General features: G+C 36.4%; 1 protein-coding gene across 1 annotated transcript; it reads right to left on the bottom strand.

Moving 5' to 3' along the window:
* Positions 1-24,554: 24,554 nt before the first annotated feature.
* Positions 24,555-132,201, bottom strand: SAMTOR (S-adenosylmethionine sensor upstream of mTORC1). Its single transcript, XM_019714252.3, has 5 exons — positions 131,925-132,201; positions 116,795-116,936; positions 98,143-98,313; positions 41,836-41,950; positions 24,555-27,749 (listed from the first exon to the last, which is right to left on the bottom strand). Exons 1-5 carry the CDS (start codon positions 132,082-132,084, stop codon positions 27,120-27,122), a joined length of 1,218 nt encoding a protein of 405 aa, XP_019569811.1. The 5' UTR covers positions 132,085-132,201; the 3' UTR covers positions 24,555-27,119.
* Between the last annotated feature and the right edge of the window lie 7,206 nt (positions 132,202-139,407).

Here is a 139,407-nt window from a genome sequence, read left to right as displayed (position 1 = left end):
CCACCCTGGCCGGTTCCATTTCCCCAACGCTCCGTCCTTTACGAGTCCACGGCCTCGCGTCCTAAGGGTTCCTCACACTCCAGGGCTGCTTCTCATTTGTACTCTGAACGCACTGAAGACACGTAAGGGCTATCACTGGGAGGCAGGGCGTCACAACAGCTGTGGAGCAGGATGGTCTTGGGGTTTGGATCCGGGTTCCTCTCCGTCCTGTGTGCCACCGAAGATTCTCCATCTAAAATATGGTAATGAAATCTTTCCCTGCAAAGTTGTGAATATTCAGTGAAACGGTGGTTTTTTTTCTCTTTTCTTCCTGGCATAAGGTAGGCCCTCAAAAAGTATGAATTCCCCTTCCGTCTTTTAAGAAGCCCTGCTTGCCTTCTATCCCTACCATCATTTTCTGTTTGTAGCTCTTAGGGAGGTCAGTTAATCGCTCTGAACCCCCGTTTCCTCATGTGAATGGACGTTCATAATGCCTACCTTACTGGGATTAAATAAGATGATGTATGTAGAAAAATCCTTAAAACCTTTGGGTGATTTATCCCCTTTAGGATAAAGCTCTAAATCCTTGAACAGGTATAGACAAGTTGTTACGTAGTCTGGCTCCTTTTTGACTTCTCACCACAGTCCCCCAGCTCTCTGCATCCCAGCCTGCTTTCATTTCCTTAAGTGCAGGGACAAGTCCGGGTATTCACATTGACTTGTCTAGCATAGTCCTGATGTATAGTTGGCACTTAAATATTTACTTAATAAAGTAATAGTTCACCATAGGCCCTTAACAATCACTACTTTTCTCCTCCCGCTTATTTTCTATTAGTGTTATCTATATACTTGTCCTATCTCCCCTAATAGTGTGAATTTCTTCATTTTCATGTAATAGATGTTGAAGGTCGGGGTGGGTGGCACATCTTTAGTGATGAAGCACTGTCAGACTCAGATTCCTCATAATGTAAATGAAAAGTTTGAGTTAGATTCTCTCTAGACTCTTGTGTAACTAAACGTAATCACTACCTAACACCCAGATCTGCAGCTGGCTCCTTGGGAAACAGTGTCACATTTCCAATTGCCTGCTGGAAGTTTCTGTTTGCATACATGGTCATCACTTCTAACTCAACTTGCTTTTAATGGCCAGTTACCCGAATCTTTTCTTTTTTAATTTCCACCAGCTGAACCCCTTTCTGTGTTTAAAAATTCCCTACCTTAGAGTCTTGTCTGACACTGAAATGCCAAAGACTTGCTTAGCCAATCATGTGCACCAGCTGGAAGCTGTTGACAAAAAAGGCACCAAAAGCTGGGCTCCCTGGGTATGTAGGGATGTAGCAAGAAAGCTGCAGGAATGTAGCAAGGTAAGCTCCTAGGGCAGAAGTGAGAATGGTTCTAGTGGTGGCACTGGCATCCAGTATTAGTGGTTCAATGATTCCAGATGCGTGTTCATGGTGACAGCAACCCCAGAGCCCTCGCCTGTCCTGTCTGTGCTCTTCCTATTATTGTTTATAAATTATGCCATGCCAGGTCCAAGCCTCAATCTCCAGCAATCCTCTGAGCTACCCCCAAATAAATTTCTTTCCTGCTTAAGTCAGCTTGTTTTCTGTTCGTCAGCACTAATATCCCTCATTAAAACAGTGCTTTTTCATCTTCCTCAAACATGATTTTCTACCTTGTGACCTTGAAAACATTTTTGATGTTTGTTATCTTGTCAGTATACTCTTTTAAAATAGTTAAAAAATATGTTTTTTAATTTATCGCCCATTTTTTATTAATCAAAGACATAGATACTGATCTGTACAGCCAGCTGGCCACTGCACGTGGTTGGCATAATTCCAGCCACAGGCAAAGGCATTCAATGGTGTGTGTGGCCATGGTGGCCCGAGGAGGGGTAAATGTAAGTGCATCGTACTCTTTTTTTTTTTCTCCTCCATTATCTTTTTAAAAAAAATTAGTTTCAGGTGTACAAAGCAATGTAATAGTTAGACATTTAAACCCCTCATAAAGTGATAACCCACCCCCCAAGCTACTACTCCTCTGACATATAGCTGTTACAACACCATCACGTATCTTCCCTAGGCTGTACGCCACATCCCGTGACTATATATACACCTATAAATTTAGTTATAGTTGACATTCAATATTATTCTACTTCAGCTTCAGGTGTATAACATGTTGGTCAGGCATCTACACAGTCTATGAAGTGATCCCCCTGATAAGTCCAGTGCCCATCTGGCACCCTACATGATCTTTACAACATTGTTGATTATATTCCCCATACCGTATTAACTACCACTTTGTATTTCTTAATACCTTCACCTTTTTCACCTGCCCCCAACCCCATTCCCTTCTATCACCCTGATAGATCAAATACCTATCTGGCACATACCTAGTTATTACAATATTATTGACTATATGTCTTATGCTATACCCTACATCCCCATGACTATTGTGTAACAACCAATTTGTGCTTAATCCCTTCCCCTTTCACCCATCCTTAATCTCCCTCCCATCTCAATGAAGTCCCTCTAAGATTCCTTGTAATACTGGTTTGGTGGTGATGAACTCCTTCAGCTTTTTCCTGTCAGGGAAACTCCTTATCTGTCCTTCAATTCTAAATGACAGCCTTGTTGGGTAGAACAATCTTGGTTGTATGTCTTTGCTTTTCACCGATTGGAATATTTCCTGCCACTCCCTTCCGTCCTGCAAAGTTACAGTTGAGAAATGAGCTGCCAGTCTTATGGGAACTGTTCCCTTGTAGGAAACTAACTGCTTTTCTCTTGCTGCTTTTTCAGATTCTCCCTTTGTCTTTAACCTTTGGCATTTTAATTATGATGTTCTTGGTGTTGGCCTGTTTGGGTTTATCTTGTTTGGGACTCTCTGTGCATCCTGGGCTTGTATATCTATTTCCTTCACCAGGTTAAGGAAGTTTTCTGTCATTATTTCTTCAAATAGGTTTTCAATTCCTTGCTCTCTCTCTTCTCCTTCTGTTACCCCTATAGTGCAAATGTTGGTACCCTTGATATTGTCCCAAGGCCCCTTAAACTCTCCTCAATTTTTTGGATTCTTTTTTTTTTGTTTTTGCTGTCTGGTTGGGTGTTTTCTGCTACCATATCTTCTACATTGCTGGTTGGCTCCTCTGCTTCATCTAATCTACTGTTGATTCCCTGTAATATATTCTTCATTTCTGTTATTGTATTCTTTATTTCCGACTGGTTCTTTTTCATAGTTTCCATCTCCATTTTTATGCTTCCTCTCTCTCTGTTGAAGTTCTCCCTGAAATCAGTGAGCATTCTTATAACCAGTGTTTGGAACTCTGCATCTGAAAGCTTGCTTGTCTCCATTTCGCTTAGTTCTTTTTCTGGAGCTTTATTCTGTTAGTTTATGTGGCATGTGTTTCTTTGTCTCCCCATTTTGGCTGCCTCCCTATGTTTTTTTTCTATGTATTAGGTAGGGCTGCTATGTCTCCCAGTCTTAGTAGAGTGGCCTTATGTGGTAGGTGTGCTGTGGGGTTCAGTGGCACAGTCTTTCTGGTCACCTGAGCCAAGCGCTCCAGGTGCATCCCTTGTGTGGGTTGTGTGTGCCCTCCTCTTGTAGTTGAGCTTTGGTTGATAACTGTACATCAATGGGAGGGACTGACTGTTGGGCTCACTGGTTGTGAGGACTGGCCTTGATTTCAGTGGAAGGGTTGTTGTGCAGGGGCTGATCCTACAGAGTAGGATCTGCCTCAGCAGGACTCTGGTGGCTGCCCAGTCTGCTTCTTGGATGTGTCGTACTTGGAGGTGGCTACGTGATGCTCTAGCTCGTTTTGAAGCTGGCCACTGGGGGCTCCAGCCCCAGGACCACCTTGGGGGGGGATCTGCTGTAGGTCAAGTTCAGCCACAGCCTGTGCCCTACTCAGGGCCACCCGGCAGGAGCCACAAAGAAATCCGCAGATGGTTGCAGCCCATAATGTGCTTGGAAGTGCCTTGAGAGGCCAAGCCATGATCCAAGGCCGGCTGCCGCTAGTGCTGGCTTAGAGCTGCTCAGCCAGAAGTACAAGTCTTGCTCAAGCTAGATGCTGCTTGTCTGGGTTCTGTGAACCTTTGAGAGTCTAGGAAAGTCTGCAGCTTGAGCCAAGGCAGGTGGTCTGTACAGTGGCCTGGGTGTGCCTGAAAGTTGGGTGGGGCTGGGTCTGGAATGGCCAGGGCAGGGTGAATGAACAGTGGAGACTCAGACTCAGATATGGTGGCTGCCTGTGTTCACGCGCCAGGAAGCGGGAGGGCTCAGCAAAGAAACAATGGCTTCCATCAGCTCCCCCATCCAGGAGAAAGCCGCCTCTCCAGCCCCCGTCCCAAGCCAGACAACTCAGTTCCCCCCAGTTGTCCCTGCCACCTCTCGGTTGGAGCTCAGAGTGAGTGATTCCATTGGTGGGTAATTCCGTGCGTGGTCCCTTTAAGAGAAGCGCCTGGGAGTGCAGCTGCACACAGTCTCACTGAGTCACAATCTCTGCTGGTTTTCACAACCAGAAATTACAGGAACTTCTCTCCCTGCCACTGGAACCCTGGGCTGGGATGGGGCTAGGACCTCTTACTCCTATGGGGGTGCGGAGGACCCCCACAGCTGAAATATCCCTCCCGATCTTTAATGGACACACGCGGGTGTGGGACCAGCCCGTTACGCATCTCTGCCCTTCCTACCAGTCTGGAGGTGGCTTCTCCTGTGCTTCCTTAGTTGAAAGGCTTCAGTTCAGCTTGATTTTAGCTGATTCTTAATAATGGTGGTTTTGTAGATTAGTTGTAATTTTAATGTGGTTGTGAGAGAAGGTAAGCAGTGTTTACCTACTGTGCTACGGTTGTCCTCGTAAAAAATTTTTTTTCAATTACAGCTGACATGCAATATTATATTAGTTTCAGGTGTAAAACGTAGTGATTAGACATTTATATAACTTACCAAGTGATTAGCCATCTGTAGTCAGTGTAGTGTAGAATACTTCAGTGAGGTGGGTCTGTGTTTGAGAGTTAACTTTAATCTGTACATTCCAGGTAATTAGCATTTGAAGGACACTAATCAGGAATCTACACGGCTAAATTGGATGGACATGTGCTCCAGGATCACTATGTAAATCTGCACTAGAGCTATATTAATTAGCATGAAGATTAGAAATAAGTTTTCATTTTGGAAATAACAGGTGTTCAAGTCATGTGGCTGGCTGGAATGTTGTACACGCACTTTTGTCCTTGCCTAATGTGGGGGCAGAGCCCCAGAAAGTAGTTTCCAGGCTCTCAGCCTCACATAGACAGGTGCCTGGCTCAGGTAGTAAATGGCCATCAACTGTGATTGCATGGCCATCAGCTGTGGCTAGTTGGCCGTCAGCTGTAACCAGTGAGCCATTGGCCACTAATATAACTGCTGTGGCTACGCTAGCAGAGGGAAGAGGAGAGAATGGGGGCTAGCAAGAAGATGGCGGCTGGGCTGGCAAGCGTGGATGGCGGTTTGCGGACAGTGTGGATCCAGCCTCCAGTGAGAGTATAGTGCCGCCAGAGAGAATATAGTGGTATGACTCCCCTACCTATGGCTCCGTGGGTGTTCCTTTTTGGCCTCACCATATCCTGCGTTCTTGTGTGGGGAGCGGGAGCAGAGACCCCGCAGGCCTCCCTGTACGACAAATGGAGCAGCGAGTAGGGTCTCCCGCACGACACCTAAATATGGTACAAGACTCTGCTGAAACTAACACCCTTCCGAATAGCTCCGAGTCTAGACCGCTGTTTAGTACTTTGTCACAAAATGTTGTTTGTGTACTGTTTTTATGCCTGTTTGTTGATAAATATTTATTTGTGTGGTAGCATTAAATTTGAGATTTGTGTTCACTGTAGGACACTACCTAGTATAAGCGAGGAGCTCTCATCAATCTCTAGTTGTTGAAGGCAACCAGTATTTCCTAACAGAACCTGACAATTGTGAAGGCCAAGAGTTGTTCATTTTCATCCACCATATTTTTTGCATTTATCATTTCTTTTCAACTTCCATTGCCACTAACCTATTTTAGGACCTAACACCTGAATTTCATCAGTGACCTATATGCTGATCATCTTGATGTCAGTTTCACCCCAGACTAATCCATCACACTGGCCCCCTGACTGATAAACTTAGAGCGTCACTCTGTGACACTTCTTGGATTAAAACTAATTACTTCTACAGGTTATAGGATAAAGTCTAAACTCAGGCTGGCACCTGAGGCCCTTCAGGCATGATCTAAACCCCCGTTGCCTGTGCACTATTCATCCTGAAACTAGAAATATCACGGTCAATTCTTGACACCTGGCACATCCACAGCCAAACCCCAGGAAATAAAATAACCACCTGGGAACTATTTCAGTGACAGAAGATTTCAAGCACAGTTATTGATGGCAATGTGAAGATCCTAATAGCATGAACCTCCATTCTTCAAGAACCATTTTGTGTTCCCATTCTTCCATGAACTATATTTTTAGCAGCAGAAGGTTTTGTCTTTTTAAGTTTTTTTGCTAATTTGTCTTTTAACATTTTGAAAATAATGCCTTACTGTCTCCTTGTAGTCTAAAGATGATGATGAAAAGTCTGATGCCAATTTGATTCCCTTTCCTTTGTAGGTAATCTGTTTTCTCACTTAGCTTTTAGAAAATTGTCTTTATTGTAAATCTTCTGAAATTTCATTATGTTTAAATTTAGGAAAACCCTGGGATTTTCTTTTTTTTTTTTTTTTGCAATCCCCCCTTTTTTTAATTGATGTTCTAATCATTCTTAAATTCTGGAAAAATATTGCCTATTATTTTTCCCATATTTCCTTTCTTCCTTTTTCTCTTATCTGGAACTCCTGTTTTTAATATATGTTGGAACTGTATCTAAACTTCATGTCTCTTTCATATTTTTTTACCTCTTTTTTTTTGGTATGTGCTGTTTTCTGGAAGAATTCTTCAGATTGATAGTGCAGCTACTAATTTACTACTCAGGCTTTTTTTCCCCCCTAGGCTTTTTATGTTTCTGTTGAAATATCATTTATTCTGTTATGATCTAGTTTTCATTTTATGGTATTTCCCTCCTTTGAGAATATTAAACATACATGTTTTAAGTCCTGTTCGGAACACTCAGTTTACTGTATTTCATCAGCTTATGTGTTCTTCCATTTGTTGGATTTGTCGTCTATCTTCCATGCTGTTGACTTTCTTCAAAAGTTAGGAATTTCTTGCCTCTCTCTTTTTTTTTTCTTTTTCTGTCTCTTCTGTTTTTTTTGTTTTTTTTTTAAATTTTATTAGTTTCAGGTGCACAAGACAAAGCAATACTTAGACGTTTATCGTTTATATCCCTCACACTGTGTGAACCCCCTCCCCCATCCACTATCCCTCTGACATCGCACAGAGCCATTACATTTCCACTGTCTCTATTCCTGATGCTGTACTCCGCTTCCTGTAACCATATACATACATATACATACATATATATATATATATATATATATATATATATATATATATATATAAAATCACAGTTGGCATTCATTATTGTTCAGTTTCAGGTGTACAGTGCAGAGATCAGGCATCTACATCATCCCTGAGGTGGTCTCCCAAATGGGACACGTGTCCATCGGATACCCTACAAAATCTTTACATTATTGATTACGTTCCCCAAATTAATTTTCAAAACCCCGTGGCCATCTTGTGGTTACCGACTATTTTCTAAACCCCTCACCTTCCCCCTTATCCCCACCCCCACGCCCATCTAGAAACCCTCAGTTTTTCCTCTATGTCTCCAAAACTGTTTCTGATTAGTTCATTCACTTATTCTTTTCTTTAGATTCCGCATATAAGTGAGATCATATGGTATTTGTCTTTCTCTTTCTCTGTCTGACTTATTTCATTTAACATAATGTTATCTAGCTCCATCCATGTTGTTGCAAATGGTAAGATTTCTTTCTTCTTTATGGCTGCGTAATACTCCATTGTATAAATGTACCACAGTTTCTTAATCCAGTCATCTACCGATGGGCATTTCGGTTGTTTCCATGCCTTGGCTATTGTGTATAGTGCTGCAATAAACATAGGAGTGCATAAAGATTTTTGAATTGGAGTTTTGGATTTCTCCGGATAGATACCTAGGAGTGGGATTGTTGGATCATAAGGTAGTTCCATTTTCAGATTTTTGAGATACCTCCATACTGTTTTCCATAGTGGCTGCACCAATCTGCATTCCCACCAACAGTGCACCAGCGTTCCCTTTTCTCTACATCCACGCTAGCACTTGTTGTTTGTTGATTTATGGATGGTAGCCATTTTGACTGGGGTGAGGTGGTATCTCATTGTGGTTTTTATTTGCATTTCTCTGATGGTAGTGAGGTTGAGCATTTCTTCATATGTCTGTTTGCCATCTGTGTGTCCTTTTTAGAAAAAAGTCTCTTCATGTCCTCTGCCCATTTTTAAATTGGGTTATTTGTTTTTTTGGAGTTGAGTTGAGTGAGTTTTTTATAAATTTGTGATGTTAACCCCTTATCAGATATATCATTGGCAAATATCTTTCCCATTCAGTAGGATCCCTTTTTGTTTTATTGATGGTTTCCTTTGCTGTGAAAAAGCTTTTTAGTTTGATGTAATCCCACATGTTTATTTTTTCTCTTACTTCCCTTACGCGAGGGGATATGTCAGTAAAAATCTTACTCTGGGTAATGTCTGTGAAGTTTCTTCCTATATTTTCTTCTAGGAATTTTATGGTTTCAGGTCTTACATTTAAGTCTTTAAGCCATTTTGAATTTATTTTTGTATATGGTGTAAGGAGGTGGCCCAGCTTCATTTTTTGCATGTGTCTGTCCAGGTTTCCCAGCACCATTTATTGAATAGACTGTTTTTACCCCACCGTACATTCTTGCTTCCATGTCGTAGATTAAATGGCCATATAGGCATGGATTTATTTCTGGACTCTCTAGTCTGTTCCATTGATCTATGTGTCTTGTTTTTATGCCAGTACCATTACTGTAGTTTTGATTACTGTAGCTTTGTAGTATAATTTGATGTCAGTTATTGTTATACCTCCCACTTTGTTCTTATTTCTCAAGATTGCTGAGGCTATCTGGGGTCTTTTATGGTCCCTATAAATTTTAGGATTATATGTTCTATTTCTGTGAAAAATGTCGTTGGTAGTTTGATAGGAATTGCGTTGAATATGTATATTGCCTTAGGCAGTATGTACATTTTAACTATATTAATTCTTCCTATCTGTGAACATGGTATGTGTTTCCTTCTATTTGTATCTTCTTTCATTTCTTTCTTCAGTGTCTTATCATTTTCTGAGTACAGATCTTTCACTTCTTCGGTTAAATTTATTCCCAGGTATTTTATAGTCTTTGGAGCAATTGTAAATGGGATTGCTTTTTAAATTTCTCCTTCTGATGTTTTATCATTGGTATATACAAATGCAGCTGATTTCTGAATATTAATTTTGTATCCTGCTACTTTACTAAATTCATCTATCAGCTCTAATAGTTTTTTTGTGGAGTCTTTAGGGTTCTCTATATATAGTATCATATCATCTGCATATAATTACAATTTTACTTCCTGCTTACCGATTTGGATGCCTTTTATTTCTTTTTCTTGTCTGATTGCTGTGGCTAGAACTTCCAGCACTATGTTGAATAGAAGTGGAGAAAGTGGGCAACCTTTCCTTGTTCCTGATCTTAAGGGGAATGGTTTTAGCTTTTCCCCTTTGAGTATGATGTTAGCTGTGGGTTTATCATATATGGCCTTTATTATGTTGAGATATGATCCCTCTATTCCCACTTTCTTAAGGGTTTTTATCATAAATGGCTGCTGGATTTTATCAAATGCTTTTTCTGCGTCTATTGATATGATCATGTGATTTTTATTTTTCATTTTATTAATGTGGTGTATCACATTAATTGGTTTGTGGATGTTGAACCACCCTTGCATACCAGGGATGAATCCCACTTGATCATGGTGTATGATCTTTTTAATGTATTGCTGAATTCTGTTGAGGATTTTTGCATCTCATTAGCGATATCGGCCTGTAGTTTTCTTTTTTTGTGGTGTCTTTGTCTGAATTTGGGATTAGGGTGATAGTGGCTTGTAAAAAGTGTTTGGGAGTCTTCCCTCCTTCTGGATTTTTTGGAAGAGCTTGAGGAGAATAGGTGATAATTCTTTTTTGAACGTTTTGTAAAATTCACCTGTAAAGCCATCTGGTCCAGGGCTTTGTTTGTTGGGAGATTGTTGAGTATTGATTCAATTTCCCTGGTGGTAATCAGTCTATTCAGGTTTTCTGTCTCTTCTTGAGTTAGCCTTGGAAGGTTGTACGCCTCTAGAAAATTGTCCATTTCTTCCATATTGTCAAATTTGTTGGCATATAGTTACTCATAGTAATTTCTTAAAAGTTTTTGTATTTCTGCTGTGTCTGTTGTTACTTCTCCTCTTTCATTTCTGATTTTATTAATGGGTCCTCTCTCTCTTTTTTTTAATGAGTCTGGCTAAAGGTTTGTCGATTTTGTTTATCTTCTCTAAGAACCAACTCTTGGATTCATTGATCTTTTGTATTGTTTTTCTGGTTTCTATTTCATTTATTTCCGCTCTGATCTTTAGTATCTCCTTCCTTGTATTCCCTTTGCACTTATTTTGTTGTTCTTTTCCGAGAGCCCTTAAGTGTGAAGATAAACTGTTGATTAGTGATGTTTCTTGTTTCTTTAGGTAGGCCTGCAGTGCTATGAATTTCCCTCTTAGGACTGCTTTCGCAGTATCCCATAGATTTTGGGTCATCGTGTTTTCATTTTCGTTTGTCTCGAGATATCTTTTGATTTCTTCGTTGATCTCCTGCTTGACCCATTCATTTAGTAACATGTTATTCAGCCTCCATGAATTTGTGTGTGTCTTCCAGTTTTTTTCCTGTAGTTCATTTCTAATTTCATAGCACTGTGATCAGAGAAGACAATTGGTATGATTTCAGTTTTCTTAAATTTATCAAGACTTGTTTTGTGGCCTAACATGTGGTCTATCTTGGAGAATGTGCCATGTGCGCTAGAGAAGAACGTGTATTCTGCAGCATTGGGGTGAAATGCTCTGAAAATATCGATTAAATCCAAGTGGTCCAATGTATCATTTAAGGCTGTTTCCATATTGATTTTCTGTCTGGAAGACTTGTCCCTTGTTGTCAGAGGTGTGTTGAAGTCCCCTACTATGATAGTGTTACTGTTGATCTCTGTCTTTATGTCAGTCAATATCTTTTATATATTTAGGTGCTCCTATGTTGGGTGCATAGATGTTTACGAGGGTTATGTCCTCTTTTCGGATCGATCCCTTTATTATTATATAGTGCCCATCTTTGTCTTTTAATATTTTCTTCGTTTTAAAGTCTATTTTGTCAGAAATAAGTATTGCAACTCCAGCTTTTTTCTCATTTGCATTTGCGTGAAATATCTTACTCCAACCCTTCACTTTCAGCCTGTATGTGTCTTTTGATCTGAGGTGAGTCTCTTGTATACAGCATATACAAGGGTCTTGCTTTCTTATCCACTCAGCCACCCTATGTCTCTTGATTGGAGCATTTAATCCGTTTACATTTAAAGTGATTATTGATAGGTACATAGTTATTGTCATTTTTAAATTTGTAGTTAGATTCTTTTCATCTTTCTTCTATTTACAGAAGTCCTTTTAGTATTTCTTGAAATGCTGGCTTGGTGGTAATAAATTGCTTTACCTTATTCTTTTCTGGGAAGCTCTTTATCTCTCCATCAACTTTAAATGATAGCCTTGCTGGATAAAGCAATCTATGTTGTAGGCCTTTGTTTTCCATCACTTTGGGTATCTCCTGCCACTCCCTCCTGGCCTTCAATGTGTTTCTGCAGAAAAGTCATTTGATAGTCTTATGGGAGTTCCCTTGTATGTAACCCTCTGTCTTTCTCTTGCTGCTTTTAGGATTCTCTCTTTGTCTTTAACCTTTGCCATTTTAACTATAACGTGTCTTGGTGTGGACCTGTTTGGGTTTATCCTGGTTGGAACTCTCTGCACTTCCTGGGCTTGTATGTTGGTTTCCTTCATCAGGTTAGGGAAGTTTTCGGACATTGTTACTTCAAATATGTTCTCAATCCCTTGCTTCCTCTCTTCACCTTCTGGTATTCCTATGATGCGCATGTTGTTGCACTTGATGTTATCCCAGAGGTCTCTTAAACCATCTTTATTGTTTTTTATTCTTTTTTCTTTCTGTTGTTCTGTTTGGGTGATCTCTGCTAATTTGTCTTCTAAATTGCTGATTCGGTCCTCTGCTTCATCTAACCTGCTGGTAATTACTTCAAGTGAGTTCTTTATTTCGGTAATTGTGTTCTTTAGTTCTAACTGGTTGTTCGTTATGATTTCTACATCCTTCTTTATGTTGTCTCTAAGCTCCTTAAACATTCTTATCATCAGTGTTCTGAAGTCTGTCTCTGATAGGTTGGTTACCTCTGTTTCATTTGGTTCCATTTCTGGAGGTTTCTTCTGTTCTTTTATTTGGGACATATTTCTTTGTTTCCCCATTCTGGCTGACTCTCTGTGTTTGCTTTGATGTATTAGGTAGATACCCTGGAGTTCTTAGTTCTTGCTGGGTTATCTTATGTAGTATGTGCCCTTTATATTTGACTTGCACTACTTCGTTCTTCTCCTCTGTGTATGCTCCAAAGGTGACTCTTATGTTGTGCATATTGTCCTGTTAAAGAAGATCTTTAATTGCTTTTCACTTGTGAGTAGATGGGGTTAACTCATAGGCTGACTAGTTGTGAGATTTGGCTCTGCCCACTGCAGGGTGTTCTGTTGTGTGAGGGTTGACCACTTAAATGTGGTTTGGCCTCTATGGGGTCTTGTGCCTGTAGAGAATTCCCTCTGGGTGTGTCACTTGTAGGTCAAACCTGGTAGTACTCTGGTTTGGTCTGGAGTTGGCCTCTGGGTATTTTGAATCTTGTGCCTCTTAAGCTTGGCCCTGGTAGGGCAATTTCAGAACAAAGCAAATCACCAAGCACAACAGCAACAACAACAAAGATAAAATCAAATACATTCACATATAAAACCAACTGACAACCCCTACTCAACACAGGCAAAGATATCAAAGATATAAAGACAAAACAAAACAAAACAAAACAAAACAAAAAGCTCAAATGCTAGATATGCTGCCCCCTCGGCAGGAGAAATCAGTTGTGGGACGGAGGGAAAGAGCCCACCTCCTGGCTTTTGTGTTCTCTGTTCCGTCCTGGGATCCCCTGCGTTTCTGCAGCTGCAGATGTCAGCCGGGTTTCCACCACCTCAGATGCTGGCTGCATTTCCAGAGCCGCAGATGCGGACCACGTTTCCATAGCCACTGATGCGAGCCACGTCTCCACTCCGCTCCCTTCCCTCTTCCCCTGCTCGCCCAATTTCCCCACCTGCAAGTAATCCTTGCACAAGTCTCTTAGCTGTTTTGCGTGATGAGCAGAGGGTCCTTTGATGGGTTATAAATGTCCCGTTTCTGATAAGATCCGGAGGAGAACTCAAAAAGTGCGCCTCACTGCCACCATTCCTATGATGTCCCTCAGGAATTTCTTGCTTTTCCACAGCAGTTTTCCTTCTCTGATTCTTGTGCCTTCTTCCTTTAATCTTTTTGTCTGACTCAGTTTTTCCTTGGTTTCCTTGAGAGTGTTCGCAGTTCTCTATTGAGACTTACCTTATATTTTTAAATGCAGCTATATTTATATTAAATTATTTAAAACATATTCTTTATTATTTCTCTGGACTCAGTGTAGAAAGGGGTTATTTTTGCATATGCTGATTCTGCCTTCTTAAATTTTGTTTTATATTTTTAATTGATCATTATAGAAAATGTATTACATTTTTTAAAATTTGGACATCTCAATTTTATAATGATATTTAGCTATATTTTTCTAAAAATAATGATCATTTATTTTCTTTCCATTTGTTATATCTGATTTTGAATTAAAATTAAAAGCATTGTTTAATAATTTGGGTTTAATTTTAAATAAGTGGTGAAAGCATTCTTGGAATGTTCCTCACATTAATGGAAAAGCTTCTAGTATTTTCACCATTGAGCATATTCGTGTTGGTTAATTTCAGAAGATTATTTAAAGAATATGGTCTTTCATTCTTAGCTAACTAAGGTAAATTTTTCATTGTGTGTTGTCTTTTGAGATGCTCATGTGTTTTTACCTCATTGATGCACTGATTTATTAATCGATGATATTAACTACTAAATATTAATCTATACTTATAATTCTGGAATAAATCCTCATTGGTCTTTTAATGAACTGTTGAATTCAATAACCAAGATTTTATTTGTGATATATATTTTTATGTGAGATCTGTACATGATTTTATTTTCTACTATTATCGCTTGAGGTTTTAGTATAAATGAAAATGGAAATAGTATTTATTCATAGGCTTGTGAGATAATTAAGTGTTGGGCACTGTTATATCTATATATCTACATTATATATATAAATATTTAATTCAGATAGAATTCAAACTTACACAGAATTGACATTTTCCAAATCTTGATATTTCCCCAACTTCACAGACTTATCTCTGATATTTAGTGCTCCCATCAGGAACCTGGCAGTGTTTGCAGCTATTCAGTTTTATGTTCTTTGTTTATTTTTGCAACTATGAATGGGATTCCCCCCCCACACACACACACACATTATATTTGCTGCTTGGTTTTTGATGATTTATAGGAAAACTAACTTACTAAATTTTCTTATTATTTCTAATAGTTTTTTGGTCATTTCTGTTATACTCTTTAGTGAATGATATCATTTACAGATAATAAGCTTTTTCTTGTCCTTCCAGTATTATACCTCATTTGTTTATCTCATTTTATTAAATTAAGTTTGTACAGTCATGATGCAATTAGGCACCATTGTTCTTCTTTCTGCCCTTAATGAAAGGTATCTTGTTCTTTCATTGATTATGAAGTTTTCTATAGGTTTCGGGTAGATTGTTTTTTGTCATGTTAAGGAGCCTTCTATTAATCTGACTTATAGCACATTTATGCATGGATGTTGGATTTAATAACTACTTTTCTCACCATCGAGATGACCATGTTTTTTTTTTCTCTTTAATTGGTGGATATAGTGACTTATATTATTACTTACCTGAATTTATTCTTGGAAGAAAAAGAACCCTCTTTAGTAATAATGAATTGTGTCAAATACTAGTTTCACATGGTTTTTGCTAGTATTTTATTTTGCATTAATAGTTATAATTGAAATTACCTGTGACTTAAGCAAAATAATGGCTTTCCTAAGATGTCCTAATTCATGTACTCTGTAACTAGACCACCTTACTTGGTAAAAGGAACTTTGCACATGTGATTTAGGTTAAGGATCTTTTGATAAAGTGATTATCTCAAATAATTCTCATTGACAGAATCTAATCATGAATCCTTAAAAAGGGAAAACCTTTTCTAGTTGCAGTTAGAGAAAGACACAGAGAGAGATGTAATGATAGAAGGTTCAGAGCTGTGATGTAAGAAAGATGACCTGACATTGCTGGTACTAAAGGTGGAAGAGAGCTAGGAGTCAAGGAATGCAGGTAGTCTCCAGCTGGAAAAGTCAAGGAAAGGATTTTTCCTTAAAGACTCCAGAAAGAAACACAATTTGTTAATACCTTGATTTTAGCCCCTGAGACCCATGTTGGACTTCTGACTTACAGAACTGTAAGCTCATACATTTGTATCTTTAAAGTCACTAGGTTTGTGGCAATTTGTTACATACAGCAGCAAAAGAAAATTAATAGTTTATAATTTTATCTGTGTGCTCTTCAAGTTTGAATCAACTATAGCTGAAAAGTTCCCTATTTTTATTTGAACTTTTGAGTTCTTTTTGAATGTTTTGAAACTGATTTTAGAAAAAAAAAAAATCCGTCATAGAAGTTTTGACCCTGTAGATACCTACCAAGAAGGGTTCCTGGTAGCTAAATGGGCTCAAATTTATAAACAGAGCCTTCCAGACAGTGCTGAACAGAGGCCTCTCATGCAAGTGCACTTCAGGAAGAAGCCTGCACTGAATTCCCTGCCTCCTGCCCTGAACTGCCTACCTGTGCTGGGTTCCTGCCCTTGTAAAGGAGTTCCTGGAATTGTATTTCAACCAATTTCAACTGAAACTTTCCCTGTCCAATCAGAGTTGTGCACCGGTATCTGCTATCAGCATCTTCACCGACCAATCAGAGTAGTTTCATTCTGACCAATCAGGAAAGTGCCTTTTGGACCAATCAAACTGTGAGGATTTGGAGTCCTCATTGGCATGAGGATGGACAATTCAGGAACCAGGGCTGGGGACTTCTGTCTATATATATCAGCTCCCCTCTGGCTTGGGAAGTGTATTTTACCTTTCCACCAAAGCCTGGAGACTGTTTTTCAGCTAATGCTGAACCGCTAAAGATGACTTGGCCCAGAGTTAAGCAGAGCGGAACAGGTGGAGCAGAGCGGACCAGAACAGAGCTTTCTAGCTGAAGAGGGACTTCGCCCCAGGACTGTCTCGCAGCTGTGCTATTGCACAGTATTGCTGTCTCATAATCGAGCTGTAACCCTATTGACCTGTTCCTTAGCTGTGCTGTACTACAACTGAGTAGTTTGCACTGAGTCAGGTTTACTTCTTCACTGCATCCCAAATTGGAGATTCCTGTTGGTGTTGAATCCCCATCAGATGACAGACATACATACACTAAAACTCATCTGTAAAACTGTCTGGTTCTCATGACTGTAGGGACGGAGTCCCAGAGAGCATTTTCCAGGCTCTCGACCTCACGTGAAAAGGTGCTGGCTTGGTTATTAAATGGCCATTAGCTGTAATCAGATGGTCATCTGCTGTGGCTGGTTGGCCGTCAGCTGTAACTAGTTGGCCATTAAGCACTAATATAACTGCCGTGGCTATGCTAGCAAGCGCCAATTGCGGCTAGCAAGTGCAGTTAGCAAACAGATTGCGGCTAGCAAATGGGGTGAGCAAGTGTGGATGGCGGATTGTGGATCATATGGATCCTACTTCCTGTGCCTCGCCCAGCCGCCAGCAAGACTAGGGTGCAGGAAGAACCTTTGTTGGGAAACTGGCGGATATTTGCTTTTGTGTCTAGACCAGTCACCATTGAGAATATAGTGGTATGACTCCCCTATCTATGGCTCTGTTGTTCCTTTTTGGTCTCACCATATCCTGCATTCTTGTGCAGGGAGCAGGAGCTGAGACCCTGCATGACAAGTGGCACAGCGAGCAGGGTACGGCACTGGCCAGAATCCCCAAATGGGTAATGGAGCAGTTTATAAGTATGAAAGCACTGTTTTGGGAGACAAAGCTCTGTAAGGAGCTGCGCCAGGAGCAGGAAACGCGATCTGCCTGGGAGAGATGTGACCTGTGCCCCTCCCTGCCCCCCTCCCCCCGCTCCCCCCTTCCGTGAATTGGTGGTCCTTTTGGGCCTCCTGATGGTATGCCGCCCTATGGGCCATAGCAGGTGTCGCCTTCCTTTTGGTAATCTGCTGCTGCTGTAGGCTCTGAGGGTTGCAGACATCTTGCACTGAGGCCTCCACCCAATCGGACACCTGGTATGGCGAGCAGGATTCTGGCCAGGTAGGAATGATGTCTGACTCTGGGCAGGAGGAGAGGTGGCCCCCACATTGTGTGTGGTACCCAGTAGCCACTGTTTTAAGGAGTTGGACCCCTGAGGAGGAGTGGGAGGACATGGATGGCTCTCTGGCCAACGTGGAGAGGGCCCTGCAGGTTTTAGCTGAGCGGTTGCTGGAGGAGGTGAAGGATACAGCTAGCTGTGTGGGCTGGATGTTCCTCACAGCGTTGCGTCATAGCACGGAAGATGTGCTTAATGAAATAGCCCAGGAGTGGGACCAGAGTCCCTGCATTGCACATGGCACAGCTAGCAGGGTATTGTGGTTGCTCCTTTTCAGCCTCCACGTGTCCTGCATTCACCTGCTGGGAGCAGGAGCAGAAAACCCTGCATTATACTTGGTGCAGCGAGCAGGGTTCTCCCGGTCAGGTAACAGAGTCGTCTGCCCCTGGGCAGGAGGACATGTGGCCCCCCGCACAGCATGTGGTGCCCGGTGTCTTCTGTTCTCATGAGCTAGACCCCCTTGGAGGAGTTGGAAGACATGGATGGTTCTCCGACCAGCATAGAAAAAGCCGTGCAGCTGCCAGAGAGCTGGACCCTGTGGAGGGGTGGGAAGATATGAACGGTTCTCCAACCAGCATAGGCCGGAGAAAATGAAGGTCGTTGCAGCTGTGTGGGCTGGGAAATGCTTGCTGCTGCAGCCCAGTTGTGGGACTTATAGTCCCAGGAGGAAACGCTTGCTGAGTCCTTGGTGGGAGATGTGGGTGAGGTCAAGGTTGTCCCTTACCCCCAGGTTGGGCAGGACTTGGAGCCCTCACCCTGCAGAGAGGGCACACATTGTGGGGCCGGTGCACAGCACTGGAGAATGACTATGGACTATGGGGAATTGCCTTCCACCCCTGATTTGATGGACCACTTGACTGTTTGCTTGGGAATATACGACCATGTAATGGTGCTGGAGGATGTTTACTTCCTGTGTCTCGCCCAGCCATCAGCGAGACTGGTGCAGGAAGACCCCTTGTTGGCGTGTTGGTGGATGTTTGCTTTTTGTATCTGGACCGGCTGCGAGCGAGAATATGTAAGCACCTTGGTTGTGAGCCACTATTGTTCTAGCACAGTGCCGAGAAACCCTAGCTGTGCCCAGAAAGGCTGGTGGTACCAAGAACCCTGGCTGTGCCCAGGAAGTCTGGCTGTGCCCAGAAAGTAGGTGGACATCGAGGGACAACCCCTGGAAGATTACTTGAACTGGACTGAAACTTTTTCTCATGAGCTGGGTTCCTGGCACAGGGCCCCTCGCCTAAGACGCTGGTTGCGTAGGGTGGGAGGCGAGAATCTGGAAGGGTGGAGTGTAGTTTCCAGGCTCTCGAACTCACATGGAAAGGTGATGGCTCAGTTATTAGATGGCCATCAGCTGTAATCAGATGGCCATCTGCTGTAACTAGTTTTGACCATTAGCTACTAATATAACTGCCCTGGCTGAGCTAGCAAGCGAGGATTGCGGCTAGCAAGTGCAGTTAGCAAGCGAGGATTGCGGCTAGCAAGTGGGGTGAACAAGCGTGGATGGCGGATTGTGGATCATGTGCCTCCTACTTCCTGGGTTTCACCCGGTCGCCAACGAGACGGGTGCAGAAAGAACCGCTGTTGGGGTACTGGTGAATGTCTTTTGTCTCAATCAGCTGCCATTGAGAATATAGTGGTATGACTCCCCTACCTACGGCTCCGTGGGTGTTCCTTTTTGGCCTCACCATATCCTGCGTTCTTATGTGGGGAACAGGACCAGAGACCCCGCTTGACAATGACTTTTTAAAGGAGAAAATACGACTCCTTTTTCAATTTCTTCTGACACTCGTTTTTCTATTATAATTCTCATGTACTTTGTCTTTCCTAGTAGACTGGACTCTTCTTGAAGGCATAATCTGTCTGATTTATCTTGATATTAGAACTCAGTAAGAAAAAGAATGCCTTGCACAGTGTAATGCAAACACTTACATGCATGTCTGATTTAACTTTACTTCCTCATATGCAGTGCCCAGTGTTTATGAAACTAGTTTCAGAAAGACAGCCATTCAGCCAGCCACATTAATTAGGCAACTCAAGTAATATGGTGAATGAACATAAGCCTGAAATCAGACCCAAGTTACATTCTGGCTGAGCCATTTTTCTAACTCTGCAACTTTAGACAATTGCTTAACACTTCAAAGATTCAGTTTCCTCACTAGTACAATAGTAATAATAGTACTTTGTAGGCTTGTTGACAGGATGAAAGTGAGGCAGTCTTCTCAGAGTGCTCACTTAGCAAACACCTGATAGTTACTTAACAAATGATAATTGTTATCATGACTACTGAAAGGGCTTCATTTAAAACTGAATGGTATTTTTCAAAAATGTGTATTTTCTATTGCTCCCATTGTAATTTTCTAGGCTGTTATCTTGTCAAAAGGGGATACTGAATCTCCAAATTATTCTTGTATGAAAGGCCTCTGTAGTGCCATAACTTTAGTTGATGGATTCAGACAAGTACTCTCCACAGGTGAGGTTACACCCTCATAACTTGGAATGTGGTGGAAGCAACAGGTGTGCTTTTGTAGAGCTATAGAAGTCAGTACTTTAGAAACTGAACTATATTTTACGGGTTGTTTTTTCCCCCCCATTTAAAACTGTACTACTCTAATCCTTTTCTACTCTTAAGTAAAATTGGTGATTCTCTTAGTTCACGTTAACTGTCATCCTTTCTATTTATGGAACATTCTTCATGCTTAATAATTAGTTGAATGAAACATTCTGAAGAAGTGGTTACTTGTCTTTGAATTCATATTTAAAAGAGACAAGACAAACCTGTGTGAGACTTGTTTTTAGTTTCCATTGAAATCTTGCCAAGTAGGTTGTAATGAACCGTATCTTTTACATCATTTTCTGGGCATTCATAAGAGAGGAAATCGAAGATCAGAAAATTTAACACTAGCTCAGCATGGTTCTAAAGAGTGGATAGCATAGATTTTGAATTGGGTGGAAATAGTGGAGGCAAAATGTTCCATGTGCATGGAAGGCACAGAACAGGCAAGACTGAGAGGAAAAAGGAACAGGATTATTAAAGACTGCTAAAATAAATAAGAATCACTATGTGCTGTATCTCTACTATGTGACTATTTGCCCAAGGTCCCAGTGTTTAGTGGTGGAAACCTATCTGGATATAAAACCAGTGAAAAGTAGTTGGAATAATGTGTCCCTTACATGTCATAGGAACTGCTGGAGCACTACTTTTCTTAAAGAGTTGAAGAGATCAATTAGCTAAATCTTCCATTTAAATATATAGCGAAGCTAATGATGGTTTACAAACAAATTTTTTATTGGCAATGAGAGGGAGGTGGGAATTGGATAGTAGTGAGAGACATGGGGACAGAGTACGATCTGAGATAAAAGTATAAGACATTTAAGTGACAGGGGTAAGCAGAGGGGAGAAACAAAAAGCTATATAGCTCCCAGTCACTTAACATTGACCTAAACTACATTTCTACAAAGCAATTCAGACTTCTCCAAAGCATAAACTGAGCTATATCCTAATTCTGAGAATGCATTAATAAACTAATTAATATAAAACAGAAGCAGACTACCCCCCAAAATGGATCAAGTTATCAGCAGTGGTCCTGTGCCACTTCACCTGGTAAAATGAATTCATTTGCAGATGTTCACTGAGCACCAATTTGTGCAAGGCACTTTTCTAAGATGAGTATCATAGCAGAATAGATGAGGGTCTTGTCTACACACACACACACACACACACACACACACACACACACACACACGAATAAGGAAACAGATAAACTTCAGGTAATTAGAGTTATTCAGATTTTACAGTTATGTGAAAAAACTAGGTTATGTGGATTGGGAAGGTCCTCTTGGGGAGGTAATATGTAAGCTGAGACCTGAGTAACAAAAACAAACTAGCCATGTAAACCCAATAAAAAGGCAGAGGGATGAGCTAGCGCAAAGATGGGTGCAGGCCTGTGCCCTCTCCCCAGGACTCTAACAGGCAGTGAAGGAGGGGCTGTAGGTTGAAATGGGAGAGGCCGGGAATGGCAACACCATTTATGCCTGGCACTTCTGTAAGGGATGCCCATTTAAGTACACTGCATCTAGATTGGTTATGAACAATGTGCCAAAAGGTCATGTGACTAGATTTCTTTGATATGTACCAGATGCTGAAGTGCAAGGATATGCTCTTCTGTGATTTTAAAGTTTGGGTGCCTTGTATTAATGCTAATGTATTTATCCTTTTTGAAGTTAAAGTGCCGGCCCTGAAAGCACAGTATTCCTTACAGTACCTAGTCCAGTGTAATAGTGTAGTAATTAAGCCTCAACCAGTGAGTCAAGCAAGACTAGAGATGATTTGTGACATCCTAACTCCTCCTTCCATTACCATTCTCTGGACCACCAGAGTCCGTCCTACCTTGATAATACTTCTGGTTACATAAGCTCCACATCATCTCTTTTCCTCTCTATCAAAATGGAATCTTCTTACTTTCAAATGCCCAGGTCCCTACTGCTTCCACAGTCATCTGTATTCTGGTACTGTAATCTGTGCTATTGCTTCAGTGGGGTTAGAAAACATACAGCTCCTTTTACAGTCTCCAGCCATGAGCGCCTTTCTGTTTCAGGTCAACTTCCTAAGCATCTGTCTACTTGCAGGCAGACTCCAGGGACTTGGCTGGCTCACTGCTCTTCTTCCAGCCATCATCCATCTACCTTATTTCCAGGGAGTTTCATCCATGCCTGTTTTTGGGAAATGTTATCTCCTGGATTCCTAATGAAAAGGCCTGTGGCAATTTGGAAACTATGATTGTTTCTCGCTGACTTCATCTTTCCTACACACTTTAGCCTGTCTGTGCACACTCTCATCCAAACAGGTGTTGCAGAACAAGAGTATGTGGGAGAACTGAATACTGGCCATGGTCATGTTTGTATTCTTTTTCCTTGGCTGAAGGCAATGGACTTAGCTAAAGAGTGGCATTATTTAACTGTAAAAGATGTGAGGGTCTAGGGAATGAAACTAAATTTAAAGGACTTTAGTGTGGATTCCATAATAGCCTCATATAGAATATCTGTATGACCACATAAGTCATATTCCAGGTATCTGATTCCCCACAACAGCTCAAGGATCTACAGGAGTCTATGAATGATTTACTCAGTTGTGACTGCCTTCAGTAGGTATGACATATATGCAATAAAAGGATACAAGTACAGTCCTCTGGCTTTTCTCCATAAGGAATTGAGAATAGACGTAGATCTAGGAAAGATTATCGGTCACTCATTTGTCTTTTGAGCAATGCTTCCTATTATTTTTATGGTTTACATGGGCATTTGGATCCAACAATATTAACGAATTTGTTTTACAGCCTTCTAATTATTAATGACAAAGTCAAGAAACAATTCTGCAGTCAATGTCCATGACATAATTCTTTGTATTTTCCTTTAACTTAAAAAAAAAAGGTACCATCTTTGGTACTATTGATGGGCCCAATCTTACATATTTTTAAAATCTATGATGCAAAATAGTTATCAATGCTTTTGATTACTACAACCAGGCCATGACATTAACAAGTGTTTATATTATTGCAAAGTGGAATAGCTTTCTATTAATTGAGCAAAGGTGGTATGGTTAAAAATAAAATTCACAAGTTGAACACGGTTTAGATTGACTAAAAGTTACCACTCATTAATGCCATATGTAATATGATTCTTATTTGAAAAAATACGTATTACACTACTGAGATCATTCTGAAACAAATTTAAGGTAAAATACACATTCAAACCTGAATTTAAGATAAATTAGAACAAAAGACTTTCCAATGGTTGATGTTTGAATTTCTCTAATAAGACAAAATAATGTTCGGAAAACAGCGTATTTCCCTCTTTTTATAACATTTAGAGGTCCTTAAATAAAATTGTTAGCTATTGTAGCATGCTTATTTTTGGGTATTGTATAATATAGGCCACCACTAATCTCGGGGAGCCTTGTGTTAAGTGGATCATGAACATGGGTTTTTATTACGAACTATCATGGTGGTTCATTTTTTTTTTAGGAAGATTCAAATTATTCTAATATAAACATTGTTTGTAATAAACATTTGTGTTATGTTTAGACTAGTACTTTAGAAGAATTTGTTTTCCACCTTTGCTATTATATAACAATTTGCAACACCAAGATGGAACCAAATCTTAAATCTACATTCTGTTTACCTAGTATGTGGTCTCTTAAAGAGAAATACCATTGCAGCACTATGCTTAGAAATGTGTGGGGAAAATGGAGCAAAATCTCAATTCCATTTTTTTCCTGCTTTTTACAATTAGAGAATTAATTTTTAGCGTGCACTTTTCTACAGGGATGAACAATGTATCTCTTTTATCCACAACGTGTTTGTATTTGGTAAACTTTTTTGCCTCCCATTCCATTTCTGGGAAACAAATTAAGAGACTTAAGCAGGGGGAAAGGTGTAGGATCAGTGGGCAATCATTCCTAGACACAGACATTAACTCCATGCAGAATGCGTGTCGTCTTCATTAGATCATAAGCTCCATGAACTGCCCAACCCAGTCCCTACTGTTTCCTCAGCATATTGCACATGGTAGAATTCAAACACTTGTTTAATGAATAAATAACTTGCCTCATGAGAAAGCCATCAGTTGCCCTAAAAAGTGATATACTTAACTAAATTATCTCCAATGTAATTAACTTTCAAGGAAAGTAGAGTATGATATGGTTGACATGCAATAAACTAGAATTTCTGCTGGCTGTTGTCACGGTTCTTCGATAAATAGCATGACAATGGAGAAATCACTTGAGATTTCAGTGAATGAATTTATGAAATTAAGGGGTTGATGAACCCAGCTAGAAAATTCTAAGTCATTCAAGTTCTAAATCGCTTCCCTACTCTTAAATCACTGAGACAGGTCAAAGACCACAAAGCTTTCAGTTTATAAGTAATAGACAATGAATATTAGAAAATTTAAAATTTTTAATAAATGTGCTTTGCTCACAAAATGTGAAAAAATACAACAAACACAAACATACATTTTCAGGTACGCCACCTCCCACCACCTGGCAACTATGATATAAACCACTTGATCCTGAAGAATCCAACCAAATTATGTTTTTGAAACACCAAATAGTTTTGGACAGTCCTATTGTGAATGTGACAGGAGGCCCCTTAACTTCTTTGTATCTAAATGAAATCATTCTTGAGAGTACCCATACAGTATATTAAAAGGAAGGTTCTATTAACTTCTCATCATTACACATATAATCTGGCACCTAGCCACATGACTGCTTATACTTTAACACATACGTTGAATTGGCTTTGGTGGAATATGTATTAGTTTAAATCCTGTCAACATAATTTGAGTAAGCTGAATTTACAGTAACAAATGGTATTTATAAATTCAAACAAATTTATACTAAGTGGGAGTATAGGTTTTATAAAGAGATTTTTCCGTAAAGTACTACTTAAAATACATCATGCACATTTTGGAGCATAAGCAGAATCAACATCTGTAAACAATCAGAAGAATGTATAGCACCAACATTTTAGCTGTGACACGAAGGTTGACTCCAAGGTCGTACTTACACAAGCCTCTCAAAAGCACTGTTTTCATTTACTTTCAAAGCATTTTTATTTGGTATATTGTTTTCTTTGCCCTTAACAATATTTAGTCAAATCAAAGAAAACAAACAATATGATAAAAGAAGTACTACCAAAACAAGTTTTGTGTTATCCTGAACACAGTGGTGTTTTTTTTCCTTCTTTTGGGGGAACTACAAGACTTGACCCACAATCTTGTGGATCAAGGCTTGACTGGAAAGAAAAGTCAAGCCTAATTATTAAGGTACCTTATACTATTGAAAGTAAATGAAAAATTTCAAGTTATTTCTGGCATATTTCAGCAACCAATGTTTACTGCATGTAATTAACTGACCTTTCTGGGTTAATTACAATCTCTTTACTTTCATTAATTTAGAATGTGAAATATCAGGAATACACTCAACCATTTATTTCTTAAAGGATAAATTTTGCATTTCTAAGTTTCACATTCAAAGTTAACTACAGCAATTCATAATAAGCACAAAAACATCAGTTTACCGGAGTAAAGAAGTATAGTTTATGAAATTTAGGGTTAACAATTGAAAATGCAAGTTTCCTTTAAAAACACACACACACGTACATTAATCATGAAATCTGAAACTGATATTTCAGTGCAAAAACCTCAGTATGAGGTAATTTTAATGTAATAACCACTTGAAAAAAATCCACACAGTGGCACTCTTAAAAAATGATAGTTTACATGACAATTGCTGGCTGACAAGACAATGTAAGACTAAGTGTTTTTAGCTATTTAAACTAAATCTTGTCTTGTTTAGACATATATTTCTCCTTAATAATTTGCTTCTGATCCAGAAACACAGAAAGGCATTTATCAATGTGGAAAGGGAAAATTCCCACAGCCAACTAATGGTTTATATTTTCAAAGAAAATTTTTAGCTAGGGTTTAGACAGAAATAAGAATACCAAAAGGTCGAAACCATTTTATGAGACTACCAGCAGTGGGTTAATTTAACATTTTTTCTATATAATTTCAGACTTGTAGTGCATCATTTCCCTAACGGAAAGGTGAGGACTTTTTATCAAGATTGGTCTAGATAAAATATAAGCTCTCTTACAAGTGCAAACCCTTTCACAAAGGTGTTTCAGGTCAATATCAAGTATATATTGTTACTTGCTTAAATATTTTGTAAATGAAACCTAAATAAAAAGAGTAAAAGTGAACTCTCACAGTTAAATATACTTAACACCAAGGATCAAATCAGTAAGAAAGATGAAAATTTTACCTTGGCAATGGTGTTCATTGTACTGTGTTAATCAAATTACAATATATACTTTGGGGGAAATCTGTCCCCCAATGTCTGATGTTGCGAAATGAGCAAGAACAAGGAAAAAAATTATCATCAATTCCAAAAAGATTAGGAAACGTTGGATCATCAGACAAAACTGAATACAGAAAATGGCTTTCTGTAACAGATAATTTAATTAGAAAAAAGAGTAAGTGCATCACAAAATAACTAAACCAATCTATCTGTGTCACATTTAACTTGTGAATCATCAAAGTGAAATCTACAGCTTTCTACGTATCTTAAAGTTTCTCAATGCAGTGGTTTAAAGTCAACATTGAAAAGATGGAAAAAAGAAAAAAAATACATAGCAAATTATGCTTCATTTTTCACAATAACACTAAAGAGAAAAAGGTACCTTTCTGTGGTATCTTAGTGCTAAATGCTAAAGTAACAGTGGTTTCCGCTATGACAGGGGTCACTCTACATGAAACTTTAAGCTTTCTATATAAGAATAAATTTTAAAATCCAGAAGCAGAAAAAAATAGTAAACTCTGTAAACCTGTGTATTTCTCCTATGCAAACCGGATTTTAAGTACTGAGTTCATGTTAGTATTTCTGATTAGTGTAAGCAATTAGTTTAGGAGTCTGGACTGAAAGGGTCTTTTGCTTTTATATTAACTTAAAAGTAATATGGGATCTTCCAGCTCATAGAAAGGAATGGAGCTGGCTTGACTTTCTCCAGAATCTGAGTCGTATGGCGCCTCGGGGAGCTCTGTGAAACCACACGCTAGCTGTTCATCTTCTGTATCTGATCGCACGTAGCAGGAAGGGTTAGAATATTCCTCGTCTTCTACACTGTTGAAATCTTGAGGAATATATAACATCCCTGGGTAGTTCCTACTCACCAAGTCACTTGTGGTTTTTAGGGAGATTTTTCTAAATGCCATCAGATGCATATGTGAAAATTTTGAATACTTGAAACGTTTAAAGCCCAGGGACTCTATGGCAATCTTCCAGCTTTTCATCATCATAGCGTGACGGTTCTGATGGGAGGAATCAGGTGTGATGATAAGCAATAAACCGTTTAACACTAACAGTTCATGGGCTTTCTTGCAGCAAATCCATCGCTGGTAAGGTGATGGAAAATAAGAAAGAAGCAGAGAGAAAACAACCACATGGAAAAGTTCTCCAGGAAGAGAATCAATAGGGTTTTTCAGCTGCTTCAAAAAGGCATCTATAGCGTCCTGTGCAAGTTGGAGAGGTTGCTGAAGCTGTAAGTTCAGGAAGTCACACTTATACACACTCTGCAGGAAGGGACAAACCAGGCATAGTAAGAATTCCAAGATTATTTCCACCTTATTATACAGATTTTACACTAAATTACCTCACAGCATTTCTATGTAATTCAAGCTTTAACTAGGCACTTTCCCTTCTAAATCATTCCATTTGCACAGACTTATTCAACTCTTAGTCACAAAAATCTCAAAGAGAAATTAAACCCAGATAATTTCTAGTGGTCATTTAAAACATGTATTTTTGTATAACAGTTCATTTGAAATTATAAATAATTTTTAAGCATATATGTTGTTAAAAATTAAGGGTTTATTTGAAATTTAATTTGGGTAAGAGTTTACAGGAATGGTTTATTTTTAAACTTAGTCATATGTATATTCACTTCAACATTTACAATTACCAAAACAGCCTAAAAACAACTTTAAACAAGAAATACCATGAAATAAAGATGAATCAAAGATGTCAAAGAAAATAATGAAAGAGACAAATTTGTAATCGCAGAATACCCAAACTTTTTAAGGTCATGAAAAACATCTTTTAAGCCATTAACTTTAACATTCCAAAAGAAACTTTAATATTGCATTTACTCAATTAAAAAGTTAATCCCAGGTTTGAAATAAACTACATATTAAATTTAACTCAGACAAAACAATCATGGGAAACACTGCCTGCCAGTGAAGGAATAAACAGCATTGTATAATTTGTTGAATATTAAAACTCTATGGGAATGATCCAGAATAAGAAAGCAGTTTTACAATTAGACAAAAATTGTTACCTTTAATCATATAATAATAGTTATTAATTAACAAAGATGTGAGCTAATTCTTTAGTCCCTTGTTCTTGTTAGTGGGTAGACAATCTGGTCACATAAGCATCTGAACTACCAATGGGGAAAGTGATACACATAAAGCTCTATTACATAGAAAAAGATTGTTTTTCCTTCTTTCCTTTGTTTTTTTTGGATAGCTTTATTGAAGTATAACTGATGTACAAACATAATTAAACTGTACACTTTTGATGTTTTTCATTTATACATTTGTGAAATTGTTGCCACAATCAAGTTAATGAACACATCCAACACACCCAAAAGTTTCCTTGTGCCCCCTTTATAATCGCTTCCTGACACCCTCCCTGCTCTTTTCTTACCACATTAGGCAATCACTGATGTGATTTCTATCACTATAGATTAGTTGGCATTTCCTAGATTTTTATATAAATGGAGTACACAGAATGACATACTCTTATTTCACCTGGCATCTTTCACACAGCATAGTTATTTTGAGATTCATCTATTTTTTTGCATGTATGAGTATTGATAGTTTATTCCTTTTTAATTGCTGAGGTATCCTACTGGATCAAGGATATACCAGAGTTTGTTTATCCATACACTTGTCTGATCATTTCTGGTTTTTGTCTATTACATGACTCAAGCTGCTATGAATATTCCTGTTTGTGTCTGAATGGACATGCTTTCATTTGTATAAATATCCAGAAAAGTGGTGGCTAAATCGTATAGTAGGTGTATGTTTAACTTTTAAAGAAACTCCAAAATTGCCTTCAAAAGCTGTTATATAGTTTTACATTCCCAGCAGAAGTACATGAGAGTTACAGTTTCTCTAAATCTTGCTCAACACTTGGTATGCTAGCCTTTAAAATTTTAGTCATTGTAATAGATGTGTAGTGGTTTATTGTGGCTTTAATTTGCATTTTCCTAATGGGCGGTCATGTTTATCTTCTTTACATGTATTTATTTGCCATCTGGGTATCTTCTTTGCTAAATTGTCTGTTCAAATCTTCTGCCCATTTAAAAATAATTTGCTTTAAGTTAAAAAAACACACAACTATTATTATTATTATTGAGTTTTGAGAGTTCTTTATTCTGGATACAAGTAAGTAATCAGATACAAAACTTGAAAACATTTTTTCCTCAGACTGTGGCTTCTCTTTTTATTCTCTTAACAGTGTCTGTTGAAGGGCAGAAGATTTTTTAATTTTGATGAAGGCCAATTTATCAGTTTGTTCTTTCATGGACTACTTATGGTGTCATATCTAAGAAATCTTTTCCTAATCCCGTATCACAAAGATTATCTTTGATGTTTTCTTCTAGAAGTTTTATAACTAGGTTTTTTCATTTAGGTCTATGATCCATTTTGAGTTCACTGGTGTGTATGTTGTAAGATAAGAATTGAAGTGTTTTCCTTTTGTACATGGTTATCTAATGGTTCAATCACCATTTGTTGAAAAGACTATCATTTCCATCTTGGTTGAAAATCAGTAGTCCCTATGTTTGGCCCTATTTGTTGACCCTCTATTATATTTCATTGATTATCTTGACATCAATAATACATTGTTTTGATTGTTGTAGCTTTAAAATAAATTTCGAAACCAGGCAGTGTTACTCTCCAACACTGTCCTTTTTAAAGGTTGGTCCTTTAAATTTCCACAAAATTTTAGAATAAGTTTTTCAAATTCTACAAAACAGCCTAATAGGATTTTGATCAAGATTGCATTGACTCTATTGATCAATTTGGGGAAAATTGACATGTTAACAATATTGAGGTTTTTTCACCAATAAAAATGGTGTATCTCCCCACTTATTTAGATCTTCTTTAATTTCTCTCAATAATCTATAGTTTTCAGTATACAGATTTTTCCATATCTTTTGGCAGATTTATATGAGATATGTATTTATATTCATATAAACATGATTATATATTAAATATTGCATATTTTGATGCTATTATAAATGGTTAGTGTATAGAAATCAATTGATTTTTGTATATTGATGTATCTTGCAACCTTGCTAAACTCATTTACTACTTAACAGTTTCTTTAGCTTCCAGGGGATAATCTAACACGATTAATGTGAGCTGTGAATAAAGACAGTTTTACTTCTTCCCAATTTGGATGCCTATTAGTACTTTTTCTTGTTTTATTATACTGCTTAGACCTCTGGAGAAATGGTGAATAGATGTGGTGAGAGTAAATATCCTTATCTGATTTTTGTTCTAGTTCTTGTGGTTAAAACCTTTTTGTTTCACAGAGTATGACGTTAGCTGTAGGTTTTCCAGATACCCTTTGTCAGGTTGAGGAAATTGCCTTCAATTCCCTCTGAGAGTTTTTATCAGGAAAGAAACTTTTGATTTTTGTTAAATGCTTATCTATAACTATTGAGATGAATCTTTTTCTGGTGAAACAATTGTTTTTTGAACATTAAACAAATTTTGCTCTCCTGGAATAAACCAAACTTAGTCATGTTGTATTATCCTTTTTAAACACAATATACTAAAATTTTATATAAACATTTCTGTTTCTATTCATGAAGGATATGGTGCATAGTTTTTTTGTTCTGTAGTATTTCTGTCTGGTTTACATATCAGGATAATGGCCTCATAGAATGACTTAGGAAGTCTTAGGGATGAGTTTGTTTATAACTGGTACTACTTCTTTAACTGGTAGATTTTAACAGTGACGCCATTAGGCAGGGAATTTTTTTTGTAGGAAAGTTTTTAACTGCCAATTCAAATTTCTTTAATACATTTAGGGCTATTCAGGTTATCTATTTCTTCATGAGTAGGCTTGTTAGTATGTGTCTTCAAAGGAATTTGTAAGTTTCACTTAAGCTGTGGAATTTATTGGCACAAAATTGTTCATATTTCCTTATTATACTTTTAATTTTGAAAAATTTGTAATGTCTCTTCGTTCTCTTTATTTCCAAGTCAGTAAGGCTAGTGGTTTATCACTTTTATTGAAATTCTCAAAGAAGTAGTTTTTGCTTTCAACAATTTTCCTTTTGGTAATTAAAAAATGTTTCAGTTAAGTTTATTGGGGCAACATTCATTAACATTATGTAAGATTCAAGTGTACAATTCTGTAATATATCATGTGTATACTGCATTGTGTTCTTACCACACAGATCTAGTCTCCTTCTTTCACCATATATTTGACCCTTTCCATCTTGGTTGAAAATCAGTAGTCTCTAAGTTTGGCCCTATTTGTGGACCCGTACTGTTGTCTGTGTCTCTGAATTTGTTTTGTTTGTTGACTTGTTACTTTATTTTATATCACAAAAATGAGTGAAAGCATATGGTTCTTGTCCTTTTCAGACTTATTTCATTTAGCATTATACTCTCAAGATCTGTCCATGTTGTCACAAATGGCAATATTTCATCCTTTATTCAGGCTGAGTAGTATTCTATTGTATATATGAACCATATCTTCTTTATCCAATCATCCATCAGAGGACCCTTAGGTTGTTTCCACATCTTGACTACCCTAAGTAATGCTGCAATGAACATAGGGGTACATATTTCTATATGAATAAATGTTTCCAATCTTTTGGGGTATATACCCAGAAAAGAAATTGCTAAATTGTATGGAAGCTCTATTCTTAATTTTTTCAGGAACCTCCATACTGTTTTCCATAGTGAATATACCAATTTAATTGCCACCAGGAGCGTATGAGGGTTCCTTTTTTTTCCCCACATCCTCTCCAACAGCTGTTATTCTTGTATTTTTGATAAGCCATTCTAATAGGTGTGAAGTGGTATCTCATTGTAGTTTTGATTTTTATTTCTGTATTAGCTAGTGAAGTTGAGCATCTTTTTATATATCTGTTGGCTATTTGTATGTCTTCACAGGAAAAATGTCTGTTCAGGTCCTCCACCCAATTTTTATTGGATTTTTAAAAAATTGTTTAGTTGTATGAGTTCTTTATATAATATTTTGGATATTTACCCCTTATTGAGGTGTTTGCAAATATCTTCTCTCATTCAGTTAGTTGCTTTTTGTATGGTGGTTTCTTTTGCTGTGCAGAAGCTTTTTCGTTTGATGTAGTCCCATTCATTTATTTTTGGTTTTACTTCCCTTGTCTTTGGGTCAAGTTCACGGAAACTTCTCTGAGACCCTGGTCCATAAGTTTAGTACTAATGTTTTCTTCTATGGGTTTTATTGTTTCAGGTCTTACATTTAAGTTGTTAATCCTTTCTAGAGTTAATTTTTGTATATGGAGACAGATAGCAGTCTAGTTTCATTTATTGGTTAGTAGGTGGCTTTCCAATTTACCCAGTACCATTTCTTTTTTCCCATGTTTTTGACTCATTAGTCAAAAAATTAGTGGTCAATGTAAGTCTGGGTTTATTTCTGGGACGTCAATTCTGTTCCATTGGTCTGAATGTCTGTTTTTTGTCAATACCATACTGTTTTGATTACTGTGGTTTTGAAGTAAAATTTGAAGTCAGGAATTTGATACCCCTGCCTTTCTTTATTTTCATATTTTTTCTTCATGATTGCTTTGGCTATTTGAGGTATTTTGTGGTTCCATACAAACTTGAGGATTTTTGGGGTCTATTTCAGGTGTGTCCAAACTGCGGCCTGCGGGCCAACTGCGGCCTGCGGGCCAACTGCGGCCCGCAATCCATTTTTAATTGGCCTGCAGCAAATTCCAAAAATATGTTTAGTTTACTTAAATAAACCAAGTGAGGCAATACGTACTATACCTTGAGTGAGTGGCCCAGCTGTTTGTGTATTTTACCGCATATGGCCCTTGGTGAAAAACGTTGAAAAAAGTTTGGACACCCCTGGTCTATTTCTTTGAAAAATGCCACTGGGGTTTCGATGGGGGTTACATTAAATCTGTATATTGCTCTAGGTAACATGGCCATTTTAACTAACTTGATTTTTTGAATCCATGGTCATGGAATACCTTTCCATTTCTTTGTGTCTTCTTCAGTTTCTTTCAACAATGTTTTATAGTTTTCAGTGTATAGGTCCTTCACTTCCTTTGTTAAGCTTATTCTTAGGTATTTTATTCCTTTTATTGCAATTGCAAATGGGACAGTTTTCTTCAGTTCTTTGTCTGATATTTCATTGTCAGGATACAGGAACACAACGGATTTTTGTATACTGATTTTGTATCCTGCAGCTTTACTGTATTTATTTGTTGTTTCTAATAGTTTTTTGGTGGAATCTTTAGGAGTTTTTTTATATAAAGAATCATGTCATATGTAAAAAGTGACAATTTTACTTCTTCACTTACAATTTGAATGCCTTTTGTTTCTTTCTCTTGCCAGATTGTTCTGGCTAGTACTTTTAGTACTAGGTTGAATAACAGTGCTGAGAGTGGGCATTCTTGTCTTGTTCTTGATCTTAGAGGAAAAGCTCTCAGTTTTTCACCATTGAGTATAATATTAGCTGAGGGTTTGTCATAAGTGGCCTTAATTATGTTGAGGTACTTTCCTTCTGTATCTTCTATTAAGTGTTCTAATTATAAATGGATGTTGTATATTGTCAAATGCTTTTTCTGCATCTATTGATATGATCATATGATTTTTCATCTTTTGTTAATGTAGTGTATCACATAGATTTGCATATGTTGAAACATCCTTGGGTCCCTAGGATGAACCCCACTTGATTATAATGTGTTATCTTTTTAATGTATGGTTGTATTCAATTTGTTATAATTTTGTTCAGGATTTTTTGCATCTATGTTTATCAATGATTTGGCCTATACTTTTTTGTGTTGCCCTTGCTAGGTGTTGGTTCAGCGTGTTTTTGGCCTTATAAAATGACTTAAATAGTGTTTCCTCTCCTTCAATTTTTGGAAGAGTTTGAGAAGGACAGGTATTACATTTTTTTTGAGTGTTTGGAAGAATTCCTGGACTTTTACTTTTTGGGAAGTTTTTGATGATTGTTTCAATTTCCTTACTAAATCAGTCTATTTAGATTTTCCAATTCCCATGATTCCGTCTAGGAAGGTTATATATTTTTAAGAACTTGTTCAATTCTTCTAGGTTATTGAATTTGGTGGCATATAGCATTTCATAGTATTCTTGTATAGTCCTTTGTATTTCTGTGGTGTCCATTGTAACCTCTCTTTCATTTCTGATTTTGTTTGAGTCTTTCCTCTTTTTTCCTTAGTGAGGATAACCAGAGGTTTGTCAATTGTATTAATCTTTTCAAAGAATCATGTCTTTATTGCATTAATTTTTCTATTGTCATTTTGTTCTCTATTTCATTTAATTCTGCTCTAATTTTTATTATTTCCTTCCCTCTAGTGACTATGGGCTTCATTTGCTCTTTTCATAGTTCTTAAAGGTGAACTGTTTGGTTGTTTATTTGAGATTTTTCTTGTTTCTTGAGGTTGGACAGTAATGCTATAAACGTCCTTCTTATTACTGTTTTTGCTGCAACCCCAAAATTTTGGTATGTCATACTGCCATCCTCATTTGTCTGTATGTATCTTTTGATTTCTTATTTCTTCTTTGACCCAGTTGTTGTTTAGTATTATAGCATGTTGTTTAATCTCCAGATATTTGTGGTTTTTCCAGCTCTCTTTTTGCCATTGATTTTCAATTTCAAACACTGTGTTTGGACCATTTGCGTGGTATGATTTCAATCTTCTTAAATTTGTTGAGGTGCATTCTGTGCCCAACATATGGTCTGTCCTTGAGAATGTTCCATGTGCACTAGAAAAGAATGTATATTTTGGTATTCTGGGATGAAAGGCTCTGTAAATATCAATTATGTCTACTTTGTCTAATGTGTCACTTAAGGCCGAAATTTCCTCATTGACTATCTCTTTGGATGATCTATCCATAGCTTTCAATGGAGTATTTAGGTCATTTATTTCTTCAGCTCCAGAATTTCTGTTTGGTTCATTTAAACAGTTTCACTCTCTTTGGTAAAGTACTCTTTTTGCTCATTGATTTTATTCCTGAGCTCAACAAACAGCCTTTGTGAGTTTTCATCTATCTCTTGAAGTTTTCTGTGTGTATCTTTGTTTTTTCAGTACTGCAATCTTGAATTCTCTGTCATTAAATCACAACCTTCCATCCCTTTATTTTCTGGAGATTTTTTATTTTCTTTCTGAACTACCTGTTACCTTGGTTGTTCATGGTACTTGATGGATTTTTTTCTCTTCTTTCTAAAGTACTTGTTGCCTTTAACCCTTTAGCAGGTTGATAAGTAGAGCTTTTTCTTTTGTTTTTCCAGTGGATGCTGCTATAGTGCAATTTTTTTGTTTTCTCTTACACGCACTACATGGACTTCTGGGATGTCTGCTGGGTAGCACTGCCTCAGCTGTGGAAAATGCTCCATATTCCGAGGATTTGGGCACCACTTCCGTAGTATTGTCTGATAAGTGATGGGGCACACGGCCTCTGAGTTCCTGGTGCTGCTTTCCTGCAACTAGAAGCTGCCAGCTGTGTTGCACTATCTGAGGTGTCCCAGTTCCATCTACTAGGTTCCAAAGATGGGTGGGGGAAGGGTCAGTGGGGGAGGGAGCCTCGCATCTGTGGCTTTGTTCTTTTCACTGGGTTCAGTCACGATAGGTGCGGGCCACACCAGCTGGAATGTTGCTTCTGCCTCCACTGCTGCTGCATCTGCTGGAACCAGTAGGCTACAGGAGGGTTAAGGGAGGACTCAGGTTTCTGTAGCTGTTCCTTTTTCCCTGGTGATTTTGGCTGCTATCGAGCAGCTGCCACCCTTTGCATTGATTCTCCACCTCTATCCATGGGCTCAGCCTCTGGTCTGCCCAATGGGGGTTGCAAGCCAGCCCTTCACATTCGTGTATCCACTGGGGCCCAGATAAGTGCAGGACTGTGTCTCTGTCTCTGCAGTTCCCATCTCTGTCCTTCCCCCCATCATGCCTTGCCTGCGCACTCATATACCTCTACCTTCTGAAGTCTCAATGTGGGGATCATTCAGATGTGTTTGTGTGTTGAGCAAAGAATCCTTTGTTGAATTATAGTTGTCCAACCTAGTGTATCTTTAGGGTGAGAGGTTTTCTCACACCATCATAATGCTAACGTCACTCTTAATTTGCCCTTTTTTCCTGAAACTTTTCTATTTCATTTAAATCAGATTTCCACTCTGATCTCTATTAGTTTCCTTCTTGTCCTTTAGATTTAGTGTGCTTTTTGTTTTCTAGTTGGAAAGTTGATCTCATTGTTTTGAGACCTTTGTTATTATTGGATAAAGGCGTTCAGTACTGAAACATTTCTCCAAGGTACTACTTTATTGACATCTTAGGCATGTTGATATTGTATGTTTTTATAAATCTTCATTCCACACTGTAGTCCAATTTTCTTGGTGAGTTCTTTTTTGACGGATGTTATCTAATTGTTGAGAAATGGGTACTGAAATCTCCAACTACAATTTTATAAATGTCTATTTCTCTTTGTTATTTTATCAATTTTAGGTGTATATATTTTAAAGCTCTGTTATTAGGTGCATTAATGTTTAGGATTGATTTGCACTCTTGATGAATTAACCCTTTTATCATTACGAAATGACCATCTCTACTGTTAATATTTTTTGTTCTGACGTCCACTTTGTGTGATTATAATATAGCCACACCAGTTTTCTTTTGCCCATCCTCTTGCTTTTAATCTATTTGTGTGTTTATAATTGAAGTGAATTTCTTATAGGCAGCATATATGAGGTCTGACAATTAAGTTTGCGAACTCATCCTTTAGAAAAAGTGTAACATATCTCATTGCTATCACTATGGTCAACTACGAAGAACTCCCCTTGGGAAGCTATGCACCAATGCCAGTGCCTAGTCGACCCTTCAAAGCAATTTTGGAACTCTTTTTGTAGAATGGCCATCAGAGCTGTTGTCGTATTACCCTTGATTTCTGAATGTCATCCAAATGTCTTCAATATTTCCTTTATCTTCAGGTAAAGAAAGAAGTCAATGGGGGTCAGATCAGGTGAGTAGGGAAGGTATTCCAACACAGTTATCTGTTTACAGGCTAAAAACTCCATCACAGACAGTGCTGTGTGAGGTGGTGCATTGTTGTGATGCAAGAGCCATGAATTGCTGGGGAAAAGTTCAGGTGGTCTATGTTTCTCATGCAGGCTTTTCAGCACTTCCAAATAGTAAACTTGGTTAACTGTTTGTCCAGTTGGTACAAATTCACAATGAATAATCCCTCTGATATCAAAAAATGTTAGCAACATCGTTGCAACAAGTTCATGAACTTAACTGTCAGACGTCATATTTGCGTGTTGCCTTTTTATCCAATCTGACAATCTGTGCTTTTTAATTGGGGAATTTAGGCCATAGCTATTTAAGGTGATTATTAATATACAGCAGTACCTCAGTTTTTGAACGTATCTGTTGATGAACTTTTTACGAATGCCATAAACCCGGAAGTAAATGCTTCATTTTTCAAACACGCCTCAGAAATTGAACATGTCACATAGCTTCCACTGAGTGCAAGATCCTGAGGCCTAGCTGTCGGCTGTTTTCGAACGTTTCAGAACTCAAATGGTCTTCCAGAACGGATTACGTTAGAAAACCGAGGTACCACTGTACTTAGGTTTAAATCTATAATCTTGCTTTTTATTTTCTGTTTGTTCACCTTTTTTGCTATTTTTGGGATTAATTGAATTTATGATCCCATTTTATCTCCTTTGTTGGCTTATTAGCTATAACTGTCATTTTAGTGGTTGCTTTAGGATTTATACTATACATCTTTAATGCATCATAGTCTATCTTCAAATATTTCACCACTTCATGCATATGTAAGAACCTTAAAATAGTGTATTTCCATTTCTCTCTTCTCATTCTTTGTGCTATTGTTGTCATTCCTTTGAATTTTACATACATTATAAACCCCACTCTACATTACTTCTGTTTAAATGGTTGTATTAGTTTGCTAGGGCTGCCATAACAAAATACCAGAAATTGGGTGCCTTAATCAACAGAAATGTATTACGTCACAGTTGTAGAGGCTAGAAGTCAGTGATCAACCAACCTGTTCCATGCCTTTCTCTGAGCTTATTTGCCTGCAATCTTTGGTTTTCCTTGGCTTGTTGATTGCCCACTGCCTTCATCTTCACATGACATTCTTCCTGTGCATGTGTTTATATGACAAAATTTCTTTTTATAAGGACATACAGTCATATTGAATTAGGGCCCACCCTAATTATCTAAATAAAGTCACATAATGGTGGTTATGACTCTTACATGTTTTGGGGGACACAATTCAACCCATAACAACGGTCATTTATCTTTTAAAGAGTTTAAATAATAATGAAAAAAAACTTATGTTTTTCACACCTATGAAGTTATCACTTCCTGTATTCTTCATTATTTTCTGCTGATCTGTATCTCCACCTGGCTGAAACACTTCTTACGTAACATTTCTTATAATGCAAATTTGCTGATTTTGAACTTTCAGCTTTTGCATGTTTGAAAAAAAATATTTATTTTGCCTTCATTTCTGAAAGAAATTTTTGCTGGGTATGGGATTCTAGGTGACAAATTTTTATATTTCAGTACATTAACATGTCTTTCTTTTAATTTCTGGCTGCTTTTAAGACTTTCATCACTGTTTTTTTTTTTGGTGGGGTGGGTGGGAAGTTTCGTTACCATGTTCCTTGGTGTAATTCTCTTCCTCCCTCCCTCCTTCCTTTCCTTTTCTTTTCCTCCCTCTCTTCCTCCTTCTTGCTTCCTCTTCCTTCCTCTTTTCTTCTCCTCCTTCTTCTGTGTATGCTTGGGATTTGTTGAGCTTCTTGGATTTGTAGATTTATAGCTTTTATTAAATTTGGAAAATTAATTCTTTAAATCTCCTCCCCTTTTGGGGGGCAACACCAATTATGCTTATATTTGGCCACTTGAAATTGTCTTACTGCTTGCTGATGCTCTTCCATTTGAAAAAAAATCTTTTCTGTGTCTAATTTTGGGTAGCTTCTATTGCCATATCTTCTATTTAACTTTTCTTCTGCAATATTTAATGTACCATCAATTCCATCTTATCATACATTGCAGTAATCCATCTCTAGAAGTTAGATTTACATATTTTAAAATATCTTCCATGTATCTACTTAACTTCTTGTACATATGGAGTATATTCATAATGCCTTTATCTTAATGTCCTTGTTTTCTAATTTTAACATCTATGTCAGTTCAGGGTTGGTTTCTGTTGGCTGATTTACCTCCTTGCTGTGGGTCCTATATTCTTGCTTCTTTACATGGCTGGTTACTTCTTTATTGGATGCTAGACATGGTGAATTTACCTTGTTGGGTGCTGGATGGCTTTGCATTGCTCTAAATATTCTTCAGCTTTGTTCTGGGATGTAGTTAAGTTACCTTAAGACAGTTTGATCTTTTTGGGTCTTGCTTTTAAGATTTGTTAGGTGGGAATGGAGCAGTTTTCACTGTCAGGCTAATTACTCTCTAATTACGAGTAAGGCAATGCTCTTCTCTGTATTTTATCAAATGTGCAGGGATTCTTCAGGTTTCCAGTGTGGCTGGTGGGAACAGGTACTATTTCCAGCCTGTATGAGTGCCAAGCACTATAACCTCTGGTTCTTCTAGGTGGTGCTTCCTTCAGTCTCATGGAGTTTTCCTCCATACCTGTATTGACCAGCACTCAGCTGTGTACTCAAGAACGACTCCGGAGACCTCTGGAGTTTTCCCTCTGTGCAGCTCTCATATCTTTGGTATCCTGTCCTAGGAACCCCAACTGTCTTGGTCTCCCAGGATTCTCAGCTCTGCCTCCACAACTCAGGGAATCAGCTGGGCTTAGGATATTCTCTTTGTGTCATATCCTGGAAACTCTCTGAAGGCTATATACTGGTGCAATTGGGCTCATCTCATTAGTTTACATTCTCTTGTGGATCATTGTCTTTTATTACCTGATGTCCAGTGCCTTGTAAATTATTTTAAATATTTTGTTCACTTTTTTGTTGCTTCAGGCAGGGGGAAAGAGGATCAATCTGGTCCGTTACTCCATCTTGGCTGGAAGTATACGTCTCTTCCCTTTGTTTTAATTATAAGGTTCTGGAACTGTGAACATCTGATTCTACTACTAAATTACTATAGTAGTTGTTTTGCCTTCCCTAATGACTTTACAGTTGAAAGTTTATATATAGTCCTAATCTTTAAACAAATTAAATATTTTAAGAATAATATTTAAGTCTGAGATTTAGATCAAATAGTCATCATGTCTCAGCAGAGCAACACTTGCACTTTAAACTATAATTCCCGATGGCAGAGGAATTCTCTGCAATGATAAGTAAGAACAGCTGTTTTACCATAAAGCAAACATTTGTCCATCTTTAGGAAGTAGATGTAATAATAATGGTTTTAATGTTTTCTGGTTCCTCAATGTTACTCATACATATTTAATTTAGACAGTCATGCTCATCAAAATTAAAGAAAAGATTCATATAAAAGTTGAATCTCCATGTAGGAACATTTCAGTAATAACAGCAAACATTTCTTTAACACTTACTATCTAACAGGGTACTTTAAATACTTTTTCTCAGGTAAACATTGCAACAATCTTATGAAGTATGGTCCATTACCAACCTCATTATACAGATGAAAAAACTGAGGCTCAGAGATTCAAACCTAGGTTGAAAGCAAGTCTACATTCTTTTATTCAAAAAGCACTTAATAACTATTTAATACACCAGGCATGCTTCTAGGTGCTGGGAATATAGCAGTGTGGGGGAAAAAAGTCCCTACCCAAAGAATTTATAACACATATTATTATCTTTATGACAATAAAAATGCAATTTGTATTTTTTTTTTTGTGCCTGGTGTTATCAAAAGTAAAATGGCAATCATTATAAATTTATATCAAGAAAAAAAATCTAATTTTAAAAGTAGAGGAAACATTCTATGTAAAGGTAAGGAGTTTCATCTACTAAATACAAATAGCCGAGATTTAATAAAGTTTTGGCTGAGTCCAAAGCCCTTGCTCTTTCTATTGCTCCATAATGGCTCTATATCACACTATATTTCAGAAAGAGATGCATTAAAAAAATAAACCAAACAGAAGGCCCCCAAATCTCTGCAATCTACTAAAGTTTCTTGATTGAAACAAAAGATGATAAACAGGGAACAGAAACAAAAACGATAAAGACACATATGGTACTACTCAAGTTATTACTGGTTAACTAAATGCTCAAAAATTTTCATGCAATATATATTTAGTTTTGAATAGAAATAATCTCTTATCAACTTGTACACAGTAAATGTATTTGCTATTTCAGGAATGTGCAGACAGTGCTTTTCCTTTGTAAATTTATGTGTAAAACAGTCAAATCTCCAAACAAAACAGAACTATGCAGACATACCTCTACAGCAGGTACAATGTCTATGCCGACAGTGAGAAATTCTTCAAACTTCAGAAATGGGTTAAAGCAGCTGCCAACATCAAGTAATCTGATCTTTCCTGAGGTTTGTAGTAACCTAAAAACAGATTATTTTGTTTTATAAATGGCAAAATGAAAATCAACTATAAGAAAAAAAATCAAACATTTGAGAATAAAAAAGGTCATACAGATTTTAGGCTCGCTAACTTTTTGGTCTCAGGATTCCTTTAACACATTTAAAAATAACTGAGGCCTTAAAAAGCTTTCATTTATGAGGATTATCTCTCAAATACAGTATTTGAAATTAAAACTGAATAATTTAAAATATACTTATAAATTCATTTATAAATCAATAAACCTATTGTATATGTTAATGTAAATTATATATTTTTAATGAAAAATCTAGATTAGAAAGAGTAAAAAGTGAGGCATGCTTTTATGTTTTTTGAAGTCTCTTTAATGTCTGGCTGAATAGAAGACTGATGGATTTTTATATCTGTGTTAGTGTTCAAGCTGTTCCAACATTATATACCATATAGTTTCTAGAAAACTACACTCATGAAAAAAATCAAAGTAAAGAAGACATCTTCGTATTACTGTGAAAATAAACTTTTCCCCCTTAAAAACCCTTGAAGGATCTCAGATCCCCAGACCATATTTTGAAAACTGTCTTTGCAGATGAAAAATCCACTAACAAATCAAGTCTATGTAGTCCATAAAACAATGTTTTTGTACTTAACTTGAGTATGTCTCAATGATTTAAAAAGGCCAAAGAGAATAGCATAAATAGTACTTTTTAATTTATGAAAAATTTTTGTTTTATTTTTATTTAAGAGCTTTCCTCATGTCCAAAAACAGTAGGGAAAAATTAAGGTAAACAAAACCAGAAATGACCGTATTTTAAAGTTGGTCAAATGCAACTAATACGGCTCTAGCAACAAGGATGAAGGAAAACAGTGGATTTTGTTGGTCTGAAGCCTGTAAACCTAATGTTCAGACAATGTAGCAATAATAAGAATCAACTTCAGACATATGCCATTTTCACTGATGTTAATTTTCTTTAAAAAAATTATGAGTAGATACTGGGAAAATAAAGAAAAGAAAATGTAGGGAAACAAGTGGGTACAAACAGAATCTTGGTTCCTTGAAGTCAAAAAGGCAGGTACAGTTGTCCATCTATTTAGGTTTTTTCATCGTATCCCAATAACTTTTTCATTTTCTCTTACACAGTCTCACATGTTTTGTTGGATTTTTATTTCGTATGTCATTTTTCATGCCATTATTGCTTTCCCCATGGATAAACTTTGTTAAAAAATTTCATTTTTTCTTTTTTTGGTTACAGAAATGCAACGGATTTTTGTATATTGATTTCATATCCAGCAACTCTACTAAGTTCCTGTTATCTCAATTGCTTATCTGTATATTATTTTGGGTATTCTCATCTAGGTATATAATTATATAATCCATGAAAAATGACATTTGTGTTTCTTTCCTATCTATCCACCCATCCATGTTTCCACCTGTTACTTTGCCTCACTGCTTTGTCCAAGACTTTTAAATACAATGTTAAACAGAAATACTAGCAGGCACTGCTATTTTGCTAGTCTCAGAGGGAATGTTCCAGTGTTTCATCATTAAATATAGTGACTGTTGTAGGTTTTGTATACTACCCTTGCTAAAGTTTAAGAAACTCCTTTTACACTTTGCCAGTGCTTTAAAAAAAATTTATTTTTAACACAAATCTATGTTAGATTTTATCGGATGCATTCTATCAGCTATTCAGATATGACTTTAATCTGTTTATATTGTTCAGTATACTCATTAATTTTGTAGTATTAAACTAACCGTTCATTATTGGGAAGGACCTAACTGGTTTTGATATATTATTCTTTTTATATTTATTTTATATATGCATATGTAGTCAATTCTTATTATTTGTGGTACTTATGGTATATAAAGTCACCACAAATACTGAACCATATAGTTGCTAAGGGAAACACAGGCTTAGGCCTCTGGCACAACATTTTTGTCAACAGGTCAACATATAACTTGGATTTATGTGTGTTTCTGTTTAAAGACACCTTATTTAATATATATTATAATGCGTTAACACAACTCACAGCCAAAACCACTGTAACTTATGCCTAAAGGAAACTTATCTAACACAGGTATTTTCTCTGTAAGGCATTTATTGATACAGCTTTGTTGTGCTTAGATACACTAGACAGAACTTCAACAGGATGCATGGGGGCCACTTTAAAACTAAAATCATAAACAAAAAGCACAAAAATGCAAAAACTGTGACACTAAATAGACTGAATAAAAGGACATTTCCTTATACAGTCACACTCTGTCTGGATTATGACATTTCAGTCAAAGTTTGGATTATATATGAGGGTGGTTCCATAAGATTATAATGGAGCTGAAAGATTCCTATCACCTACTGATGTCACAGTGTAGCAATAAATTGCTCATGATGCTTGTGGTGATGCTGGTGTAAACAAACTGCACTGACAGTTGTATAAAGTATAGCACATGCAACTATGTACAGTGCACAATACATGATAATAATAAATGGCTGGTGCTCATTTATGGATTCACTCTACTATACTTTTCATCATTATAGAGTGAAACCTTTCTACTTATATGAAGTCTGCGTTGGTAGCAGCCGGCACCAGCCTTATGGATCATCAGCCTTATCATACTGCATGCTTACCATGTCTCTTGACTGCATCATTTCCTCTTGTGCTTGATTTAATCTCATGCTGTTTTGTACAGTAACATACTGTAAAAGCTTGTAGCTTAGCAGCAATGGGCTATACCCGAGGTATCTAGTAGGCCATCCCATCTAGATTTGTGTAAGTACACTGAGTGATGTTTTCACAATAAGGAAATAACCTAACAACGTAGTTCTCAGAACATAATCTTGACGTAAAGCAATACATGAAATAAATAAAAAGCAATACATGAAATAAAGCACTACATGAAAGGTGAAATAAGAAGACAGAGCTTGTTTTGTTCAACTTCAGGGAATGTGTACGTAAGATGACTCAAATTTTTTAACACTTTGCGCATGTCCACAAATGACTCTGAAATGCCACTGAGTACTGATACTGGACTTACAAAAACATTTTAATGAGTAGGTTAATTTGCAGATATGATTTGTGAATGAGGACTGACTATATATATATATATATATATATATATATACATTTTAGTATTTTTGTGTTCATTCACGAGAGAGACCACACTATAAGTCCCCCTTTCTGTACTGTCTAGAGAGTCTTTTAGTATCAAGGTTATGCTAGACTCCTAAGATGTGTGTGGGAGACTTCCTTTATTCTATTTTCAAAGAGTTTGTGTAAGAATAGAATTCATTTTTTCTCGAATGTTTACTACAACTTGCTGGTGAAGTCATTTGGGCCTGGAGTTTTATTCTATTTTTTTTTTTTTAAAAGATTTTATTGGGGAAGGGGAACACCTATTGGGGAAGTACTTTATTGGGGAACAGTGTGTACTTCCAGGCCTTTTTTCCAAGTCAAGTTGTTGTCCTTTCAATCTTAGTTGTGGAGGGTGCAGCTCAGCTCCAGGTCCAGTTGCCGTTGCTAGTTGCAGGGGGCACAGCCCACCATCCCTTGCGGGAGTCGAACAGGCAACCTTGTTGTTGAGAGGATGCACTCCAACCGAGCCATTCGGGAACTCAGCGGCAGCTCAGCTTAAGGTGCCGTGTTCAATTTTAGTTGCAGGGGACACTGCCCACCATCCCTTGCGGGACTCGAGGAATTGAACTGGCAACCTTGTGGTTGAGAGCCGGGGCTCCAACTAACAACTGAGCCATCGGGGAGGCAGCTCAGCTCAAGGTGCCCTGTTCAATCTTAGTTGCAGGGGGCGCTGCCCACCATCCCTTACGGGACTTGAGGAATTGAACTGGCCACGTTGTGGTTGAGAGCCCACTGGCCAATGTGGGAATCGAACTGGCAGCCTTCGGAGTTAGGAATATGGAGCTTTAACCGCCTGAGCCACTGGGCCGCCCCCCTGGAGTTTAATGTTTGAGAAGATTTTAAACCACTGATATAAGTTCTTTAATGATTATGTTATTCTGTCAAATTTATGAACACAGTATTATTCATTATATTGTTATCTTTTAAACGTCTTCAATATGTATAGTTCCATTCCCCTTTTAAATCCTGAAATTGACTTACAACTTTTTCTTTTTGTGATCTGCCTCAGAGATTTTAAGCTTTAACACGGTGTTTACAAAATTCCAACTTTTATCTCTGTTGATCTTTTCTTTCTTCTTGTATCTTCATTATTTCCTTTTCACTTTTTTTTTGGGGGGGTACTTATTGGTTGGTTTATTTTTTTTTGAGATATTCTTACTTCATTAGTTTTCAGCTTTTCTTTTTTATATAATATATTCATTTAAACTATAAATTTCCCTCTAAGTGATGCTTTAGTCCATATCCACACGTTTTACTATAAAGCATTTTTGAAACATTATTTTCAGTTTATTTTCCAGTTTAGCCAGAACTGAGACCAAACTTCTTTGACAGTGTTATATTACCTGTTATACTTTTCACTGAATCAAAATTTTGAAATACTTATTTATGAGGTAATAACTGTCTGAAATTAAGCAGTTTGTGAAGCAATTAGTTTTTTCCATACTTTCACATTTAATTACTATTATAAATAAAATATTCATAATTTCTCCAGTTTAAATATGAACATACAATTTGTAGTAACAAGATGTATGTTCTATTACAGATTTTCTAATTCATTGTATGGCCCTAGAAAAGCCATTCTGGATCTCTGCCTTCACCCACATCTAACAGGGATATACTATTGCCCTTTTTAACCTACCTTATATACAAATAGGCATGAGTTAGGTGAAACATTTTGCTACAGTTGCTAAAGAAACAAGGTAAAATATCTAACACTTTATCATAGTAACTATTTTCTAATATTTGATTGCTTTTTATAACTTAACCAAAATAAAGACTGCACATACTTTCAGACCTACAAAATTCAGTAGTTACACAATGAGAATTAAAGTAGTAAAGCTAGTCATTAACAGTAAATCCATTCATCCATGTTTTCAATTAATTAGGAAATAATAATTATAAAAACAAGTAAAATTTTGTGAAAATATTCCTATTTACTCTGGCTTAGGAGTTCTTGCCCATATCAATGGCTTGTATGCATTGGCCGTAGCATCATGTACCTTGGACAGTCACACTGTCCAGAGACGGTTAAATAGATCTGGCAACCCAACTGGGATATGTCTGTTAGCCTGAACGCCAGATATGCATGCCATTCTCATCAGTGATTGCTTCTAACTTCTCACATATGTGCTTTTCAAAGATGAGGTGACAGGTAGAGCAAAGCGAAGGTCCCTCCCATTGCAGCAAAACTGTCAGGATTTAGATTATTTTCAACCACATCTAGCAGAGAGCCACTGCCTTTCCCTTGGTTTTTAATGTTTCAACGTTGCGGTTTCAAAGTGAACTGCTCCTTTACCTTCTAAGCCGCTCTGTGCGACATGGTCAGCCGCCGGTCCTGCGTGGGCTCCACGAGCAGCAGCCACGACGGCAGCGCCGCCGAGGGCCCAGATGGAGGCCCACAGGAGCCGGTGCCCTCACGGCGGCCACAGCCCATCGTCTTGAAAACACGAGAGGCTATGCAGGCCGCACAGCAGCGGCCACCAGAGTCTCCCAGCGGCTGGGGTCGGGAGACCTGCTGCTCCGTGAGGCGGGCACTAACATTTTTTGATGAAGTGTTTTTTCACAAGGAAATATTTTTATTATTTAGCTGAAATATTTTCTAACTTTCATTATAAGTTCTTCAGCTCATGTATTTTTTTTTAGAGGGTTATTTACTAATTTCTAAACCTTTGGGAATCACCTGATTGTCTTTTTGCTATCAATTTTTAGTTTAATAGTATTGTCATTAAAGAATATACTCTGCATAATTTCAACCATTTTAATCTTGTTGACATCTGCTTTCTAATTATTTATAAATTTAATGTAACAAATTAAAAATGTAATATAATTTTTAAAATTTATAAATTTTTATAAAACATCTTTTATAAATGTTGCATATATGGTTGAAATGAATATCACTTGGTAGTTTTTGGGTACACTATTCTATATATGACCATCAGGCCAAGTTTGTTAATCATGTGATTCAAATACTGTATAGTCTTACTTTTTGAATGCTTGCTCTCTCAATTTTTGGGGTGCATTAAAAATATTGCAATTTGTTTTTAAAGAAGAATAAAAGGAAGATCTCTATAAATAGATTTGAAATGGTATTTTTCATTTTTGCAAAAAGAAACTCAAGAAGGATAAATACAAAGAGTTATTAATACAACCTCAGAGGACTTGGAAATGAGGTGGATGTTTTAAGGAAGCGATGGGACGTCTGAGTGCACAATTCGTTATATTTTTGACTTTTGAAAGTTAACCTTACGTATTCAAAAAATAAAATTAAATCACAGAAATGGGAAAAAAAATACCCACAAAACAATAAGAAAAACTAATGAACCTAGCTATATGAGTATATTAAGAGAAGGAAAAAAACTGGTAACTTCTAAACATAGTGTGCTGACTATAATAATCTAAATGGGTGATATTTTAAGGACAAAAAGAGAACTGCAAAGAAATCCTGAACTTTGCTTAATAGTATGTTGTTGAGATTATGGTGCAGCTGTTTAGAATTTATTTTGCTTGTATTGAAGTGCTGAGCAAATGGGGAAATAAACTAAAGTTGCTGGGAGATACAAATTCAGAATGGGGGAAAGGAGTGAAAGAACCCTTTAGCGATGGACTGGAATTAGAGGTTTCATATGAAAGGGTGTACTAGCAATGACACTCCAGTAGCAATGAGCATAAGTAATGCCAGAATTTGGCTTATTCCAGGGTTGAAGCAGAGAAAGCACAAGATGAGCCTGGATAATCTTGTTGTACGAGGTCGGACAATTAAGTTCGCGAACTCATCCTAGAAAAAGAGCTACATACCAATATCACTATGGTCACCTTCAAAGTACTCCCCCTGGGAAGCTATGCATTAACACTAGCGCCTAGTCCACCCTTCAAAGCAATTTTGGAAATCTTTTCCTGGAATGGTCATCAGAGTTGTTGTTGTCGTATTACCCTTGATGTCCTGAATGTCATCCAGATGTCTTCCTTTCAATATTTCCTTTATCTTTGGGTAATGAAAGAAGTCACTGGGGGACCAGATCAGGTGAGTAGGGAGGGTGTTCCAATACAGTTATTTGTTTACTGGCTAAAAAAATCCATCACAGACAGTGCTGTGGGAGCTGGTGCATTGTCCTGATGCAAGAGCCAGGAATTGTTGATGAAAAGTTAAGGTCATCTTAACTTTTTCATGTAGGCTTTTCAGCACTTCCAAATAGTAAACTTGGTTAACTATTTGTCCAGTTGGTACAAATTCGTAATGAATAATCCCTCTGATATCAAAAACAGTTAGCAACATTGTTGAAACAAGTTTGCGAACTTAATTGTCACACTTTTGTACAAGAAAGTAGGGTAATGCTACAAAACTAATGGAAGTTTATCAAAAGGTCAAAGGAGGTAGTTTACAGGAGTTTCCACTGGACTAATCTGGAATGTTTTCGGCATAATGATAGGAATGATTTTTAACAAATTGAATTTAAAAAAAATCTATGAGTCTATAGGTACTTAAAGAGAGAAAAATGGGAAAGTTCTTCACAGAAGAATTTTTAAGCAAGGTAGAAATAATTTAAAAAAAAATTCCAAAGACTATAGTAAATAAGACAAAACAAACAAACAACCTCCCTTCCCCCAATTCAGGCAAAACCATTAATGGATACTAAAGCCACAGGTGAAAACTCAAGGAACGGGAAATTCACTTAGTCTTCATATAACCCCACAGATTAGAGACTAAAAAAGTGCCTTTACGATGGAGAAATATGGCGGACACTTTAATCAAATAATCAAATTTAATTATCACCCATAATGGAACAAATTGGCATGTGCCCTCTTAGTCATATACTGAGAACATGATATCACCTACGTGCCTATCAAAAATGTTTAACACGAATTTAATCACAGGGAATTTTCTGGATTAATGAAGCCTAAGAGATATTCAACTAAATACAATATGTAATCTTTGATTGGATCTTGGATCAAACAACTAACCCACAGTTGTAAAGGACATTATTGTGGCAATCTGGAAAATCTGCATAAGAACTGTGTATTATGTAACCATATCAATATTAAATTTTCTGAGTGTCATGATAGATTGTGGCCATGTAGGCAAATGTCCTCAATCTTTGGTGATACATGCTAAAGTATCTATGGTTGAAGTAACTCAAATGGTACAGAAAAGAAACAAAAAAAAATGTGCATGCATGTATGCATATATTTACACATACACACATCAAGATAAGAAAAAAATAGCAAAATGTTAACTATGAATGAATCTTAGGTTATGAATATAAGTGTATGGGTTGTACTACTCTTAAAATTTCTCTTAAGAGTTTTGAAATTTATCTAACTATAGTATTTGAAATATAAAACCATTCTCCCCAAAACAACTGTAGATTTGTCTGTCAGTTTTTGCTTTATATATATTGAAGCTATACTATTAGGCACATACAAATTAAACACTGTTATATTTTCCTATTAAATCACACCTTTTATCATTATGAAAAATTCCCTTTACTTCTAGAAATATTCTAAAGTCTTATATTTTGGATATGTCTCTCATAAGCAGCATAAAGTGGATTTTTAAATCCAGTCTGACAATCTTTTAACTAGAATATTTAGATCATTTACTTTTAATGTGATTTAGTGACATATTTTGATTTACATCTAGTATCTTACTTTGCACTATCTGCTCTACCTGTTCTGCTTCTACTCTTCCCTTCTATACCTTCTTTAGAATCACCTTGGGAGCTTTAAAATCACTCGGAGATTCTGATTTAATTGGTGTAGGATGGAGCCTGGGCATTAGGATTTTCAATAATTCTCCAAGTGAATGTATTGTATAGCCAACGTTGGGTGTCAGTTTTAGATTTTTCCTTTTAAATTTAGTAATTCATGAGTTTTCATTTTACTGATTTGAAAATTTTAGTCTCTAGTCTTAGAAAAATGTACACTTAACTATTGAATAACCTTAACTTTCTCTCAGACCATACAAAGGCTTGAGAACACTTAAAATTCTGTTAACCACACAACTTACATTAGTCTTTTTGTATATTCTGTTTTGTGAATGTTTGTCTAGATTTACCAACAGTTATCATTTTTTTTCATTTTTCATTCCTTCTTTCACCTCAGATTTCCTCTTCTGCCTGAAATATCTTTAGAATGTCTTTTAGTAAGGGTTTGCTCTCATTCTTTCCTTTCCTTTTGAAACTCCAATAAGAAGTTAGACCTCATTTTATCTTCTATGTCTTCAACATTTTAACTCAATTTTATTTTTTATATGTAGTCGTTTCTTGTATGCATGTGGCATTCTGGATAATTTTATTTCATCTGTCTCAGTTCAATAATTTCCTCTTTAATTCATGCCATACACTGAGTTACTTAATTATTTCATTTCTAGAAGTTTCGATTTTTTAAATTTTGGCCTTCCAAATAGCTAATTAAGTCCTCAGTTTCTAGTCCCTGCAGAAATTTCAAGCGTGGTCTATTTTATAGACCCTGACTCAATTCTAGTACTTGAGGTCTTTCTAGATCTGTTTTTGCTGTATGCTGGCTTTAGATCATGTTACCTTTTTTCCATACATTTTTAGTAATTAGTTTTTACTGCAAGCTGTTTATTTTTCTTGGAAAATGATTTATGAAGATGTTTTAAGCAGAAGCATAGATTTATGCTTCTTTCAGGCAGCCTGGAATCCACTAGTGTAGGACCACTTTCAACTAAATAAATTCGGGTTTTAAGTTTTATGGACCAAATTGATGATGTGAATTTAGACTACTAGTCTGTGCTTGGGATGTCCTATAATTTCAACTTGTCCAGATCTGTCATGCTCTGGGTGAATTGGGTAGATTGACTCTGGTTCACTCCTCAACGGAGAAGGTAACTCTTTGGAGCTTCAACTCTATCAGTGAAGTATAAAAATCAAAGTTTAAGTTTGCCGGTCTGGACAAATGCTCTAAAGTCAAAAGGAGCTTTGTGCTCTATCTACCTGAGTTTCTGCCAGCATTTGCATTTTGGACTTATCAGTTCTTTGATGTTTCTATTTATCCAACATTAAAAAAAACTGTTTTCAAGTTTGAGAGATTAGACTAGCCTCCTAATCATATTCTAATTTAACTTTTAAAGTAGAATATATAAACAGATAAAATTAACTTAGTCTAAGTTGTTGGCATATAATCAGTTTGGGACAACAGAGCCAGTACTTATTAAATGAACAGAAGTACTGCTTCATTATTGTTCACTGATTCATGAAAGTACTGTATTATGTGAATACATAAGTGTGCTAAGAGCAAAACTAGGTTCTGAATAATCTATTAAATGACTTAGAAGTTTCTTCATCAAAAAAGACCAGAGAACCAACCTGAAGTGATCTTAACCGACAAACTTTACTTATACACTAATATGTACAATAATATAACATGGGAACTTAACTTCAGAATCAATTCTTTATTAATTAAAAAATTAAAAACTCCATAGTAGTGCTAGTTGCAAAACACAAGAGGAACTACCTAGAAATACATCCTTATTGTTCTTAAATGTTTTCAAACATATATTCACTTCTCTGTAAGAGATAATTATGACTTAATACTTAACATAATGTTGAATTCCAATGAATATTTACATAATGAAAATATTGAAAAAATATGAGTTTGGAAGGAAGAATCTTACCAGCATACAACCAGGTGTAGTTTCTTTCTCTAAGTCAGAGATTCAGAGATTCTTAAATATTTTTAGACCATGAACCCCATTAGCAGTCTAGTGAAGTATATGGATCTTTTTTCAAAATAATGCTTTTAAATGAATAAACTGAATTACAAAGGAATATACTGAAATCGTATACTGAAATTATAAAAATATTATTTTGAAAATGTTATGATACAGTAACATGTGTTTCTTTAGTAACACATTAAATAATACGGATCAGTGGATCTAGTAACTGAGATATTTTCAAAGTAGTGATAAGAATAAGTATTTTGACATATATACTAACTACAATACGATACTGAAATATCTGTGATTTCCATTAGTGATAAAGTCACAGATACTGGATTTTGCTATCTACCTTCCTAAAAGAAGGAAATGCTAAATTTTAATTAGAACTGAATAAAAATAAAGATTTTTTTTTTCCCTCATTCAAGTCCATGGACTCTCTGAATTATATTTATGGACCTCCCAAAGGGTTAAGTGTCAGACGAACTAAATTTGGACAGGTTCATTTCACTTAGATAAAAGTGTCAAGTGAACAGAAAATTATTCTGAAGGAATGAAGCACTTCATTTTTAGGGAACCCATGGTAATTATGAGCTAAATTTGTGGCTCACTTCTAACAAGTATACAAGAATTCTCAGTAGTTATTGTCTGTATTAACCTCACCTCTGGTTCTGTATTATTATTATTTTTTAGTTATTTTCAGGTGTATAAAACAACATAATGATTAGACATTTACACCTCACAAAGTGGTAACTCCAACAAGCCTACTACACATCTAACACCGTACATAGCTATTACAATACCATTGACTATATTCCCTATGCTGTACTTTACATCCTGTGAATATATATGTATATATTTATCACTGACATTCAATATTATTTTATATTAGCTTCTGGTGTACAGCATAGTGGTCAGGCATTTATATAATTGATGAAGTGATCTCCCCGATAAGTCTAGTACCCATATGGCACTATACATAGTTTTTAACATTACTGACTATATTCCCCATATATATTGCACATCCCCGTGACTATTTTGTGACTACCAATTTGTACTTCCTAATCCCTTCACCTTTCTCACTGGTTCTGTATTATTCTTCATGTATTTTATTTTCCTCATTTATAACATTTTTTCATATTTTAAAAACTATGTTTTTATAAGGCATTTATATCCTTTCTGGAATATGTGCATTCTAGAAATTTTCTGCAAACAAAATTGTAAAAACACCAAATAGAGATATGGATAAAACGATACTGAATTACTCAATTTTCTCATTTTAATCACTGCTTCAAATTTTTCTGTAAGACAAATAATTATTTTATTTTAATACTATGTAGAGCTACCCTGGTCTCTCTCTGATTTACCCTTAATAAATTCTTAGGGGATTTGTCATTACATAATTCAACATAAATCAATGTTATAAGAACTACTTTCACATCAAGATGATTTTTGTTGATAAAGACTAAATCTTTTTGTTTTTAATTAAAGTTTATTGGGGTAACAATTGTTAGTCAAGTTATATAGATTTCAGGTGTACAATTCTGTAATACATCATCTATATATCACATTGTGTGTTCAGCACCCAGAGTCAGTTCTCCTTCCATCACCATATATTGGATCCCATTTACCCTCATCTACCACCCCTCTCCCCCCTTACCCTCCGGTAACCACTAAACTATTGTCTGTGTCTATGAGTTTTTGTTTCATTTGTTTGTCTTGTTCTTTTGTTGTTTTCAGTTTTATATACTACACATCAGTGAAATCATATGGTTCTCAATTTTTTCTGTATGACTTATTTCACTTAGCAGAATAATCTCAAGATCCATCCTTGTGACTAAATCCTGACACCAACATTTCTGTATTTGAAGTACACTACTTCAAAATTAAAAAACAAACATTATTACTATTTATGTAAATTCTCATACTGTATAAATTTACTTGGGAGAAAAGTCCATTTTGTCTGCAATTTAAATGATGGCTAATGTGGTGGTTAGATATCTCAAATTAAAAAAAGTTGGTATAGCAACATAAGAATAAATCATTTAATAAAAAGTACTAAAACAGTATAATAGAATCTTGTTTTTCTTTTCTTTTTTTCTGGAGTACCAAGTGAACTACTCTTTCTCACTGAAGTTGAAGGATCTGGATTTTCCAGTATCTTGGCATCTAAACCATATTTCAGAGTCCCTTTCCCTTACTGAATACAAAAAAAAAAAAACACACCAAAATCTTTGTCAGATCATATGTTCTAAGTTTTAATGTGAAAATATAGGGGCTATCAATTAACCTGACAGCTCAAGGCCTAAAATCAGAAATAAGATAGATTTTGGAAGCCAAATTTCCAAAAGTTTATATTAAGTAGCTACAGTCATAAATAATATAGTTAAGACTGTTTAATCTTACAAAGCTTTTAATTTGAAATTATTTATCTAAACTATTTCAAATCTTCTACAAAAAAATCCAGTGCCTTTAGTATCATTAAAAAAATAGCTTTAAATGTATACATATCTATAATTTGACATACATTTAATACCAATTGTACCTGTCTGCCTCTGTTTAGGAACTTGAAATATTAGGTAGAGTAAGAGTCCTGACATCCAAGGAATTAAGTCCAGTGAAGAAGACACACATGCAAATATATATTATGAAAACCATGCAATGATTACCTAGTAGAGGAGTATATAAAATATTTCAGCAGTAGAACACCAGTGGAAGAAAAGAGAAATCTGCAGCTGAAACCTACAGGACAAGCAAGCAGGATTTTCCCAGGACAAAATGGGGAGCAGACAGTGGAGAATAAAGGGGACAGTTGTTGAGGTGGGTTACTGTCAATTCAGTTATAAGCAGAGGAAGTATAAGAGTATGTATTTCTCCAAGTAGGTATGGACTTTCCATAGTATCTCTGAAACTCATAAAGTGGCTTTTGTAATGTTGTCTTGTCACTACTTTCACTGTATTGTAATTTTTTTTAAGTCCACAGTGACACTTTTTTGTTCTTTCTGCCCTTAACACTGTTTTAAAACTCACTTTGAATTTTAAAAGCCAAAGAAATAAGCCTGTAATCACGTTTCCTAGAAAACAGAGAAGAAAATATGATCTGAAATGGTTCTTTCCATTTATTTATCCAAGACCTGAAATCCAAATCCATTATCATGAATAAGCACATATATGTATATGGCAATATTTTTCAAACTGATTTACATGTTTTAATAAAACAGTCACAATATAATTTCCCCCAAAGAAACAGAAAAGTTACTAAAATGGGAATTATAGTAGCATCTTCCTCATAGTATTATATAAAGATTAAATGAGTTGAATACATGTCATAGATGGGGATAGGATTCAAGAAATAATATAATTATCAAAAGTTTGGTGCAGTAAAAAAGGATCTGGAGACAGATAATCAACAGAACTCTATCTTTACTTGTGCTTTACTACCAAGTGACCTTAGAAATTTTACTTATCCTCTCGTTTGTTTCCTCATCTGTAAAATAAAGAGTAGGACTAGATGAGCTCCACAGGCCATTCTAATTCTAAAATTTGAGATCAGTTCTTGACAGAATAAAATAGCAATCTCTTACCCAATCCAAACCTGTCTATATCAACTTCCAGCTGGAAATAATCAAATGAACAAAAATTAGGACTTACTAGAGAAAAATATTATTACCTAGTGAATTTTATCAAGGGCCGAATTTCATGAAAATTTATTTTGTCAGATTTATATATAATAGCAGCAAAGTTCAAAGGGGGTACCTTTTTGAATGTGCCACACATAGGATACAAACTGGCATAATCATGGGACTGTCAGATCCAATGATAGCGAACAGACTTCTTTGAGAATCTGATGCACTCTATTGCCCTTTTTCCCCTAGAAAGCAATGCATATGACATACAAATCACAACTGGATACAGTTTGGAGTGGTTCACTAACTCCCCTTGAGTCATCTGAGTTTCCATGTATAGGTAGTGATGACGAAGACAAGGGTTTACAGCATCATTGTCTTCGTCTGGTATAGTTTAGTTGCAAACAAAAGAAAACCATCTGAACTTAAGTAAAAAGCAAATTTATTTTAAATATGAAAAGATATCTCACTAACTACAATTTGCAGTAGCACAGCTGGTCTTCATGGGTATAGAAAAGTTACCAGGCAGACACTCTTCAGTCTCCATCCATCTTTCCAGAAAGTTGCTTCAGCTGCCTTGCAAAATTTTTCATCTCCAACGACTACAATAGAAACAGTCCTGCATCCCTGGACTATACTATACTACTAAAGTATAATTATTTCTTAATTCAGTTTAGAATAATACTTGGTATTCACATAGACAGGATACGAACTAGGCATATTAAGTAATACTTGTGAGCCCATCTTTCAGTTAATGTTTAGCATTCTTTGTTAGGATGTGCAATATAATTCTCCTCCAAGACACTTAATAACCCTCATATAGCCATTCTCAGATTTTACTTTTCATGCTTCATCCTTCTTTCCATAGCCATCTACAGCTTATCACAGCCGTATCATTTTCTACTGACACATCTCTCCAAAAATTAACATGGATTTCAACCACAACAGACAATTTACCACTACTAAGAATGTTCAAAAGGAATGTGGTGTAGACACTGAAATGTCACTGAACAGTTTTAATAAATTTTGTGTTTTGGAATATGTTTGTTTTCTGGAGACCCCCTGGGGGCATTTGAACACTTTTCTCTAAATGTGCACTGGGCTGTATGTAAGCCCTATATTTGAAGGCAATTTTTTTGACATTCAAAATATGATTCCGAAAGATCGTGCAATAAAAAAAGTCTGTCATTATATGTTACAAGAAACACAACGTAAGGAATGGCTGAATTTTCTAATGTTGGTAAGGCAAATGTTTGGAAAATTAGTTTGTTCTAGTAAGGAAAATCTATATAACATGTTGGTCAAGAGGCTAAAATTTGGCTAAAAGGTTCATTTGTTATGCTTCCTCCACATTTTAGTGCCCCTTGAAACATTCATTTACTTTCGTCAGTAAATTTTAATTTTGTTTTTTTTAGACAAATTCATGCAGAGAATTTTTAAATTGTGGTATTTCAAAATATCTTTAAGACTTAAGAATTCATAGTCTTCTTTCTAACTCCACTTGACAGTTTTTCTTTCTTTACACAATACAAAGGTATTAAGAAAAAAACCTTGTTATATGTAAAAATGTATAGGCTGTTCAAATAGTATTGGAAATTTAAATAGAAAGTTGTTCTTTTTACTCAATACTGTCCTTGTTCTCGTTTCCAAAACAGTTTTAAAATCGTATTTCTTTACTCTCTCCCCCCTCAATTCCCACCCTGCTGCTTAAATAAATAAGGAACTACAGGATTTTATTTCCTACATAATTTTGTCTGGCATTATGCCAGTTTCAAAAACAGCATCTTGAACTTCTCAAGACATATTAAGGGAGCTATAAACTCTAAGTAAAATTTTTTGCCCATTACAAAAGAAAACCTGGCAATATTTACCCAAGTATGTAGTTCACAACAGTGGTTTTCAAAGTGTTTTCTACAGAGGTAGGTATCTTCTAGAGTTCATTCAAAGGCCAACAAAGGCAGATTGGGAGATCCTGTGAGGCCACAACTTCTATACCTTTTGACCAGACCATAAATTGGTTTCCCCTGAAGAAAAGGTTAAAATGGCTGAAATTAATGATCTAGGCCTATTTATTATCTCTGATGATTTGAAGTAAGGGAAGGGGGAAAATAGACTTCCATCTCTTATCTTTTTGAGGGGAAAAAAAAAGAAAATGCATTTTGAGAGTCAATATGCAAATAGCACTGTCACTCCCTGAATTCATGACAGTCATATATACATGAGAAATTTTTCTAAAGCCAACTTTTAAGGCTGATAGATGACAAATAAATGAGAAAGATTACTAGATACCTTGGATCACATAAAAATCATTAGTTCCACCTGTCCTCTTGTCTTAATCATTTCTTCAAGGAACAGCAAAAAAATTAAAATAGAAAAAGTCTGACTCCAATTGAAGACTTGGCTTTTTATAATTTATTTACCAACCCATTCTTAGCACTTTTCATACAATCCATTTCATTTCTATATGTATCACAAATTCCTGAAATTCTGATTTTGATGTCAATGTGTAAGACAACAGCTCCCCTCCTTATTTTGGTAGTCAAGAATCAAAAATGTACTGGAAGGAAATTAAGTGTGGTGAGTAAAGGCTATTTATAGGCTAATATGCACTAAGTAGATGATGTCAAGCTTTCTAACAAGGAAAAGAGAAGACAGGTGTTGGCTCATGGAGTTAATGATTTATATGTGAAGAGAAAGTTTTTCCCAAAGTGAAGTCCATGAAAGTCTTGCAAGATGCTCCTTTATCAATGGGTCAATAAATGTGGGAAACATGTTCTTTTTGAAGAGCTACAGGCATGTAGTCTTGTATTAGCTCTATAATTAAGAAACCCAATGTAATTCTTTTCATTCAATGTTTTCCCCAATTTATTTTGCTGACAAACTCCCTTTTCAATTATGTATTATTTTATAGAACTTCTCTGAGAAACTTTGAGGTCAGAGATAGGGGAATAGAAGCTTCACAAGAAAGACATGGATATCTAGTTTCTAAGTAAAACATTGGAAAAAACTGAAAGGATGACTCAGAAACTCCATATACAGAGATCAGAGAGGGGTATAAAGAATTAAGTGAAAAGATCTCACCCAGGGCTTCACAGGAACACCCAGATTCCTTTCTTACTGTGTTGCCATGTGGTGATCATTGTAATCATGTAACAACTGCCATTACACCAGCAATGTAAAATTCATGGAAGAAGGTACTACCGTACTGTTCTTATTTATAGATGCAGAGAATGAGGCTTGGGTACGTTAACACTCCCAAGGTCATATAGCTGGCAAGTGATTTCAGATGCAATTAAAATTTGTCTGACTCAGCATCTGAGCTTTTAACAATTATGCTTACTTACTATGTGTAATACCGTGTTTCCCCAAAAATAAGACCTAGCGGGACCATCAGCTCTAGTGCGTCTTTTGGAGCAAAAACTAATGTAAGACCCGGTCTTATTTTAATAAAAGATCGGGTGTGATATGATAATGATATATGATATGATATAATGTAATATAATATAATATAACATAATACCGGGTCTTATTTTAATGTAAGACCGGGTATAATGCCGGGTCTTATATTAATTTTTGCTCCAAAAGACGCATTACAGCTGATGGTCCGGCTAGATCTTATTTTTGGGGAAACAGGATATAGAAAAAAGTGGCAGTTTGGTTACAACCTAACAGTTGTCCATGCATAAAATAAATATGCTATGGAAACATATGCTATGAATGCAGTTCTTCATTTTGAAAACAAGTTAACCCTACATATGTTTTCTACTGCTTTGTAGCAAACTACCACAAACTTTAAACCACCACCTAATTTTGTAGGTTAGAAGTCCATGCGGGCTTGGCTGATACTATGCTTAGGGTCTAATAGGGCTGACATCAAGGGTTAGCAACCCGAGGCTCTTATTTGGGGGTGCTATCAGGTGGGAGGAGAATCCACTTCTAGGCTCATTCCAGTTGTTGGCAGAATCCAGTTCCATGTGGGACTGAGATCCCTGTTTCTTGCTGTCTATCTGCTCAGCTTCTAGAGGTCACCTACATTTCATAACTCACCGCCCACTCCATTTTCAAAGCCAACAAAAGCATGATGAATTCTTCCTATGCCTGAAATCTCCCTGACATCCTCTTTCAAGGGCCCTTTTCTTTCTCTTGCGTTTAGAGAAAGTTCTCTGCTTTTAAGAGCTCGTGTGATTAGATTAGGCCACCCAGAAAATATTCCTATTTTAAGGCCAACTCATTAGCAGCTTTCATTATATCTGCAAAATCCCTTCACAGCAGTACCTAGATTAGTATTTGAATAAACAAGGGATAAAAATTTTGGGAGCCTGGGGTAAGTGGGTATCTTCAGAATTCTGCCTATCACACCATACTTGGAAAAAAACCCTTTACTTTTTTCAGCTACTAGTAACTTTAGAAGTTTATTCAGAATATTTGATTTTATGGTTAGAGAAAGGCATGAGAAAGACTGAGAGTTGTGTGTGTGTGTGTGTGTGTGTGTACACACTGGTTACTTACAGATCACTTTAAATGCTATTTTGCTTTTTTGAAGCCATAAACAAACAAGCAAGAATACAACTAACTTGGACATTCAGTTAAAATGAATGTTCTCATTCTGATTACTATTAAAAAATAAAGAAAAATCACAATGACAGTAGAAATTAATATTACTTGAATTGTGGACTTTTTAAAACAGAAAATATAGTTTATTATTTTTAAGGATGTAAAGGAACAAACACCAGCCTGGCAAAACTGGCCTCTGTTTAACAATATATTTTTTGTTAAAGGATAGTTTTAAAGTATTACTAGAAAAAGTTGCATTCAATGTTAATTGTTTTTGCATGTAACTGATAGAAAACATAATGAAGAAATATCCCATTTTCTAAGGACAAAAACCACACAAAAGAAAGCCACAAAACTAGATTGTGAGTATCTCAAAAAATGTTGCTGTTTAGGAAAATGAAGCAATGGAAAACTGTTCTCTAAACTTAATATTTAATTCAATTGCAATCAGTATCTCCCAAAAAGATTCTTTTTTAAACTGAAAGGAACAATGAAGTAAGTGAAGGGAAATGAAAAACTAAACCAATTACTAGAAATTAAAACAAGAAATAATACTAAAAACTATATAGCATATAAAAACTGAATTAAGAACAAAGGAATAGAATATAGGATAGCTTCAACTACATAAAAAATGTATCTGATAAATTAGATCCACTCCTTAAATCATACATAAAAATAAACCTCAGATAAATTGGTATTGACTCATATATAATCTGAACCCCAGGTAGGTCAGATTCAGAGTTTGTGCTAAAGAAAAAATAGCTGAAAATATTTAGTCTGAAGAAAAAAAATCTTTTTAAAAAGCTTTAAAGCACTAGAATAAAATCATGAAGAAAACAATGATTTTCAAAAAAAAGTAAACAAATACAATGCAAAGAAAATAAAAGCTAATAATAGTCTGCAGAAAAATGTCATAACATTTTATAACATAAGAAGAATACTAATAATATATGAGATTTAATTTAAAAGCAAAAAGTCAAAACCTTTACATATAAATGGGAAAATGATGTACACAGATAATGAGGGAAATGCTAAAAGTAAACTAAAAGACATTAACATTAGCCCACACTACTATTCACAAAAAATACAAATATACATCTAAATTTGCAAATCGCACAAATTGTAAAAATATTATTTTATATTTACTGAGGTCAAAGTACAGTTTATACAACTGTCATGACAATGAATAAAAGGATAACATTCCAGAGCCGTGTTGGTCTTTGTGACTTAGAGCAAAGGTACCCCTTCTTCAAAAATAAATATTAAGTTAGTATATTAATGCACAAACTAAACAACTGAACACAGTAGCCCAGCTTGGCTCTGCCCAGACAGGTTTTCTAGAGCTCCTGAGAAGCCACGTGGCTGTGCTAATATGTGGGTCACATATATCCTAAACCCTGAAGTGCACACACAGCTAGCAACCTACTAGAACCCCTAAGGCACCTCCAGTGAGATGAGTTTATTAGTGTCAGAGTGGGAGGTGAGCAAACATTGGGGCCTCCAAGAGCAGCAAGTGGGCAAGAGAAGTGAAACAAAGGAGGCCCCATATGGCAGGGACAGAACAGGTGTGGGTACCGTTTTATGAATGATGGTGTTCTCTCTTGCTGCTCCAAGGAAGGCCAGGACGCAAGACCACCACCACCCATTCTCGTTTAAATGTCTATATGCATAACATGTGAATGATGCTTCCTTGGATGTAGTGACATTTTATGGTGCACAATAGGAATACTATTTGTGGCAACCTTTTATTTTTGCTTTCCATTTGAAAACAAAATGGAAATATTTAGCAAGAGCATTGAAATATTCTTACACTTTAACTTGCAATGTCACTCTAAATTTTATCTTAAGGACAACATGACAGGAGATATCATATATTAACTTGATGAATTATTATACAACTATTACAAATAAATGCAAAGACCACAGAAGACATGAATGTTTACTCTGCCAGTGGAAATACGATAGCATATACACTTTGAAAACAGCAATGTGAAAATACACATGCAAATGGAAGATAACAGTCATTTTAAGATGGTAAAAACAGTGAATGCTTAGAATGAGCTTTAAAAGTTCTAAAGAAAAGTTCCCCTACATGTTTACATATCCCAAGTATATTACTTCTATTATTTGTTTAAAAATACCTTTTTCCAGTTATTGCAAAGACATTTATGATGAGCTGTTAATAATCATGAATTTAAACTTAATGATATAATATGTCAGTGATTTACTTCTGAAAGCTCATATACTTAATGAAACATTCATAAGTATTTTCTTTTGAGTTTTAACAGGTAAAGAGCATTTTAAAGTTTTAATATATAAAGGGTATTCACTACATTGTTCTTAAAAGTGAAGAATATATAAAATTATCTGTCAGTATAGGAAGCCAATATCAGAATTTCTATTTATCTGTGATTTTCACCTCTATAATAAGAAATTAAGCTTTACTGGTACATGAATTGACATTGTCGCCTGTGATGGTTAATTTTATGTGTTAATTTGACTAGGCCACAGTACCCAGATATTTGGTTAAACCCTAGTCCAAATAAGTCACTGTGAAGGTATTGTTTTAGATGACATTAACATTTACCTCATATACTCTAAGTAAAGCAGATTACTCTCTATAAAGTGGGTGGCCTCATGTAATCAGTTGAAGGCCTTAACAGAAAAAGACAGGTCACCTGAGAAGGAAGGATTTCTGCCTCCAGGCAGCCTTCAGTCTCAAACTGCAACATCACTCTTCCCTGGGTCTCTAGGCTTACTGGACTGCCTGCAGATTTTGGACTTGCCAGCGCCCACAACCATGGGAGCCAATTCCTTAAAACATATCTCCTGCTCTGTGTGTCTCTCTCTATACACACACCATGTTGGTTCTGCTCCTCAGGAGAACCCTGACTAATACAACCCCCCTCACCCTCCCGCTGAGTTTCATTATCTGAGGGATAGAAGTGAGTTCCAGAACACAGAGGGATGACAACAGCATATCCCGACTTCTGTTCTCTAGCAGCATACAACAAAATACTGTGTTTCCTTGCTTCTAAGTAAGTGAACAGACTGAATTATTGGTTTTAAATAAACTAAGCCTCATGAAAGAGTTACCTTATCAAGATTCCTGGCAAAGAAACTAAAGATTAAAGATAATCTAAAAATGAAAATACCAGAAAATTATATTTAAAAAAAACAAAAATAAAAACATCTTTGACACTTCTATTCCTAGTAAAAACACTTTTTTACTAAACGTTTTGGCAAAAAACACTTTTTGGCAAGAAGTTGGAAAAATTCAAAATTGTAAAACAAGTTAATTGAAATGCCAACTTGTACTCACTTATGACCTTGTCCTAAGTGATTATGTTCTGAGATAGCAATTAACAACACAGGGATGCTATCATAATTAAGATATTTTAAAATAGTATTTATTTCAACTATCTCATCTGTTATTATTTATGACATAAACAACTTACTGCAACCTCCACTTCGTGTTTTTTTTTTTAACAACTCAATTTTGTGGTAGGGCATGATCTTTAAGGGTAGGGATCTAGTATTTGAGTGAGAATATGTTTTATATGTAATGGAAATCTTTTAAGAGTTAATACGGACTTAACTGTCTTCTTAAAAATGACTTAATGAACATTACTTTTTCTTGACAATAGGAATATTCATCATGACTATTAATTTTTTTAGATATATAGGGAGTGCTCTGCCCCTATAATAAATATGTCTATGTTTCTGGAATTATTTGTTGTTTTTCTCTAATAGCTGGTCACATTTTGTTATTATGTATCTAACACTTTTCTGTCGTCTTATTTAAGGTTTCTAATCTGTTATCCTTTAAAAAATTCTCCCTTCCCTTGGCTCAAATAAACTCTTATAAAATTTTTCTAAAAAACAACAAAAAAACAAACAAAAAAACTCCCTTCCCTTCTTTTCCTCCTCTTCATTTTTGTTATGAAGGCCCTAGTTCCAGGGCAATTATTTGAACTGATCTAATCTTTATTCAAAGTGGCTGAGTAAGTCAGCCGAAACTGAATATACTGTTTTATATTAATCAGTGTAAAAAGCCAAATAGAAGAGATATTAGATTACCAATGTTTTCTGAAGATATAAAGTCCCCTCTCCCCTCCGCTCCCTTTCAAAACCCTGTTCATTGTCTAACATTTTTATCTTTTGTTTTTCTCCTTGGAATTACCCACAATTTGTTTTGTTTATAGCTCCATCCTACTTAAATAATCTGGGCGAAGATCACCTTACTCAGTAGTACACAGGCCTGAAACGATAATCTAGAATAAAGAGGAAACAAACAAACGAAACAGAGTAGTATTAACTTTCCCCGTTTCTAACCTCAATTAAGTCATTTCTATATTCTAAAGTCAGAGTTAACTTAATCACGAGATTGGCACTATTGGGGATTTTGGTTAAAATTAATTCTACACTCCCTTCTAACAGAGAATTCATTCACTCACTGATTTACTGGGTTCCTTTATATGCAAAGTTGCAATATTAGGTACTGGAATTATAGCAGAGAATAATACAGTTCCAACATCTGTCCACATGGAGCTTTACACACTAGTACAATGGTTTGGAAAACTATGGTGGTTAGGAAGGTCATAATGCCCCTGGGCCAGTTACTAAGTAAACACACTTTTAGAATTCTTTAACCCTTTTCTTAAGTTCTCAACCACTATTAAGGCCTAAAGAAAACCTGGCCTTTAGCCACAGGTTCTCTTGATATTTTATGACAGAGTGGATTAATATACTTAGAATACTGTGAATTCTGTCAAACATTCAAAACTGTTTCTACCTTTGAGAATATGTTTTCAATCTAGAGTTAATCCAATACAGTAGAGAGAGCTTGGGAGAAATAGGCTTTTCCTCTTAACTGGTCTGGAAGCAGGTAAATATTCCCTAAAGGTAGTCCGCCTGAGAGAGGAAGACAATGCCATTCTGAAATACTTGCCTGCTCTATGCTCACATTTATAGCTTCCCAGTTCTGTGCTGTAACACTTTTCTGTCTTCTTATTTAAGGTTTCTAATCTGTTATCCTTTAAAAAGTTCTCCCTTCCCTTGGCTCAAATAAACTTACAAAATTTTTCTAAAACAAACAAAATCTCCCCTCCCTTCTTTTCCTTCTCTTCATTTTTGTTATGAAAGCCCCAGTTCCATGGCAGTTACTTGAACTGATTTCATCTTTATTCAAAGTGGCTGAGTAAGTCAGCTGAAACCGAACATACTGTTTTATATTATTCAGGGTAAAAAGCCCTGACATGTACAACTGCTGGCTACATAAAGTAACACTACTGCTCGGAAGTCTAAAAACCACTGCTTTGGAAAACTGAGGCATGAAAGAACCCAGATGCCTGAAGTTCTCAACAATTTACATATTTCAAAGAAAGCTTCTACCTGAGGTTCATAGTTCATCTCTGGTCAAATTTTTAAGTCCACTCTCTTAATTTTGAAATATTCTCCAGAAGTAAAATAATTACCTTCAAACTTTCTAGATTACTCATTCATATGCTTCCATATTTTTTCTTTCATTTATTCAAATATACTAAGTACTTACTATATGCCAGATAGTCCACAAGTGTCGATGATACAGTGATAAATAAGACAGTTACTGTCCTTAAATTCACATAGCAAGAATAAAATTTAGGTGATTGCTACATAAGTAAAATGCCTTATGATTATTTTCACGTCTTTCTATATCTAGTACATCTGAATGGAGGGAGAATGGGAAATAGACACAATATAATAAAGATACAGTACTATACGAGGACTACCACTACAAGAAATCATAAATATGACTTGAGAATTGAAGTATGTATACACTCCTCCATATAGTTACCCAATACAATGAATTGGCTATTATCAGTATAAGAATAAACAATACTAACAGATTATTAAATCTGGTGCAGGGAAACATTTCAGAATTGCGTGCAATGCTGTGACTAATCTAAAGCCCGCTCTGACTTTAGCACATGCACAGGTAAATCGTCTCCCTGGGCCCAATGCAGATGGAGAATGGGAGAGAGCCAGAGGAGGAAGAGAGTGAGTTCCAGTGGCTAGCTACCTGTGGCTATAACGGCTGCTGCCTCATGAAACAGAAGAAGTCAGGACGGGGTGGGCTGAAACCCAAGAAGAAGCCTGTTTATTGACAGAATTTCAGCTCCTGTTTTATATCTTTAAATAGGAGCTTTCCCATGAGCTTCATGGTAGAAGGTTTAGAAAGCCAAAAGACTCTATTCTTCACTATAGGTCTCAAACTACAGATCCTGGCCAGGCTTAAGTACTAGATCATAGATGAGTTTTGTATTTCCTTTGTTATCCGTAATTAACAGCAGTCTTCAAATTTATCTATACTTGTCTTACTTGTTTTTTTCCCACTTAACCATGCTTTCACACAATATTACAACTATACTTTGTAAGCAAAGGAGAACTGTTAAGTAACACAAGATGAAGGTACCTAAAAACTGGGGTTCACGTTTTCCTCTACACACGCCATTGTCAATTAACACCATTTACTGCACTATCCATTATTTCATACAAATAACTGGCAAATTAAAATAATACCAGTGATAAGGAGCTTAGTTATCAGTCTTAGTGCAACTGAGACAAAGATAAAAATTCATTAAGTCTCCTTAGAGCAGTTAATTTTCAAACTCACAATTTCATACTCACTAGACATGTAACTGACAAACAAAGATTAAACACTAATTTAAATACTAATACTAAAATACTCACTTTTATAATTATTATAAAACATGTATAACATACTGGAAATATACTTTCAATAATTGTTTAAAGCATGAGGTATAATCAATTATTTTATTTTTTAAGCGAATGGGAATGAAAGTTAACTTATAACTGTCCAACTTTCATACTCTTTTTAAATACTTTCCAGAAATTCTTTATGTATGAAAAAGAATTACCTGTATACAAAGAGGTTATAGTGTCACAGGTCCAATGCCCCTTAGTGCTCTGTAGTCTAAGTGAAATTAATGTTTCACATCTTTTTCCTTGCTACTGTAATATGATTTGTAAGTATCAAAACTTTAAAAAAAATAATATCCCTGGATGGATGTCATAAAAAATAATGATTCTGAAAAGCACAAGATTTTTTTCCTACACTCAGCAAAAAAAGAACTGCATTTAAATTAAATTGAAATGCAAATAAGTCAACTAGCTTAACTACTGAATATTGATAATATTTAAAAGCAAAACATGGAAAACAAGGGCTTTGCTCTAGGCATACCTTAAACCATAGGCAACCAAGAGTAACAAATATAGAAATACAAAGTTGAAGAATTACATGTACACTCATCCTAGAAAAAGCACTACATACACCTCATTACTGAATATCACTATGGTCAACTTTGAAGTAGTCCCCTCAGGAAGCTATGCACCGACGCCAGTGCCTAGTCCACCCTTCAAAGCAACTTTGGAACTCTTTCTGGAATGGCCATCAGAGCTGTCATCATATTACCCTTGATGTCCTGAATGTCATCCAAATGTCTTCCTTTCAATATTTCCTTTATCTTCGGGCAAAGAAAGAAGTCACTGGGGGCCAGGTCGGGTGAGTGGGGAGGGTGTTGCAATACAGTTATTTGTTTACTGGCTAAAACTTCCCTCACAGACAGTGCTGTGTGAGCTGGTGCATTGTCGGGAGGCAAGAGCCATGAACTGCTGATGAAAAGTTCAGATTGTCTAAGTTTTTCACGCAGCCTTTTCAGCACTTCCAAATAGTAAACTTGGTTAACGGTTTGTCCAGTTGGTACAAATTCATAATGAATAATCCCTCTGATATGAAAAAAATGGTTAGCAACAAGTTTGTGAAGTTAATTTTCAGACCTCGTATACATACATCTTCTATTCCTTGGCCTCAGCCAATTGCTACTTTCTTTCCATCCCCTAATTTTGTTAATGCTGTTGTATTTTTATTAGCATTAAAAATAAATTCAGTTAAATTCTTATTTAGGTGATTCAAGATAAAAAATTTTCTCTACAGATTTACATGTACAAAATAAAATGTGTATTGTAGTCACTTGGGTAGAACTACTGATCTGAATTTCCTTAAAGACATTATCCTATCTTAATGTTTCCACTTGCTATGACACTTCTTTTAAGAGTATCATTACTCTATAAACCTCCAAAGAACACCCTCTTAATCTGTATCTTATTGATGATTATCCTTCTGAACTCTTATGTTCACTGTGGCTTCCTTTTCATTCCTGTTATACGTACACATTCCCTAAAGTTCCATAATTAAGGTGTCTCTCTTTCCTTTTCTCTTTCTACTCTGCCATCTTTCTTCAGACTGATTTTGGTATTATTCTGTATATCTGGTTGACATCATGTAGTTCCACCAATCAAATTAAATTAACCCCCAAATGCAGATGAGACTTTTATATCTTTTTTCTGATTTTTGAACTTGTTTCTTAGCTACAGACTCACATTTCCAACAGTATGCAAGATAATAATCACCAACACATGCTGTTGAATTCATTAATTTAACAAGTATTTATTGGGTACCTAGTATGTGTTGGCACTATGTTAGGAGCTGAGTCACTCACAAGGCAGATGTGGACCTTATCTTCACAGAGTTTACAATGTGGTCTAAAAGGAAAGACAAACCATAAATAGAACAAGGGTTTTAGAGCAGGGGTTTTCAAAATGTTTGGTCTCAGAATCCTTTTGCCCTCTGAAAAATTACTGAAGACTCCAAAGAATTTTTGTTTATGTGGGTTGTATCTATTGATATTTACTGTATCAGAAATTATAGCTGAGAAAAAAATTTTAAATGTATTCACAAACAACAGCAATAATAAAATCATTATATGCTAACATAAATTAACATGTTTTAAAAATGAACTACATTTTCCGAACAAAAATTTAGTGGCACTGTTTTACATTTTTTGCAAATATCTGAGGTCTGGCTAAACAGAAAATGGATGGATAATCATGCCATCATGGTTTAGTATGCAGCAGAAGTACTTTTTGTGTACTTCCCATTTCATCACACGACATATTAAAAAGATTACTGAAAATTTCATTTTAATAAAATTATTAATTTTTAGTGCTTCATCAATGACAATCTTAAGTAAAACTGGTCTTCTTTTTTCCATTATAAGTGCATGGTGAAGAATACAAAGATTCTTAATATAGTTTGGTTCCACTGCCTTGATTTGTATTAAGGTGTCGGCAATTTTATCCACCACTACTTTTGAACCATTAGTACCAGTGGAAAAAAAAAAAAAAAAAAAAGCAAATAATATGTTAGTTTTAACACAGAAAAACTTTGAATTTGAAGACTTCCCCAAAAGGGCCTCGGACGTCTAAAGATCCATGGACCACACTTTGAGAGCTGCTGTGTTAGAGGCGTATGTAGCTTTGTTGATGATACCAAGTCTAGGAGTAAAGGAAGTTTTTCCTGAGAAAGTTGAATGTTCATGACGGCATGTAAGGATAAAAAGGAAATTATCCAGGTGAAGGGGGATGAATGATGTGTTGTGAGAGAATGCTCTATGCTGAAGGAGAAACACCAGGCAGGTATGAGCTGGAATTGTACCCAGATAAAAGGAAGATCGATATTATTGAGTACTAGAGTTAAAAAGAAAATGTACTGAGAAATAAGGGAGGCAAAAGCCAATCATAAATGATTTTTTAATGTTATGTTAAAGAGCTTGGACATATCAAGGGCAAAGGGAAAGCAGTGAAAAGTTTTAAGTAAGAGAACTGGCATTATCATGTTTGCATCGTAGAAAAAATTCTCAGGTTGAACTATGGAGAATGGATTGGAGTAAGACTGGAAACAGGAGACTACTGTAACAGTCCTGGTGAGAGATAAGGACAGAGAGAAATAGACAGACTGAAGCTATACCGAGAACTCAGAACTAATAGTAGGATTTGGTGATTAACTAGATGTGGGAAGTGAGAGAGGGTGAGGAGTCAAAAATAAATGTTCAAGTTTCTGGCTGCAGCATATACATGCAGTTAATGAAATAGGGAACACCCAGAAGAGGAACAGATTTGGGTGGTTCAGGAGCAGGATAGGAGAGACTATTAGCTCACTCATGACACAGGATGTCTCAGGCACAAGAGGAAATAGAGATGTCTGGTAGAAAACTGGATACATGAAGGTCAGGTCATAGGTCTGAACTGGAGATAAGGATTTGGAATTATCGTTATAAATGTGGTACCAAAGCTATGGAGTAAATTAAGCTGCCATGGGAGGATGTGCTGAGTATGAAGAGTGGAGAGGCGAGGACCAGGATTTAAGAGACAGACAGAGAAAGCAAATGTATTGCTATTAAGAAAGTACAAGTAAATGGATTGTATAAGTAAAAAGGACAAGTAAATGCACATGAATTAAGATGAAGACTGATTTTTTTTAAGGTAACATTGCAGTAACAGAAGAATATGGAAGAAATTTATTGTTGATGACTACTAAATTACAATTAAGACTCATAAAATAGGTAATAGCACGTGCCTCTGACACCCCCATGCAACGAATAACTTAACTGATATGTTTCAGGAAGACTTTTAGCCTTTAGGTAATTCATTAGAAAATAGTAATTTGTTAGTTAAACACTGAAGACTCCATTTCCTAAATTATCTTTCTTTAAGTATGTACACGTCTAATTAGCTTTACATTTTTTATTGGATCAAATTAGATTCAATTCCAGTTATTAAAATAATAAACAACTTGTTTTAGATAGTACATCTTGAGTAGTTGAGGACATAGTACACAGAACTACATTAAGACTCTTATAACCTGAGGTTAACAAAAATCTTTTTTTCGGAATGCTTTAAATCTTACTAAAAAAGCACAATTACTTTAAGAATCCCTCTAGACAAAATTTCTTTCAGTAGAAAATATTTTATAGTCATTATTTTCTTTTGTCAGATTACAGAGCCTGGATTCTTCTCATGGCCATTTGCCGACTGAGCTGTTATCTAAATGATGTTTTGAATCTCTATAATCATCACTACTTTCATTCTCAACATCTAGTACTTTGGGTCACTGTCTGAAAGCTCAGAACGGTGGAGTTTTATACATAGTTCTTCCCATTTTTTTAATAGCTAGAAGACTATACAGTATTATTATTATTATTTATTTACTTATTATTTAAAGAAAAGAAGGCTCAGGAATGTTAGGTATTTCCCCAAGGTAATTCTCTGAGCCGATGCTAAAACTGGGAAAGGAACAACCTTTCTAACTTTTTAGAAAGGAGTAACTGATAAGAATGGATTATTTGCATTTAGCTTATTCATAATCATATATATGCATATATACATATACATACATATATACATATATGTGTGTATGTATTTTAACCCAAAAAATCCTATGGCAGAAATCTTTACACTTTGTAATTAGTAATATGCATTGTTTCTACAGAAATAGTTTTAAGAAATTATAATATACATGGCTTTAAATTGGACTTAATAGCTTGATAATATTACCAGAACTACAGATCTGATATTTGTAATCATAATTTCATCCTATTAACACTTCAGTACAATAAATGAAGAATTTTACTTTCATGTTCAAATTTATATTTGTATATATATACTTTATTATAGAGGGCATTTTAAACTAAAAGCAAAACTCTATTGAACACCACTATTATATATAATGAATTATGTTCAAGACATTTAACTTCCTCCTTTACCACTGTAATATCTTTACTTATTAGGATAAGCTTCAATATTGAAAAGCCTGAGAAAATACAAAGAATGCTAAAACTGAATAGAAATCAACTGCTAATTAAAATTTTTTAAAAGATAGAGAACATTAAAAATGGCATTGAAAATCACTATTTAATTGTTATAAACTGAATTGTCAAAACTGGCATTAATATGTCTAATTAGCAAAGTCCAAGATGGCAGTGGCATAAGATGCTGAACTCACCCTTCCCACGAGCAACATCTAAACTACATGTATACAGGTAGCATTTACTCCTGTGAGATAACTGAGTGCTGAACGAACAGCTTCTGACAGCAAACAAGACAAAGAAACTGGGAAGCCAGGTAACCCTCCAGGAGCTGTGGGAACTTTCCAGGCCCAAGGAACCTGTGAGCACCGTTGTTAATGTTCCCTTCTACTTTAGTTAAGTGGGCAGGTGCTCTATTTGGGTGCTTTGGCCTACATGCAGCATCACTGCAGTGCTTTCACAGCTATATTTCCTGGAAACTTTTGCCTCTGAACAAAGGGAACAAGCAGAAACAACAGGGTTTCATCACACCCACCTGGCCTCCTTGCCAAGAGCTGCTCGGGGGCCCTACAGGCTAGTGCCCCAGGTGCCATAAGCACCTGTTGTGCTCCAAGCCTCTTCCCCAAACTACCAGGCACACAGAGCCTTCACAGAGGTCGCTTGTACACAGGACCACTTTTGGTACAACAAACAAGAGAGAGACTGCATAGAGAAGAGCAGAGCTGTGGGATCTTCCGGGGACTGTAGGAATTCTTCAGGGTTCCAGGGGCTGGTGAGCACCACTGGTTGTCTCCCTCCATCTCCACAGGGTGGGCAGAGGCTCTATCCAGGTGCTTTGGACTGCCTGCAAGGTCACTGTAGTATGTTCTCGGACACACTGCCTACACTACTTTGGTGGAACAAAGGGAGTAAGCAGATAGGATCAACAGTGCATTACTGCACACACCTGCTTCCCTACCTGGAGCTGCTCTGGCTAAGTAGACCAATGCACTGGATGCCTGAGGCAATTGCTTGGCTCCTACTGGCCTGCCCAAACCAGCCAGCGCACAGTCTACAGAGAGCCCACTTCTATACAAGACCTCTTTTCCAAGACTGGAAGAGACAGCTATTTTGTCTAATTCATATAAATAAACATAGAAAGTCAAACAAAATGAAAAGAGAAGAACATTTCTCAAATGAAGGAACAAGGAAGATCTCCAGGAAAAAAACCCCAAAAACTAAAGAAATGGAGGTAATTTGCCTGATAATGAATTAAAAGAAAATAGTCGTAAGGATGTTCATCAAACGTGACAGTGGAACTTAGGGAGAACTTCAAAAAAGAGTTAGAAAGTATAATAAAGAACAAGCAGACCTGCAAAACATAATAACTAAAATGAAAAACACATTAGAAGGAATCAATAGCAGATTACCTAACATGAAAGAATGGATCCGTGACCTGGAAAACAAGATTAGTGGAAATCAACCAATCAGAGCAGCAGAAGGAATCATAAAAACAACAAAAAAATCAGGATTGTTTAAAGGACCTCTAAGATAACATGAAGCACTCAAACATTCACATTATAGGGATCCCAGAACGAGAAGAGAGAAAGTAACGGAAACTTTATTTAAAAAAATAATGGCTGAAAAATTTCCTAACCCAGGAAAAGAAACAGATATCCAGGTCTAGGAAGCATGGAGACTCCCAAACAAGATGAACCCAAAGAGACCCATACTAAAACATACTGTAGTTAAAATGGCAAATGTTAAGGATAAATAGACAATCTTGAAGGAAGCAAGAGGAAAACAAGTTACATACAAAGGAAACCCTATAAGGCTATCAGCTGATTTCTCATTTGCAACTTTACAGGCCAAAAGGGAATGGTAGGAAAGAAAGGAACCTACAACCTAGAATAATTTACCCAGCAAAGTTAAATTCAGAATTGAAGGAGCGATAAAGAGTTTACCAGACAAGCAAAAACTAAAGGAGTTCATCATCATTAAGCAGCTTTACAAGAAATGTTAAACAGTCTTCTTTAGGTAGAAAAGGAAAGGCCATAACCAGAAGAAAATATGAAAAAGGGATAAACCTCACAGGCAAAGCCAAATATTCCACAAATATGAAAATCAGACAGTTAAAAAGCTACCATGAAAGTTAAAAGAAAAACAGTATCAAACTCAACCCAAACTATAATAAGTAGTTACGAGATACACAAAGCAAAAATATCTAAAATAATAGAGGGGAGAAAAAAATGTAGTCCTTATAGAATATATTCAAACTGAAACATCTACCAGCTTAAAATAGATTACTACAGATAAAGAATGATGCACATAAACCTCATGGTAACCAAAAACCAAAAATCTCAAAAAAACCCCACAAAGAACAAAGAGAAAGGAACATAAACAAAACACTAAAGAAAGCCAGCAAACCACAAGGGAAGAGATCAAGAGAAGAAAGAAACAAAGGACAACTATAAAAATAACCAACAACCAATGAACAAAATGCCAATAAGCACATACTTATTAATTCTTTTAAATGTAAATTCATTAAATGCTCCAATAAAAAGACATAGGGTGGGTGAATGGATGAAATAACATGACCCACCTGTATACTGCATACAAAAGACTCCATTGAAATGGAAAGACACATACAGACTGAAAACGATGGGATGGAAAAGATATTCCAGGCAAATAGAAACAAAATGAAAGCTGAAGTAGCAATACTCATATCAGATAAAATAGACTTTAAAACAAAAAATGTAAAAAACGACAAAGAAGGGCATTATATAGTGACAAAGGGGTCAATCCAAGAAAAGAATATAACATAAATATCTATGCACCCAACATAGGAGCACCTAAGTATAAAAAGCAATTGTCAATGGGAATAACAGCAGAAATCCACCATAATACAATTAAGAGTAGGGGATTTCAACACATCACTCACATCAATGGATAATCAAGACAGAAAATTAGTAATGAAATAATGACCTTAAATGTCACATTAGACAAGATCGACATAATAAACATGTTTAGAACATTTCATTCAAAAACTGTAGAATGCACGTTTTTTCAAATGCACGTGGAACACTCTCCAGGACAGATCACATATCAGGATGTAAGAGACTGTTAGCATAAGGACTGCCACTTTAAAGTTAAGATAGGGTTAACAGCCCTGGCAGCCCTGAGCTCAAGTAAGCAGGAGAACTGCTACTTTAAAGTCAAGATAAGGTTAACAGCCTTGAGCTTAAAAAAACAAAAAACAAAAAACCTAATGGCCTAATTGTCAGTTCCTGGATGTAGGCATAGAGACCAGATGTTTTATCTCCTGCTATGGAGGCTTTTGTAGCTATCTGTTGTAAACTCTTTGAAGCATAGCTCAACCTGTACTGTACTCCCTAAGACTTTGAAAAATTACTGAATGCCTTAGTTATGTGAAAATTGTAGTTCATTTAGTACTCCCTAAGACTTTGGAAAATTACTGAGTGCCTTAGAGATGCCATAAAAACCCTTAGCTTTGTAAGCTAGGAGTCCTTGTTAAAACCCGCTGCGTCGGGCAGAGACGGGGACCCCAGCTAGCTGGAAATAAACCTCGCTGTGTGACTTGCATTATCGTGTGTGTGTCCTCTGTCTGTCTGAGGGGTGAAAGATTCCAGGACTTAACAAGGCCACTAAAAAAGCCTAAATAAATTCAAGAAGACTGAAATTACTGATGTCAGCATCATGGTGGAGTGAGAAAACCCCTTGTTTTTTCCCCTTAAGTTATGACAAGTGAAACAACTATCATTCAATAAAGAATACCCTTTTCGACATCGTCTGAGAAATTCACGCATGAAGACAGCAGAAAGTGGGCACATGAAAAGGAGAAAGGGAGGCAGGATGGCAGGGAAGCGCAGACAGGGGCCCAGCTGACACAGCAGCAGGTAAGAAGATGGGCTGCAGGCCTCACATAGCAGCCCGGAAGGCGAGAGGGACAGGAGCAACATTTGGACCTGAGTGGCTGGTGCCCTCTGAGGCTAACCTTGGTGACAAAGATGGATGCAGCACAATAGTGTGGCAGCCATGGGCTGGCAGCCGCCATTAGCAGGAGGAAGACAAAGTTGAAGACATGCAAATCTGACTCCCCTCAGCTCCCTGCACCTGCCCAGCTCTAGCTGACACCGTAGCAGTGGAGGTGTAGGGTTGCAGCCCAGAGGGTGGGAGAGGAAGCAGCAATATTCCTGCTTCAGTAAACAGTCCCACTTATGCCTAAACCCGGATGGAGATGAAGCACAGCTGTAAGACAGCAGTGCATTAGCAGCTACCAGCACTAGCAAGAAGGCAAAGCTGCAGGCTCAGTTTTGCAGGGTCATCTTCCCCCCCGTCCTCCATCCCCCACCCACCCCTCCACCAACCCACTGCAGTAGAACTCAGTGCAGGCAGTGGAGACACCTTGGGAAGAACGTGCAGCTGGCAATCTCTGATTTAAAGGAGGCATTGCTGGGAACTCACAGTCCTGGAGTGCCACTGCCCACCACATCCCACCAAGAGAATGGCATCCTGAGATTGAAGCAACCTGGTAACAGAGGGGATGCCTACCTGCTCATGGAATACAGGGCATTTTCCACGCTAAGACAACAAACACAACCCAAATGAGACGCCAGAAGTCCCAGGAGTGCAGGTAAACAAAAACTTGCATTATAGCATCATCTACTAGAAAACAAAACAAAAGACCTCTACTTATAAACTTGCTGAATTGTTAAAAACAAAACAGTACCTAAAAAAGAAGAGTTCACCATCTCAAATGCCCAGGTAGAGAAAGAACCCATCAAGTACTATGAATAACAAAGGTAACAAGGTAGCTCAGAAAGAAAATGAAAAGACTCCAGAAACCAAACTCAAAGACATGAAAGACAGAAGAAGGAAACAGAAACTATAATTCAGAATAAGGTATTAAACATTAAATTTTAACATAACGGTTAAAGGGGAAAAAATATTTGAAAAAATTATAATTTCCACAATTTGGAATCAACCACAAGAACAAAAAGAGACAATTGTGATAACAAAAACATAAAAGAGGAGGTGGAAAAGGACAGAACGTTTATAGGTCAATGGAGATATGATAAAATCAGAAGAAAAAAGACTATTGTATGAAACATTTATTTAAATGAACCTCATGGTAACAACAAAACAAACATCTAGAACTGAGACACGTAACAAAAAAAAGACAAAACAGAGGGAAAAAGCTTAAAAAAAACCAAACTAAAATAGCAGACACAAGGGAAAAGAAACAATAGCGACACACAAAACCCCAGAAACAAAAGATAAAATGGCTGTAGTAACTCCTCATATGTCAATAACCACCCTCAATGTAAATGGACTGCTCACCTATTGAAAGTGGGATGGATTAAAAAAACAAGACTCAACTGTACGTTGCCTTCAGGTACAAAGACAAACAGGTTCACACTAAAGGGTGGAAGATGATACTGCAAGAAATGGCATTCAGAGAAAAGTGGATGTTCCCATATTTATATCAGTCAAAATAGAGTTCAAGACAGAAACAGTAGTAAGAGACAAAAATAGACATTTTATAATGATAAAGGAGATAATTCATCAAGAAAACATAACATTTATCAATTGATATGCACCCAACCTGGAAGCACCAAAGTATACAAAGCAATTCTTAACAGCTAATGGGAGACAGAGACAAAAATACAATTATAATAGGGAACATGACAGCAATGGGTAAACGTGACAGTTTACCCAGTGACAGCAATAGCTAAACAATCCAAACGTAAAGCAAACCTTGGCCTTAAGTGATATTAGACCAAATGGACACAAGTGATAGTTGTAGAACTGTCCATCCCAAAACAACAGACTATACATTCTTCTCAAGTGCACATGGAACTTTCTCAAGGATTGACCATATGTTTGGGTAGAAAACTTGTCATAATAAATTTAAAAAGACTGAAATCATACCTAGTTTTTTGTTTTTTTTTAAAGATTTTATAGGGATAGGGGAACAGGACTTTAAAGGGAACAGGACTTTATTGGGGAAGAGTGTGTACTTCCAGGACTTTTTTTTTTTCCCCAAGTCAAGTTGTTGTCCTTTCGATCTTAGTTGTGGAGGGTGCCGTTCAGCTTCAAGTTGTTGTCCTTTCAGTCTTAGTTGTGGAGGGCACAGCTCAGCTCCAGGTCCAGTTGCCGTTGCTAGTTGCAGGGGGCGCAGCCCACCATCCCTTGCGGGAGTCGAACTGGCAACCTTATGGTTGAGAGGACGCACTCCAATCAACTGAGCCATCTGGGAGCTCAGCGACAGCTCAGCTCAGCTCAAGGTGCCGTGTTCAATTTTAGTTGCAGGGGGCGCTGCCCACCATCCCTTGCAGGACTTGAGGAATTGAACTGGCAACCTTGTGGTGGAGAGCCCACTAGCCCATGTGGGAATCGAACCGGCAGCCTTCGGAGTTAGGAGCATGGAGCTCTAACCGCCTGAGCCACCAGGCCGGGCCCCCAAGGATAGTTTTTGACCACAACAGTATGAAACTGGAAATTAACTACAAGAAGAAAGCTGGAAAATCACAAATATTAGGACATTAAACAACACGCTTCATAACAATTGGATCAGAGAATAAATAAAAAAGAACTCAAAAGACAGAGAAAAATGAAAACGACAACATGACATACCAAAATTTTAGAAATGCAGCAAAAGCAGTACTAAGAGGAAGTTTATAATATTATAGGCCTACCTCAAGAAGCAAGAAAAATCTCCAACAATTTAACATTACACCTTAAAAAACTAGAAGAAGAAAAAATGAAACCCAAAGTCAGTACAAAGAAATAAAAATTCGAGTGAAAATAAATAAAATAGAGAAAAGACAAGAAAAAATTAATGAAACAAAGAGCTGGTGCTTCAAAAAAATAAATAAAATTGACAAACCTCTGGCTAGACTCACAAAGAAAAAAAAGGGATTCAAATGATTAAATCAGAAATGAAAGAAATTAAACAGATATAACAGAAATACAAAGGACTATACAATACTACGAAAGACTATATACCACAAAATTTGATAACCTAAATAAAAGGGACAAGTTCTTAGAAATATATAACCTGCCTAGACTGAACTATGAAAAACTGGAGAACCTAACTAGACGGATCAATAATAAGGAAATCAATACAGTAATCAAAAAGTTCCAAAAAACAAAAATCCAACAAAGGATGACATCACTAGTGAAATCTACCTATCCTTTTCAAACTTCCAAAAAATTGAAAAATAGGGAATATTTCCTAATTCATTTTATGAAGCCAACATTACCCTGATAAGAAAACCAGGCAAAGACAACACAAAAAAGAAAATTAATTAGGCCAATATCTAGGATGAAGACAGATGCAAAACTTCTAAACAAAGTATTAGCAAATCAAATGTAACAATAATTAAAAGGACAATACAACACGATCAGTTGGGGTTCAACCCAGGGACACAAAGATGGTTCAACATATGTAAATCGATCAATGTGATACACCACATTAAGAAAATAAAAATTAAAAAATATGGTCATATCAACTGATGCAGAAAAAGCATTTGACAAGATACAACATCCATTTATCACTTAAGCCCTCAATAAAATGGGTACAGAAGAAAAGACCTCAACATAATAAAGGGAATGTATGAAAAACCCTCAGGTACCATGTTTCCCCGAAAATAACACCGAGTGTTGTATTAATTTTTGCTCCAAAATACACATTAGGGCTTATGTTCAGGGGACGTCATCCTGAAAAATCATACTAGGGCTTATTTTCTGGTTAGGTCTTATTTTCAGGGAAACACGGTAATATCATACTCAATGGTGAAAACAAAGATTTTCATCTAGAATCAGGAATAAGACAAGAAGGCTGTCATGCAGGGACTCAGGCGGGGTTTCTGGTCCCGCTCCCCAACAAGAATGCAGGATAGGTGAGGCCAAAAAGGAACACCCATTGAGTCACAGTTAGGGGAGTCATACTACCATATTTGGACTGGAGGGGTCCGCCTCTCTGCAATCCGCCGTGCTAACTGCAATCCGCGCTACTAGCTCAGCCACCATCTTCTTGCTAGCCCCCATTTTCTGCTAGCATGGCCATGACAGTTATATTAGTGGCATATGGCTCACTGGGGACAGCTGACGGTCAACTAGCCACAGCTGATGGCCATCCAATCACAGTTGATGGCCATTTACCACCTGAGCCAGCACCTTTCCACGTGAGGCCGAGAGCCTGGAAACTGCACTCCTGGCTCTGTCCCCACACTCCACTCCTACAGGGTCTCGCCTCACAATCTACGTGACAAGCATCTTCCATGAAGGGCCCTGTGTGAGGAGCCTGGAGGTGAACGCAATATCCTGGACACAGCCAGGCTCTCTGGGCACAGCCAGGGTTTCTCAGGGCACCACCAGTGCTTCTGGGCACAGCCAGACTTCCTGGGCTTCTTAGGGTACCACCAGTCTCCCCGGGCACGGCCAGGGCCTCTCAGGGCACTGCCACTCTCTCTGGGCACAGCCAGACTTCCTGGACTCAGCGAAGGTTCTCAGGGCACTGCCACTCTCTCTGGGCCTCTCAGGGTACCCTGCTGGAACAACAGCGGCTCACAGTCAAGGTGCTTACATATTCTCGATGGCGGCCGGTCAAGACAAGAAAGCAAACATCCGCCAGTTCCACTACATGGTGGTCTGTTACCAAACAGTCAAGCGGTCCATTAAATTAGGGATGGAAGGTAATTCCCCATAGTCCATAGTCGTTTGCCAGGGCTGTCCTGGGGGTGAGGGACGACCTTGACCTCACCCTCATCTCCCACGGAGGACTCAGCAAGCGTTTTCTCCTGGGACTACAAATCCCGCATCCGGGCTGCCTCAGCAAGCACTTCCCAGCCCACAGGGAGGCAACGGCCTTCGCTTTCTCTGGCCTATGCTGGTAGGGGATTTGTCTACGTCTTCCCACCCCTCCATGGGGGTCCAGCTCTCCGGCAGCTGCTCCTCCTGGTCTTCCTGAGACTGAGTGTACATACACACAAACTACTCCACCGCCTTTCGGAGAGCTTTGGCCGCCACCGTACCCTGCTCGCTGCGCCATGTGTCATGCAGGGTGGCATGCGGAGTCTCTGGTCCCACACCCCGCATAAGAAGACAGGATATGGTGATGCCAAAAAGGAACACCCACAGAGCCATAGACAGGGGAGTCATACCACTATATTCTCGCTGGCAGCATCCACCTCTTTGCAATCCGCTCTTGCTAGCTCAGCCACCATCTTCTTGTTAGCCCCCATTTTCTGCTAGCTTAGCCATGGCAGTTATATTAGTGGCCAATGGCTCACTGACAGTCAACTAGCCACAGCTGATGGCCATCCAATTACAGGTGATGGCCATTTACTACCTGAGCCAGCTCCTTTTCAAGTGAGGCCGAGAGCCTGGAAACTGCACTCCTGGCTCTATCCCCATAAATGCTTACTCTCAACATTATTACTCAAGAAGGTACTGGAATACCTTGCCAGAGAATGAGGCAAGAGAAAGAAATAAAAGGCATCCGAATTGGGAATGAAGAAGTTACACTGTCACTTTTTGCAGATGACATTATGTTATATATAGGAATACCTAAAGAATCCACAAAAAAGCTACTAGAAACCATAAATGAATACAGTAAAGTTTCAAGCTACAAAATCAACATACAAAAATCCACTGTATTACTATATACTAACAAAGACATCTCAGGAAATAAATAAAGAAAAAATTTATTTTGCAATTGCAACAAAAGGAATAAAATACCTAGGAATAAACTTAACAAAGATTGTGAAAGACCTATACACTGAAAACTGTAAGATGTTTTTAAAAGAAAGTGAATAAGACACAAAGAAATGGAAAGACATTCGTGTTTATGGATTGAAAGAATCAACATAGTTAAAATGGCCATATTACCCAAAGCAATATACAGGTTCAATGCAATCCCCATCAAAATCCCAATGACAGTTTTTAAAGAAACGCAACATAAAATCATCAGATTTGCCTGGAATCACAGAAGACCCCAAAGCAATCCTAAGAAAAAAAGAGTAATGCTGGAAGTATCACATTCCCTGACTTCAGCTGGTACTACAGAGCAACAATAATCAAAACAGTATGGTATTGGCAGAAAACCAGACACAGACCAATAGAATAGAATTGAAAACCCAGAAGTAAACCCATATAAATATGGACAGATAATTTTGGACAGGAACCAAAAACATACAATGGAGAAAAGACAGCTTCTTCAATAAATGGTATTGGGAGAATTGGAAAGCCACGTGCAAAAGAATTAAACTGGACTGCTATCTGTCACTATGTACCAAAATTAACTCAAAATGGATCAAAGACTTAAACATAAGATCTGAAACAATAAACTGCATAGAAGAAAACAAGTACAAAACTTACGGACCTTGGGTTCAAATAGGATTTTATGAATTTGACCTCAAAGGCAAGGCAAGTAAAAGCTAAAATAAATGAATGGAACTACATCAAACTAAAAAGATTCTCTAGGGCAAAAGAAACCATTGACGAAATAAAGAAGTAACAAACCAAAAGGGAGAAGATATTTGCAAGCAATGCCTCTGATAAGGGCCTAATATCCAAAATATACAAGGAACTCATACAACTCAACAACAAAAATACAAACAATCCAATTAAAAAATGGGCAGAGGACCTAAAGAGACATTTCTCCAACGAGGACATACAGAGGGCCAGTAGACATACAAGAAATGTTCAATATCACTAATCATCAGAGAAATGCAAATAAAAACCACAATGAGATATCACCTTACACAGTGAGAATGGCCACCATCAACAAGACAAATAGTAACAAGTGTTGGAGAGGCAGTGGAGATAAAGGAACCCTCATACACTGTTGGTGGGAATGCAGACAGGTGTAGCCATTATGGAAGGCAGTGTGGAGATTTCTCAAAAAACTAAGAATAGAATTACCATATGACCCAGCAATCCCTCTTCTGGGTATTTACCAAAAAAATCTGAAAACATTTACCTGTAAAGATATATGTACTCTGATGTTCACTGCAGCTTTATTTACGGTGGCCAAGACATGGAAACAATCAAAGTATCCTTCGATAGATGAATGGATAAAGAAGATGTGGTATATATACACAATGGAACACTATTCTGCCATAAGAAAAGATGTGCCATTTCCAACAACATGGATAGATCTTGAGATGATTACGCTAAGAAAAATAAGTTAGACAGAAAAAGTCGAGAACGATATGATTTCACTGACATGTGGCATATAAAACTGAAAACAGTAAAGAAACAAGACAAACAAACAACACAAAAACTCACAGACACAGACCATAGTTTAGTGGTTACCAGAGGGTAAGAGAGGAGGGGGTGGTAGATGAGGGTAAACGGGATCCAATATATGGTGATGGAAGGAGAACTGACTCTGGGTGGTGAACACACAATGTGATATATAGATGACGTATCACAGAATTGTACACCCGAAACCTATGTAACTTTATTAACCATTTTCACTCCAATATACTTTAATTTAAAAATAATATTGCATTAATACTGTATTAAAATAAAGAACTTTTTTTTTTACATTAAAAGAAACAAAAGAACAGTTACTGGAGTACAGGGATGTTTACAATCTCCACAACCAAAAAAGAACAGTATCAAGCATATTTAAAAACAACAACCACAAATCAGTAGGAAAAGCAAAACAACTCAATTGAAAAAAAAAAGGCAAAATATATGAACAGGCATCTTGTTGAAGGAGAAACATAAGGAACAAAATTATTAAAAGTTAAGGAAATGTAAATAAAAAAAGAAATAAAAGGCCTCAAAATTGGAAATGAAGAAGTAAAACAGTCACTATTTACAGGTTACATCATTATATATACAGAAAAATCTAGACTCCACAAAAAGGCTATTAGAAACAATAAAAAAATACAGTAAAGTTGGAGGATACAAAATCAAAGTAGAAATATCAGTTGCGTTCCTACATACTAACAATGAAATAGACAAAGAAAGGAAGAAAACAATCCCATTTACAATTGTAACAAAAAGGGTAAAATACCTAGGAATGAACTTAACAAGGATGTGAAGGACCTATACACAAAAAAATACAACATATTGCTGAAAAAAGTTGAAGAAGACACAAAGACACAGAAAGACATTCCACATTCACGGATTGGAAGATTCAACAAAGTTAAAATGGCAATATTATTCAAAGTAATATACAGATTCAATTCAATCTCCATTAAAATCCCAATGGCATTTTTCACAGAAATAAAACAAAAAAATCCTCAAATTTGTATGGAACCACAAAAGACCACAAATAGCCAAAGCAATCCCAAGAAAAAAAGAACAAAATTGGAGGTATGACACTTCTTTCACTACAAAGCTACAATAATCCAAACAGTATGGTATTGGAGGAAAAACAGACTCACAGACCAATGGAACAGAACTGTGAGCCCCAAAATAAACCCACACACATACGGGCAACTAATTTTCAACAAGAGTCAAAAAACATAAAATGGAGAAAGGAAAGCCTCTTCAACAAATGGTGCGTGGAAAACTGGAAAACCATGTGCAGAAAAATGAACCTATACTGCTGATACCATAAATAAAAACTAACTTAAAATGGATTAAACAGTTGAATAATAAAACAATAAAAATTATATGAGAAATGATGTGTACTAAACTACGGACCTTAGTCTCAGAGGGCTTTTTGAGAACTTGACCCCATAGACAAGGTAAATAAAAGCAAAAATGAATGAATGGGACTACATCGAACGAAAAAGCTTCTGCACACCTGAAGAAACCATCAACAATTCAAAAAGACAAGCAACCAAATGGGGAAAGATATTTGCATATGATACCTACAATATGGGACTAATGTCCAAAATATATAAAGAATGCATATAACTCAACAACAACAAAAACAGTCCAATTAAAAATTGGGTAGAGGGCTGGAACAGACACTATTATAATGAAGACATACAGATGGCAAACAAATATATGAAAACATCCTCAAATTCACTAGTTATAAAAGAAATGCAAGTCAAAACTACAAGGAAACCTGTTAGAAACCTGACATCTGTTAGAAATGCTGTTAATCAGGCAAGAAATCATAAACTTTGGAGAGAATGTGGAGAAAAAGGAACCCTCGTACACTGCTGATGGGAATGTAAACTGCTACAGCGACTGTGGAATAGTATGGAGGTTCCTCAAAATATTAAGACTAGAACTTCCATATGACCTTGCAACCCCTCTTCTGGGTATCTACCCCAAAATTTGAAAACACTTATTCCCAAAGATACATGTATACCCCTATGTTTACTGCAGCATTATTTATGGTAGCAAAGACATGGAAACAACCTAAATGTCCTTTGATGGGTGACTGGATAAAGAAAATGTGGTACATATACACAATGGAATACTATTCAGCCATATAAAAGATGAAATACTACCATTTGTGACAACATGGATGGATCTAGAGAGTATCATATTAAGTGAAAAAGGTAAGCTGGAAAAGGACAAGAATCACATGATTTCTCTCATATGTGGGCAATAAAACAAACAACAACAAATGAACAAACAAAACAAGCAAACAAACTCATATACAGAAATAAGAGAATGGTAGTTACAGAGGGAAAAAGTGGAATAGGAGGAAGAGCATAGAAGGGGTCAAATATATGGTGATGGAAGGAGATTTGGGTAGGCAACAATGGAAAATACAGATGTTATATTATAAAGTTGCACCCATAAATCTTATATAATGTTATTAACCAATGTTACTGCAATAATTAACTAAAAATACAAAACATAGTAAAGGTCACTAAAAAATTTTTTCAAAGACAGAATGTGGGAAGTGAGTGTGCGGTAGAAAATGTGAGTTCTCCAACATAAAGTAAATAATCAAATTCATTATAAAACTTTTAAAATTACATCTGATAAATTGCATTTTAATGAATAATCCATTTCAGGTTTAAGAAGTTTTTAAAATCTTTGTTTAATGCCAATGTAGTTATCCTGAAGAAAATACTAGACAGACATATTAAACTAAAATCATAATGTACAAAGCCCACTGTCATTACCAATAACATATTCTTTTAAAAAGATTGAAATCATATCAAGCATCTTTTCTGACCTCAATGGCATGAAATTAGAAATCAACTACCAGGAGGAAAGCTGGGAAAAATGTATGAAGACTAAACAGTGTGCCACTAAAATTAAAATACATGAAGACTAAACAACGTGCTACTAAACAATTAATGAATCAAAGAGGAAATCAGAGACTATTTTGAAACAAGAAAATGAAAGTGAAACAAAAATTTCAAAATTAATGGGATGCAGCAAAAGCAGTTCTAAAAGGGAAGTTCACAGCTATACAGTCCTATTTCACAAACAAGAAAAATCCCAAATAAACAACGTAATTATCCCTAAAGGAACTAGTATAATAAGAACAAAAAAACCACAAAGTAAACAGAAGGAAGGAAATAGTTAAGACCACAGAAGAAATAAAGTAGAAAATAACAATAGAAAAGATCGACAGAAGTAAGAGCTGGTTCTTTGAAAAGATAAGTAAAATAGATAAAACCTTCACCAAACTAAACAAGAAAAAGAGAGCCCAAATAATTAAAATCATAAATGAAAGCGATGTTACAACTGACACCATAGCAATACAAAGAATCATTAAATACTATGAATAATTATATGCCAAAAAATTAAACAATCTAAAAGAAATGGTTAAATTTCTAGAACTATATAACCTGCCAAGACTGAACCAGGAATACAAAATCTAATCAGACCAATTAGCAATGAAATTGAAGTAGTAATCAAAAAACTCCCAACAAATAAAAGTCCAGGATCACATGGCCTCACAGGTGAATTCTTCCAAACATTTAAACTACTTCAAAAAACTGAAGAGGTTGGAACATGTCCAAACTCATTTTATGAAGCCATTATTACCGTGATATCAAAACCAGATAAGGATATAACGAAAGAAGAAAATTACAGGACAATATCCTGGATGAACATAGATACAAAAATTCTCAAGGAAACATTAGCAAACTGGAATCAATAATACATTAAAAGGATTATAAATCTTGACCAAGTGAGATTTATTCCAGTGATGCAAGGATGGTTCAACATCTGTAAATCAATCAATGATACATCACATTAACAAAATAAAGGATAAAAACCACAGATACAGAAAAAGCATTTGACAAAATCCAAAATCTTTTTATGGTAGAAAACTCTCAACAAAGTGGGTATAGAAAGAATACATCTCAACGTCATAAAGGCCATATATGACAAACCCACAGCTAATATCATACTCAATGGTGAAAAGCTGAACGCCTTTCCTCTAAGATCAGGAACAAGACAATCACCATTCCTATTCAATACTGGAAGTCATTGCCATAGCAATCACACAAGAAAAAGAAATAAAAGGCATCCAAATTGGAAAAGAAGTAAAATTTTCATTATTTACAGGTAACATGACACTGTAGAAAACACTAAAGAAAACACTAAAGACTCCATCAAAAAACCATTAGAACTAAAAAATAACTTCAGTAAAGATGCAGGATACAGAATCAACATACAGAAATCTGTTGTGTGTCTATACACCAATAATGAAGGATCAGAACAAGAAATTAAGAAAACAATCCCCTTTACAATTGCATCAAAAAGTATAAAATATCTAGGGATAAATTTAACCAAACAGGTGAAAGACCTGTACTCTGAAAACTATAAGACAATGAAGAAAGAACGTGAACAACATACAAATAAATGGAAGGATATAACTTCTTCTGGATTAGAAGGGTTAATATTGTTAAAATGTCCTTATTACCTAAAGTAATATGTGGATTTAATATAATCCCTATTAATATACCAACGTCATTCTCCTCTCAAAATTAGAACTAATTCTAAAATTTATGTGGAACCATGAAACACCCAGAATAACCAAAGCAATCTTGAGAAAGAACAAAGTGAGGTATCATGCTCCCTGATTTCAAACTATATTATAAAGCTACAATAATCAAAAGAGGATGGTACTGGCATGAAAACAGCTATTTAGATCAATGGACCAGTACAGACAACCCAGAAATAAATCACTTAAGTGGTCAATTAATCTACAACAAAGGAGGCAAGAATATACAATGGGGTCAAGATAGTCTCTTCAATAAGTGGTGTTCGCAAAACTGGACAGACACATGCAAAAAAGAAAAAAAAAGAAAAAGAAAATGGACCACCACTTTCTCACACCATATATAAAAAGAAGTCAAAATGTAGTATAAACTTGTATGTTAGATCTGAAACTCGAAAACTCCTAGAAGAAAACACAGGCAGTAAACTCTCTGATATCGCTCTTAGAAAAACCTTTTTGGATATGTCTCCTTGACCAAGGGAAACAAAATAAAAAATAAACAAACAGGTCTACATCAAACTAAAAAGCTTTTGCACCATGAAGGAAAAATATCAACAAAATGAAAATACAACCTACTGAATAGAAGATATTCACAAATTATACTAATATTAAATAAGGGGTTAATATCCAAAATACATAAAGAACTCATACAAATTAACACCAGAAAAATCAAAGAATCTAATTTAAAAAATGGGTAGAGGATCTAAATAGACATTACTCCCAAAAGGACATACAGATGGGCAAGAGAAATATGTCAAGACGCTCAATATCACTAATCATCAGGGAAATGCAAATTAAAACCACAATGAGATATCACCTCATACCTATCAGAATGGCTATCATCAATAAATCAACAATAACAAGTGGTGGTGAGGATGTGGAGCAAAGGGAAAACCCTTGTGCACTGTTGGTGGGATTGTAAATTAGTGCAGCCACTATGGAAAACAGTATGGAGGTTTCTCAAAAAATTAAAAATACAGCTGCCATATGATTCAACAATTTCACTTTTGGGTATTTATCTGAAAAAAACAAAGACACCAATTTGAAAAATTAGAGGTACCCCTATGTTCACTGAAGCATTACTAGCAATAGCCAAGACATGGAAGCAACCTAGATGTCCACTAATAGATAAATACAGAAAGAAGATGTGGTACGTTATAATGACGAATGGGGAAAAGAAAGAGGAGGGACATGCTAGAGAGGGATTAATTGATTTATTTAGCAATATCTAATTAATTTATTTAGCAATATGCAATAGCAAAAGACAAAGGCACTTAAAAGAATGTGCTACCGACAGAAAGTAAAGGTGGTTAAGACTAAACTATATACAGTGTTTCCTGGAAAATAAGACCTAGCCAGACCATCAGCTGTAATGCATCTTTTGGAGCAAAAATTAATATAAGACCCGGTATTATATTAATTATATTATACTATACTATATTATATTAATTAGAGCCGGTCTTATAGTAAAATAAGACCAGGACTTATTATTAATTTCTGCTCCAAAAGACACATTAGAGCTGCTGGTCTGGCTAGGTCTTATTTTCAGGGAAACATGGTACATCGATAACAATGTTATGTCAAAGGAGTATACATACATATAAGTTTAAGAGATCTCAACATATGTTTACTATTGATCAAAACCACTTGGCTAAATACACAAATAACATCAACAAGGAGTAGCCAAAAGCAGTGATAAACTCTATAGGACAGCAACTATTACAGTAGATGCCAAAAGCTCACCAAACTGTAGGAAAAACAACAGTGGAAAGGTCAGGAAACAAAACCTTGTCAGGTCTGCAGCTGGGAAAGGTGAGGCGTCTCCCACTGCCTCTTGCTAGTTCCTAAGAATGCTGCTGCGATTGCCGTTGCTGTTGCTGTTGTTGTTGCTGGAAGTTAGGGTGTCTCCCGATGCTGCAAGCAGCACACAAGTTTTCAAAATGCTAACAGTTCTCAAGAAGGCTAACTGTGGGAAACACTAGAGTGGTAGGGAACCAGCCAGACCTAACCATGTCCGCGGCTGAGAAGTCAGGGTGTCTCCTGGTGTTGTAACCTGCGTTTTGCTGGAAGTTTCCAAAATGTTAGAATGATGAAGAATCACCAACGATAAATGACGAAAAATTTTTTTCACTGCCAACTGAGGTATGTCTTATGTATTTTTTCAGATGTACCCTAGAGCCACGCTCTTTGTTCCTGCCTCCTCCTCAGGGAAAATGGCCAGTTCCGGGAGGGTTCGGCAGTTACTGTGATAAAAATATTACTTATCCGGCTGAAGGGCCAGTTCACTCGGACAGACAACACCTGCTGTTCTTGCCTGAGACCATCGGCCCAAGGCCTTCCAAAGCCTGGCAACATGACTGTCACATCATTCTGATATAACTTAGTTACTTCTCCACCTCATTTGCTCATGTGGGCAAAACAGACAGAAAGTAACATCCTCCCATACCTCTCATGCTGGGAACGAGATGAGGGAGAAATTTTCTTAACCCTAAGCTAACCAATACCTCACATGCAGTCTCTCTCTCATGAGGGGAAACAGGAACAAAAATGAATCAAAAGCTAATCAATACCTCACGTGCAGTCTCTCACGTGAGGGAACCCCACATGCAGTCTCTCATGTGGGGCAAACAAAGGAACAAAAACTAACAGACAAAAGCTCGCATCAGCCAATGAAGGCAAATTTTCCTCAACATCTTCCCTACATATGTATATACAATAGAATATTATTCAGCAACAAGAATGAAATTTTGCCACTTGTGACAACATGGATGGAGCAAGAGGGTATTATTCTGGGTGAAATGGGTCGGACAGGGAAGACAAATATTGTATGACCATTTATACATGGAATCTAAAAAAAAAACCACACAAAATAAATGAATAAACAAAACAGAAAGAGATACATAGATACAGAGAACAAAGCTGAAGATTGAAAAAGTGAGGAGAGTAGGAAGATAGGAATAAAATAATGTCAAATTAGGTCCTCTTTATTAGACATTATCTATTATCATGCATATATCCCCGCTCCCTGTCACAAACCTTTTAAGAATATAATCAGTATCTTCCATTCTGAGGTAGAGTGGATGTAAGCCCTATAGTAAGGCTCTTTGATTGGCAATGACCATCCAATAGTCTTTTCTTTCCTCAGTGCCACCATCTCATCCTTCTTCCTTTTTAACTAATCCTCAAGTAGATGATTATAAAACCATGATTGTACTGTCCTAAACATATCCTTCCTTCTTTCATTTCTTTCCATCTGTTCATTAGTCTGTCCTTCCACCCATGAAGAATGTGTTGAGGCCCTACTCCAATGACTATAAATAGCAAATAACATCCTGAATACGAAAGTTTATACAAATTGATAAACAGATAAGATCCCAATACTTAAGTGAGCAAATGATATAAACAGACAAGTCTCAAACAAGGAAAGTAAAATGATCCTATTCACAACCATGGCTTACCTGCTAAGAAACTTAGTCAAAATTGTGGTAATAGACATAAATAGCAGATGAATTTCTTCTCTCATACTGTCTGACTGATTAATTGGTAACGGCTTCTTAAAGTGTTATGTGAAAAGGATTTTGAGGTCAAGTCCAGGCTCTGTAGGAAAGATCCAATGACCAATTATCTGTTTATCACGGATTTGGGAAAATATAATGACAGCATGTGTGCCATGTTTCAGCCATGACAAGATGACAAGTACTAGAACTTCATAGAATAGATTTTATTTTCCTGATTTCATATTATTTTCCTTTTATCTTAACATTTTCCTTTTCATTGTTTTATTTTTCTGTATCCGTTAGAAATGCATATTAATACAATGGGATGCCGTTTTATTCCATCACGTTAATAAAGAATGGAAAAAAACGAGGAAACTCAATGCTGGTAAGTTATGGCAAAATGGGCACTTCCACTGCTACAGGTAATGGAATTAGCATTATATTTCTGGGAAGTCATTCAGTAACATGTACAACTGCCTTAAGTCATTTAAACTCTTCAACCCTGAATTTCCATTTTGGGAATCCATCCCAGAGACATAAAAATTCAACCACAAAGAGGTTTAATGCTGAGATGAAACAACTGTTAGAAAGGAAACAACCTAAATGTCGAACAAAAGAATAATGTATATAAAGCAAGATTCTTTCCACCATATTATTCTTCAAAAAGAATGCATTATATCTGAGTCCTTACCAAGTCTCTACATTACTGAGCCCTCTCAGTTACTCTGAACAATAAAGTACTATTGAGGAAAAACTAACACTAGCCTGAAGTGATTTAAAACAAAGTTATCAAGTTTGTGGGTATAGTACTCCTATTCATTGGATCAGTAGTAATGACCTCTCTTTCATTTCTGATATTAGTTATTTCTGCTTCTCCTTTTTTTTCCCTTAGTTAGCTATGGGTATATCATTTTTTTTTTTTTTTTTTTTTTGATCTTCAAAGAACAAGCTTTTGGTTTCACTGATTTTCTCTATTGTTTTCCTGTCTTCAATTTCATTGATTTGTGCTCTAATTTTGATTATTTCTTTTCCTCTGCTTATTTTGGAGCTAACTTGCTCTTGTTTTTCTAGTTTCCTAAGGTAAAAGCCTATATTACCGATTTTACATCTTTCTTTTCTAATGCAGTAGTCCCCCCTTATCCAAGACACCCAGTGGAGGCCTGAAATTGTGCACAGTACTGAACCCTATTATATATGTATATAAACAATAGGATTCAGTACTACGAATATATATGAATATATATATATATATATATATATTTATATATAGTTTTTTTTCCTATACACACATACCTTTTCACCCAAAGGAAGCACTTTACGGCTTCTCTTTGGCATATTTTAACTGCCAGCATTATTAGTCTTCACTTTGGGACCATTATCAAGTAAAACAAGGATGACTTGAACACAAGCATGGTAACACTACGACAGCTGATCTTATAACCGAGACAGCTAATAAGTGATTGATAGGCAGGGAGTGTATACAGTGTAGGTGGAGATGCTGGAAGAAGGATGATTCACATCCTGGGCAGGATGGAGTAAGATTTCATCATGCTACTCAGAAAAGAATGCAATTTAAAACTTATGACTTGTTTATTTCTGGGAACTTTCCATTTAATATATTTTGACTGCTGTTGACCGTAGGTAACTGAATGCACAGGTAAGAGAGAATTACTACATTTGCATTTAATGCAATACATTTCCCTCTAAGCACTGCTTTTACCACATTCCATAAATTTTGATAAGATGCATTTCTATTTTCATTCAGTATAAAATAATTTTAAATTTCTCTTGAGACTTCTTGTTTGACCCATGTATTAGTTACAAGAATGTTGTTCAATCCATAAATATTTTGGGATTTTCCAGCTCCCATTCTATTACTGATTTCTACTTTAATACTACTGTGGTCTGACAGAATACTTTCTATGATGATTTATCTTTTTAAATTTCTTAAGGTGTGTTTTATGGCCCAGAATTGGTCTATTTGGTGAATAGTTTGAAAAACTACAAATAATTTTTAAAAGGCAGCAAATTAAGTACTTATTTTATATCAATTACAAGTATACATATACACAAGATGTAGGAGGGTTGGGACACAGCTATCTTAACTTTAGGAGGAATGGGTGGTAATTGGTGCTTGGGATAAAATTTTCAGCAATCACATTATACACAGATTTGCAAAGTGTAACATCTCAATTAAAGAGATATAGATGACAAAAAAAAAGATTCTAGTGGTAACAAACATTTGGCTTTGAATTTGGTTTTCATGAAATGTAAGTAAAAAGAAAAAACAAAAAAAGGGTATTTTCGCTCTGTGAGCCCTTGCTATCTGAACCCAGAAATCAAAATGCCCTGATATTTTGAGATAAGACTGAAGATAAAGATAACCCTTATTATCTAAACTTGCTATCCAAAGTCAGAAGTCAAACAGACTTGGATAGTAAGGGCTATATATCTTCCCATATGATAATATCTATAAATAAACAGAGCAAATATTTGACATTTGACTAATTCATCTGCCTCTCTAAAACAGAGGGAGGGATTTCTCTTTGGGAAAACTGAGTATTATTCTGTATTCAGGATCACTTTATATTTAGACACTATGCAGTCGCAGATTTTTATTATGAAATATAATGCTTTAATAGCATGGAAGAGCAGTTTACAAAATTCTTTATACTACATGGTCTCTACTATGTAAAAACAATGCCTATTAAAAACACTCGAAAGAAATGTTCCTAAATGTAACCAAGACTGAATAAATAATTTTTTTTTTACATCTGTAATCTCTACATGCAAATTTTTCATAATGTGATCTTATTTCATTTGTGGTCAGGAAAATATACAAGAGTGATATTAATATAAGTATTATAATAGAGGTATAGAAAGGTTTAATATTGGTATCAATTCTTTCAAGAAGTTCAGATTAAATTCTGGAATTAAAGATGCTTCAAATATAGCCTAATATAATATAGCAACAGTTTATCAGAAAAAGGATATATTGTACTTGCAACTGCCAGAATGTGAGCATAAGCATGTACCACCAGGGGAATTTAAATAGTTTCATATGACTAGAATACAAGCTGTAAGAATAGTTGGCAGGGCAGGAGGCATTAAGTCTACACACCAGTTGGGGCCTGATGCTATATGAAGGAGTACAAAGCTTTTAGAATGAAGAAAACCTAAGCCTAGCCATCCCAGGCTAAGTCATTTCAATGTTTAATACTATGTAAATCCCGACCTATAACAATTATATATGGATACTTTCCTTTAACCACTTTAAACCAAACAAATTTTTCTCCTTGAAAACAAAACCAGATAGTAATTTCTTGACTATGGCAGAAATGGGAGGGTAGACGTTAGCAAATCTACTCAGGAAACAACCATAAAACTGAACACAATTGTCAAAAACAACCATCTCAGGGTTCAAACAAAGGCAATTAAGTTGAGAAGTATGTCTTTATGAACACCAACGACAGTGCCCCCCCACCCCCGTTGGGATACAATTTTCAGCAATCACATTGTATACAGATTTGCAAAGTGTAGCATCTCAAAGAGATATAGATGACAAAAAAAAAAAATGACTCTAGTGGTAACAAACATTTGGCTTTGAATTTGGTTTTCATGAAATGTAAGTAAAAAGAAAAAACTGAACAGGCCTCATCACCACCACCCCCTGCAGGTTGTTAGGGATGGACTTCAAGGACAGTGAAAAACAGCCTCACTGCTGGAAGAGGCTAACACATTTGGAGCAAAGTGTGAAAAACCCAAAGAGAGAATTGTAAAGGTAGCAAACTTGTTAGAAAACAATAGGGAAGTCAGCAGCTGCTATGTTGGCCTCAGGCTGCAGTTTTCCTAGAGCTGAGCTGTAAACTGAAGGACTAGCCAGAAATTTAACAGAAATATCGTGCAAATGAGAGAAGCATAGAGGGATTAGATAAGCTCCCTACATAGCCTTGGCTGACGGGGAGGCTAAATGAACATTCTTGGGAGACCCAGGAGGGCCTAGTGAAAAGCAAAAGGTGAGACAAACTTGAAAACTGCCTGAATTTTATTTTAAATGTACTCCCAAATCAACACACAACCAATGGCAGAGGGCAGAAGCCTTACCATCTCCAGAAGTGTCTAGGCACAACCTCTAACCTATCACTACCACTAAGCTATGTAGACACAGGTGCAAACCCTAGAAAATCAGCCTAAAAATGAAAATAACAATAATGTACAAAGTACAGGGAGATATATCACACAGATAAGTCCAGGCAAATTACTAAAAAACCACCACCACTAACCTCCTTGGGGGAAGAATCTAAACCAAGATTTTCTACAATACATTATCAAAAATATATTGAACAGTTTTCAACAAAAAATTATGAGACATGCAAAGAAAAACAGGAAAGTGTGGTCCATACTTAAGAAAAAAAGCATCAAACAGAGACAAACTCTGAGTGAGCTCAAATGTTGGATTTCCTAAAGACTTCAAATCAGCTATTACATAAATATTCAAAGATTGAAAAGAAACCAATTTAAAGAATTAAAGAAAATATGATAATGACTCAACAAAGAAAGTAATGTCAACAATGAAAGAGAGTCTATAAAAAGAATCATACAGAAATTCTAGGTTTGACATTTTCCATATGTACCTGTTTTTGATAGCAATAGCACAATAACTCTAATTTCTTACTCTGTCTACATTTTACAAATATGCCTGAATTATATATAGAATGCTTAGTAAATCATTATGCTTTTGTAAGCTTTGTAGTAAACTTTAAATAAAAATAAAGATGTGTTATCTTTTCCTACTGAACTAATCAAAAGTATGTTAATTTTTCAATGAAATTGCTTATAACTAGATAGTATTTTCAACATAATATAAATATAATATAAAATCAAAATGACCAAAGGTGATGCTATCTACAGGTTTGGATATCTACAGGTTGATAGCTACAGGTTTGGAACTGTTTTAAGAGGTTAATTTAATTTTATTTTTCACGCCTAGCTTTTAGTATCTAACAAGAATCTTTCTAGAATTACTCAAGTATAGCATTTTCAAGAGATTAATAAAATATAACTTGATAGCACAAGTCTATTCTGGGACTAGGGTGTATAAATAATTGTAATATTGCTAATAATTAATTGGACTATCATACTCATGTACTCATCCACAATGGAATACTATTTAGCCATTAAAAAGAAGGAAATCCTACATTTGTAACAGGAATGGACCTAGAGGATATGATACTAAGTGAAATAAGTCAGAGAAAGACAAATATTGTTATGAGCTCACTTCTGTGTGGAATCGAAAAAAAAAAATCAAACTTGAAGAAACAGAAATCAGACTTGTGGTTGCCAGAGGCAAAGGGTAGGGAGCGTGGAAGGCAGGCAGTGAAAGGTACAAACTTTCAGTTATAAGATAAATAAGTTCTGGGGATGTAATATATAACATGATGGTTATAGTTAGTAATACTGTATTACATATTTGAAAGTTACTAAGACAGTAGACCTTAAAAGTCCTCATATAGGGAAAAAAATTTGTAATGATGTGAGGTGATGGATGTTAACTAAACTTACTGTGATAATCATTTCACAATATATACATATATCAAATCATTATGTCATACACCTGAAACTTACCTAACGCTGTATGTGAATTTTACCTCAATAAACCTAGAAAAATATTCATGTACTTATTAAATACAACTTACGTCTATATGCATACATTGATTACCAGCAAGCAGATTTTCATATCAAGAATAAAGTAATGGCAACTGGTTCAATTAGTGATCTTTCATTAGTCCTTATTTGTGACAGCCACTTTAAATTAAACATAGTTTAACTGAATTTTCCTATTTTGACTCTGTATTACCATAAAAATATTATAACATTTAATAAACTATTCTTCCTCATTTTTAGTGAAGAAAATCTATGTTATAGAACCATTAGTTTTCCAGATGTCCCTTAAAATTCTATGCTAGTGTTACAAATCTGTACTTCTCAGCCTAACATGTTACCAGAGAGAGGAGCACGCATACTGCCCACTATTTGGTAAAAACCATCATACTATTTTATATTATTAACACAGTTATCCAGGATAATGTTAGTAACTTAAGTACAAAAAGTATACTTACTCAGTTATAATTTCACGGTTTGTAAAGCTGAGGTTGGTTAAATGACCTTCAAGTTTAGAAGACTCATGCGTAGTTAAGGCTGGAGTGGTCTTAGTGGCGAGTATAGCTCTTTTTTCATCTTTTTCAAGTGCTTTTCTCTTCCCACCATTTTGGAAATATTCTCTGCATACACTACAAGGCAAAATAAAATTGTATCTTAAAACACTAGGCATGAATAGAAAATAAAATGGAAAAAAATTAGCCTTTATTAATCAAAATGGGAAACTTTCAAATTACAGATTCCTATTTTGAAAATGTCATATAGAGGTAAGTGAGAACCTTGTAGCACTTTCACATTTAAAATTACCATACAACAAAGCACGATCACAGATTATATTTAATAAATAAAAAGTATGTTTTTTCAGGAGTACAGATGTGCCTGTATATTTTGCTGAACTTTATTCTTAACTGAAACATAAGTTCCTCCAGAAAAGTATAGGTAACTCTGCTATTCAGTGACAACATCCAAAAAGAATAGCCGTCACAGTTAATTCAGAGCCAGCTTTGCTAGTATTAGATATTCCAATAGCTGTTTTTAGATCCTTTCTGGTTTATGAAAACAATGGGGAAAAAAAGACTAGTATGACCTAGTTCTGGCCCTTGATCTTACAATGTGACAGGAGGATACACACTTAAACAATTAACTGATATATTTATCAAAGCTACTTAAAGTAAAGGAAGATGTCTTTTCTTTGTTCGTTTTTTTTTTCAATCTAGTTGTGCAGGCACAGCTTAGATCCAAGTCAAGTTCTTGATTTCAATCTAGTTGTGCAGGGCGCAGCTCACTGGCCCATGTGGGAATCGAACCAGTGACCCTGGTGTCATGAGCACTGCGCTCTAACCACTGAGCAAACTGGCCATCCACCGGTGGCTCAGCTCCAAGCTCAAGCTGTTACCTCTCACTGGTCCATGTGGGAATCGAACTTGTGACCTTGGTGTTATGAGCACTGCACTCCAACCACTGAACCAACCGGTCGCCCACCTGCGGCTCAGCTCCAAGCTCAAGCCATTGTTTCTCACTGGCCCATGTGGGAATCGAACCAGCGACCCTGGTGTTATGAGTACTGCGCTCTAACCACTGAGCCAACCGGTCGCCCACCTGCGGCTCAGCTCCAAGCTCAAGCCCATTGTTTTTCATCTGGTTGTGGAGGGTGCAATTCACTGGCCCACGTGGGAATCAAACCAGCAACCTAGTGAAGAGCCCGGGCTCTAACCAAATGAGCCATCCGGCTGGCACTCTTTTTAGATTTTTAAAATAAATCACATTATTATTACCTCTCACTCATACTTTGAACAAAGGTAGACTTTTTTGCTTCATAGACACTCCTTGGTGAAGTTTCAAAAACACATGGCAAGAAAAGTAAGAATTGAGGAATTAACTTAAAACTGATTTCTGCAAGTAGAACTATGGTCTAAGGGAATAATGCCCCTTTCTCCTCACACTTACAGGATGCTATTAGTTCAACTTCAATTTTTGCTAAGTATCTAATTATTTAAGATTTACATAACTTATCCTATGGAGATTTAATTTTAACTTTGTTTACAGGAGTTGAAACTCACCATTGATCAAATATTTATTAAGTACTTATCATGTGCCAGGCACACAAGTGATAGGAAAACAAACTGAAGAAGGCATAGCTGCCTTTAAGGAGCTCAGACTAGTGAGGGACACAAACAATTTACATAACAATAAAGAAAATACAATTGATAAAGACAAAAGACAATTGATAAATACCATATTCAAACATGTAATACAGTAATATAAGCTGATTTTAGAAAAATTAATAGGAATAAATCAGTTAAGGAAGAAGGTTCGTTAAGGAGAGAAGCGCTTTTCTGGCAGAGAGAATATCATGAACAAAGGCACGGAAGAGAAAAGCAGCATGGATTTGAGGCCAGACACGTAGCCTAGGAAACTGACAGCCCCTTCCAGGGTACAACATGAGGTGCCTCACTGGTTACACAAGTAATAGGTGACTGTATCCAGTACCTGCAGCTGGAGAAAAACAAGAATGTGTTTCATCCAGCAAGGCTGGTCCCTAAGACCAGGACCTGACCTTTAGCTATAATCTCATTATGGTGTCACTTGCATCGCAGTTATTATGAGGCCCATTATGCATCTGATGCCATGACAGTTTCCCAGGAACCAAATAAGGAAGAAAAGGTGGGGAAATGGAGGGTCCCGTCCAGGGGAGGAGATGAATGAACCATGTCAACTGTACAACACTAATTCCTGCCCAGGAGGGATAAGTACCCCTGACCGTGATTGTTCTCTCAGTTCTCAGTTGGACCACATCTTTCTTTCAAGTGTGTACTTTCATATTCAATAAATCACTTTCACTTTTCTGTATCTGTCTCACTCCTGAATTCTTTCTTGCATGGAAACAAGAACCCCATCACCACTGTTGGGGGTTGAGTCCTTTCTTGGACATCCTGCAGAGATAGCAGTTCAAGGTATGTGAAATTTAAAGTGCCCAGCAGAAAATGGATGGATGGATGGACTGACCAGTGGAAAGGCCCTGAGGCCAGCACACACATATATAGAGAACTGGTAGCCAGGTAACACTGGAGAGGGAAGCAAGCTTTAGACCTGCAATACCCACAGGCTAATTTAGAAATGTGGCCTTTAGAAATATAATCTAATGACAGAAAGTGGGTTAGTGGTTTCCTGCAGTGTGTGAGTGTGTGTGTGGGGGGCAGGGCAGGTGTCTGACAACAAAGGTGTACAATGGAGCTTATAATTCCTCTATCATTTAACATTTCACTAAGCGTAAAACACAAAAGTAAAGAGCTTGCTTACCTTTCTATTAGGTAAAAACCATATATAACTGCTGATATTCAACAGTTCTTGAGCCACAAAAATTGCAATTTTATATGGTTCAATCTCATAGTTACTTAGAAACTTGATAGCAAAATACTTAAAGGGCTAGAATTCCAGGTTCTCATAGGATAATAATAACCATCTAAATTCTAATCTCCCTACACGTCTTCTAGAAAATATACAAATCACTAAGCAGAGCAAATAAAAAGCACATATAGTTCACACCTAGGGCATAATGAGGACACAGACAATAGCACTTCTTTTACACGTAATTGGGGAAATAAAAATCTGAGGCAAACTGCTGGCTTTTGAGCCACCCAAAGTAGACTCTTCAGCTGAGAACTCTAAAGGAGAGGAAGGTCTGATTGGGGGGGTCTTAGAGGTAGCAAAACCCACATCACACCAGCTAAGGTTCACCACCAAAAGAGAGTCCAATTCTGAGTGGGGAAATCTTAATTTGTAAGCGGGCATTTCCCCGCCAAATCACGTCGTAACGTGGGGCTTTTTTGACATTTTCTCGCCAAAATTAGACTTTCCGTAAAATATTCATATCTTTCGATCTATTTGATATTTTTCTATGAAACTTTCAGTGTTTTAGTTTAAAAAGAGGTCTCTATTTATTTACTTTGCAAAATTTTTGCCGGTTCCAACTAGAGGCGATATGACGAGTTTACTCGTTTCCCGCAAAAAATGTGTTAAGAGACTGAGGAAACAATGAATCAGAGTATTAGCTATGGGAAGGTTTTATTTCTGCTGGAGACAAGAGACACATTGAAAAAAAAAATAGTATCTCTGAAGGCATGGTAATAAAGGGAAAGAATAAACAAGGATAAGAAGCCTACTAAAGTGTTATAATCTATACGTATTTTAAAATCATTAAGTCAGGCCAAGGAGTACATTATTTATTAAGGAAACTCTACTTCTGTATTTGTAGCAATCAAGCAAGGTTCTTTGGAATTAAGAAACAAAGTAAGCCACACAAACCCCTACCTACAATATCTAGAGGTACTCCAACATAACAGACAAAATATATAAAGGAAATACTAATGAATCCAGCAACCCTACAAGTTTCTATTAGAAGGGAAGAGAAAGACCGTCAAAACTTGCAGCAGATGAAAATTCTCAAAAATACAGAAAACAAAGACACAAAAGAGAAGAAAACTGTAACATAACACTTCAATTATAGTTATATAATTAAGAAATTGCAGAACAAAGTGAAAGAACACTTCAAATTTGAAATAAAAATAAAAAACCAGAATAAAGAAGGACTAAATAAATGGAGACATATTCCATAAATATGGATAGGAAGACTCAATATTGTCACAATGTCAGTTCTTCCCAATCAAAATCACAGCCAATTATTTTGTGGATATCAACAAAATGATTCTGAAGTTCATATGGAGAGGCAAAAAACCCAGAAATAGCCAACACAATATTGAAGAAGAACAAAGTTGGAGGACTGACACTGACTTCATGGCTTACTATAAAGCTACATAGTAATCAAGACAGCATAGTATTAAAGAAATAGACAAACAGATCAATGGAATAGAACATAGAACCCCCAAAAAGACCCCCATTAATATATTCAACTGAAGTAAATATTCAAATGAAGTAAAAAATAATCTTTTCAACAAATAGTGCTGGAACAACTGGACATTCACATGCCAAAAAAAATTAATCTAGACACAGACGTTCCACCCTTCACAAAAATTAATTCAAAATGGATTACAGACCTAAATGTAAAACACAAAACTATGTAAGTCCTAGATAGTTATAAATTTCTTAGGAGAAAATCCAGATGACCTTGGATTTGGTGATGACTTTTAAGATACAACACAGCAAAGGCATGGTTCATGAAAAAAGAATTGAGAACCCAGATTTCATTAAAATTAAAAACTTCTGCTCTGCAAAAAAACAATGTCAAAGAGAATGAGAAGACAAGCCATAGACTGGGAGAAAATATTTGCAAAAGACATAGCTGACAAAGGACTGCTATCCAAAATATACAAAGAACTCTTAAAACTCAACAATAAGAAAACAACAACCTGATTAAAAAACAGGCAAAAGACCTGAACAGACACCTCACCAAAAATGATATATAGATGGCAAGAAAGCACATGAAAAGATGCTCCACATGATATGTCATTAAAGAAATGCAAATTAAAACACCAATAAGCTACCTCTATACACTATTAAAATGCTCAGATTCCAGAACACTAAAACACCAAATGTTGGTAAAGATGTGGAGCAGAAAGAACTCATTCATTGGTGTGAATACAAAATGGCATAGTCACTTGGGAAGACAGTTTGGCAGTTTCCAAAACTAAATATATTCTTACCGTACAATCCAGCAATCACGCTCCCTGGTATATGCCCCAAAAAGCTGAAAACTTACTTCAACACAAAAACATGCATATGAATGTTTATAGCAGTTTTATTCATAATTGCCAAAACTTGGAAGCAACCAAGATGTCCTTCAGTAGGTGATGGGTAAATAAGTTGTGGTTCATCCGGACAATGGAACACTTTTCACCACTAAAAAGAACTGAGGTATCAGGCCATGAAAACACATGGAGGAACCTTCTCTTGGAGGAACCTTAAATGCATATTAAATGAACAATGTCAATCTGAAAAGGCTATATATACTGTGACTCTGACTATATGACATTCTAGAAAAGGCAGAACTATGGAGACAGTAAAAAAAAGTCAGTGGTTGCAAGGTATGGGGGAAGAAACGATGACCAGGTGGAACCCATAGGATTTTTAGGGCAGTATGACACTATCATAGTGGATACTTGTCATTATACTCTTGTCCAAACCCATAGAATATATAACACCAAGAGTGAACCCTAACCATGGACTTTGGATGATAATGGCGGGTCAATGGGGGTTCATCGATTGTAACCATGTCCCAGCTGGGTGGATGCTGACAGTGGGGGATACGCTGCATGAATGAGGGCAGGGTATATGCAGGAACCATCTGCACTTTCTCTTCAATTTTTGTGTGACGCAAAAGTGCTCTAAAAAGTAAACTCTAACTGAAAGTGGAAAAAGACCCAGCTCAGATTAGATATGTGCCTCCTGATGTAATGCACTGAAATTACTATCACCTATGTAATATCCTTGCTAATACGCTTACCTTGAATTTAATCACAAAGAAACACCTATAAAAATCCAAATTAAGAGAGATTTTTTTTTTCATAAATTGAAGGAAAGAAAGTGTGAGTCAAAGATTTTATATCTAGCCAAGCTGAGCATCTTTTACCAAATCATAAAAAAACAGCTTTTGGTATGCAAGCTGTTTTTAAAGAACCTACTGGAAGATGAACTTCATCCATGAGATGATTGGGAAATGTTGGTGAAGAGGCTAGTAGTGAACAAAAAGCATTAAATGAATTTTTAGAAAAGAATATTTTATAATGATGAAGGCCACAATTCCCAATGAAGATGTAATAGCTATAAATACTTATGGGTCATTTATCATAGTAACCACGTTCACAAAGCAGAAACTCTGTGAGATGTGTGGAGAAATCTATACAACAAGGAACTTTAACACACCACTCTCAATCAAGTGAATGAACAGTAAAGTGACAGAAGCCCTAAAGAGCATAATAAAGTTTATCTTATCATTAACCAACAAACTTTCCTCTCAAATAGAGAGTATAGCTTCTTATCAAGTGCATACGGAATATTCAAAAAAAATTACCATATATATGTATTAATTCATGAAGAAAACCACAGTAAGAGCCGTAGGAAAAATAACAGACAAAATCACCCAATCACAATGCAATAAAACCAGAACTACAACAAAACAGACAAAAAATTCATTTCACCTGCTAATTTTTTAAATTAAATAACTCTGGGGTCAAATCTAAAATAATAATAATAAAAACACCACAAGTCAGAATCTAAGCAATGTAACTAAAATAGTGACCTTAGGAAAATGTAAACCCTTTAATATTGTATCAATACAAATAAAAATAAATGAAATAAATATCCACCTCAAAAGATTAGGGGAAAAATGTAAACCAAAAGAAAGGAAGGTATTAATGAGTTAGAAAAATACAAGACCATCAAATAAATACACAAACTGGTTCTTTAACTTGCATAACTTTATGCAAATGAAGCTGAACACTTAGATGAAACAGATTATTTTTCTAAGAATATATATTAAACATAGGAATATAGGAAAATTTATTAAACTTGACTTTTGGTTATTGATGGAAATGGAACGTTTAAACAAAATCTAAAACTGACGGATGAAACAGATAGTTATCAAAGAGTTATTATTACTTCACCAAAAAGCAGGAGTAATCCAATGAAGAATTATACCACGCCTTCAAAAACCAGATAATCCATTAACCATGTTTTTTATTTTTTGTATCTTCTGATGTTTTGATATCTTGGAAGGCCTTACACACAGGGGATAAACTGCCTCTCCCAAGGCTAGCTAATCCCTAAAGATAATACACAAGTTCCTTGGGGGCATGCCTCTCATATGCAAGCCAACTCTGCCTTTATTTTACATTTCCACACCAAGCCATTATTTCCCCTGTGCTAGATCAACCCAGGTCCAGGTCCCGACAGTCAAGGACAGCTCCTATGCCCCAAAGCGCACCAGAATTATTCCAATTAGTCAATCCTAAACTGCCTACTCTGCCCAGCTCTGCCTGTCCCCCAGAAACCCCAACAAGTCTCTGGTCTTTTCTTTCCCCTCACTCCAGCTTCTGCTTCCTCACCAAATTTGGTGCTTGCCTGTGGCCTTGGGCGGCACGGCACACCCGCTTCTCTCAGAACGTAAGTAATCAATTCTTTCAGTGTTATTGACCTGTCCATGTCGCCACTCAACAACCTCTATAAAGTTAACTCCAATGAATACAAATGAGACAACCTCAAAACGATTTAAACATTCCAGACTGTAGAAACAAAGGGAAATTTTCTAAAGTCATTTTAGGGAGCAAAAACAATAATTAGGCTTGATAATTTCTACAAAAAATATAGGCCAATAATCACTTACAAATATCAATGTAAAAATATGAAATAAAATTTTAGCAAACAGAATCAAACATGACCAAGGAGTATATATTTCAGGAATGCAAGGATGACTCAATATAAGAAAATCCATTAATATAATTCACTGATTGATTCATAAATCTAAGGAGGAAACTCATATTCATTTGCACAGATGCTTAAAAGGACATTCAACAAAATTCAACACTTATTCTTAATAAAACTGCTCAATGAAAAAGGAGTTGGTGAATACTTCCTAATAGTAAAACTATACACATGTATCAGCCAAAAAGTCAGTAACTTATTTAACAGGGACACACCACACCTATTATTGCTAAATGAATAAGGCATAGCTATGGCAAAGATATAAGGGCATATATCTGTAGATGATATAAAGAGCTCTAAAACAATCAAGAAAACCAATCCAATATATAAAAAAAAATCAACTAAACCAATATAAAAAAAAAGTGTCAAACACACGAACACATAATTCACAGAAAAAAAGGCAAATATTTCCTAAATATATGAAAACATACTCAACGTCATTCACATGAGAAACGTAAATTAAAACCACACAGAAATACCAATTCCCATCTATCAGATTGGCAAAAATTCAACAGGTGAGTGACATACTCTGTTGGTGAGGCTGTGGAGAAACAGATACCGTCATTTTTTGCTGATGGAATTGCAAATGATGTAACATCTATGGAGAGTGATTTAGCAATATTTAACAAAATCTCATATGCATTTACCCTTTTACCCTGCAATTCCACATCTAGGAATCTACAAAGATAAAAATGCAAAATGAATATTCATAAGGTTATTTATTATAGCACTATCTGTAACAGGAAGAGCTTGTAAATGACTTATCAAAATGAGGAACATAACTATATACTTGTGATGGTTAATTTGCATGTCAACTTGAATGAACCATGGGATGCCCAGATAGCATGTCATTCTGAGCGTTTCTGTGAGGATGTTTCTGGATGAGGATAACATTTAAATTGGTAGACTGAGTAAAGCAGATTGTTGTCCATAATGTGAGTGGGCCTCATTCAATCAGCTGAAGGTCTACATAGAACAAAACTCTGACCTTCCCTGAAGTATGAGAGATTCCTCCTGCCTGACTGCCTTTGAACTGGGACACTGGATTTTTTTCCTGCCTTTAGAGTCAAACTGAAACATTGCCACTTCCTGAGTCTCAAGCTTGCCAATTTTAGAACTGGAACTACACCACTGGTTCTCCTGAGTCTCCAGCATGTCAACTCACCCTGCAGATCTCGAGACTTGTGAGTCTCCATAAACAAGTGAGACAATTCTCTGGAGAACCCTGACTAATGCAACACCAAACAGAGTAATCTCCACGACATAGTATTAGGTAAAAAAGAAAGATACAAAATAGAGTACATAACACGTACCACTTATATAAATAAGAAAGGGTGAGTATGTGTGTGTATGTGCATGTGTACGTGAATTTGCTTATTTCTGGCAAAAGAAACACTGGTAGGAGAAAAAAGAAACAAACAAAAAACTGGAAGGGAGCCTTTTCTGAGTATACCTTTTTATAAAGTTTTGAGATTTGAACCATGTAAATGTTTTATAGTCCCCTAAAGAAAATCTGGAGGAAAAAACCCCATAAAACTGAAAGCAAAGTGAAACCAAGCATACAGTAAATTGGTAACATAACTATACACAAAAGAACTGTTTCAAGTAACTTTTAAACACAGTATTATGATTCTTAGTGGAATATAGTCTATAGATAAAAAGAACTGCAAAGAAATCTTAAATTTCATTCAATCAGTTCATTGTTAGAAGTAAAACTGATATTGAAATTTTGAAACCATTTTATGTGAACTGTCGGACAAAGTAATAAATGTGTTACTGTTATTCAGAACTAAGTCCATCAGTGTAACAGAAAATATATGAATATAAAACAAAGAAGTTAGGCAAAAATCCTATAACATTACATTGGAACAGAAAATATCAATTATGAGTTTAAGACTATAATTTTTTTCTGTCTTCACTGAAAAATTCTAGAAGGAAGGACATACCCCAGCAGCATATCTAGTGCCTACATCCTGATTTCTAAATGCCAATGCACACTAAAAGAAACTAGGACTCCTTGAGGAGTTTAAATCCTAGGTCTTGGGCAGAGAAAGTAAAGTCTAATCTATAGTAAGAAAGTGCTCAAAGGTGATGTCAGAACATAGGAGTCAGCTTTGAAGGGGTTCGCACTGGCTAAATATGGGATAATTTGAGCAGAAAAAAACAACCCAAAACACAAAGACTGATGGAAAAAGTGAATAAATAACAATCCAGGAGGCTACAGTGATATTCCAAAAATTAAAAAAACAAACAAAAAAACACTTGTCAAAACTGGAATGGACTATTATACTAACTCCTTGTGAAAACTGATAAAGATTTACTTACGTATTATTTTTACCTAGCCTTTCTGGAGAACATGTAATCATTCTCTGTTCATATAGGAAGTTTATTTACAGATGAATGAAAACTGACAAATGCAAAGAATGATATGATTTAAAAAATCATTTTGCAACCCCAAATGAAATAATTTATTTAATAAACGGAAGTAAATCTCTTGGTTGAAAGATTGCTGGGAGACAGGAGTGATCCATAAGCCAACGTATCACTCTACAGGTTACTTGCTAATTGCAAAGGGAAAATGTAAGTTTACAATAGAAGGATCTGGTAATAGATACCACCTTAACCAAATAGCAAAATTTAGCATCTCTAGTGGTGGAATAACCTGACAAGAAGAACCTGTTCATGTGATGCAATATGAAGTATGCAGTTTCACCTAATAGGTATTTAGGCAAAAAATATGTGACCTGAATCAACAACACTTTAGACCCAACTTTCAGTACACAAGAAGTGAGTTTGAAGAAGTAGTTATATGGCACCATAACAATAAGATAAATCCAAAACACAGGACACAAAGCTAGTTTTGGATTAAGATACAGACAATCACAATAGACCCCTGGTTATGCTGTAAGTAGAAAAGAAACTATACAATCTAAAACACAGTATATTAAAAAGCAATCAACAGAGTTGAGGCTGCATGGAAATCTAAAAGAACTAATCAGAGACATGAGTCCTCCCAGATGAGAAGGATCACAGGCATGTGTGCATTTGTTGAAAAGGTTCATGGGTGGCAGAGGATCAAGCTTCCATGGTAGAGAAAGTCTGTTTTATTAAACAGAATCCAGCAGAGCTTTTAATGGCTGCTTAGAATGGTATGACAGACTGGAATCTTTAAGAAACCCAAATGCATGCTGTTCTCCCCATTCTCCTGCTTCCCCCCAGTGCACGTTTCTGGTTATGTAAAGGGAAGGGGACAACACTAGAGAGTTGGAGGGGGACTAAAAAGCAGAGAGTATTCTTTACACTCTTCCTTAGGCTTAAGTTAAAGAGTCCTACTAGAGGATGGCCCTTGTAATATACATAGAATAGCACTCACCCTCAAAGTATTTGATCACAGAGATGAACTGAAACCACCTTCACCCCAACTTAATTCCTGATGGGATCAAGTGTTCAGTCTCTCATCCAAGCTGCTTGTCAGAGAAAAAAAGCATGCCCTCTCTAAGGAAAAATAATATTTATACCAGTCTCTTCTAAATACAACGCCAGTATATATATAGTTTTAAAAATTAACAGAAATAGGTAGAGATCCAAGATGGCAAAGTAGATAAATGCTGTGCTTGCCTCCTCCCGCAAACACATTAAAATTACAACTAAACTATACAACAATCAATCTGGAGAATGATCTGAAAACTAGCAGAAATAAGTTTTATACCTAACGACATAAAGCCTCAAACTGCCATGTTGCGGCTGAGAATCGGAAAGTATATCTTGGCCACAGATGTTCCCCCTGGGAGAGTGAGAAACCCCAGCCCCACACCAAGCTCCCCAACCCAGAGTATTGGTGCCAGGAAAAGGGCCCCCACTACATTTGGCTGAAAAACAGTGGGGATTCTGAACATCTGGGTGGGAAGAAGGCTGCAGGAAACCCAGACGTCCTCTTCAAGTCCCTGAGCACAAACTCGCTCACTCGCAGGCACTCACTCTGGGCTCTGGCAGAGGGTCAGTGACTTTGGGGGTATGAGGGACATATGGGAAGATAATGAGTTGTATGGCTTCCAGGCAAGGACTAGTGGGACAGTCTCCATTTTCCCAATGTGGGGTCCTGCACCTGTGCAGCCAGCAGGCGGGTGCCATCTTTCCTGTGTTGCGCCCTCCCCAAAATCCATTGCCAAATCTGAATCTGACTGGTCTGGTGAGCTCTGCCTGCTCCACGCCGGTGACTTCCTAAGACCCCGCCCCACACAAATCACCTAACGCCAGAGGTACTTTCTTGGCCAGCAGTCAACCCCACCTGCATTGCACTCTTTCTTAGACAACTCTCAGGGGTGTGCAGGCCCCAGGAGGGCAGAAACTGGCCTCAGTGTGCTCTGAGACTTTTGTTGAGTAGCTCCAGGCTCAGCACTGACACCAAACAAGAATCTCATTAACCTCATGAACATAACTCGTCCTACTCTGGTGACTCCGAGACCCCGCTTCACCCAACTGGCATACTGCATGAGGCTCTATTGGCGGCTGAACCTCATGAGAGCCAGCAACTGCCAGCAGACCTCAGGGAGTCCTGTGTTTCTACAGAGCTACCGGTACTGGTGGCAGCCATCCTTGGTTTATAGTGTGGCCACTCCCACGCGCCTCCAGGTATAGCACAGGCAGTCACCAATGCAGATCACTTTGTAGCTCTACCAGATACTCCCCAGCCGGTCACAGGCAGTGGGTGACCTGGGCCTGGACCAGAGCCACTACCAAGAGATCCCAGAACCAACATACTTTTAGGTTGGCATTAGACCACAACAGAGCACCATCCAATTATCCGCACACCCAATTTATGGTCTCATGGTCTCAGTAGGCACCAGAGTCCACTGGAGGGAATCCACCTTCGTGGGGTAAACCTGCTGCACAGTAGCCCATGAACTGTGGTGGCCAAACCCCACAGTCTATCAGCCTAAGGGGTCAATCCCACCCACTGATGTGCCAATAGCAATCAAAGCTCAATCATAACAGGAGGGCACACATAACCCACACAAGGGACACTCTTGGGGCATCCTGGAGCAGGTGACCAGGGTTACTATGCTACTGGGCCCCATAGGGCACACACTACAAAGGGACATCCGGCCAAGACTGGGAGTCATAGATCCACCTAATACATAGAAACAAACACACAGAGGCAGCCAAAATGGGGAAATAAATAAATATATCTCAAATGAAATAACGGGAGAAAATTCCAGAAAAAGAACTAAACAAAATGGAGGCAAGCAACCTACGAGATACAGAATTCAAAACAATGGCTACCAGCACGTTTAAGGAACTTAGCGATAACTTCAAAAAAGAAATAGTAAGCATAAAAAAAGGACATAGAAACCACAAAAAAGAACCAGTCAGAAGTGAAGAATACAATAACTAAAATGAAGAATACACTAGAAGGAATCACCAGTAGACTAGATGAGGCAGAAGATCAAATCAGTGATTTAGAAGATGAGGTAGCAGAAAACAATCAGAACAGAGACAAGAAAAAATAATTTTAACGAGGACGGTTTAAGAGACCTCTGGGACAACATCAAGCATACCAACATTCGCATCATAGGGGTACCAGAAGAAAAAGAAAGCGAGGGATTGAGAACCTATTTGATGACATAAAGACTGAAAACTTTCGTAACCTGGTGGAGGAAATAAACAAAAAAGCCCAGGAAGCACAGAGTCCCAAACAAGATGAACCCAAACAGACCCACACCACAACACATCATAATTAAAATGGCAAAGGTTAAAGACAAAGAGAGAATCCTAAAAGCAGCAAGAGAAAGGCAACTAGTTATTTACAAGGGAGCTCCCATAAGATTGTCAGCTGACTTCTCAATAAAAACTTTGGAGGCCAGCAGGCACTGACACAAAATATTCAAAGTGATGAAAAGCAAGGACCTACAACCAAGATTACTCTATTCAGCAAGGCTATCATTTACAATCAAAGGACTGATAAGAGCTTCCCATTCAAGTAAAAGCTAAAGGAATTCATCACCAGTATTATAAAGAATGTTAGATGGACTTCTTTAAGACGTTAAAAATACATATACGAATAACAAAATAGCAATAACTACATATCTATCAACAATTACTTTAAATGTAAATGGATTAAATGCTCCAATCAAAAGACATATGGTGGCTGAATGGATAAGAAAACAAAACCCTCACATATGCTGCCTATAAGAGACTCATTTTAGATATAAAAACACACAAGACTGAAAGCAAAGGGATGGAAAAAAATATTTTAGGAAAATAGAAACGAAAAAGAAAAATCTGGGGTAGCAATACTTGCACCAGACAAAATAGACTTTAAAACAAAGGTTATAATAAGAGACAAAGAAGGACCCAGTAATCCCACTTCTGGGTAATTATCCTGAGAAACTTAAAATGCTACTTCGAGGGGACGTGTGCATCCATGTGTTCTTTACAGCATTGGTTACAATGGCCAAGATGTGGAGGCAGCCTGGGTGTCTGTTGATGGACTGATGGATAAAGAGGAGGTGGTACATATATACAATGGAATATTGCTCGGCCAGGGAAGGGTTCTTGCCATCTGCGGTGGCATGAATGGACCTGGAGAGTATTGTGGAGTTATGTCAGACAGAGAAATACAGATGCAATGTGATTTCGCTTACATGCAGAATCTAAAGAACAAAATAAACAAACAAACAGAAACAAACTCACAGATACAGAGAACATTTGGATGGTTGCAGATTAGAGGGGGGTTGGGGGGGCACGTGACAAAGGAGAAAGTATTAAGAAGTAGAAATTGGTTGTTACAAAGTAATCATGGGGATGTACGGTATAGCATAAGGAATATAGTCAATAATATTGTAATAACTATGCATGGTATCAGATGGGTACTGGATTTGTTGGGATGATAGATGGGAGAGTGTTGGGGGACAGGGTGAAAAAGGTGGTGAAGGCATTATGAAGTACAGACTGGTTGTTACAAAATAGTCCAGGGGATATAAAGTAAAGCACAGGGAACATAGTCAATAATATGGTAATAACTGTGTATAGTACCAAGTGGTACTAGACTAGTCAGGGAGATCACTTCTTAAAATTACACAAATGTCTAACCACTAAAATTATATAAATGTACACCTGAAATGAATATAAAATACTCAACAGTAATTGAAAAATTTTAAAAGTGGGAAAAACAGGTGGAAAGGTATAAGAGGCACAAATTTCAAGGTAGAAAACAAATTAAGTCACGGGGATGTAATGTATAGCATAAGGAATGTGGTCAGTAATATTGTGATAGAATGATGCAATGGTTGCTGTACTTATCACAGCAATCGCTTCTTTAGGTATATAAATGTTGAATAACTACAGTGTATACCTGAAATTAATATATGGTAGCTATATTTTTAATAAAAATCTTTTTTAAAAAATTAACAGACAGAAATGAAGCATAAAAAGATAATCCATAACCAAAGCAAAAAGTAGCCAAAAGAAACAGACCCAGAGATAAACCATATGTTGGAATCAGCACACAAGGACTTTGCAATAACTTACAATATTTTAATGGAGAAAAAGATTAACTGAACAGATGAAAATATGGAGAGCTTTAATAGAAAAATGATATTTCTAAAGAAGAGCCAAACAATTATTATAGAAAAATTGAGAAAAACATGATCTTGAAAACCTCTCTCAGTAACTGAGAGAACAAAAAGCCAAAAAGAACAATTAGTATGAATATACAGAATATTTGAACAAGGTTATTCAAAACCTTGAACCAACAATCAGAAAATACAGAATGTGGGCTATTTTACAAATCAACTGACATTACTCTAAAAACTCAATGTTAATGGAGAACAAAAACACAAACCTGAAAAAATGTAATCACCAAATGCAATGCATGAACCCTGACTGGATTTAGAAAAACAAATTATAAAGTACATTTTGGGGACAATAAGAAAAATCTGAATTTATGAACTAGATATTTTAGGAAATTACTACTGCCTTAATGTGATAATGGTATTGTGGTTATGTAGAATGTTCTTATTCTTAGATGTGTTAGGCTGAAATGCTATCTATTTACTTTCAAATGGATCAGAAAATAGTGTGTTTATATGTTTCTCCTTATAGAGTTAGAAAAGACCAATTCTTTTATGAAACGTACAACTACACCTTTATATTGTGTTTTGTTTCGTTTTTAACACTTCATATTAAAAATTAAATTTTATTATTTTTTGAAAGAAATCTTATGTAAAACTCTTCAAGCTAACCAGTCAACAAAATCTTAGCAGGGTAATGTCACTAAGGCTTATGTCACATGCCAAATACCTATAAGTTGTAAGTATAGCTAATGGGAAACAAATTTTGTCAACCCCTTTTTAAAGCCCATTTTAGCTTTCAAAGTGACAATGCTCTCATAGAATTGACAACAGAGTAAGGAATTACATATAACCCAAGCTGGAATTACAGATAAGTCAAGTTTCAAAATTCAATACTGTTTTGAAGCCCTTTTCCCCAACCTACTTTTAAGTAAAACTCCTCTTGGGATTACTTCCCATAGTAAAATCTTTTTACCATATTTTGCCACTGTTTTTCTTCAGCAGTTTGACCTAAAAATGACCTCTTTTTTTTTCCAGAACACATGTAGATACAATAATGATACAAATATATATCTAAGGAAAAAGAAAGGAGAGTGAAATGAGAGGCAGATTCATTATTCAAGTGGAAGATACAAGCAAATACTCCTATGAGAATATCTAAGTTCATTGAAGAACTAATGTCTGAGGGTTTGCCTTATGTACTGGAATACTAATTTAAAAGCAGTGCTGCTAAAAGCCAAGAATGATGGTCTTAAATAGTGATGGCGCTGATTCCCTGATTGGATTACATTATTACTTTGTGCTACAAGGAAAATATTTCATTCAGCAGTACACCTCATTTTATATTTCTTAGCTTGAGGGGAAAAATGCATATTCTGTCACATTTACAAGCATTTTCTCTCTACAACCGAATAATAAAAAAACATTTTAATTCTACCATCCCATTTCCTATTATTCTGGCCACTTCCTATAGTTCCCCAACTCCACAATTCTTTGAGTCCACAATCCATTGATCATATCACCTTTTCAGAGCTCCTCACCCACCTCATATTCAAGTCCCTTCTCACGTCTCATCATAATCACCAGTGTGTGTCCACCATCATCTCTCTGTCCCTCTCTTAAGTCATTATACTCGTTTGAGCTTTGATCCTACACTGTCATGTCCATTCCCTTCCTCACTCTCCAAGAAAACCTGTTTCACTATAACTCTTGTGCCTTGATTATTGCCTCCTAACTGGTTTCCTTTTTCTTACACACTTGCCCTTCCTATAGTCTATCTTAACACAATTCTTAATGAATTCTTGACACATTTTAAAAGGCTAATAAAATCCTGTCACTCCTCTACTTAAAAGCATCCCATGACTGCTCATCTCACGCAGAATAAAAGCCAATTTTCTTTACAAGGGTCCACAAGACTCTACAAAATCTAGCTGCTCATTATCTTATTTTCTACCACGCTCCCCCTCTCCTTCTGCTCTAGCCACGCTGGTGGACTCCTTGCTGTTTCTGAAATGTGCCAGCACGCTGCTGCCTCCAGGTCCTTGGAGGTGTTAAGGCTTGCTTTCTCCCTTCCTTTTGGTCTTTTACACAGACCATTTCAATGAGGCCTTCTCTGTCTACCCTACTTAAAACTGTTTTATTTTCCCTTACTTTATTTTCCTCATGGCACTTACCATTTCTGAACCTAATAGATACTTAATTTACATAGTGTTTCTTGCTTCTACATCCCACTAGCATATAAGCTCCATGAGAGCAAGGATTTTGTCTGCTTCGTTAATTGTACTCCCAGTGTCTATGTTGTGCTAGCACAAAGTAGACAACATTAAAAAATATTTATTACATGAGAAAAGTAAGTTAAATATATATTTTTCTCTGGATGATTTGTTTTATGAATGAAATAGGCACTATTACATAATTTTTAAATGAGATTAACACAGACATTTCGAATAAACAATAACTGAAGTGAACTATAAACCTAAGGTTATCGTAAATCTATTGTCCATGCAGAAAAATAATGCTTTGTTTTCTGGGAATTCATTTTAAAATTCAGTTGATATACATTCATTCTTATAATTTTACCACTTTGAGAAAATTGGGCAGCAGTATTTCATTTTCTGATGTTTTTAATATTACAGTCTATACTATGAGAAAATAAACCTTGTCCAAAGTTAATATAATGCTAGAATACCCTGAATCACCTATCAAAATTTAGGTTTTTAAAACTTTTAAGTTGTTTTCAAATTTTAAATGATAGAAAAGTGTTCACTATTGCTTGAATCCAAATATGAATATTTACCTGAAGAAATGTCTATACTATAATTTATTAATGATGAGTCATGTTAACACTCATATTTTACTGTAGTAATGTTTAAGGCTTTACTTTTAAAAATTTGAAACAGAAAATTTAAAGGTATGTCAAAGAAAAACATTTTGATTAAAAAAAGATGAAATAAACCTAGGGAAAGTGAAACACGGGGGGAGAAGTTGTTTAAAAGATATCATCTGTGTTAAAGCACTTCTATGTTGGTAAATTATACACAGCATTGCATAAATTTGAGTGTCAATACATTGAAAACCAAAAATGTTAGTTTACAAAAACACTCACCTACAACACCATTCAATACGACCTTCGCCCTCACAAGTTTTTGCCCAATGATTATCTGCCAAATTTTTCATTGCAACAGCATATTCACAAAGTGTTTCCTCATCCTCACAATGTTCTCGCCAGATCTTATCAAAATCTCCCACTAAAAACAAGAAAAAAAATGAATTAAGTTAACTTTACTTAAAACTATGTCAGGGTCTTAAAAGTTTCAGCATAATCTAAAATTATTTAAAGATGAGTATAAGCAAAATTATAATTTTAAAAGGTCCCACATGCAAATAGATGCATCATTTTAGCCATGATGACCTGATAATCAAATAAATTTTACCATTTTAAACACATGGATTTGTGAAACTGAATAAAGCTAATAAATGTTAGTAGACATACACAATTTATCAGCTTATAAACCAAAAACGTACTGGTAGGAAACAAGTATGGCTGGACATTAAATCAGTCATCACACTTAATTATGAAATCTGAAACATCAATGTGATAATGTGTAATAAAAAGAGCTATGGCCAAATGAATGCCCTTAACATAATTGTAAGGGTTAAAGAGCAAACAAAGATTATCAAGGTGGCTTCATTCAATGTCTTTAGACAAAAGATTTAGTTAAGTTGTCATGCCTCATATTCAAATGCTGGCAAATTTTGGTGACAGAATAAACATAAATAACCAAATTTGGAGTTGATAATTATACTCAAATTCTTTCCTCAGGTGAGACTATTAGATTCTAGTATTTAAGAGTTTTTTGTGTGTTTTTTTAAACAAAACTTGAATTATAATAGTTTAACTATAACAACTCATATCTATTCAAAATGTGAAAACAGCTGGTTATTTTAAGCACACAGTCCAATAAGTACTGAGTTGAAAACCAAACTAACAGCCTTCTAGTTGACCAAATCAAGAAAGAACAATAAGGATACAAACAAGCCTTCACACACACTGGTGAGTATGTATCAGTCTCAATCTTGGCCTGAATCCTGATTTTAAACCCAAAAGGGATAAAAAGTTTTCTCTTTTGGGGGGTATGTTCTTATACAACAAAATTTTCATTAATCATTAATATTTGTGTAGTGACAGGGCTCTCTAAAAACAAGCAGGCAAACAAAATTTTTCTAAATTCTCCAAGAAAAACTCCTCAGTTTCAGCAACATCTTTCAGATGCAGTTATCAGTCTCTAAATAGAACAAGAAGTAAAGCCTTTGAAGCAATGTTTTGATTAATGATACTTTAATAAATCTATAATGGTTTATAACACTATTCCTGACTTTACTCATCCAATTTGATACCAAATGGTTCATTGAGGTATAGTATCATTTTAAAGGTGCTTTATCTTTTGTTGAGATAGGTGTCTTCAACTCTAAAAGGCCCTTTGTTTGAACTTGTTTCACTGCCCTATATAATGTACATATTACAAATAAATACATAAATTTACTACATTTCCTGGTAACAGGAGTCATTCAAACAAAAGTTCTATGATGCAATATGGTTGGAAAAAGCTATGTTTAACATATTTCCTTTCAGTAAGACTCCTTAGTTTAGATTCTACAGAAGGTACAACTTAAGACATGGACCTGGGTGCAAGTAGTTTATGTGGAAGAGAATCCTAGGAAACAAAGAGGGAGTGGGAAAACAAACCAAGGAAGGACAAAAGGCTAATACAAGGGTGCATTATTGAGGTTGCTGCTGCAGACAACAGAATTTTTTACCTAAAGGATGGGAGGCTGAAACATTCATCAGTTAGCATCCCCCATTAACCAAGGGTTGTTAACAACTTGTACTTCCAGTCTGTACTTAGGCACTGAGTAAGGAGACATCCTCAGTGGGCTCCAATAGTGTTGAATAAAGGCAGAAAGCAGGAAAGAAAGCAGCATATATTTAAGGTGGAACTCTGTCTGGGCTGCGTGGCTCTGGGCTCCCAGCATCTGTCCACCACAGCTGAGGACCAAGGTTATGTTACATGGGCCACCACAGGCGTCCATCACTGTATGTCATTGTATAATGTGAAACGCAGTTTACTTTAGGATTATTCTACTAGCTATTAGTTGCAACAACTATATATACAGAAACCAGGTGCCCTTCAGCTTTTTAGAAGACCTCTAGTTTTTCACCCTTAACAAAGTTCTCTTTAAATACTGCCAATTTCTTATGGAGTTTTAAGGCTTACTATCTTTTCCAATGAAGTTTTGAGGAAGGATTCAAATTGTGTCTGTAAGCCTATTCAACTCAAAATGATGGCAGACAACTTCAACTTAATGTTTTCACTAACATTTAAGGGTCTCCAGACTCTCTCCAAGTATGCTGATACTAAAATTGATGTGTGATTAGTTAGTGTAGCACCTTTAAATAATATATGATTGAGACTAAACAATACAATTGTATATACTTTTCATTCTTTCAACAAATTTCCTGAAAAAATATTCTGTCAAACACTACATAAAATAATAAAGTTAATGAGCAAGTACCTGCATCAACAGAAGGGAAGATGATGTAATAAAATGTGGCAGATGCTATAATAGAGCTATGAACCTGCTATGTTCCCTATGTTCCATGTAAGGCACTCTAGATCCAGAACTTTTAAATCATGTATTTATTCGACAAAAATGTATCAAATCTGACTACTAGGTATACACTATGTTAAATGTCTGTGGTATCAAAGTTGAACAAAAAACATAGCATTCAGTTATGAGAAAATTCCACTTTCCAGAATACCCTTGAAAACTTTATTAAAGTATTTTTAAAGTAATAAAGTTATTAAAAATTGAATGGGAACATTCATTTTTTTTTTTCCGTAACAGCCCGTTATTCGTTTTACAGTGTTCGAAATAAATGGTATTTACCCTTTAAACAAAGCATTTTCAAAATAACTTATGATTTGGGCTCTAAAAGCCAAAAAAAGTTAAATAGTATCCAGCATATATATTCAGAACCCTTCTGCTAACTTGGCCAAACTGTATGCGAACTTATCCTAGAAAAAGTGCCACAAACCTCATATCACTACGGTCACCTTTCAAGTACTCCCCTTAGGAAGCTATGCACTTACGCCAGTGCCAAGTCTACCCTTCAAAGCAGTTTTGGAACTCTTTTTCTAGAATGGCCATCAGAAGTGTCATCGTATTACCCTTGATGTCCTGAATGTCATCAAAATGTCTTCCTTTCAATATTTCCTTTATCTTTGGGTAAACAAAGAAGTCATTGGGGGCCAGATCAGGCGAGTTGGGAGGGTGCTCCAATACAGTTATTTGTTTACTGGCTAAAAACTCCCTCACAGACAGCGCCATGTGAGCTGGTGCATTGTCGTGAAGCAAGAGCCATGAATTGTTGGCGAAAAGTTCAGGTTGTCTAAGTTTTTCATGCAGCCTTTTCAGCACTTCCAAATAAACTTGGTTAACTGTACAGTTGGTACAAATTCATAATGAATAAACCCTCTGATAGCAAAAAAAGGTTAGCAACATTGTTACAAGAAGTTCGCAAACTTAATTGGCAGACCTCATGTACACACACGCATATGTTAAAAATCGACTCTAAGGATGATTGTTATCATTTAGTTATTAAATCAACCAAGTTTTAAAGGATTGTCTTATTTGAAAAATACTTTTACATTATCGAAAGGCAAATTAAGAACTAAGAACTTCTTGAGATCTGCATCAAAGATCTAGTCAACAGAATAAGAAATGCTGAAGTAGTCAATTTCAACCAATCAGAGCACTCAATCATTAAAAATTAGCGTCATGATGATTTTAATATATTGGCATTTGTGATGATTCAACATCATTCTGATTAATAATTTATTTTCTTACTTTTTATAGGCATCCTATAAAAACACAAATGTATCTTAAACTAAAAAAAAGAGAGAGAAAGAGAGGGGGAAGTGAGGGAAGAGGAACATCTCCAATGAGTATGAGTACATGTGTACATTTCACTTTGCCCAAATAGAGAGAATTCCAAAATTATTTTTAGAAAGCAAAGTTAAAAATATGTGTCTTGTAGCCTAACTTGAAAATAGCTAATAAACATTTTATGGCCAAACTAAAATAATAAATTCAGAGAAATCAGTAATCATTTGTTCAAATACAGTTTTAAGATCAGCTTAAAGCTCTACCTTGTCTAAAAGATAAAGTCATCTGATTGTCTTATAAAATTCTAGAACAAAGTCTACTTTAATATGACTTCTATTTATTACATACTCTTTATATTTGAATTTGTTATGACATTAATTAAAAAAACTAATTAATAATTTAAAACACAAGTAATGCCAATTTAAAGTTGCCAAACAGTTCAATATGAAATCAATGAACTAAATTATTCTAAAGCTTGGCCCTAATATCAAGATATAATAATGGTATAATTATTTTTAAATTCACCTTCACAAACAATAAATATGAGCTACTTTCTATGAAAAAACAATAACTAGGAAGACATTAATAGCACAATCATTAATGCAAGACAGATTTCCATTTTTAGTAATTTTGTGAATAGTTTAATATATTATTACTTTGATAACAACTGTCTTTGTAACAACCAAATATAATGAAATAAGGAGTTATTCATCTTTGCTCTTAATAACCTCAAGGAAAGCTGTATTACAAATCCAAACTCAAATGAACCAATGGAATCCCTAAACTTTTTAGAGGTGATATTTTTTTCCTTTATGAATTAACTTCTCTCCTGTCACCTGGTAGAGCAATTTTCTTTCCGTCAAAACATAACTGAATTCACATATTCCTCAAGAGGGTTTGTTTATCTGCCTCCCACTTGCTTATCTTACAATTTCCCCATATGTGTGCATCTGCCATGCTTATAGTACACTGTCACTTACTTACATATACTGTCTGTTAAACCCCGGTATGATTTTCCCATTAGAAAGTATAAACTGAAAGGCAAAGACTACTTTTGATTTGTAACTTGTATAAGCTGTATCAGTTAATCATGGAGCCCGTTATGGGGAAGAAAGTATTTTATATTTTCACCATGGTGAAAAAATACAGGAAACACCAAAATTATAAACAAATGATATCAGTTACTAGAGTTAAATTCAAACTACAGTTGATAACTGTCAACAGATAACAGTGATAAAAATGCAGTAAAATTTGAATACTTCAAAATTGTGTTCTCAAAATAAGAGTCACAATGTTTAGAAAAGCAGTAGATTCAAAGTCAATTTTCTAGAGAGTCTTCACTATTTTAAGATGATTTATAATTTTTTTTCACTTCATGTTACTGTAAAAGAAAAACTTGTAGCTGGAAATGCAGTCACTCCATTAAGTTCTTTAATAATAGCACACAGGTCTTTTTGGAAAATCTATATGCTTAAGGTAAAATTATTGGTAACAACACAAAATAAATAAGGAGTTATTTATACGTGGAAAAATAAATAGGGGGTGCCAAAGTTCATGTTTTCACATGTCAGGACCATTTGATATTTCAAGTATATTAGAAACACTAATTTTCTCAGTAATTCTATCCTATTTTTCATTTTAAAAAGATATAAAGCACAGAAAATAAGAAACTCAGTAAGTGTAAATGTGAGGCCAATTTAAGATAATAGCCTGTCATTATTCTTGGTGGTTTAGAGTCGTGAGTCATGACACCAAAGATTAACATTGCATTACTGTGGTTCTTAAATGGCATACAATGCATAAAGAGAAGGTATCACATAATTCCATGTACATAAAACTCTAAAAAATGAAGAAAAATCTATAGTAACAAGAGACTGGTGGGATGAGGAGTAGAGAGAGACTGATTGCAAAGGAGCATGAGGAAATTTGGGGGGCAATAGAAATGTTCTATATCTTGATTTTGGTAATGGTTTCAAAGGAGTATACATCTATAAAACTCATTGAATTATACACTTTAACTGGGTGCAGTTTACTGTACATAAATTATACCTCAATAAATTTAATTTAAACAAATGCCATGAGCACAGTAAAAGTTACAAAATAAAAACTAACTGTATTTCATTAAATCTGAGTCATCAAATTCTCTTAAAAAAACTCAAAAACAAAGATTTACCTTGAGTATCACAAACAAGTCTTGAACTTTTAGAAATTCAGAACAATTTATTTGAATTTTACTCAGGTATATTATCAAATATGGACTATAAGATACATTATCTATAGATGACCACATTACCAAATTCAAGTTCAAAGAATCTTTAAAGGTCATGAGTTAAACAGAGAAACTCATGACCAAGTGGAAACAAGTTCAGTAGCTATTTCAAGACATTAAAACAAAGTGTTCAGGACTAGGCTGTCTCATAAACATAGTTAAACTATACACAGGCTAGCCTTCTCAGCATTCTTGAGCACCTAATACAGTGGCACACCTCAAGGTGGGATAAAACATCCAAGGCATTTGGTGTTGAAGCAGCTCCTGAGACTCAAACAAAGAAATTACCTGAAAACCTGTATCTTACAACATGCTACGACTAGTCCTTTCTCCGAGGGCAAAAAACCCAATACTATAATGTACTAAAGAGGTCAGACCTTTTATATAAAAACTTAGAAATGTAAGAAGCAAAAGCAGGCAAAAAAAAAGTTACAGCCATTCTAATACTGAAGAGGCTATAGTTGAGGTAGAAATTCCAGGGACCGCTCAATCTTCGATGTTATAGTACTTAAATGTTATAGTCCAGACAGTACAACTACAGATACACCTCTATTATTTTTAATTATATATTTAACAAACTTAATGCTTCCTATGTGCCAGATGCTGTTTTAAGTACTTTACAAATATTAATTCATTTAATTCTAATACTAACCCATTAAGGCAGATATTTTACTTTACAGATAAGGAAATTGAGATACAGAGATTAAGTCACCTCCTCAAGAGTACACATCTAACCTGGCTGTCAAGTGTCAAAGTCCATGCTTCTAACTACTAGACCACCTTACCTCGCTTTATGAGTTTTTAATTAATGAACTTTCATGGATCTGAACAAAGCTTTGCTCTAGCGCGAAGTCTGATTCTACTAGCCACAAACAAGTAGTCTTTGTCAGTCAAAGGCAGTTATTTAATCGCTACAACTGTATTATTTGTTAGATTTCTGGCAGTAATTTCAACTCGGGCTGCACACTGGTATCACCCAGAAGTTTCATTTAATTGGTCTGCAGTGGCAACTGGTGATTTATTTCAGTACTCCCCAGAAGAATGCACTGTGCTTCCATGGCTCAAAATCATAGGTCTATGGCAAGGTTGTAAACTCAAATGCCTAATGAAATAATGTACAGAACAGTGAGATGAGGGGCAACTGGAAGAGTCAAATTTCCATGAATAAAACTTAATATAAACACAATTTGGCCCACGGTGTGTCTTCTGTGTTTGGAGCACTCTGTTATGAACATATTTATGATAAAAAAAATAGTTAATCCACAATGTAAAACTGAATACATTCTGTACAAGAAATAGAATTTTAAAAAGTCAATCAATGGCATCAACTTCTGCTATTCCTTTGTGAAGCAACTTTACCAATATATGTAGGACCACACAGATCGTTTGTTTAGTGCAAACAAAAGATTTATGAACAAGCTTCTGGGACTTAATTTCTGTATAAATAGGAACAGGAATTTCTACAAAGTAGAGGAATTTCTGGGAATTCCGGAAATGGGAATAAGTGATGAGCAGATGCGCCTCTAAAAGCTGGGAAGCAACCATCTATTTTGAAATAACCCTTGCAATGGGCATCAGTATATCTACACTTAAAGCACAATAAATTAGTACAGTTTAGATCAGTGGATCTCATGTGTTTGGATTTTCCAACTAGTAGTATACAAATTTCACCTCCAAAGTTTAGGAGATTGATATTGGGGTTGCAAAATTTTTATCTGTGACGTTAGAGTATATAAATATAAGTAAATATACAAACATAAAATATTACTACCATCTTCTAATACCAACACACACAGAAACACACATTATACCATTGCAACACTGCAATATCCTTATCAGTTCTCATTTTTCATTGGCAAAATTTTATTGTTTTTAAAAATCTTTGGCTGACACTGGTACGTGGGAACAAATAGGTAAGGAAGGGGGAGTGGCAGATAAGGAGAGGAGAAATAGAATTCACAGCATACAGTAAAACAAGTTGATTCAACACATATTTACCGAATATATGTTAAAGGCGAAGTACTTTTCAGTATCTAGTCTCCATTATTTACAGTTTTATTTATAGAAAATAGAATGATGTTCACAATGATAATCTGGGTTATTTTTAAAGGGCTATAAATCTAATGTACTCAATTTAAGAAGATATGACCATACATTCATTACAAAAAAATATATATATCCGAAAGTTAAAATTTAAAAGTTAGGAATATTAAAAGATGAGACTCAACTATCTAGAAATATCTGTATTTGCTTCTTTCTTTATATGTGTGTGTGTTTATGTGTCCTAAATCTAAGAGGCATGGTGTTAGGTACTAGGGATGCAAAGATAAAAGGCAGAGTCCTACTCAAAGAACTAAACTTTAGTGGGAAAGATAGACAAGTGAACTGGTTACGTGATAAATACAAGGCAAGCACGACTGTGCTATGGGAGCAGAAGGTAGAAAGAGGAGCACTTACTAATGTAAAATTAGACACTACTGGTGTCTTTCAAGGATTTGTCCTCTGTGATACATTATTATCACTCCATTGGTCAGTTCATCTGCCCTCAAAGGTTCAACTTCCACAGAGAGGGCTTCCAATCTTACACTTCCCAGGTTCCAAACTAAATCATTACTACTATACCTAGAATAAGCCAATTTGTCCATCTCCTCTCTTCTCCCTGTACCCATCCCAAGACACACATTTCCAAACTGGATGGTAATGGCTACTTATACTTCCCCAGACAAGAAATCTTGGCATTATCTGATTCTTACGCTTTACTTTCAATAAAACAGCTCATTCTGACCTTCAAAAAGTCTTTATCTTTCTCCGTTTTCATGATCATTACTATTATTTATGCTAGTAATTCTACATCAAGTTAATATCAGTCTCCTAGCTGATCGCCTTTCTTCGAGATTCCTTCTCTAATATCTAGTTCAGTGTTCTTCAACCCCTTTGTCCATTGTATAATCTATGAAGCTTTTATGTAATAGAGATGTCTGTGTTCCACAAAGTTCTAGAGATGATACTAATGTGGAATTAAGGCTAAGATCCACTACATTTGTTGTTACTTTTTCCACAAAACAATCAAAGGATCTATACCAATACTTTTGATTTTTATTCTATCTTTTGAAATGTAAAAAACCCCCTAAAAAGATACCTTACTACAAAGATGACTAAAATAACAAAATCAAGTAGCTATTATTATACTGTGTGCCCTCACTGACTTGACTGCTTATCAGTCACTATTCCCTTTATCTTTTAGTGTTACTGATTATTAAATCCTTTTCATTTTTTTACCCTGATAGAATGGCAGTTGTAACTCTCCTAGGACAAAGTTAACAAACCTTTCTGCAGACAGTCTTTACCTTCCCAATTTTGCTGATTGAGCAAAAATTCCAGCACAAAAAGCAGCACTTTTTGATTCTAGATCAGAATGAGTGTGACTGGGAAAAACATGTAAAGAAATAAGAGTAAAATCTCACTTGAAAAAAAAGTAGAACAAAAAGAACCTGTTCAAAGTCTTGGGATCATGGACTTCGTCAGTATTTTAAAGTAGTATTGAAGGCCACCGAAAGAAAAAGAATTAAGGAAATTTCAATTATAAACAGTCTGTTATCCTAATTTTAAAAACAATTTCAAAACTTTGTTTTAGGAAAAACACTAACATTACATTCATTCCTTCATTTTTAGACCTTTTGGTTTTAGTTTAATTAAAATTCTCTAATTCAAAAGTTTTTCCCTTCCCCCCAACAATTGTCTTATTTTAGGTGTTTGCTAAAGAATAATCAATCACAAATGTATTTTTCAGCTTATCCTAAACTTTTCAAATTCACCATTTATCTCAAACTGAACAAGAAGTGGAATAATCAATGAGAATTAAACATCTAAACTTGGCGATTTAGTTGTTCAGTCTTAAAATGCTGCTCATAATTGTTAATCTTTGTAACACAATTTTTTCTGGATTTAGCCTACAGAGCCAAGCCATCCTGTGTTCTCATTTTCTGGTTCAGTATCAGTAATCTGTCTTGTTTATTTTTACTACTTTTATATTATCATTGCTATAAATAATGTGAAATTTTTTTATCTAGAAAGTAAAAATAAAGATCACCCATAATCCATGATCTTGAGAATACCACTGTTAACAGGTTAATAATGTGTATTTTTGTTTCTCTCTGATTAACTTATAAACTGCATGGGTTTATGTGATGAAATGTTTTAATCAATTCTGATATATAAAATAAATTCAGAGAATGAATAAACTGATGAAATTTGCTAAAGCAAAGACAGTCACAAGATAGGTTAAAAAATCAAAACTAAATTGAAAGAAGATCATACTTTTATTCCTAAAAACCACAGCCTTTATATGTTCTTGGAATTTTTACATGATTTAAATTTGGAGAAAGAGATGACAAACAAAATAACAATCATTCTAGTAACGGGATTATGTGACTAGGATTACAGAAAAAAACCATACAAAGACAACTGAAAATACACATGGCTCTACTTCAGCTCTGAATTAGATACAGAGAGCAAAACTGTTTCTTATTTAAAAGCTGTCTACAACGCATATGATATATTTAAAATATTTTTTGGTTTACACGAAGATTATATTTTTAAAATTCTGTATAGCAAAGACAGAAGACACCTATATCTGCAAGCATATTTCCATTCATATAAATTCAATCTAAAAGACTATCCCTCATCGAGTAAGACAAAGAAACAAAAACTCACAGACACAGTCATCAGTTTAGTGGTTACCAAAGGATAAGGGGAGAGGGGGTTGGTAGGAGAGGATAAAGGGGGTCAAAAATATGGTGATGAAAGGAGAAATGACCCTGGGTGGTGAATACACAATGCAATATGTAGATATTGTATTACAGAATTGTACACTTGAAACCTATGTAATTTTACTAACCAATGTCACCCCAATATTTAAAAAAACGAGCATTTAATAAAAATACATAAATAAATGACTGTCCCTTATCTATAAATGGCTGACACCAGAAACATCACTTGTCATCACCACTGCTAAACATTTCCCTACCATTTCCTCTTGGTAACTGCTTCAAATATCAGCACTACCTGGAACACTGACCTTTACCTCTAATTCTCACTTTACCTTATACAAACTGGCAAAGGATCTCTAAGTGGTGACACAGGACAGGCAGTGAAATGGAGTAGAGAATGGGAAAGTGGTAAAAGAAGAGTGCATTAAATGTACTTGCTAGTCTTTACCACTAGTCTATCCACTACCCCACACCCCAAGACTACTCATCAACAAATTATCAGTTGGATAAATGGATTGGTAAGGGTGGAGAGAAATCTTTCTCTACCACAGCAGAAAAATCTTATTTTCATTTTCAGCCCTGTTTCATTTTTTTTTATTAGTGTCAGGTGTACAAAGCAACAGTAACAGACATTTACACCCCTCACAAAGTGATAACCTCCCCCGACCCCCTGCAGTCTACTACCCTCTGACATCTTATATAGCTATTACAATACCATTGACTATCTTCCCTATGCTGTATTCCACATCCTGTGACTATAGAAATATATGTGTAACTAAATATATAAAATTAAATATATGTATGCATATACAGAGGGTGCCAAAAAAAATGTATACACATTTTAAGAAAGGCAAACTATATTAAAATTGTAATACATACCGATAACAAAAGATGAATACAAGTCACATCTAACTTCTGTGGTTACAAGAGGTGCTCAAAGTCGTTACCATCAGCGTCCAGACACTTCTGATTATGGCGAACTACTGCTTGAGCAACATTGACCAAAGTGTCCACTTGTATACATTTTTTTGGCACCGCCTGGTATATTTAATTACAGTTCACATTCAATATTATTCAACTTCAGCTTCAGGTGTATATAGTACATTGGTCAGGCATCTACACAGACTACGAAATGATCCCCCTAAGTCCAGTGTCCATCTGGCACCCTACATACTCTTTACATCAATTTGATTCCCCATGCTGTATTTCATATCCCCATGACTATATTGTGACTACTAATTTGCACTTTCTAATCCCTTCACCTTCTCCCCCTGCTTCATTTTCAATTTCACTACCAGAGATAAGAAAAAACTGTATTTATCCAACCATGCACTCATGATCCAGTTCTTACTCCTGTCCTTACCATCCAGAGAATTTTTTGCCTTTCATCATTCTACCCCAACTTATTTCCTTTCCAAATCTCTCCCCCCAAAACCCACAGCTCACATAGCCTCAGCGCAGCTGATCATTCCTATCCGTTTATATCCTCTTACCTAACACAAGTTCTAGAGCTGCTTCCTATTTCTCATTTTCCCTCCCATTCCAGCATCTGGAGTCACCTAATGGCTTGGAATTAGGAAGAAAAAAACTATTATTCCTACAAAATATGTACAGTGCTAATGATGAACTATCTAAACTTCAAGCAAGTTATTTTAGTATTTTGGGGATTCAGCTCACTTGTGTGAAAAAGGAAGGAACTAGTTTAGGGCACCACTCCAAAATCTGGTTGACAAATTTCCAGTTCCCATAATATGGATTCTGAAAATATACATCTGAAATGGAATGCAGGAATTTTCTAAAAGGCACCCAAGATGAGTCTACTGATCAGCCATGCTTGGGAATCACTGATAAATGCTAAGGTTCCTTCTAGCCTAACATTCCAAGATTCTAAGCTGGAATTTTCACTGCATATTCTTATAGGAATATTGTTATAAAAGGAGTATAGTTTCCAGTTACTGGTATTAGAATTCAGGTATGTTACTGATTAAATAGGCCTCCCTAACCAGACCCAGCACCTAAGCACCATTTATATTATTATTTCATGACCAAAACTGACTTGCAAATGACGTGTAAAAATGTTTGCAGACTGGGGACCAACCATCAGCATTACAATAATACTAAGATCTCAAAGGAGAACACTAAAAATTATTTCTTTGGGATTATTTTGTACATAATCAGTCTTTTTCACAGATGGCTTTTTCACTGATTTTTGTCAAATCACAACTAAGATTTGCCCTACATGTGAGAAAAAAGGTACGAAGGCATGCTCATTAGGATCTTTTACTTTTGTTAGTTCACTGACTGGGCTTTGTATATTGCTGGAATAAAGCCTAGAGAATTCTAGATCATTGGTGGAACTCAGGGCATTAAAATGCCTAAAGAACAGTCTCATTCAAATGTTTACAGACTGCCAGGACTTTACCTGCCTAGAAGCACACTAGATCATTCACTTATGAATTACGTGTATCTATTCTAGCTCTGGTAACTTCCAGCTACCAATTCTCCTTATGAACAAGTGTTTCTTTGGTTAATATTCAGGCTTAAAGACAAGTTTCAACATGTGGGAACTAAACAAGTATAAACAGCACTTGAAGACACGATGATACATTAGCAGTGTGTTAATTAAGTGGAATCTATTAATTTATGAGTAAATAATAAAATTATTTAGAAAGGTAAAAATAGTAACTGAATTAATTACATGCCTCATTTTTTTCTTTAAAAATATGTACTTGCTTAAATTTGTACAATACAGCATGATAAAGTGTCCATTTATTTCTTCATTTCTCTCAACATATAGTGAAAATCTATAGCGAATGCCATTATGTAAGTGCATTCTCTGAATATCAAGAATGATGCAATGGTCGCTATGGTAACTACTCATTCTATTGAATAAATTGTGGGCTGTGGTTTAAAACATTCTTTTAAGAAACAAATTTCAACATCTTAACTATGTCTGGTAAGTCTTCTTCTATTGCTACCTACTAAACAATAACTACAGGTCATCTTTGAGAATACTATTTAAGCAGCTATTTAAATAGCTAGGCGTGAGTTGCCAAGGGAAGAAAACTGAATTTAAAGTTTGAAAAATGAAACACATCAACTATGCTCAAAGGAACAAAGACAGTTTTAACCTTCTTGAGTAACTGAAAAGTGTAAATCAAAAGTAACATGATTTTATGCGTCCGTTCCATCAATTATCATAATTTTGCTTATAATCCTAAATTAAGTATAAGACTAACACTAAAAGACTGCCAATTTTCAGTTTGCAATTAAGCTAAATCCAGACCAAGTAGAGAGTTATCCCTCATTTTGGTCTTTAGAAGAAATTTCTCCTGAGCGTATGCAAAAATGGAATTTTCATTCAGTGTATTATAAAATAGCTCTGTAAAACAGCCTATATTTAAAAGTGCCAAGGATAACTGTAGACCCCAACTATAAACACTCCTTAGGCCAAGCAAAAGCTACTAAGGCTTCCTCCTTTGCTTAAGATCTTCCACAGCAGGGTTCCCAGCGACGGCTGGCTTCTCTGGGGAATCCGTGTCCTTAGGATGCTATTCAAAAGCTAACAGCTATTTTGAGAACCTGTTCCAGATCTCTTCCTCCTCCGCCTAAACAAACACAAGGTCGAGCATCTTAAGTGTGGTGAGGATGGAGACCTCACCACAGGGCAGGGATGGAGACCCTTCCCCTTTGGACACCTGCGGACTTCGCCGCCCTGGATGCCAGTGCGAGGAAGCTCGGGCACCGCCTGGCTAACCCCGTAGGAATGAGGTTCTAGGAAGGCGGTCTGACCCGGCAGCAAATCAAACAGGCTGGTCACGCGTCAGCGAGTGAGGGGGCAACTCAGGATTCTCTTTCAGTCCTTCTTTCTCAGATGGATTTTACCTGCCGTCGTGTTTTACCTTCACGTCTCTCGCAACGAGCGACCTCCACAATCTCCATGAGGGTGTGCGTGTTTGTGTGCGTGAGAATAATCTTGGCACTTAGGGCTGGGGCCTCACTCAAGTTCCTCCACAGGCCTGGAACTCTCCTGAAGGGCCCTCGAAAAAGGGGCGGGAGGAGTGCGCCTGACGCCGACGGAGGACTCGCCCGAGAAGGGAGTGGGAGAGCGGGCCTGGGAGAGCGTCACTGGCAGGGGCTGACGTGCAGCTCTTTCAGGTTGTAATGGTGGCCCCTTGGCGGGAGTGGAGAGGTGACAAGGGGCTGGGGGCGATGCTGCCTCCCCTCCCCCCGCTCAGCTCGCTGTTTACCTTCCCGGTACTTCTTGCGGAGCCGCCGGTGGACGCTCTTCACCACCCCGGACAGCTTCTCCTGCTCCAGCTTCCGCTCCTGCTCCCGGGGCGGCGGAATGCTCGGGAATCCAGCGCCGTGTCCGCGAGCAGCGCTTCGGCCGCCGGTTTCAAGCTCCATATCTCTGCTGCCGCCGCCGCCGCCCCTCGGACCCTGACGAAGGAAGTGGGGAAGGAGGCAGCAGCGGAGGCAGCAGCGGGAGGAGGTAGAAGAGCCGGAGCGACGGCCTGAGGGGGAGCTTACCCAAGCGCACAAGCTGGTTGGTGGACTACCGAGGGCTGGGCGGAAACGGAAAAGGCCGAGAGCCAATAGACGGAGAGCGCCGGGTTGGGGGGGTTCCCACCGGGTTGTTTGGGAAGGCGAGCAGCTGGAGGAGGCGGGGCTTGCAAGCTGAGAGGAGCTGAGGCGGTGGGAGCGCTAAGGCCCACTGCTCCTGCCCCTTCCCCGCTCCTCCCCAGATTCTATGCGCAGGCGCCGTGATGCAGCCTCGGGAGACGGGCTCGGCGCCACGCGCTTGCGCGTCTAAATTCGCTTGGGTTGGACCTCTGATGTCCAGCTTTCTCACGTCTTCCATCCATTCCACCGCCTGCCAGTTACATTATGGCGTGATGAGGTCAGGATCCCCTACCTGAGCCTCCGTTGCATCTTGTCATTTGTTGGTTTCCTTTAGCTGAGTAGCAATGGGAAACGCTTTTGAGATGACTTGGCAACAGTGGAATTTTACACTTTGAGGGATGCTTTCATTGGAGCAAGGAGAAGTCTGGTTTCCATGTACTGGTTAAATCTGGTTTCCCGATTTAACAAACGGGCCGGCAATGGCTAATGTCTACAGTGCCAGTGCCAAGGAAAGACACAGAAAGTAGGGGAGAGGGCCAAGAAGAGCAATAGGAGATGGTGGCAGAGAGGAAAGGAAAGATGGAAACCCCACAACAGATGCCCTCAAGAGCTTTTGTGGTGGGTCGGATATTACAGGAATCCTGTCCTGCTCTAATTCGCATTAGCTTGGGTGACCTCCCAACTTTTAATTTGGTGGAGTGTGCCTAAGTGGGTTTGGCAACCTGTTCCTCCCACAGTACTCTTTTCTCAGGAAGTTCATGGGGAATATGGTTGCTGATTTACGTAGCAGAATGGTGGAACACTGCTCTCCAAAGAGAAGCAGACTGCATGTGGGGGCAGAGCCCCAGAAAGTACTTTCCAGGCTCTCGGCCTCACGTGGAGGAGTGCTGGCTCGGGTAGTAGATGGCCGTCAGCTGTGGCTGATTGGCCTTCGGCTGTAGCCAGTTAACCAATTAGCCGCTAATATAACTGCTGCGGCTACGGAGGAAAGAGAGAGAATGGGGGCTAGCAAGAAGATGGCGGCTGGGCTGGCAAGTGTGGATGGCGGTTTGCGGACAGTGTGGATCCAGCCTCCAGTGAGAGTATAATGCCGCCAGAGAGAATATAGTGATATGACTCCCCTACCTATGGCTCCGTGGGTGTTCCTTTTTGGCCTCACCATATCCTGCGTTCTTGTATGGGGAGCGGGAGCAGAGACCCAGCAGGGCCGCCCCGCACGACAAATGGAGCAGCGAGCAGGGTCCCCTGCACGACACTGCAGTTAGCTCCTGAAATAGTACTGAGACTTCTGCAGTATCAGAGATTCATTGGCTGAGAGCCTTTAATAAACTGTGTTAGGTTGTAGCATACCTTTGCACTGCAGTTATTGCTTGCTTGACATTGTTTGTAAATTGTTGCAATAACTTTCTGATCAATGACTTCATAACTATGAATAAAGCTTGCGTTTTGTAACTGTTTTATATGCCACCTTCTGAATAATAAAGACCCTGAAGGATAAAGCAGTATACACACTCTCCAGAATATGGAGGAATGGGAGGGAGGAGGTGAAGGGAGAAGACTGGTGGAATTTAAAAGATGGAAGATGTGTCCCTAAAGCACAGTGAAGAGGCAGATCAAACACAGGTAAACTTCAAGAGAACTAATTATAATTATGAAGAGAAATTATACAAAAGTGCTTAATAAATTGAGGATATAGTGATTGTGGGGACAGAGCCCAGAGAGCAGTTTCCAGGCTCTCGGCCTCACATAAAAAGGTGCTGGCTCGGGTGGTAGATGATCATCAGCTGTGACTAGTTGGCCATCAGCTGTTACTGGTTAGCCATTAGCTACTGATATAACTGCTGTGGCTAAGCTAGCAAAGTGGTGTGGTGGTGTGGTGGTGTGGCATCCTGGTGTGGCATCCTGGCGTGGCATGGCGTGGTGGAGTGTGGATTGCGGATTGCAGAGGCGGACTGCAGAGAGGCGGATTGCAGTTAGCAAGTGAGATTGTTTGGCAGAGACAAAGGGACAGCGGGTTGCGGATCCTGTGGCTCCTGCTTCCTGTGTCTCCAACCCAGCTGTCAGGGAGACTGTGGGGGCAGAGCCCCAGAAAGTAGTTTCCAGGCTCTCGGCCTCACATAGACAGGTGCTGGCTCAGGTAGTAAATGGCCAACTGTGATTGCATGGCCATCAGCTGTGGCTAGTTGGCCGTCAGCTGTAACCAGTGAGCCATTGGCCACTAATATAACTGCTGTGGCTATGCTAGAGAGAGGAGGGAGGAAGAGAAAGAATGGGGGCTAGCAAGAAGATGGTGGCTGGGCTGGCAAGTGTGGATGGCGGTTTGCGGACAGTGTGGATTCAGCCTCCAGTGAGAGTATAGTGCCGCCAGTGAGAATATATTAGTATGACTCCCCTACCTATGGCTCCGTGGGTGTTCCTTTTTGGCCTCACCATATCCTGCGTTCTTGTATGGGGAGCGGGAGCAGAGACCCCGCCAGGTCTCCCGCATGACAGAGACTATAGTGGTATGACTGCTCTACCTATGGCTCCGTGGGTGTTCCTTTTTGACCTCGCCATATCCTGCGTTCTTACGTGGGGAGCGGGAGTAGAGACCCCAGATGGAACCATGCCAGACACTCCACGTGACAGTGGTCTGTTATGCAAGGAGGCCTGCAGGGTGTCTGCTCCTGCTCCCCACATAAGAACACAGGATATGGCGAGGCCAAAAAGGAACACCCCCAGAGACATAGGTTGGGGAGTCATACCCACTATATTCTCGCTGGTGGCATCTGCCTCTCTGCAATCCGCCTTTGTTAGCTCAGCCACCATCTTCTTGCTAGCCCCCATTTGCTGCTAGCATAGCCATGGCAATTATATTAGTGGCCAGTGGCTCACTGGTTACAGCTGACGGCCAACTAGCCACAGCTGATGGCCATCCAATCACAGTTAATGACCATTTAACAGACCTTAAATCTAGTGGTTTAAGGTCCAGCAGACTTTAAATCTAGTGAGCACCTTTCCACGTGAGGCTGAGAGCCTGGCAATTGCACTTCTGGCTCTGTCCCACATGGTCTTACTTGAAATTTCATTTGGCTTGAAAAAGGGGAGTTTGAAAAGAAATACCTCTTTTGGCTGTGTCCATATTTTAATATATATGGGAAGCAAAAAGAGGTGCAAATATTTGTAAGTTACACTCATAGTAAAGAGAGCATTAAATTTCATTTGTACTGAACTTTTAAGAAAACTTTCCTCCATGCTACTACTAGCAAATGCATTTTAAAATCCTTTTTAAAAATAAAGATGTAACTGAAGGAAAATTGGAAAATACAGAAAGGAGTAAAAAGAGTGAAAGTGTTAAGAGACTAGACCTTAAATCTCACCAAAAAAAAGAAATAGTTAACTATTGTGATCAGTAGCTAATACTATGGTGGTAATCACTTTGCAATTTATAAAAGTATCAAATCAACATGTTTTACATCTTAAACTTACACAATGTTACATGTCATTTATATCTCAATAAAGAGGGGGGGCTGGGGGGGGAAGTAAAAGTTACCTGGAAACTAACCACTGAGAGATAACAACTGTCAGCATTTTTTTTCTTTGCTTATAAATACAACATTTCAAATGGGATATTTCTTGATGGCTGTATGGCAATCTATTATATGAATAGCATATCATTTCAATAGCCACTTTCTAGCTCTTATATACTTATGTTTTTTCCAGTTTTCTATATTCCAAATAATGCTGTGATGAACACCCTTATACACAATTGTTTGTCCATTTTTTAATTATACATTTCAATAAACTAAATTTCTAAAAGACAAATTTCTGAATCAAAGGGTCAAACATGGTAGCAATTTATGTCACCTCCAGCAGTACTTGTGAATATCTATTTCACTGCAGCCTTACCAAATATAGGTATTACAATTTACAAAGTTATTGAGATTTTTTAAAGGTCTCTATTTTTAAGAAATGTGGAATTTTCTGCTATTTCTTAACTGGATATTCTGGTTAACATAATATTTAACTTTAAATATTAATACTATAAGAGCAAGGAAAAATAACTTATTTAAGATTACCTAGTTGTCATTTTTCAAGCAAATTGCAGAGCTCAATATTTTAAATTTTTTTTGGTTTAACAGTTTCTTGAGAAGAACTCCAGAAATAAAAATTGCACAGCTGGAATTCATTCTAAATTTGCATGCATTAAAACAGGGCAAGGGCCAACATGTCCTGAGAAACACCAAGACTAAGTTTTCTTTGGAGGACTATGGCAACTGGCCATAGACTACAGCATAAAAAGGAGTTTGTATTTATAACCTTCCTTCAGTATGATTAGTAATATTGGCAAAATTCTTCTATCTGTTAAGGTAGCAGAAAAATGGCAATGGGATTATCCATTTAAGTAAAATAATTGTCTTAATTACTGGTAAGAGGAATTTATTGCAGGAAGAAGATTTATGTCATATTAATGTCATATTAATGTGTCATATTAATGAGCATATCCTATGCCAAGGAAAACATCAGCATCTTCCCCTGACCTCCAGTATGACAACACGATTTCATTTACTGTAAATATCTTATTTTTTAAAAAAAATTATTTCATTATTATTTTAAATGGCTATTGGAAAAAGGGATGTTGAATAAAACTATTCAATGAGCAGGACAACCCAGTCTGGGAGGAAGAGGCATTTCTAATGACTGCACTAAACCCCTGATAAATAAATTTTTTAATCCTCATTCTTTGCCTTATCTGACTGACTTTTGCTCCCTTCCCATGCACATTTGGTGTGTCATAGTAATCTTCCTATATCAAAGAACCATTCAGTATAGGGAAAAAGGTTTTTGGCAAGAAAAACACCTTGTCCTCTTTGTTTGCAATTACATTTTTATTAAGAAAATAAATTCCCATAGATGATGATGAGTCCACATGTAAAAATAAAGTGCATTCTATTCTCAGTGAGAGTTCAAAAATATTAATTTGTGATGAAAAGTAAGTTTTTAAAATCCATATCAAAATCTAGGTACTGACACTGAGTTAGCCAATAGAACGATTCTGGATGCATTTTGCAAAGTGTACTTTTCATTACTACATTTATTGAGTATTCCTGTAGGAAGGAGAATACTACACAGTAGAAATTGGTGTTCTTTTAATTATCTAAAGCATTGATCATTTATTTTTATTCTTCACTGAATTTTGGTATTATTTACTCCTCTTTGACCCTCTTTATCATCAAAATCTTAAAAACAATTAGGTTTTAATGTTCTGTATTAGAAGTGTTAATATTAAACTTATGTTTATAAAACATGTAATGGTGTACACCAAAAGTGCAAAAAGACTTGATAAAACTTTTCATTATTGAAGATAGAGGTATATCCCAAGCTGGCCAAATCTTTGCCTCATGGCTATTTAGAAATAGAATTTTTAGAAATTCAGCTAAAATGAAATCTGGAAAAGTAAACTATATTATTTTGAAAATTTTATTATTTGTAAAATTCTTACCCATGAATGTAAAAATATCCATGACGTTTAAGTATTTTTTTCTAGTAATTCCAATTTTTAAAATATGCATGTATAAGAAAGTGTTGAACAGCTTTTGTTTTCATATTTTATTTCAAATTATAAAAACTTTCTTTGAGCAATATGTTTAATGTTTTGATAGAAACAAACATAGTTTAATGTTTTGATAGAAACAAGAGAGATATTTCCATTCAGCATGGCTGATTACAACTTTCAAATTCCTTTTATTTATTGAAAATACAATTATTTTCTTTAAAAATGTGTGTATGGTTACTAGTCCATTGTCTTCTCTGCAATTCTTAACATATCTGCCAATTTAAAAATCTTTAAAATAATACAGATAGTTGTCTTTCCAGAGTTAATATGCAATATGGTATTAAGGCTAGTATGAACTACAGCAAGTGACAACTATTAATTATCACTTAATCCAAATGCAACTATAAAATTTACAATATTTTTGTGATATATTAAGTTGGGAAATATATTTAATTATCACGATAAGGCTAATGTAGAAAGAGATCTACGTAGAAAATGGAAAGTATTCTTCCAGGTAATAAATAGATGAGGTCCTCATAATGGATGGAAAGATTTTCTGCATCCTGATTCTAGCTTTGTATTAACAACCAGAGCAAGGTGTTTGGTTTCTCTGAGCCTTATTTTTTTTCTCTGTTAAGTGTACAGTGAAGAAGTTTGATTTGACTACTGGTTTTCATTTCTTTTCTTTTTTAACTATAACTCACGTTAGGAAATACATTTTCCATCAAGTCTTAAGACACATATATCCATAAGATACATGTAGATATATAAATATAGACACACATACATAATTAGGACAAAAGTTTTACCAGACAATACTTACTGAGTGCAACACATGGTGCCATTTTCAATTCTATTTAAGTTTTTAAAACTATGGAGCACACTATATTGATTTTTATGGGCTTCTAATTAGTCATGATCTAAACTTTGGTAAACACTGGCAATTTAAAAGATCCCTTTTACCCCAAACCACTGTAGTACTGTGACTCACACTGACTTCTTTCTTTTTTTTTAGTTTTCAAATTTGTTTTAATAAATAGTATGAATAACAGTTTTATCTTCTATTTTTTTACTGTGTTATTATTTAGCGATGATTTTCAATCTACACAAGGACCTATCTGAAAAACAGGAATTTTTTTTTAATTGGAGAATATTGATTAATGCTTTTCTTTTACCATTTAAAAATTTACTTATTTATTAAATTTATTGGTGTGACATTGGTTAGTAAAATTATGTAGGTTTCCATGTACATTTCTATAATACATCATCTATATATTATATTGTGTGTTCACCACCCAGAGTCACTTCAAATATACAGTGATGGAAGGAAAACGCATATTGATTTTAAGAATGCTTTGTGAGATGTACCTGCCATGTTGAGGCTACTCAGTGGCTTTTGAACACCATTTTTCTGTTTGGGGGATTTACTCCATTATGAACGCAGGCTCATACAAGTGACCTAGACTGTGCTATTCATGTTCTCTTGAGTGAACTGTCTATTTGGTAAAAAACAAAACAATGAAGAAGAAGCAACAGAGAATCTTTAGGTCTGTTGAGGGAGACTGTGCTGG

The sequence above is a fragment of the Rhinolophus sinicus genome, chromosome 8 (assembly GCF_057876585.1).
Source record: "Rhinolophus sinicus isolate RSI-liver-muscle chromosome 8, RSI-T2T, whole genome shotgun sequence".
NCBI classification, from domain to species: Eukaryota; Metazoa; Chordata; class Mammalia; order Chiroptera; family Rhinolophidae; genus Rhinolophus; species Rhinolophus sinicus.
Note: the sequence above shows the minus strand (reverse complement) of the source record. Positions and strands in the feature narration are given on the sequence as shown.

Excerpts from the sequence above, each read along its gene's own strand:
- SAMTOR (XM_019714252.3), bottom strand. The coding sequence starts at position 132,084 with ATGGAGCTTGAAACCGGCGGCCGAAGCGCTGCTCGCGGACACGGCGCT. Across the intron at positions 41,951-98,142 it reads AACCGTGAAATTATAACTGA|GTTACTACAAACCTCAGGAA; the intron begins GTAAGTATACTT and ends ATCTGTTTTTAG. Across the intron at positions 27,750-41,835 it reads ACATTGTACCTGCTGTAGAG|AGTGTGTATAAGTGTGACTT; the intron begins GTATGTCTGCAT and ends CCCTTCCTGCAG.